The 144179-nt window shown below is 41.1% G+C and overlaps 1 protein-coding gene across 1 annotated transcript; it reads left to right on the forward strand.

Annotated features, from left to right (window-relative positions):
• The first annotated feature begins 34660 nt into the window (after positions 1-34660).
• LOC127029117 (synaptic vesicle glycoprotein 2C-like) lies at positions 34661-119597 on the forward strand. Its single transcript, XM_050914762.1, has 12 exons — positions 34661-35240; positions 50811-50991; positions 56121-56272; positions 87894-88027; positions 88176-88265; positions 92643-92753; positions 94994-95082; positions 96226-96390; positions 104915-105048; positions 106925-107128; positions 108041-108200; positions 119414-119597. Exons 1-12 carry the CDS (start codon positions 34661-34663, stop codon positions 119595-119597), a joined length of 2184 nt encoding a protein of 727 aa, XP_050770719.1.
• Positions 119598-144179: the final 24582 nt, after the last annotated feature.

Raw genomic sequence — 144179 nt, forward strand, 5'->3', positions numbered from 1 at the left:
AGGAGAGGAGAGGAGAGGAGAGGAGAGGAGAGGGAAAGGGAGAAGGAGAAGGAGAAGGAGAGGGAGAGGAGCTGATGAGTTCCTGAAGCACCAAATAATCATAAAATAATTTGCCTTCTGATACAGATTAGGTTGCCCAAATGAAATGCAGTCCCAAAAGAACCTTTTAGATATGGATTTATTAAAGGTTCAAAACCTGTTAAGATGGCTCTGAAGATATAATAGATAAGAAGCTGGTCCAGGATTTGAAGTCCTTTATGCTCAGTGTTAAAAAATCAAGGAAAGACTCCTAGAGATGCTGAGCTGAATAGAACAATTCCAGGAAAATCAGATTCTTTCAATCAACTTAATCCAGAATGAGCAATGCCTGTGCAAAGCACACTTGATGTGTTTACTGGTGTTTATTTTCTTCCATTTCTTATAAAATACTTTATTGTAGTCCACAGTGAGTCATCCATTTGCACTGCTGTGTATTTTGTATCGACCTACTTGTTAACTCCTGTTACTGTTTTATCTTCAGAATTTAAGTTTCTTATGGCTTGATTCTGGTCTCTGATCAGATTGTACATGGCTTCAAAGAATGGAGCAATATATGTAATGAAAAGAACCCCAAAGTCTTCTGTGGAATTTGTATTGATCTCAGGATTAATTTGTTTTGTCCTAGAAATTCAGTAGGACAAATACACTTGTTTCAGTAGGACAAATACACTTGTTTCACTTGCTTATTTGGAAAGATTTCAGAAAGGAAACAATGAATAAATAACACTGTTCAAATGTAGCCCATTAAACTAGTTATTTTTCCATAATTCTTTGTGAAACTGGCATATCAGCTCACATTTCATCTGTGTGATATGTTACAGCTTCATACTACAAACAATCCTTGCAAGTCTCTTCAGATGCTCATACAGGCCATAGGGAAGCTTCAGTCAACTTGTGATTTACATAGCTTTTCATTATTCCTTAAATATGTATGCAAGATTCAACACTCTGGGGCATCATATGCATGATTGAGATACCTGCAGGAAGACTGTGGATTCATGATTGAATTATCAGATTATTTACACGATTTGTTTACAGATTTTAAGTTATAAAAGATGCTCTTGAGGATATTCTTCATTTAAAAGGTAATCCTGGCATAATTTCATTGTATCTTCATGTCATTTATCTAGTCCCAGAGAACAAACCTCAGAGAATGCAGGTGCAAATACATAGCTATGAAAATATGGATTCGTTGGGCAACATCTAGATACTGCAACATTGGCTGTCAGGAAAATGAAAAGGTGTGTTACAATTTTTCTTTAGATGGAAACATGGCATAATCTATGTGCCACGTTATAGGTGAAAGAACAGCTTTAAAACTGGCTTGCACCAGTCAGTCATGTCACAACAGAAATAGTTCTTTTTAAAAAAAAAAAAAGTTAAAGAAACATATCTCTGAAGATATTCAGTATGAGATACTTAATGTAACATACTAACAAGATAAGTTATATTATAGCAGTTTTTGCTATTCTGGATCATATCACTGTGCACATAGAAGAGATTGTTTTTGCAATACATACTGAATTGTATTTATCAACTTTTAAATTCATCTGCCATTTTATCAACCAATAACTGAAAATCATGAGATATTCTGTATTTTTTGCAGCCATCTTTCACTTTTATGGCTTTGAATAACTCACCCTTCTCTGGGTTAAGTTCATGTCTGAGTTCTTTGGTCAGTAACTTTTCTTCCTAGTATCTCCATGCTGTCCCCGGTACTGGAGACACTACATACCAGTATAGACTGTGCTCTAATATGATCTGTGCTCTAGCACTGTGGAAACCTAAAAGAATAAGCCTCTCCAAATGATACATGACAGCATCAGAAATCACTTTAACAAGAGTGATCAAACACAGAAGCAATATGTTGTTTGAAAGAGAAGCAAATTTCAAATTATATACTTAATATGATTCAGAACTCATCTCAGGTTCAATGTATTAGTATATGCATATTAATATATATATGTAAATATAATCAGTTAGTAAAAATTTTTTTCACTTAAGCTATCATTTCCATGAAGAAAAACGGGATTTATCTTGTTGCAAATTTAGGCCTTCATCCAGCAAAGCTTTATAGCAAAGATTTACAGCACTGAGTAGGACTGTTTTATACAAGTATTCCCCAGGACTTCAACTGGACACAATGCTTAGTTAAGATCATGCAGTGGTCCTTGTGGAAATAAGCCTAACTCTTTTATTACACTTAGAGACAACGATGTATGAATTACAATAGTAATTATGATATCAGTTCTACATGTAGTGCAAACATATTATTCCTCATGTCTAAAGATACAACATGTTAAATAAACAAGACTAGCAAAGAACAAGAAAGGAAGCAGTGGCTTGAAGAGCTGATCTGTTCAAGGTCAGTGCAGCAAGTCAGCAGAAGACCCTAAACTAGGATTTAGGAGATACATGTTTAATGTTCCTTCTTGTCCAGGAAGCCACTCATTCCTGCCAATCAGATTTAGAAATTTAGACAGCAGTGAGACAAAAGAAAAAAATGCTATGTCAAGAAGGAGAGATATTCTTTTTTCATATCTGTATCACGGCCAAAAGAATTCAGGTATTAATAGTCCTCCTGTTGGTAGAGTACTTAGCTGATAACGTTGCTCCTGCTTACATTATGTGAAGATTTATTTAGTGACTCTTCACCTTTAATTTTAGCAGAGGTAGAGGATCTTTTGATCAATGGCAGCCTTTACCTGTCATGGATTTTTTGTTTGTTTGTTTTATGAAGCCACAGGAAAACATGGTCTGATGTATATTATGTGTATAAATCAGTACCATATAGACTGATTTAAAAAGTGATTTTCATTTGACAGCAAAAAAGTATCAGATTTTTCCCTTTCACTGTAGTACTCTTTCTATTTGTATTTCCAATTAGATGTGGCTAAACATTATGATACACATTCTTTAGGGTCAAATTCAGACGAGTATCTATCTTGTGTATAACTAAAGAAAACTTAATTCTTCTTTTTCTTTTAGACAAACTGTAGAAAAACTTTTTCTGTCTCTGTCACCTGAAACCATAGTGAATTCCTTTTGTACATTTAAGTGGCCTTTTCTTGCTGTTACTTATTTGAAATAAAGAGGTGTCCAAATGTCTCATTCAGACTGGGTCCTGTTCTGTTAGGTCACTGTGCATGGATGTAGTCTCAAACGTTTATACACTGCATACAGTAAAATACTGAAGTGCTTCAGTGTCTGAGGTAGCCTGTTTACCACGGCAGCTCAGAGGATCCCTGTGGGTCCCTGACCCCTTGCTGAGGATTAACTTGAAACATTTCTGTGCACTTTACATCTATATTCTATTCATTTCCCATAGCCAGTCCAGTTTAAGTCAACAAAAGTACTTGCAGGATTGAATCCATGATAAAGGTGGAACTTGTACAAAAGGAACATATAGTACAGTGTAAGACTGATTCTATGAAACATTTAACTTTGATTTCAAGGGAAATACTATAAATCTTTGCTGGATGCTATTTTTTTCTGTAGCCATATATTACTGTATTTCTATCCTGAAAAGGAAATAGTGGAGAAACAAAGCTAATGTCTCATAGACAAACATTTAAGGTGCAAGTTAAAATAAAATAATAATTAAAAAAAAGACACAATCCTACAGTATTTAGTCACAGACATTTATTTATCATGTACTTTTAAAACCAGTATGGAATGAATAATTTGGAAGGATCACAAGGTCTGTGTTTTTCGATTCCTTTACAAAGTAATGATACTAAGGTTTTGTTGGTTTTCCATCCACCTAGAAAAAATGTCTTTGTTTTTGTCCTGTTGGTAGAGGGATGCAATGTGTACGTGATCATATTCCAGGATCACTCGCTAGCAAAATACCTTGTGTTATTGAGTCTGTGATAGCTGTAAATGAATCTGTCCAGATGTGTCATGTAGTCCCTACAGAAAACTGACAGAACAGCAGATTTCATGAGCTTAATTGAATGCGTATAAAGAATAAATTTTGTCTGATACATAAGAGTACTCTTGAGGGCAAATTTCAGGAAGGTCTAAGTCATCAGATCCAGGAGCAGGGAAGACAGAGGTAGTCTGTGTAAAATTCTCAAACTTGAGAGGTATTATTTCCATCAGAGTTGCCTGTGTGCAGGCAATCCACCTCAGGATGTGTTTCCTGGTGGTAGGAATGAGACCTGCTTCCTGCCAACCTGTAATGGGGACATTTTGGGGGAAGGAATTTTCTCCTATCATACAAATACTCCTCATGGATGGAAAACAGAGCAAGGAGACACTACCCAGTTTTACTTAAATGATGCTTCACATTCCCACAACAACCTTTCTGAGCTGGCGCAGTCGGTCCTATACGCATGCTGCAGCTTCAGGATTGGCTTAATTCAGCCTAAATGAGACAAGTGAGTCAGTCACTGGTCTGACTGAAAACCCATCAGGCTTTGGCATACTTTCCTTTGGTTTCCAGGCTTATTCTTCAGTCAGACCTACTCACCAATCCATCTTACCCTGAAGCCACACAAACAATAAAGCTGATGCTGAGAAAGTGGCAGGGCATGCAGACAAGTGGAAGAACCGTTCTCTGCAGTAGCAACACAGTGTTACTTCAGTTTAATCTGACCATGAAACTGCACTTTTTTACTTTTGCGGATAAAATTCTTGTGTTTATCCTTTAGTCTATCTGCCTGTTTTCTACGAAATGCCTATAAACCTCTCACGTGAATCTTCCTCTCTCTAATACTGTAGGTGAGGAGGATGGTGGCTGCTGTAGTGGCCCTTTCTCAGTGGAATCTGAAGGTAAGGTTAAAAAAAATATTGAGTCTGTCTGTTGTGCTTTTATTACACTGATTTATTTTCCTTAGCATTTTAGTCCTATGTATTCAAAACCTAAATGTGTTGTTGTTTTGGTGGTGAGATTTTTTTTTCAGAATTAGTTGCTATATTTGCTCAAGAACTCACAAGGAGCATGTCTTTTGTCCTAATAAATTTTATTTCAGTAAAATACAGTTGGGATACTTTAAGATGCATTTTATATACAGAAATATTCCTATTAGATAGTCAACAGTAAATGGACAGGAACAATATTTTACCATTATTCTTGTTTGTGCAGCTCAAATAGCCTTTTCTTTTGTTGCCATAGGAAAATTTTGGAATCTTTGTTTTTCTTGTATATTGTACATGGCAAGTTTAGTTTATTAACAAGGAGGTGCTGTTTTCTAACACCAGGTGCAATTTTCTAACACTAGGATTACCAAAAAGGACCAAAAAGTAATAGGTATTTCTTTTCTGTTTTTCTGCTTGTGTTTCACGCTTGACAGCACTCCATGCATAGTTCATTCAGCTTTTCCCCTGGGTAGCCAATCAATAAGCCAGTTTTCTTTGCTGTTTGAGTCTTTTGCTCAACAACAGAGGAAAGCAAAAGCATTTCAGAGTGTAGGAAAACATGCATATAAGCTCACAAATATTGGCAGGAAGACTCAAAGGCAGACGAGCTATCAGAAATTACAACTTTGTAGAAGCCACACGCTAGACGTGCAGAGTACAAGGTGGGGGGGATGGTATCTGCCCATTACCCTACCTTCCCACTACAGGTATAATTTGTGGTTTAACACATTTTGGAGAGGTAAAGCCAAGTTCCATGTTTTTAATAGAACTGGTGGAATATTTGCTCATTTTGAAAAATAGTTTTAATACAGAATCCTACCTGCTCTCTTCACTTTCTCTCATGTCTTCGCTTTGGCGATACCACTGTATTTGTCACATTACACACTTTGCCAGTGCAATTGCATGTAAATGTATATCATCATAAAGGAGGAACTGTCTTCATGTTCTTTGTTCTACAGTGGCTATTAACATCTAGTGCAACAAAGTTATGATATCACTTACAGTCCTTGATGCCACTGCATTAAAAATATTGCTGATAATGGTAATAAACATAATAACCTCCTGCTGTTCATAGAACCTAAGTCCAAAAAAAGACTTCACAAGATAATCTAGTTTATCCATTTGTCCCAAGACAAATCAACCATCTTTAAACATATGTTTTTCTGATGTTTTCTTAAAAGCCATCAATGATGGGGATTCCACCATTGCCCAAGGCAATCCATTCTAATGCTTCACTCTTCTCCTAGTCAGGAATTTTTCCACTCAGGAAAGTGAATCTCGCTTGTGGGACTTCCTACACTGACTTCACTTCTCACCCTGATCTTAACTTGCAGTCTTTGCGTGTGGAGTGCAGGCAGCTTCGCGCTGTTGCTGCAAAGTGCTCATGGTCCGCACTCTGGGAGGACAGTAAGGAGGAAGGATGCAGTGGTCTTTGGGTGGCCATAGGGCCTGTTGCAACCCCTTCTGAAACATGCCATTTCATACACTCTCCCCTGTCACTGCCTCTCATAAAACACTGTCTTCTGAAATAAAGTGCGTGCGTGGTTGTGACTATTTTTATTTTTCCCTTCAACTGGGAAAAAGGGGCTTGTTTTCGCAGAGGCTTCCCAGCCTTGCCCGCGGGGAGGGGTTCTGTGCCTCCTCCTCGCCCGGCTCTGGCCGCTGCCTGTGGCGGGGATCGCCCTCCCCGCACTCCCACGCTTTCAATCATTGATGGTGGCGGCCGCCGCCCGCTCCGCGTCGCGCCTCGCTCGCCCGCTCCCTCCCTCTCTCCGGCACTGCAGCAGAGGCTTCACCGCAACGCGAAGCCCACACAGCCACTCCGGTCCGCCCCTCTGGTCTGTCACGCTTGGCGGCTCCTCCGGGAGGCTCCTCGCTCCCTCCTGCAGCCTCACGCCGCGAGCAGGCGGCAGCGGGGAGCGGAGGGAGCCGGGAACGCCCCGCAGGCCGGCCGCGCCGCAGCTCTCCGTCGGCTGCCCCGCCGGTAAGTGATGCTCCGGGCAGTGAGGCGGCCGCTACTGCTCCCGGGCAACTTTTCTTTTTTTTTTTTTCATGCGTGAGGTGGAGGAGGACTTCAACTTTTCCACAGGACTTATAGGGATTTTGCTTGCTGGGAAGAGGAGGGGGGTGAGCTCTTTTCGGGACAGGTCGAGCGTTACAGGGAGCGCGGAGTTCCCTCGCATCTCGGCGGTGAGTAGAAGCAGTCTGCTCGGCTGCTGCTCACTCCAGCTCTATCCAGAGCTCACTTGCTCTTTTGCACAGAGAGAGCAGGTTGCACAGATCCGAGGCGGTATGAGTGTCTAATCTCTGCTTTTGAAGCTGACTAGCATATTAAGGCTGGCAGAACTTTTGCACGCTAGGGGAGCAAAAACCAAGGGTGTTAAGGTTTGCAGAGACTCCAGATGTTTGAAGAAAACAAGCTTGCAGATGTCCTAGTGGTAAGACTGGTGAGGAAAATCAAAGATGCAGGAAGGGTGTCAAGATTCCAGCTCCTTAGAGAACCAACACTTTCTAAGATGGGTTTAGAAGGGAACAGGCAGGGTTTCAGACCCTGCAACAGAAAAAAAAAAAAGAAAGAAAATAAACAATTTAAGTGCTTTTGAAAACTATGTTCCTTTTCTCAGTATAGGTTGCCTTCAAGGATCGTGACTCACATTGACTACGTGCAGAGAATAGTTTGACATTTATGACACATAAGGGGGAGGAGGGACTCCCTTCCTTAATGCTTCAGGAAAGGACTTTTCTAAAACACACTAAGTTACTGCTTTCCTGGTGCTTTGGGGATTTAGATCCCGATATGTCTCTGGCAGTACATGGGGAGGGGAGCATGCAGAAAGGTTGGTTTCTTGGACACAGCCTTTAGTGAAGTCACAGTGGGGAAAATTATAGTCCAGGTCCTGGGGTTAGGAAGAGCCATGGGATGGCAAGGTTTTTTGAGGTGATCACCATCTAATTTAATGAGGATTGCAGGGCAGAAGAGCCTGAGGGATGCAAAGAAGCAAAGGGGCTGGTCCAGCAGTACTGAGTGGAAGCAGGACACCCCAGGGACCTGAAGGCCGGGTGACATGGGGGTAATTGAACATGGAGGTCACTGATGAGTCTTGGGTGCCTAATTCTGCAAAGCACTGTAGGTGCGGTGCGAGTGGGGGGTGAGGGTGGGAGCTGAGTCATGCTGGCTGGGGCAGCCACGGCACATCTGTACAGAAAGGGGAGGCCGAGGAGAGAAGGAAGTGATGAGGAAGAAGCATATAAAGATAGGTGGGGAGGAGGGAGATCGTCTCATCGAAAGATGATGAGATCATCCAGAGGCTCCTCCATGATTGATAGTATCTGGCTCTCCTTCCTGTAAAGGGTTAGGAGGCTGATGAGTGTATCTCTGATGGAGGCGGGGGTGTGGGGGTGGGGGTGGGGGTGGGGGTGTGTGGATTGCAGAGGTTAGTACAACACAAGGGAAACCTACCCAGACAAACACAATTGGTACTGCTGGTACTTGGGCTGCATTGCACTGCAGTGCAGGGAGCTCACAGCAACTTTTGCCTTAGGAGAGAGAGGGAGATGCTGAATTGATCTGTAGAGATGTCACAAACTATGCCAAAGATTATTGCTTTGCAAGAGAAATGCAGATAGAACTGGAAGTAGAACTGTAAGGAGATCTTGGGAGGAACTTCCTGATGAATTTACAATTAACCACAAAGGATTTTAGGGGGAAAAAACCCAAAACCAAATAAAGTTCTCTGATTAGGATCATTGTAAATGGTATACTTCTGTCAGAAGTGTTTTTCCTCTGAGTTCTCTATGGGAAAGAGCCCTGTTTTAGCTATGTCATATGTCCTCCTGAATTATTGAAGTTTTACAATGGATTATCTTTTAATGGATTGAGGTCCTTGTGGGAATGAAAACTACCATTGTGCTGTTTCGTGCAATATTCAGCATTTTTTCTCTGTAATTAAGCATTTATTCAGCATTTTCATAGAGAACAAGGCACTGTAGTAAACTGGAGACATCATTCCTTCCTCCTCAGCTAGTCATTTTCTGCAATTTTACTGAATGATAACATGCATTAAATCTTACTGTTTCGGTGCTTATTTTGTGGGTTTTTTTTTATCTGTTTCTGTAATGTGAGAACAGGAAGCATTGCTTTTCTGAATTCCAAAGAAATGCTGAATTCGCTAAAACGTAGTCACAGTGCATTCCAAGTGGACTTTTATATATATTTGGAGGAAAGCTTTGCATAGGCCAAATATTGCAAAAAGACAGTCTGTCAATTAACATTATTGACACACATGGTGCCTCCAAACATCTTCAAATGATACTCAAAGAAAAAGAAGAAACAATGGTTTAATGTCTATATTTCTGAAGCTGTATTCCTACTGCTAATTCAATAAAGATGACCCTGAATATCAGTGGTACAGACTAGACATAGCCTTTCTCCGATGGCATCTTGATGTAAAATCACATCTCATTGCATTCTGGAAAAATAGATTTGTATTTGGCCAAATAAGATCAAGCCAAGTGTTTTCTGATTATATATTTGAGAAATCTAATTAATTTTTAATAATAGTAAAATGAAGGAGGAGTTAGTTTTTTCTCAGTTCTGAGCAACATGCAAGAAAGATGTTTGCAACAAAGGAAGATCGCATGAAGCATTCAGCTATATTTGCAAAATATGGTGTTACCACAGGTGACAACATTAAATCTATAATTGAGATTATATGTACCTGATTATATAAGCTTGTATAAGTTGCTTGCAGTAATGGCTGATTTCAAATGAATTTTTAAAATGATGTGTTCCAAAGCACAGAGGACAAACATTTATCCACAGTGGTCCTGATCCTCCCATTAAAATCAGCATGAATTGTATTGTACATTTCAGTGGGAACCAGAATGAATCCAGCTATATAATTATATAATTTTTTTGGTATGAAAATAATATTAACGAAGATATTTCATATTCTCAGTCATATAAAAGTTGTTTCAGCCTCACAGGCAGATCACTTGGGCTGTATGTTGCTGTGAATCTTTGCAACCCATACGTATCACAGGATGCATATCAATGCTTGTTTAAACAAAAGCTCATGAATTAGATTAAATGTGTTTGCAAACCTGTGATAGGGAACCCACAGCTGCTGCCATCGCCTTCGTATTATGTAGTGCATAACATTTTCCTCTTAAAACATATCAGAGTCCTTTTTAAAATGATACAGAGGATTGGATTTAGAGCTTGTTTTCTTTTAAGTGATTGTAAGCAGTTAAATGGAAAAATTAATCGAAACTATGCTCAAAGTATTGACACTGGGAAGAAAACAGATATTTAAATTTTCTTTTAAATTAGCAAACTGTTTCAGTTTTAAGTTAAATGTGATATATTCTCTGGTAACTATGTTACAAAACATGGTTGGCCTTTTTTCCATAAAACACTGGTTGACAGCTGCAAAACTGAGCCTCACAGGCTTTTAATTTATCTTTGATTTTGTGTATCACTACGTGGTTCTTCTAGAGACATTCTAAACATGCAGAGTACCTATTCTCCTGTAAATATATATGTTGCCAGTCTGTGATATGTTAGTCAGGCTTGGTCTCAATTTACCATTTTTATGTCAGTGAGAGATAAATACATGTGCATTAAATACAATCAAATGCAGATTTCTTTAGCATGATTATTATTGAAGCTGTTGTCCCCTTATTAAAAAACTAAACAGAGGGGGTAAAGCAATGCCAAGCACATCCTTTCCTTCTCTGTGGTTCAAACTCTCAGTCACTTCCCCACCCAGAGAGGATAATAAAAGTTTAAATGCTACAGACATAACAGTCAAATTGCTTAAGGTGTAATACAGTTTATTGATTAAGATATTGTTTTTAAGGCTGAATTCTTACCTCTGTCTGCATTTCCGCTGACTGGCTGCTGACAGTAAAGACTTGCCACACATCAACAAAACGTCAGAGACTTTCATGATTAGGTGGACATTCCATCCAAATATTTCTAACTGGACTAAAAATGCACCATAATGAAAATATGGATGACAACTACCACGTAATGTAGCTGTTTCAGCACCCAAGGCATATAGCTTTATATTGATCTGAGACTCATGAAAAATACGGTGTTGCTGCAGCTTCATGTTTCCTTGCCAGCAGCAAAATTTTTTTTAAAGATAAAGCAGCATCCCTGTAGCTGGCTCTCTCCTTCTCAGTAGGTTATTTTTGTGGTCATGGCTGTGTGGGTCTAGTTATGTGCTTTGTTCCAGGATGGTAATCTGCATCTCACAAGCACATCTAGATTTTTGACTGAAAATCCAAGTTACAATGAATGCAGTTGATAGCAGCTATTAAAGCATCCTGTAGGCTTTTTTCCCCTTTAATGATCATATGAGTTGTGTATAGGGAAGAGCTTCGGGAAATACATCATGAAAACTGATTATTTAGAAATACAGATAACCATGGAACTGAGAGGTGACTGCTCATAGCATCTCATAGGGCCTCTGGGACTTTAAGTGGCACCATTTTCATGCCATGTAAAGCTGGAGGATAAACTTCCCTTTCTGTAAGAGTAACAGTGCTAATCCCAAGAAGCTGTTTTTCCAAACTGGATTCCACCCTTTCCCCCCCACCCCCGACCATGGCAGTTTTTGCTTTTTTTCTGGGAATCCCAGCCATTGCTGCAGCCTTACAAATGAAGTGGTCCACTGAGCTGCTCCCAAGGCAGAGAAATGAGTGGTTCCTCGGAGCAGCGCTTCCAGCTGGAAGTCACTCCTCTCGAACATGTAGCTTTTTGTTGTTTCTTTTTTATCTGTGTGGATTCTTGAAATCTTGCCTCTTGGACAGTTGATGGTATGTCTCAGACCCTTGCTGTCTATAAAAATGGGACAAAATACATATTTATTTTCATTAAAAAGTAACGCACTCGAAAATTCTGTCACAAAATATAAGCACCACCAACAATAAAGGTAAGATCAACATTTTTTTTTTTTCCATTTCCTGATCATATTGAAAGCTCTCTGCAGGGCATTTGTGATATCTTTCTTGTACAGATATGAAGGCACCAGATGATACTATTTGGCATTTTCCTTTTTAACTCTCAAGCCAACGAAGTAAATTGCTTGGTATAGATTATGGAAGATCCTATAGTGATGGCTCGTTAGCGCTCTTTGAGGGGATTTATGGATCTGTGAATGATTGGGGTGCTTCTTCATAAGTCATACGAGGCTGGTCCTGAAAGGAAAGGTAAGACCAAGTATTACCATGCTCTCCTATGATTCTAGAAAACGAGTATTCCGTATTTTACAGAGCAAATTTCTTCTCATTTTTTACTGAGCTGCATTTGACCTGGTTTTAATCAACAAGATAAAAGAGGATAATTCTAAATGCAGTAGGTGAAGATACCACATGTTAACATTTCATGTGTCTTGGCCTCCTACTTTTCATATTGGTGTATAGCTGTGCAGTTGATGGTGGCTTTTGCTTTTGGACAGTATTCTTGGTGTCTAGACGTCACCTCTCGTGAGCAGGACTCACTGTCTCTCTTCATGTGTAGCTGTTGCACAGACTGCCACTCACACCAGATTCACTTATCCTTTTAACATTCATTCTCAGCGTGTGAGCAGCACCTTATTTTCAAATAACTCAACTGTTATTTCCTCTCAGCTTTCTTAAACAAATCAAGCTCTGACAATAGGGAGAGCATCAAAGAAAAATGCACTTGATGTCAGACATATAACCAGCACACTCATTTCTGTGCCTGGAAATCTTGTAAGGGTGATCTATTTTAAAAAAAAAAAAAAAAAGAAAAAAAGGAGTATTAAGGCTTGTGGGAGTCTCCTCTATGCAGATGGAGTCTTTCCATCGATATGCCTTCTCATCACTGGCTGCAGTATACTGTAGACATAATGAAGATGTTTAAAATAGCAGTTTCTGTTGCAGTCTAGTACATCAGTATGATGCTCTGAATGAACCACAAACATGCTTGAGATTATCCTACAGTGTGGACAGTGATGCAGATAGATTGCCCTCCATTCAAAGCTAGCTAGCTTAAAGCTTGCAAGAGGGTTTCTGCACAACACTGCGACAACGCAAAAGAATAATGGAATAATTTACATTTGAAGGGACTCCTTCAGGTCATTTCATCCTGTCCTCTTCTAAAAGTAGGGCCAACTTTTATAGTTAGATCAAGTTGCTCAGGGCCTTATCCAGTCAAGGTTTGAATATCTCCAGGGATGGGGATCCCAGAGCTTCTCTGTGCAACCATTCCCATACTTCACTGGCCTCATCGTGAAGAATTTCTTCCTTACAACTAGGTGGTGGTGAGGGAGGCAAAATTGGACATACTAATCTAGATGTGGCTTCACAAGCAGAGGGGAGTAATTACTGCAGATAAAACTCTTGCTAATGCACCCCAGGATGTGGTTATCCTTCATCACCACAGGGTACACTATAGCAGCATAAGTTAAAATGGGATCCCTTTGCCATAATACTGGCGTTGGTACAGAGGCCCTGATTTTTCTTGTAGAAAACATTTCCCATTATCTCTTAGAAAGATGTTACTGTGCATGATTTTTGGAGTGTAATAATCCATGAAAAATATTTTGAGACATGTAATACTGAATGCCTATAAAGGGCATAAAGCTAAGTGTCCCACTGAGCTATCAAGTATTATGTAGGGGCTCAAGTGCCAGTTAACAAAGATGTCCTCCACAGGTGGCTTCACCTCAGTTGTGAGAGGTAGGAAATCACATTAAATTATTACAGATCTACATATATACATATACATATATTGACTAGCTTAGGTCCCAATACACCCCACTGTAATTCAAATGAGGTGAATGGAATTGCATTCAATGTGAATTTGGCTCAGAATCTGTCAGTCTAGAGGTTTTGTTGGATAAAAAGGACTATATAAGTCAATGATCTTTTTTTCTCTGATAATTATTTTCTCTTTGATTTTAAATAATGTCTTGACTACATTTATAAATAAACATTTGACCAGAAAATGTATATCCTCCTAAGATTCCATGTATCCAGAGATATCTAAAACTTGAATTTAAATAGAATCTACATGATTAGCCTTGTGTCCTGGTTTCAGCTAGGACAGAGTTAATTTTCTTCCTAGTAGCTGGTATAGTGCTGTGTTTTGGATTTAGTAGGAAAATAATGTTGATAACACGCTGATGTTTTTAGTTGTAGCTAAGTAGTGTTTATACTAAGAAGTCAAGGATTTTTCAGCTTCTCATGCCCAGCCAGCAAGAAGGCTGGAGGGGCAGAAGAAGCTGGGAGGGGACACCGCCAGGACAGCTGACCCAAACTGGCCAAAGAGCTATTCCATACCATATGACATCATGCCCAGTATATAAACTGGGGGAGCTGGCTGGGAGGGGCGGATCGCGGCTCGGGAACTGACTGGGCATCGGTCAACGAGTGGTGAGCAATTGCATTGTGCACCACTTGCTTTGTATTGTTTTATTCTTTTAGTATTACTATTGTCATATTATTATTATCATTATCATTTTTTTTTCATTCCTTTCTGTCCTATTAAACTGTCCTTATCTCAACTCACGAAGTTTTTTTTCCGATTCTCTCCCCCATCCCAGGGGTGGGGGGGGAGTGAGCGAGCGGCTGCGTGGTGCTTAGCTGCCGGCTGGGGTTAAACCATGACACCTTGGCAGATATTGTCATGTTAATTACCATGGGAAAACTCAGATGGATGTGTTTCTCAGTACCATAAATAAAAACATCACATTGTGTCCTCTTTGTGGGTGTATACCTATCTTATAAAACCTTACAAAGGTTATAAAGGCATACATCCAGCTTTAAAGAGAAAAAACTATACTTTCTATATGTACCTTTTTATCCTTTTGTAGTTGTTTATTATGTCTAGAAGGACTAAAGTTGAAAATGACCAAAGGAAAAATTACTTTTAAAGGAATTAAAAGCCTTTTCCCATATATTTTATGCATTGCACACCATTTCATATGTAGCTGCTCTCACAGATTTCCCCACATATCTTGTCACTTAGAAGGGTTGTGCACTCGCATGGATATGAAGTAAAAATAAGAGAGAGGAAAGCATAAAAAAACAAAGCTACGTACATTGTGGTAGTAATGTCACAAAAACTGGTAGGAAGATCAGTGGTACATCTGCAGTCACTTTCAAACACTTTTTAAAACAGAATGTTGTTCTAGTTGATGGCATCCCTTTGGTTCCATTTATCATCATGGTCTCATCTGGCCTCATTAGAATTTATGAAGTGTTGCTCCTATCAGTTGCATAATTTGACTATTTACATGTAAAATTCAGAACAAAGCTTTTCCTTATAGCATAACCTCTATATGGAGTGAGTAGTTGTCATGGTTTAACCCCAGCTGGCAACTAAGCACCACGCAGCCGCTCGCTCACTCCCCCCATCCAGTGGGGTGGGGGAGAGAATCAAAAGAAAAAACCTCGTGGGTTGAGATAAAGACAGTTTAATAGGACAGAAAGGAAGGAAAAATAATGATAATGATAATGATAATAATAATATGACAATAGTAATACTAAAAGAATTAAACTATACAAAGCAAGTGGTGCACAATGCAATTGCTCACCACTCGCCGACCGATGCCCAGTCAGTTCCCAAGCAGCGATCTGCCCCTCCCAGCCAACTCCCCCAGTTTATATACTGGGCATGATGTCATATGGTATGGAATATCCCTTTGGCCAGTTTGCGTCAGCTGTCCTGGCGGTGTCCCCTCCCAGCTTCTTCTGCCCCCTCCAGCCTTCTTGCTGGCTGGGCATGAGAAGCTGAAAAATCCTTGACTTCTTAGTATAAACACTACTTAGCTACAACTAAAAACATCAGCGTGTTATCAACATTATTTTCCTACTAAATCCAAAACACAGCACTATACCAGCTACTAGGAAGAAAATTAACTCTATCCCAACCAAAACCAGGACAGTAGTCAGGAGAATTAAAGTTTTGTAGTATTCCAGTTTTTTTTTAAATGTTAAGGTACACAATGTAAAGGAGGAATGTTATTTGGTTTTGTACATGTATATATGTCCTTCTTGTGTAAAGAACAGAAAAATATCAAACCAAATCACACTCTGACTTAAAAAATATACATCTTCTGTTAGTGTACAACATCCAGATTTCTAAATGAGTTGAGGTCACTACATTTGCATATTGAGAGGATAGTCTCTTGAGACCAACTCAAGAGTAACCCATGTCAGGGTGCCTTCTTCTGTTGTATCAAAGGCTTATGAATCACTTTAGAATATATTAGTGTACTTTGATTTGTGAAAATTCAGGAAATCTTTCTCAAATCCTTGTCTGGGATTGAAATTCATAAAACCTTTGAGTAATGGTTATTTCTCCTATTTGGCTCGCCCTCTTCCCTAGGAAGAAGACTGAATTGCCACCTGTGTGATGTTCACTCTCCCTCATAGCATGACAAACTTTCTATGACTTCATGATAACTTACAAATGCTAAGTATCATATACACAGTACTTTGATAATCTTACCATTTCAGATACGGTGAGGATTTTTGTAGAGATCACAAATCACATCTTAGTAATACAGATGACCAACTTGGCACCTGGTGTTTCTGTTCCACCTTCACTCCTTCCTTCTCAATTTTAAAGTTTCAGGTTCATTCCAGCTATAGCTTCATGGCAGAAAACTACCAAAAGACACAGGATTAATTTAATTTACTTTTTTTCCAGTATTTAGTAAATGTTTATCCTTCATGTGTTCTTGGAGCACAATATAGAAAATTCCTTGCTATGACCAGCTATACAAAATGATTAAGTAGAATGACACTCTGGATAGGGAAACTGTTTCTTCCTGGGGAATTAGATATCTCTGAGAAGAACAAATTTTCACTGGAGAAAATGCTTGCTAATTTCTGTATTTATAGTAACAAATGAGTATGGTGACTCCCTGCTCCATAGTCCAAAGGAAGCAAAGCTATTTTCCAGTATTTGAGAAACTATTGTAAACCAACTTCTTTCAATGTCGGTGATGCAACTTCTCTCTAAAGTAAATGTTGCTCGTAGAAATCACTGAAGAGTCATTTTATTGTGTATATTTGCTGAAATATGAGTAACTCAAGGGTATGACCTGAAATGTGCTTAACATCCCACTTGGTGTTTTAAAGGATGTGTGTTATTCTGGTATATTCTGGTATTCTGTTATTCTGGTATTCTGGTAGGGATAGGAAGAAAATGTTACTATTTATCTCGAAGTTAAACTTATGTTTAACTATAAGAAAATGTTCTAGACTTTCCTAGTGCTTGGTCCATGTACAGTCTTTCAGAATAGAACTGCACTGTCCACCCAGTGAAGAAAGACACTGACAGACTGACAGTTTAGCAGGTGGTTGGGACCTGCGATGCACAAGGAGAGGCTGTGGGTTTGCTCAGCTGGGAAGAGAAAGCCAAGGGAAGCAGGAGGATCTAATTGCTGTCTTCCATCATCTAATGAGTGATTAGAAAGAAGATGGAGTCAGAAAAAGGAATGGAAATTTGAACGAGATATAAGGAAGAAATTCTTCACTGTGCGGGTGGTGAAGCACTAGAGCAGGTGCACAGAGAAGCTGTGGCATCTCCATCCTTGGAGATACTCAAAACTTGCCTGGACATGGCCCTGAGCAACCTGATTTAATTTTGAAGCTAGCCTGGCTTTCAACAGGAAGCTGGAGCAGAAGACCTCCAGAAGTCCCTTCACACCTTCATTATTCTATGAATCTACTGATATGAGGGATTACTGGTATAAAGACCATATATTGCTGAAAGTTAATAAATCATGGAATTCAGCCTCCCTCTCCTGTGAGCCCTTCTACTCATGTCAGAATAGTATCTGGTCAAGATCAGGGCCTCTTTTTACAATTGCTTACAAATTCAGAAGATGTACACCTAGGAGTGAAGAATTTATGATCTGAGAATTTGATTACTCACAGCAAAATACTCTGTGCTGTTAAACTGTATTCCATAAAATCTTTTATTTGGCTAGAAATTCTTGTACTGGCATAGACTGAGAGGCAAAATCAAGATAATTACCTTGATCAAAAAATTTGTTTTGCTGATAAATGAGGCTATTTGTTCTCTTCTTAAAGGGCCAAATTGTAGAACTGCTGAATCATTTCATTCTCTATTTATTTGTAGAGATGCAGTAGCTCATAGTGTCAGCTCATAGCTGGCCATGATTTGACTTTCAGGCCACTTTTCCTAGGGAACTGTACTTTGGAGTATACAGAGAGGATTTGAGTAAAAGTTACTGCACTTTATATTTAAATACAGTTATTCTAAGGCTGAAATAAAATATTTTGAATAAATCTCATCGCATGGGATCAGAAAACATGGAGAATGTAGGGTTTTTTTTACCGTTCTAAGCTGCTTTGTGCTAGCACTTGTTCATAAGATACAAAGTTTACCTGCGGTATCCAAGTTCACATCTGACAGGCATAGTTAATTCTTTCCTTTTCTTGGAATGGCATAAGGGTTTTTGTATGCTGGGCTGATGAGTTTTTTCTGACTCATAGGGGCACAAGAGCTCCGGCATATCTTCCTTGAGATTTTCTCATATGGTTTATCTTAAAAATAATGCAGTCAGATGCACTATTTCATTTTCACCAATATTCACCTTTACTAGCTCGATGGCCAATGTTGTACAGAAGAAGCTTGTGAGAATTCAAAACACAGAAATGTCATTTCTAAAAAACATCTAGTGGAGGCTGTTCCCCACCATTGCCCTCCCCTGAGGCTGGGTGATTTACAGGAGTGATCTCTTGTAGTTTGTGCACTTAGCTCCTATCCTAGAGGAGGGTAGAGGAATACATTGGTGTTCTTACAAATATTTATATAAATATATATATAATCTAATATATTGCAATAGGGTTGTTTATATGAATTATTTTACTCAAGGGCATAAGTTCTTGCAGAATAAAACCACTTGGTTGATAAAGTGGAAATCTTGTAGCAAATGGGTTTTGACAGTATAATTCCCTGCCAGGAGAGACAGGTAGGAAATGGAACTGAATTACTGATTAAAACTTTTTCAGTCAAATGTTGATGATTCTTTATTAAATGCGTAATGTGCTTTTGGGTCCATTTTATTTCTGGTTATTGGGTAAAAATGTATTTTTTCCTAGTTGGGGAGAAATTGTTGTATATTGTACCTCTTGTACATAAAATAAATGGAAGCCATTATATATGTCTGTATTTCAATATCTAGTAACAGGAGCGAGATACAGGTTCCAATACACTGCCTTCCTCCATTCCTGTGACTGGGAAAACTAATTTCTGTGATCAGAAGTATCCTGTCATTGGTTGAACTCTATGCCAGCATTTTTCTTTAAACTATTGCTTTTGTTAAAATATTAAATTCAATTTTGTTTAATATTCTAAAACAGTGGAAGTAAGAATTCTGTGATCCCTTTGGTCTTTAATATTTCAGTAATGTGCATTTTTAATTAGGAAGATCTTTTAATTCAGTAAAACTTTCTGAGAAAGTATATGGCACAACTGGAATAGGGCTGATACAAAGGGAACTGTTGCTGTACTTCAAAAGGGCTCTGTAAACATGTAGAGGTTTTTAAAAAGATCCAATTAAGTGTTAAAAATACAATTAAGAAAACACATTACCTGTTGGTTTAACAGTTCTATAACAGCATAGAATGCAAGGGTTATATACTGCGCGTGTGAATTGTACCATTGAAATTGGTGGAGGAGGTCAGGAGAAGAAGAGCACATGCAGTGGACAGAAAAGATATACTGATTCAAATTCCTATGAAATTTTGGATTGAATTAAAAACTGCCTTTCCTTAACAGGAATGTCCTTTTCTCTAGGAGTGCAAGCACTGAACATTCCATCAGCTATACAATCTGCAATACTATAAGTATTTTTCAGTGAAAGCTGATACACATACATTCAAGGAACTAAGCACTTAATCAATGTGATGTATATCCTGAGGCCACCACAATGTGATGCTTTTAAAAAGTTAATTGTAAGCTATAATTGAGAACTAATTGGCTGATGAAGCAAGAATTTCTTTTCTAAAATTGCTTTGCTTATTACATTTTAACATTTATGACATCTGATTGTTTTTTTTTTTTTCTAAAAAAGGAAAATAACTTTTAGAGCTTGGGTGCTGTGTTTTACTGGGACTTAATTTGTTGTTTATTTTGCCTACTTTGAAGCTATGCCTTTACACACACACAAATGAGTTGTTTCTTCTTATACTCTCTCTTCAGACTCCCCCAGCCACAGAATAGGCAAGAGGCCTGTTTGGAGCATAACACCAATTTCCTTCATTAGTCAGCTGACACTGGTAGTGTACAGATCATTTTCTGTCCTTGAATCAAAAATATTATCTGATATGAGTCATCCAGGGCCCCTCTTGTGGGTGGGTAAGGGGAGTCTTAATGATTGTTTTGAATAAGAATAGTGATAATAATAGGCTTTTAAATAAAAAAATTAAAATATTTAGGAAATGAGAACTATGAAATTCTAAAAAAGGATTTTGTTTTCTGTAGTGGGTTGACCTTGGCTGGATGCCAGGTGCCCACCAAGCCACTCTATCACTCCCCCTCCTCAAATGGACAGAGGGAGAGAAAAATATAACAAAAGGGTCGTGGGTCAAGATAAGGACAGGGAGATCACTCACCAATTACCGTCACGGGCAAAACAGACTCAACTTGGGGAAATTAATTTAATTTATTGACAATCAAACCAGAGTAGGATAATGAGAAATAAAAACAAATCTTAAAACACCTTCTCTCCACCCCTCCCTTCTTCCCGGGCTCAACTTCACTCCCAATTTCTCTACCTCTTCCCCCTGAGCGGCACAGGGGGATGGGGAATGGGGGTTGCGGTCAGTTCATCACACGTCTCTGCTGCTCCTTCCTCCTCGCTCTCTTCCCCTGCTCCAGCATGGGGTCCCTCCCACGGGAGACAGTCTTCCACGAATTTCTCCAACGTGGTTCTTCACAAACTGCTCCAGCATGGGTCCTTTCCACATGTCCCTTCCACGGGGTGCAGTCCTTCAGGAACAGACTGCTCCAGCGTGGGTCCTCCACAGGGTCACAAGTCCTGCCAGCAAACCTGCTCCAGTGTGGGCTCCTCTCTCCATGGGTCCACAGGTCCTGCCAGGAGCCTGCTCCAGCACGGGCTCTCCACGGGGTCACAGCCTCCTTCAGGCGCATCCACCTGCTCCGGCATGGGGTCCTCCACGGGCTGCAGGTGGATATCTGCTCCACCGTGGACCTCCATGGGCTGCAGGGGGACAGCCTGCCTCACCATGGTCTTCACCAGGGGCTGCAGGGGAATCTCTGCTCTGGTGCCTGGAGCACCTCCTCCCCCTCCTTCTTCCCTGACCTTGGTGTCTGCAGAGTTGTTTCTCTCACATTTTCTCACTCCTCTCTCTTCCAGCTGCTGTTGCACAGCAGTCTTTCCCCTTCTTAAGTATGTTATCCCAGAGGCGCTACCACCGTTGCTGATTGGCTCAGCCTTGCCAGCGGTGGGTCCATCTTGGAGCTGACTGGAACTGGCTCTGTCTGACATGGGGGAAGCTTCTGGCATCTTCTTATAGAAGCCACCCCTGTAGCCCCCCCACTACCAAAACCTTGCCATGCAAACCCAATGCATTTTCCAATTTTTTATATCCTGTTGCAAATCATAAAAAGTAACAGGTGTTCAAGATAAAAAAGAAAGAATATGTGCTTTGAGTGAATAGCAAAATGCCTGGAAGGCAGTGGTATTAAAAAGCAGGGTGCTAAAGTATCTTTTAACATTATGCCAAGAAACCACTACTTTCTTATCGAGGTTTATTGGCCACAACAGCTGATTCCCCACAAAGAGGGCAATATAAACCAGCAGCAGAGAATGAGGGAGTTGGCAGACCATATTAGCTCAGAACTGAGAACAGTCTTGGGACTCTAATTATGCAGGCACAGGGATGACACGCCCCTGCAGAAAGCCGGCAGCACAGAAAGCTGATTCTTTTAAGAAAGTTTTTCCCAGTGGGAGCTGAGACTCTGACCCTGTATTTCCTCCTGAAATGTAAAGAACGCTTGCCTGTTTTATTCCAGGAAGAAAGGAAAGGCGCTTAATTCCAACTTGTAATACAGCTTGCCCTACAAGATGCTCTTCAACCTTCCCATGTTTTCCCTAAGCTCCAGTGCTGTTCTGTGGCACCTGTCAGTCTAGTATTTGTGTGGTTGCTGTTTCATAGTACCTGTGCATCACAGATTTGTACAGAGTAATTCCAGAAATGGCTACTTGAGTGGTTGAGGCTGATCCTGTTGCACTTGCAGATTTTATTCCCTGAAGACTTTCTACAATGCATTATTTTATTATTTTTCTTTCAGAGTAGGATTCCTTGGCTATTGTTCTTAGAACTTCACTTTAGTCTCAGCACTTTTAAAATACATTTTTCTACATATCTATCCCCAGGCTTTCTATCTGTCTTCTCCATTGTGAGGGGGATTCTTTTCCTTTCTTCTTTCCACCTTGAGCAGTTCTTGACAGCTGATGGGCCTTTACTTTCAGAGGAGACTGTTGTCCACTTTCTGTGTAGCAGCAAACATGACCATGGCAGATGCAAGAAAGTGCTGGTTGGTTTTTTGGGGTGTTTTGGTTGGTTTTTTTTTTTTGATTGGCAACGTTGAGCAATGAGAACTTGCTTGTTCACCTGCTTTGTGCTATTCCCTCTCTATTGAAATGTGGGATAATTGTTTTCACTGTGATTCTGACAACTGAAAATGACAAAATGTATTGGATGCACATACCCCAATGAAGAAATTGAATTTTCAAGAGAAAGGGGATAGCTCTTGGCTCCAGTGGGAAATACAATTTTCTTTTACTGTGACAGTCTGAAAAGTGCAGAAATATGTTTAAATATTTGGTTAAAATGAAAGTTTTTAAATAATGAAATTTCAACTTCCCCAAGATTTGAGTAGTCATTGCAGGTAGTGTGGGTACAATATGCAATCTCATTAGCTTTCACTGAAGAGACTTGGTTTATGTCATCCAATCTGGCTTAAATTTCTCCTTGCTTGATTCTTGTCAACACTTATTGAACACGCTGATGCATTTTAGTAACCACCACTCAACACAGATCCTGGAAATACTTGTTTAAGAGGTCCACAGGAAGCATGGAAGAGTGCTCAAAGTGCAAATTAAAACCACAGTGTTGGAAGAGCATTCCAAAGGTCCTGCCTTGCCTTGCAGTCACTCATTTAATGAGAACCACATTTTCAGTGTTTACCATGTGAAAACAAGTAGCATCTTCAAGTAGCCAGATTGTGATCAGACTGATTGCAAAACCAACAATAGCAATTAAAACTCCAGTATTTAAGTACAATAAGGCAAATCAAGGAAACAGGTAATTAGCATTAGATTTTTAAAAACTTACTATTAAAGTTGTTTTCTTTGTTATTCTCTGTGTTATTAGTTTACTGTGTAAAAGATACCAAGAAATTTCAAAGCATCTCCTATTTTTTGTTCAGTCACCTTTTCCTAGAAAAGTAAGCTTTTGATTAAAAAAAATTCAAAGGAAAGGATCACTCCACTATAGAGTCTTTACAGTTTTGCTGCTGTAATTTAATTAATAGATATGACTATTTCAGTTTTGTTACATTGTCTAGACCTACTGTTGGGGGGGCATTGAGCTGAATCTACTTCTGAGGAATTAGATGGGTTGGTAAGTATTACAACCAAAGAGTAGATAGAATCTTCCTTTGCTGTCAATAATGAAGCTATTTTGTAGGTCAAAAGAAAGTGTGAAAAGAGCTTAATAAGAGAGGGTGGACCATAGATGAATCCTAAATCCAAATTCTGACCTTAGGTGGAACTGTGGATCAGAGGGGTTTAAAAGCCTGAGTGTATTTAATGATGGCCAGCTGAATTAGACATATTTATGTCACTATTTAAAAGGATGGTGTTGCTCATAAAACTTATCAGCATTGTGGCATCCTTCTTCAGGATATTCTTTGAAAGATATTTAGAGCATAGAAATAATACAGGGAGGAGTAATATAGTACAAGTATAAAGTGAAGAATGACCCTCCTCCTAACTTTGCAGTGGAGCATGTACCTATCATTTTCTACTCTGTCTCCCTTGGTTAAAGGAGAATTCATTTTTACAATATTACTGAATTTTTATCACAGAGGATTCAGTTTAAGATTTCCTGATTTTCATTGAGTACACTTTTTCATTTTTGGTCTCACATATGCATTCAGTCTGAGTTCATTGCACCAGTAATATTAGCTTTTGGGATTTGTAATGCTTTAAGCAGAGCTTTTGCAGATCCTGTTTCTGTGCGTATATATCCATCTGTAAGTGAGGAAGAATTAGGCCTGTGATCAAAAGCACTGTGAGAAAAGAATTAGTAATTTGGTTTTTTGTGATATTTTAAGGCCCTAAGAGGCAGTTAAAGATAGTGGGTTTTGTTAATGATTGATGTACACAGAAAAGATGGACAAGCTTTCAGGCAAAAATGTCCCTTTTTTGACTGATAAAGGCTGTCAAATTTCAAGCAAAAACAAGTTAAAAGCAATTCCTCTGGTTTTATTCTAATTAGGTGAATTAGTTAAATAGTTTAAGAGAAGCTGGGCAGACAGAGCATGTAGTGCAGAGAGAGAAACAGTTATATCTGCTGGTTTAATGAGGAATGAAAGGAATAAAATGGGAAGGGAGAGACTGCAGTGTACCATGAAACCCCCGTCTCTGCTGAGCTCATGATCTTTGATATGCACTAGACTAATGAATTCCCAGGCTCATCTTGTGTATGTGTTCTGTAGATGCTCTGAGGATGAATAGTGAAAAGTGCTAGTACAGGACAAGTGCTGAGAATACCGTTACAACTGGAAGAGGGTTGGGGACCACCACTGTTGGTAGCTGTCGTGGTTTAACCCCAGCCAGCAACTAAGCACCATGCAGCCGCTCGCTCACTCCTCACACCCAGTGGGATGGGGGAGAGAATCGAAAAAAAGTAAAACTTGTGGGTTGAGATAAAGAGAGTTTAATAAGACAGAAAGGAAGAAAATAATAATAATAATAAAAATAAAATGACAATAATAATACTAAAAGAACTAGACTATACAAAACAAGTGATGCACAATGCAATTGCTCACCACTCGTTGACCGATGCCCAGTTAGTTCCTGAGCAGTGATCCGCCCCTCCTGGCCAACTCCCCCTAGTTTATATACTGGGCATGATATCACATGGTATGGAAGATTCCTTTGGCCAGCACAGATAGATATATATATACACACAGAGATATCATTCCCTTAGTCTGTGAGCCATCTCTATCAAATGTCTGTTGAGTTCATTCAGTCCATGACTTTGGGCTCCATCTGTCATAACAGTCTTTCTGGGCAGGAGGGATGGTGTGAAATCCACTCAGTCGGCAGAGCAGAATTGGGCTTCGGTGCAGTACAGCGGGTGGGTGACATTGGGCTGTGGTGGGTTGACCCTGGCTGGATGCCAGGTACCCACCAAAGCCGCTCTATCACTCCCCTCCTCAACTGGACAGGGGAGAGAAAATATAATGAAAGGCTCATAGGTCGAGATAAGGACAGGGAGATCACTCAGCAATTACCATCACGGGCAAAACAGACTCAACTTGGGGAAAAAAAAAGAATTTAATTTATTAACAGTCAAATCAGAGTAGGATAATGAGAAATAAAACCAAATCTTAAAACCACCTTCCCCCCACCCCTCCCTTCTTCCCGGGCTCAACTTCACTACCAATTTCCTCTACCTCCTCCCCCTGAGCAGCACAGGGGGATCGGGAATAGGGGCTGCAGTCAGTTCATCACATGGTGTTTCTGCTGCTCCTTCCTCCTCAGGGGGAGGACTCCTCACACTCTTCCCCTGCTCCAGAGTGGGGTCCCTCCCACGGGAGACAGTCCTCCATGAACTTCTCCAACGTGAGTCCTTCCCACGGGCTACAGTTCTTCATGAACTGCTCCAGCATGGGTCCCTTCCACGGGGTGTAGTCCTTCAGGAACAGACTGCTCCAGTATGGGTTCTCCAGCGTGGGTCCTCCACAGGGTCACAAGTCCTGCCAGCAAACTTGCTCCAGCATGGGCTCCTCTCTCCATGGGTCCACAGGTCCTGCCAGGAGCCTGCTCCAGCATGGGCTTCCCATGGGGTCACAGCCTCCTTCGGGCCTCCACCTGCTCTGGCATGGGCTGCAGGTGGATATGTGCTCCACCGTGGACCTCCGTGGGCTGCAGGGGGACAGCCTGCCTTACCATGGTCTTCACCACAGTCTTCACCATGGGCTGCAGGGGAATCTCTCCCCCCTCCTTCTTCCCTGACCTTGGTGTCTGCAGAGTTGTTTCTCTCACATATTCACACTCCTCTCTTTGGCTGCAGCTTTTTTCCCTTAAATATGTTATCACAGAGGCGCTACCACTGTCGCTGATTGGCTTGGCCTTAGCCAGCAATGAGTCCGTCTTGGAGCTGGCTGGCACTAGCTCTGTCCAACATGGGGGAAGCATCTGGTATCTTCTCACAGAAGCCACCCTTGTAGATCCCCTGCCACCAAAACCTTGCCATGCAAACCCAATACATGGGCACAACAGGAGGACGGTGTGTAGTGTTGGATTGTTGCATGCTGAAGTCAGTCCTGGTTCCATCACTACTGCACTTCACTTGGTTTTGTCAAAGTTCATTCTTCAATAATTTGGGTGATTTGTACGATAATACCATTGATATAGCATATAATAATTATAATAATGATGACATACAGTGGCAGGATTATATAGCAATCAACATCATACAATTTAATCTATTGGCTATTCTCACCTAAAATCAAGTCCCCTTGAGGAACACATCGGACTTCCCCATCCTTCCGCATCACCCACCAAGTGCACCCAGGTCCTTGAGCAAAAGCAATCCCACGAATGGGTTTGCCTTTGCCTGAGGCAGGAGAGAGGCTAGGACTGTCTTCCCTAGCATATTTTTTATGTGCACCACAGGAACTTTATCCCCTTCTACAGTACATAAAAGTTCTGATTGGGCAGGGCCAGCTCGATTGGCAGATCCTCTAGTGTTGACTAACCAGGTGGCCTTTGCTAGATGTGTATCCCAATGTTTGAAGGTCGCACCACCCATTGCTCTCAATGCAGTCTTTAACAATCCATTGTATCGCTCGATTTTCCCAGAGGCTGGTGCATGATAGGGGATGTGATACACCCACTCAATGCCATGCCCTTTGGCCCAGGTGTCTATGAGGTTGTTCCAGAAATGAGTCCCGTTGTCTGACTCAATTCTTTCTGGGGTTCCATGTCACCATAAGATTTGCTTCTCAAGGCCCAGGATAGTGTTCCGGGCAGTGGCATGGGGCACGGGATATGTTTCCAGCCATCCGGTGGTTGCTTCCACCATTGTAAGCACATGGCGCTTGCCTTGGCGGGTTTGTGGGAGTGTGATATAGTCAATCTGCCAGGCCTCTCCATATTTATATTTCAGCCATCGTCCCCCATACCAAAGAGGCTTTAACCGCTTGGCTTGCTTGATTGCAGCGCATGTTTCACATTCATGGATAACCTGTGCGATAGTGTCCATGGTCAGGTCCACCCCTCAATCGCGTGCCCATCTATATGTTGCATCTCTTCCCTGAGGGCCTGAGGTGTCATGGGCCCACCAAGCTATAAATAATTCACCCTTATGCTGCCAATCCAGATCTACCTGAGCTACTTCAATCCTAGCAGCCTTGTTTACCTGTTGATTGTTTTGATGTTCTTCAGTGGCCCGACTCTTAGGTATGTGGGCATCTACATGATGTACTTTCACAACCAGATTCTCTAGCCGGGCAGCAATATCTTGCCACAATGGGGCAGCCCAGATGGGTTTACCTCTGCGTTGCCAGTTACTCTGCTTCCATTGCTGCAACCACCCCCACAGAGCATTTGCCACCATCCATGAGTCAGTATAGAGATAAAGGATTGGCCATTTTTCTCGTTCAGCAATGTCTAAAGCCAGCTGGATGGCTTTCACCTCTGCAAACTGACTCGATTCACCTTCTCCTTCTGCAGTTTCTGCAACTTGTCATATAGGACTCCATACAGCCACCTTCTACCTCCGATGCTTTCCTACAATGCGACAGGACCCATCAGTGAACAGGGCATATTGCCTCTCATTTTCTGGCAGTTTATTATACAGTGGGGCCTCTTCAGCACGCGTTACCTCCTCCTCTGGCGGCGATATTCCAAAATCTTTGCCTTCTGGCCAGTCCGTGATTACTTCCAGAATTCCTGGGTGACTGGGGTTTCCTATTCGAGTCCGTTGTGTGATCAGTGCAACCCACTTACTCCACGTAGCATCAGTTGCATGATGTGTAGAGGGGACCTTCCCTTTGAACATCCAGCCCAGCACCGGCAGTCGGGGTGCCAACAGGAGCTGTGTTTCAGTACCAACCACTTCTGAAGCAGCTCGAACCCTTTCATATGCTGCTAATATCTCCTTTTCAGTTGGAGTATAGTGGGCCTCAGATCCTCGATATCCCCGACTCCAAAACCCTAGAGGTCGACCTCGGGTCTCCCCTGGGTGCTTTCTGCCAGAGGCTCCAGGTAGGGCCATTCTCCCCGACTGCGGTGTAGAGCACATTTTTAACATCTGGTCCTGCCCGGACCGGCCCAAGGGCTACTGCATGAACTATCTCCCATTTAATCTGTTCAAAGGCTTGTTGTTGCTCAGGGCCCCATTTAAAAACCTTCTTCTTCCGGGTCACTTGATAGAGAGGGCTTACAATCAGACTATAATTTGGAATATGCATTCTCCAAAAACTCATAATGCCTAAGAAAGCTTGTGTTTCCTGTTTACTAGTCAATGGAGACATAGCTGTTATTTTGCTGATCACATCCATTGGGATGTGACGATGTCCATCTTGCCATTTTATTCCTAAAAACGGGATCTCCTGTGCAGGTCCCTTCACCTTACTCTGTTTTATGGCAAAACCAGCTTTCAGAAGGATTTGGATTATTTTCTCCCCTTTCTCAAAAACTTCTTCTGCTGTGTTGCCCCATACGATGATGTCATCAATCTATTGCAGGTGTTCTGGAGCTTCACCTTTTTCCAGGGCTTTCTGGATTAGTCCATGGCAAATGGTGGGGCTGTGTTTCCACCCCTGGGGCAGTCGATTCCAGGTGTACTGGACGCCCCTCCAAGTGAAAGCAAACTGTGGCCGGCACTCTGCTGCCAAAGGGATTGAGAAAAATGCATTGGCAATATCACTTGTGGCATACCACTTGGCTGCCTTTGACTCCAGTTCATATTGAAGGTCTAGCATGTCTGGCACGGCAGCACTCAGCAGTGGCGTGACTTCATTCAGGCCACGATAGTCTACTGTTAGTCTCCACTCTCCATTAGACTTTCGCACTGGCCAAATGGGGCTGTTAAAGGGTGAGCGAGTCCTGCTGATCACTCCTTGGCTCTCCAGTCGACGAATCAGCGTATGGATGGGAATCAGGGAGTCTCGGTTGGTGCAATATTGCCGCCGGTGCACCCTTTTGGTAGCGATTGGCACCTGTTGTTCTTCAACCCTCAGCAACCCCACAACCGAAGGGTCCTCAGAGAGACCAGGCAAGGTAGACAGCTGTTTAATTCCCTCTGTCTCCAAGGCAGCTATACCAAAGGCCCACCAGTACCCCTTTGGGTCCTTAAAATACCCTCTCCTGAGACAGTCCGTGCCAAGGATGCATGGGGCCTCTGGGCCAGTCACAATGGGGTGTTTCTGCCACTCATTCCCAGTTAGGCTTATTTCAGCCTCCAATACAGTTAGCTGTTGGGATCCGTCTGTCATACCAGAAATACAAATGGGTTCTACCTCTTTATAGCTTGATGGCATTAGGGTACACTGTGCACCGGTGTCCACTAGAGCCTTATACTCCTGTGGGTGTGATGTGCCAGGCCATCGAATCCACACAGTCCAATAAACCTGGTTGTCCCTTTCCTCCACCTGGCTGGAGGCAGGGCCCCTCTAATCCTGGTCATAGGATTCATTACTCACTTCTTGTAAAAATGACTTAGAGGTCCCTTCAAGAGGATCAGCAGTAAGATCAGCCCTTCCACTCTGTCTGGGGAATTGCCTGCTGGAAACTGGAGTGGCATTTTTCCTGGAAGAACCCTCATTTGTGATTGTTTTTCCTTTCAATTCACGTACCCATGCTTTTAGGGTCGAGGTAGGTTTTCCATCGTACTTCCTCATATCCTCTCCGTGGTCATGCAGGTAAGACCACAGGACCACACTCCGTGGTGTGTATCTTCCATATTCTCTCTCTTGAGCAGAGGGACGCTTATTCCTAATAGCTGAGATATTGGTCTGTACAGGTGGGGAGTAGGACTTTTCAATTAGTTCGATCAGTTTTTTTGACTTTTCGGACAGTTTTTCCACAGCTGAGACACAGGCTCGTAGGGAGTGTCATGGTTTAAGCCCAGCAGGCAACAAAGCACCATGCAGCCGCTCGCTCACTCCTCCCCCCTCGGTGGGATGGGGAGGAGAAAATACAACAAAAAAAGCTCGTGGGTTGAGACAAGGCCAGGGAGGGATCACTCACCAATTATGGTCACAGGCAAAACAGACTCGACTTGGGGAAAAAGACATCAAGTTAGTTTGTTACCAATTCAATCAGAGTAGGATGATGAGAAATAGAACCATATATTAAAAACACACCTTCCCCCCACCCCTCCCTTCTTCCCATGCTCAGCTTTGCTCCCCATTCCTCTACCTCCTCCCCTGCCAGCAGCACAGGGGGACGGGAATGGGGGTTGTGGTCAGTTCGTCACACGCTGTTTCTGCTGCTCCTTCCTCCTCGGGGGAAGGGCTCCTCCCACTCTTCCCCTGCTCCAGCATGGGGTCCCTCCCACGGGGGTCAGCCCTCCATGAGCTTCTCCAACACGAGTCGTTTGCATGGGCTGCAGTCCTCCACGAGCTGCTCCAGCGTGGGCTCTCCCACAGAGTCATGGCCTTTTCCGGGCCCAGCCACCTGCTCCAGCATGGGGTCCTCCGCCACCTGCAGGGGAATCTCTGCTCCACCATTAATCCTTCATGGGCTGCAGGGGGACAGCCTGCTGTCTCAGCACAGGCTGCAGGGGAATCTCTGCTCTGGCGCACCTCCTCCCTCTCCTTCTTCACTGACCTTGATGTCTGCATGGTTGTTTCTCTCACATCCCACTCCTCACTGTAGCTCCTCTTCTTCTTCTTCCATCTTCTTCTTCCTCTCCTTCTCTTTTTACTGTAGCTCCTCTTCTTCTTATTCTTCCTCCGTCTTCCTCCACCTTTTTTTTCTCTCTATCCCAGCAGTCTTTTTCCCCTTCTTAAATATGCTATCACAGAGGCACTACCACCGTTGCTGATTGGCTCAACCTTGGCCAGAGGCGGGTCCGAGTTTGGAGCCAGGGAAGCTTCTAGCAGCTTCTCACAGGAGCCACCCCTATAGCGCTACCCCCCCCCCCCCCCCCCGGCTACACAAACCCAACACAGGGGGAAGAGAGATTTTCTTCATATTGCCGGAGTTGGCAAGCCATTTCATCCACCATTGGTGCCTCTTCATCTTTCCAGGTCAGTACTGCCAATGGGTTGGCATACCACGATGGTGCGCTCCATACGAACTTCTGCCACATGGGTCGTGTGCATTGGACTTCATCTGGATCTCTGGGTAATTGTGCATTGTCCAGGTCATAATAAATCATCTCTAGCACGGCTAATTCCCTCAGGTACTGGATACCTCTCTCCATGGTGGTCCGCTTGCCTGGTTGACATATAACATCTTCCTTGAAAGGGGTACCTTTCCTTCATGCTTGACAGGAGTCGCCTCCAGAGGCTGAGGGCTTGTGTCCCTTTTCCAATCGCCTTGTCAATGCCCCCTTCCCTAACAAGGGATCCCAGCTGCTTGGCTTCCTTACCCTCTAATTCCAGGCTACTAGCCCCATTGTCCCAGCATTGGAGCAGCCAGGTGATAATGTGCTCGCCTGGATGACAGCTGAAGTCTTTTTGCATATCTTGCAGCTCACTCAGGGATAGGGATCGGGTGATTACCTCTGGTTCTGCCTCTTCCTCCTGTTCTCGTGATGGCCCTGGTTCATCTTCATCCCTTACTAAGCGAACTGAATTTTTTGTATATTTCTTCTTCTGTACAGGGGTGACTGATACTGGCACAGGTTGGTTCTCTGGTTCAGCCGCAGTGTCTGTTGTGGGGGTTGGAGTAGCCGCAGTGCCTGTAGGTCTGTTTTCCCTCCCTTCCCCCTGAGGGTGCTGCACAGTATCGAGCAGTGTTTGGTAGATACTGGCCAGGGCCCAGCACAGCGCGATCAGTTGTGCCTCTTTGGAATAGCCACAGCATTTTCCTTTCAAATATTCTATCACTTCATCAGGGTCCTGTAGTTGTTTGGGAGTGAAGTTCCAAACCATTGGAGGTGAGAAGTTCTCTAGATACCTGCCCATATTCTCCCACACACCCTGCCACTCATAACTCTCCAGCCTTGGGGCAGATCTCTGGGTGGTATTCTTAAATAGTTGTTTAACCTTAAACAAGACCTGGAACACATTCAGGAGACATAACAATAGGAACATGCTGGTTTGAACATCCCAAGGATATTCAAAATTCTCAAGAGCTATTGTAATTTGCCTGGAGGAGAAGGGGAAGGTGAAAAAGTGTCTCTCCCCCATGGATTGGCTCTCCAAGGAGAAAAGGTACAAGGTGTAATTATTATTTTCTGATAGATGGCTCCTGAAGTACAGAGATGATGTCAATGCTGAGTACAAATACCAGATTAGTTTCACGACCAGCAATTCTATCGTATCATAAGCCAGTGTTACAAAGTACAACAACATGATGACTCTGGCCCAGTTCCCACGGGTGATAAACAGCACAACAGGGAGCATATACTGCAAGGAAGGTATTACATAACGCACCTTTAAGAAGAAGCGCACCAACTTTGAGAGCAAATATATCAACATTGTGACCAGCAACTATTGAACTAATATAATTAATGTTTATAACAAATTTGTTCTAACACATTCCAGTCAGATCTCTTGTTATCTCAACCCGTCGTGCCCTACGTTGGGTGCCACAAAGGACTGTTGTCGTTTAACCCCAGCCAGCAACTAAGCACCACACAGCCGCTCGCTCACTCCCCCACCCAGTGGGATGGGGGAAAGAATTGACAAAAAAGTAAAACTCATGGATTGAGATAAAGACAGTTTAATAGGACAGAATGGAAGAAAATAATAATAATGATGATAATAATAAGAAGAATAAAATGACAATAATAATACTAAAAGAATTATAATATACAAAACAAGTGATGCACAATGCAATTGCTCACCACTCGCCGACCGATGCCCAGTCAGTTCCCAAGCAGCGATCTGCACCTCCCAGCCAACTCCCCCCAGTTTATATACTGGGCATGATGTCATATGGTATGGAATAGCTCTTTGGCCAGTTTGCGTCAGCTGTCCTGGCGGTGTCCCCTCCCAGCTTCTTGTGCCCCTCCAGCCTTCTTGCTGGCTGGGCATGAGAAGCTGAAAAATCCTTGACTTAGTATAAACACTACTTAGCAACAACTAAAAACATCAGTGTGTTATCAACATTCTTTTCCTACTAAAGATGTTGCCAAAGAAGGATCCTGCATTTCTTCCCTCCTCCTGCTTGTACGCTGCTGCCGTTTCTTTCTACTACCCCTAGTGATTGTGCAGATGTGTGATGAGCCAAGTTGCCTTGCTGATATGCCTGAAAACTGCCCAGAAAAAAAGGGAATAGTTAGTGTTCAGTCAAATAAGCAAGATGCTCTTGACTCGTGTCAGCATTTGTGATACTGGGGTTACATAAAGGAAGAGATGAAAAGGTACAGCAGGGGAGCAGGAAGGGGGACTGGGATGAAATGTCTTGGTGCTTTCACGCAGTTAGATTGGTGTGAGCTCATGCTGGACTAACACTCTAGGGTGTATTAGCTGAGGATATACAATTGCTTCAGGCTGCCTCTACTGTCACTATGGACAGGGGAGAGAGGGATGTGTCTGTCCATGATTTAGGTATTGGAAATCTCCAGAGTGTGAAAGTGCCACCACTTCAATCCACCCACCTCCCTGTGTTGATTTTTTTTTTTTTTTTTTTAGGATGGGAGTACACATTGCTAAGACCCAGTGTGAATGCACTGTGAATTCATTGGCCAAGTTGAGTTATCTTTGAAAGACTGGTACAGATCTCAGGAATATTAACTCCCTACAAGATTTATGTATGTGGGAGGCTGGACAGAGGACAGAGATTTAATGGTAACTCATTGAGAGAAAAGCTAATATTTGTAGCCTTTTATTACATAGCAGGGAGTTCAAATGGGGAAGGACACTGGAGATGGTCAATATGATGTATGGTGCATGGAATTGCTTGTTTTCTTTCAGAATAAAACCCGGTATCCATTGAAAGACTAGAGTGTAATAAATTTCATTCTGAAAACATGTAGAGATATTAGATTTCTCTTTAGAGTATTTTCCTTGTAACCTGGGATATTTGCATCTCTGAAGAAAATCCATGTTTGTATATTTGAAGCTCTGAATTATGGTGTCCAGTGCTTAAATGAAGATTGGTATGGTATTGTATCAGTGTGAAGAAGCAAATAAGAAGGAGCAAAGTATAAACTTTTTTCTCTCATATTTTGCAGGTTGCATATTACAGCTTCACATGTTCTTGGGCTTTTTCTATTGATGTCCAACACGCAATAGATATTGAAAACGGTATTTGACAGGTCCCTCTGCAGCAGAACGGCAATCTTTCTTTGATACAAAATGGAGGAAACATACAAAGATAGGACTTCATTAGTGAAAGGGGCAAAAGATATTGCCAAAGAGGTGAAGAAGCAAGCCGTGAAAAAAGTGAATAAAGCTGTTGACAAAGCTCAGGATGGCTACACACAGAGGTCCTACAACCGATTCCAGGATGAGGAAGATGACGATGATTACTATGTCCAAGGAGGAAATTATGGTGTAGAAGCCAATGATGATGAAGAATCAAGTGAAGCAACTGAAGGACATGACGAAGATGATGAAATTTATGAAGGGGAGTATCAGGGAATCCCCAACATGGGGCAGGGCAAGGATGGCATGGTGGCCCTCGGGCAGCCTATGTGTGATGAATATAAGGATCGTCATGAACTGGAAACAGAGAGGAAAGCTGATGAAGAAGAGCTAGCACAGCAGTATGAACTGATAATACAAGAATGCGGCCATGGTTGTTTCCAGTGGGCCCTCTTCTTTGTGTTGGGAATGGCTCTAATGGCTGATGGGGTTGAAGTTTTTGTAGTTGGATTTGTGTTGCCCAGTGCTGAAACAGATATGTGTATACCCAATTCTGGATCAGGATGGCTCGGTGAGTAAAATCTTTGCTCTGTCTTTGTGCTGTTACAAGTGTTGCTTATAATATGCCTAAATATGAATTTGTCAACACTAATGCTTATATAAAAACATGTTTGTATTGAATATAAATAAGCAAGCCACAAAGTGCGTTAACAGCTATTAGGGGTTTAATGAAGATTATAATTTTCTTTTTAGATAATTTTCTTTTTCAGTTAGCACGTACATGGATCCACGCTGACCTCTTGGGCTCTGGCACTGATGAGGCAGGACTGTACCTTCATGAGACAGGTTGTAGGCTCAGGCCTAAAGACATTGTTTTAGCTCTTTGCCTGCCTGCATCTTATCCCTTTGGTTTTACATGCAGCTCAGAATTGGACTGATTTTAGGTTAATTCTCTGGGATCTGATTTGGGTGTACTTTTCTACATAACTTTGTTTCTATGTCTTCACATGCAGACTGTTCTTAAGTTTTATAGATTTTTTTTCTATAAAATTTAAATTACAACCTTTTCTTTCCTCAGCATCTCTGCATCTGAAATAATGAAACATTCTTTTCCCTAAGCTAGGCAAAGCTAGACTTTCCCAGCTATATCTGTTCAGAATGCCATGCCACTGCTGACAATCTCCTCACTGGTTCCCCCATGGGACCTGTAAGTGCTCACCTTCACATGCAAGACTCTTGACAGCTGCACTGCTGTCACCATTGCTAGCAGTGGGTACAGGCTGACTCCTGCTTCTGACTGCCCTGTGATGTCAGTCTTTGAGGCCCCAGTTGGCACACTTTTTCAGACAGATACCTCCATCCCTTTTTTGTACTTTATCCCCTCAGCACTAGAAAAAAATTCATATAAAGGTCCCAGGATTAAGTGATTATCTTCTTTAAACCTTTTTTTGCATTCATGCTAGCAAAACTGGACAACTGGTTAGCCACTCATATGCTATGACTACCATCCCTTCCAGAGGCCAATGGTTCCTCATTGCTTCATCATATTCTCCCTGGTCTGTTTTGAATCCATATATCATCCCCTGTATAAAGTTTAGACTGAATGATCTCTTGAGCATGAATAGCCTTTTTTGTTCTGTGTTACTTAACACATTGCTTAACACAATGGTATCCAAGTCCTTGATAAAGGCTCACAGATAGTACAGTAACAAAACCAGAAATAATCTTTATATGTAAAAGATATTATGAGTTGATTAGCCATACAGACAGTTTCTTCTATCTAAAAAAATCAAGTATCATGGTAAATCACTGAGCTGATAATAGAGGTATTGTGAATATGAAGAGCAACAAACAGCTTGCTTCAGAAATCGAAGGATTTTCTGAAACCCCACGTTTAGTGTCAAATAATGCCTTGATGTAATAGTTTTCTCTGATATTATCAGAATATAATAATCACATTTTGTATAATATTTGTAGGAAGAAGAGTATCAGAGGCGTCAACTAGGTCTTTTGGGCTGAAGTAGTTTTCAGTTTGGGACAATAGGCATGTGCCTACTAGTTCTACATTGATTGCCAATTTGCATGTTAGCTTGCAATGCTTTCTACATCTGCTCTATCTTAAAACGTACTAAATGTAATCTAACATAGTTCTAATCTACACAGTCTTTCCTCTTACATGGGAGGAAGTGCTCCCTAGAGGCTCAGTAACTGAAGTGCTTATAAACTATGCTAAGAATACCAGATGATTATTGAAAATTTTCCCCACATAGTTTAAAAAAGTACTGGCTTGCACAATCTTTGCTACTTAATTTCATTGTCTGTTTTTTGCACTGATCTTTTGCAACAACTTTTTTTTTATATTCACCAACAAATGCTTTCCATGAAACTTATCAATGACAAATACAAGTCCTTCACATGGGACAGAATGACCCAAATCACAGGCTAGGCACTGACCTGCTAGGTAGAAAAATAGCTCTGCAGAAGAGGATCTAGGGGTCCTAGTAGGAAACAAGTTGAACATGGGTCGATCAGCAGTGCCTTGCAGCAATGAAGGCTAACTGCATTCTGAGCTGCATTAGCAAGTGTGGCCAGTAAGTAGAGGGAAGTGATTATATTCTTTTATCAACACTAGTGAGGCCACATGTGGGATTCTCTGTCCTGTTGTGGAGCCACCTGGTAGAAGAGATGAACAAATTAAGGCAAGTCCAGTAAAGGACCACTAAGGTGGTTAGAGGGCTGGAATACATGGCATATAAGAAGCAGCTAAAGGAACTGGGCTCATTTAGCTTGGAGAAAAGAGGTCTAAGAGGGGATCTGACTGTAGTATTTAGCTACAAAATTGTCCCTTGCCCAGTTGTGTAGGGATGGGGTCAGGAAGGCCGAGGCGCAGCTGGAGCACAACTTGGCAAGGGACGCAAAGAATAATAAGAAGGGCTTCTATAGGTATGTCAGCCAGAAAAGGAAGGTCAAAGAAAGTGTACCCCCCGATGAACAAGACTGGCAAACTGGTAACAACAGACGAGGAGAAGGCTGAGGTACTCAACAACTTTTTTGCCTCAGTCTTCACTGGCAATCTCTCTTCCCACACCTCTCGAGTGGATGGACCTCAAGGCAGGGACTGGGGGAGCAAAGTCCCTCCTCACTGTAAGGGAAGATCAGGTTCGAGACCACCTGAGGAACCTGAACATGCAGAAGTCTATGGGACCTGACGAGATGCATCCCAGAGTCCTGAGGGAATTGGCTGATGTAGTTGCCAAGCCACTCTCCATGATATTTGAAAAGTCATGGCAGTCAGGTGAAGTCCCCGGCGACTGGAAAAAGGGAAACATTGCACCCATTTTTAAAAAGGGTAGAAAGGAGGACCCTGGGAACTACCGACCTGTCAGCCTCACCTCTGTGCCTGGGAAGATCATGGAACAGATCCTCCTAGAAGCTATGCTAAGGCACATAGAGGACAGGGAGGGGATTCGAGACAGCCAGCATGGCTTCACCAAGGGCAAGTCCTGCCTGACCAACCTAGTGGCCTTCTGTGATGGAGTGACTACATCAGTGGACAAGGGAAGAGCTACGGATGTCATCTATCTGGACTTCTGTAAGGCCTTTGACACGGTCCCCCACAACATCCTTCTCTCTAAATTGGAGAGATATGGATTTGATGGGTGGACTATTCAGTGGATAAGGAATTGGCTGGATGGTCGCATCCAGAGAGTAGTGGTCAACGGCTCAACGGTTACTGGGGCAACCCTCAGTATCAATACAGGCTGGGGGATGAAGGGATTGAGAGCAGCCCTGTGGAGAAGGACTTGGGGGTACTGGTGGATGAAAAGCTGGATATGAGCCGGCAATGTGCGCTCGCAGCCCAGAAAGCCAACCGTATCCTGGGCTGCATCAAAAGAAGAGTGGCCAGCAGGTCGAGGGAGGTGATTCTGCCCCTCTACTCTGCTCTGGTGAGACCCCACCTGGAGTACTGCGTCCAGCTCTGGAGTCCTCGGTACAGGAAAGACATGGACCTGTTGGAACGGGTCCAGAGGAGGGCCACAAAAATGATCAGAGGGATGGAACACCTCTCCTATGAGGACAGGCTGAGAGAGTTGTGGTTGTTCAGCCTGGAGAAGAGAAGGCTCTGGGGAGACCTTATTGCAGCCTTTCAGTACTTAAAGGGGGCTTATAAGAAAGATGGGGACAGACTTTTTAGTAGGGCCTGTTGTGATAGGACAAGGGGTAATGGTTTTAAACTAAAAGAGGGTAGATTTAGACTAGATATAAGGAAGAAATTTTTTACGATGAGGGTGGTGAAACACTGGAACAGGTTGCCCAGAGAGGTGGTAGATGCCCCATCCCTGGAAACATTCCAGGTCAGGTTGGATGGGGCTCTGAGCAATCTGATCTAGTTGAAGATGTCCCTGGTCATAGCAGGGGGGTTGGACTATATGACCTTTAAAGGTCCCTTCCAACCCAAACTATTCTATGATTCTATGACATATCTAAATTTTTTAAACTATTCATGCAAATACTTGTTTAACAATAGCTATAGTGACTGTTAACTCAGTCCAGGACACTTTTATTTACCAACAATTATAAAAGTTGGGTTTTTTCATTTATTCTTATCCATTTTTCATCACTGTCTGCCCTGTACAGAATGGGAAGGCTTGTTAGGACAGGATGATATAAATGTAAGATTTTGCAGTTTCACATACTAGAACAAACTAACAGGCCTCAGGAATCTGGGGGGAATTACTTGCAGATTTATTACATGTCTGGAGCTGTGAGCAATTTAGGGAAGTTCTGTCCATAATTTTTTGTATTAAAGAATCTCAGATTTTACACCCAAGCCAACTCTACTTACTACTCAGACTTCTAGATGGGCAAGAGAATAAACTATTCTCTTCCCTACCACTAACTGTAAAACATTCATGGAATTGTTCCCTGGCTATCTTAAACTAATGACCCTTTTACCCAACATCTACCAGTTTTTGTTCCAGCTAGCAGAAACAAAACCAAGAGTTTTTGATGACACATTACATATGTCAAGTTCTTCTAGCTTTTCTTAACAAGTAAGCTTTTGTTAGGATAAATGTGTGATGGGCAAAGTGTCTTCAAAGACTCACAGAAACCAGTTTATTAGGCAGACAGACATTTTTATCTGACTTTTTTCAGGATGATAGAAAGTTGGGAAAGTAATGTAAACTAGGAAAATTAAGAAAATGGTGTAAAGTGACACTGACTTTACATCCATAGTGTTAAAGGTCTACATTCTCAAGGATAGGCAAACGTAGCCAGTTTGCAAATTTCTTCATGTCATATTAGCTGGACTGAAATTATTTGCTGTATACTGGTTAGCAGTGGAGAGCCTCATATGAAGTTGAGGGAGTATGGATGAATATAACCCATGTGATGTGTCACTCTCTGTGCTGTGTATTGCTTTTGTCTGGCATTTGTCAGACCTGTTCATTTTCATGGTGCACAAATATTTTCCTTATCCACTAGAATTCAGAGTGATTTTTCAAGGTTGGTTCTGAAGTTGCCGCTAGCAAATCTTGTTAAATGGAGATCATGAACTGATAGACACAGTCATCTAAACAATTTTTAATTTAGACTTTATAACAGTGCCTCCTGGCACTATTGTAAATACATAATTAAAAAGCCTGTTTAGCATCACCAGCACCTGCAAGTGTATTGGCACTGTACAGAGGATTATTCTGATCCATTATTCCTCATTCTAATGTTGGATTAGTTAATCTATTTCATTGACTCTAAATAGGAAAGCAGAAAGAAGTGGGACCATTAGCAAAGGGTTTCCTTTTTCACTCGTATGCTGTTGTGTGCTAGGTGAGGAAGATCAGGTCTCTTGTCAGACACTGTGGGAGATGTGTGGGTTAGACCCTTATTAATTTTGGTAACCTGTTCCTGATGAGTTTAGGCCTAATTCAATGTCTTTTTCTGAAGCCAGTGGAATGTCTTTGTTTTTTTTTTTTCTTTTTTTAGCATCGTTTCTCTTCCCCCACCCTTTCACTTCATTGGAACAAAGGTGGTAACAGCCACTGTATAGATGAAGGAAAATAAAAAAGTTATTTCCTCCTATTTACAAGGAAGAAGTTTGCACAGTACTGGAATATAGTTGCAGTAAGAAGAGTCAATGGCTGATTAAACACTGAAGAAATAATCAACTGTTAGCTTTAATATTGTACAGATGCCTTCATTAGGAGAATAGTTTTATTAATTAGTTCTTAGTATCACGTGCTTTGATTTGCCAAATTAGATGCATCTGCTATTAATGTAGATGTAGATACTTTGGGCTTTTTGTTTTAATTCAGCACTAATTAAAAGTTAGTGGTATTCATGGACTGCTCTGTTTTGAGTCAGAAGCAGGACTAGGCAAATAAGAAATTAACATTCAGGCAATAAAACATGTAGCCAAAATGAACAGTTTTGATATGAAATGAGATGATTAATGTTGATGACTGCATGGGCAATTTAAAGCTTTAGTGAAATATATGTTTTTGCTTTAAAATTTAATTAATCCTAGCACATTGCACAGTAAGTGCTGTAAGTTCAATCATATGCAGTATTTATAATCATTCTGATTCTCAGGATTGCCATGGAAGTGCATTTCAAATTGCAAAGTCACAGCAATTTCTAGCATGACAAGATCAATTCAGAGCTGGGCAAAGAGAGCATTGAATTTAGCATCTAAATCTGAAAGGAGAAAAATCCAGAGGAACCTCTGCAGTTGCAGTGGAAGAAAACAGGAATTAGGGGTATTAGGACAGCGTAACTAGGCGTGTTTTATCTGAAGCTTCTCTGTTAGGATTTTCTCTCTAATGCCAGAAGGAACTGTTGGATCAAAGGAGAAGATAGCATGAAAATATGTTCAGTGATAGCACCTAGGGAATCTGTCAACAGCTTCACATCATCACCTGGGAATGCCTGGGTTTTTGATAGTCTGTGCTCTATATATTGCATATTGGTAACAACAGTCTTTTAAAAATATTGTTTATATGGGAAGACAAATACCACATATTGGCTGGTTCTTACAGCCCCATGTTGCTAAATTTGAATGCTGATCGATTGTGTTGTATCAAGGAAGCAGCGCTTTGGTCTTTTTCTCTATAATGCATTGTTGATTTAGCTAGCCAAGCAATAGCAGTATAAAATAGCAGTGTGCTGCCATTTGCTGCAATAATCACTACCAGTATTCAGTTCATAAATGATTCTAATGAAGAAAATGGAATAACTCTGATCTGAGAAATCTGTTACAGAATAAATAAAAATGATGCTAGCATCTGGTAGTAATTGCACTTTTTTAAAGACTTAATTATTGACATGATAACTTTCTTAAGGCAGAAGTGATGATGACAATGATGTACTGCAAAGGTACTGGTTTACCATATTCTCTATTTTGCTGCCCTATCAGAAAATACAGCTGTGAAGAAAATTCCCCATCCTAGCAAGTAATCTATTACCTGTCACAGTCTCTGCAGTTACTGAGCTTCTTCTATGCATTTATTAATTTATCTAATTTGGATCTGAGGAAAAGCAGGAGCAGTTATTCCTTTTGTTATTACAGTGCTTTAATTAAAATAATATCTGAGTACACAGGAAACTCATCTGTTAAGACAGAGTATTATTTCATTATTTAAAAAAATATGTATCAGCATACCTGCTTGTGTAAATTTTAGATATAAGGTGAATGTCCCTGGAACTGTAAGGAGATTTAATAGCATAGATACTCTTAAAGCAACAAAATATTTTGGTTTTCTAAATTGACAGGTAATGTAAAGGTCCAGAGCTAAATCATCTTGTTCTGCACTTACTACATAAAGCAGAATTAGTCTCATAAGCCCGATGAGAGAAAACATGGAGGTGAAATGCCATTTTTTTCCCCTCTTGGAATTAAAGTGAGCCTTACACCACAAACACCTCAGGTTGTAAAGCTCACACTTGAGCTACAGGAAACAAATCAAAAGTAGACATATTAGCCACATAAACTTAACACAAGCATGCCAGAGGAAACAAAAAAAAATTAACTAATACCTGAATGAAATCTGTGTGAATGATTGTTTTGGGACCCTTTGACTTTCATGTGAGTGGTATTTCTGATATAGCACTGGAAAAGCTTTGGTCAAACCTCTCCAGCTATGGGTTTTCATCTCTGGAATTTCCCCTAGAATGGACACACACTGGAGTAGATTAATGATTAGGAAATGTATGCAAGTTGTTTTCCTGAACAAACTGCTTTTTTTTTAATTTCATGGAGAGGACAGAACTGTTCTCACTTCTTTCCTCCCAGGAAAAGAAATTGTCTTCCTGGCTCAACTTTGACCTTTGTAAGAGCACAACTGGATGATGAGTTTGGGTAGCCATGCTGTGAGACCATTTTCACTTCAGTCTCAATGTTAAATCAAGACAAATATGTTGTAGGTATTTGTTGATCTAAAATTTTGTTGATCTAAAATTGCATTGTCAAATTTTGTCTTGCATTATGTGCTTTCTGCTTTCTGAGTATGCCATAAGTCCCATTCACTTAGTTTCAGTTGTCTTCCAACTATTTTGGAGGTTCCTTAGTGGGCTTCTACATCTACTTCCCTTTTTGAATTCAGTTCTCTGGAAAATTTGAACTTGATCCTTTTGAAAGGTTAAAAATATGGAAAAAATGTGTTTGTTGTTTTTTTAAATTTCCATTTAGTATTTTGTACTTTTTCTAGTCTCTATCTTTGTTTAGTATTTGTGAGGCTTCTCTTTAGAGGTACAGTACTTGGCTACCTCACGACAGTTTTCCTTTGACTAAATCAATCATCAAATTGTACCTGTCATACTATTACAAACCTGTGTTGTTTGAGTTGTCTGTGTTGCTGATCATGTTTTTTCCCCTATTATCTTAAAGACACACATTATCTTAAAGCTTTGCACATAAAACAGTTGAGTTACTTTCTCTTTCATTTTCCCATCTACACTGGTCAACTGAATGTGATCTTGCTTTTGCTCAGCTTTGCTTTCAGTCCCATTTTCCTGACTTTCATGGTTGAGTTCCTCTATCAAATATTGCTGTTCATCAGTATTGTCTGAGAACAGGATCATTTTGCCTGAGAACCAGATACGTTCACTTGATTTCTATTTATGTGAAGTTTCTGGATTGGTATCAGATTTAATGTCATCAGATGTTTTGTAGGTATGTTTGAAAGTGGTATAAGGAGGTAGTCTGTGCTTGTTTTCTTCTTTCTGGGACTATTTGTTGTATTGTTTTTATTTGATCGATTTGAGCTATGAATTATATACTATGTATTTTTAGTAACCTTTACATCAGAGCATTTCCCTGAGTTATTTTCCTATGTAAATACTAGGGAAATAGACTTTTAGAAATTAATAAACATTTTTGAAAATTGATTTGGATTGAAACAATGTTTTTTAGTTTTCTTCCCTTCATGAAAACATTAACATTTCTGTATTGCTCAGAATGTTTCTGAAGAGGAGATGAGGTTGTCTTTTTTTCACTGATCTCACTGGGATTCAGTATCTTTCTTCCTCTCAATGAGTGTGAATTTATATCTTTCTTTAGTTATTATGGAGATAAAGTTGTCCTTTTTTACTGACTGTGAAGGATATCCAGAATGTCTTGTGCACTAAGCAGCTAAAAAATATGCAAAAGCTAAATGGTCTGTCATGCAAAGACTTGCCTCTTAGGAATTATTACTATTAGAGAACTAAGCATACAGGTTACTCAGTTGCAAGTCACACTCGAAGGTCCAAGAATCACTGCAGTGTGATAGACACTATACAAACTTTTATATTGAGACTGAAGAGCTTCAGCGTTCATTTTAAAATAGCTTTATACCTTTCATGTATTTAAACAGATAAACCCTATTACCACCATCATTGCTAAAAATAATTCTAATAATGTAATAGTAAGAAAAACTTGACTGTTTGTAAATATATATTAAGGAGAAGAGCAAAAAGCTTCAAAATGAATGTGCATCTGCACTAGAGAGTATGAAATTGCAAATCGAAGTCTGTCTGCAGCTGTCCTGAAAGGGAATGCAGGAGGAGTGGATAGTCTGAAGAGCAGTAATAGAAAAAGAGCCTGTGGCATTTGGGGATTTGCATATATTGCATATTATTAGGTAAGAGCAATGATTTAACATCTGAAGTTAAGACAAAATGATTGCTGTGGGAAACAGCTAGCATTTGGATAAAGGAAATCTATGGCTAAAGAAGTCTTGAACTTGCAAAGACTCATGCAAAATGTTAATTTTAATTAATATGGTTGCTGGCTCACACATTTGTTGGAAAGCAGTACCTATCATCTTTTTCAGATGGCTGAACAATTAATGTTTTACTCCTTTAACCATTTAGATCTACACCTTAAAAATTTACCATTCCATAAATATACCGTTTGTTGTTCCACCACTTCAAGCACTGTTTAGAGAAAGGAAGAAATGGTTGTTATGTAGGAATATTCATTTGTGGCAGTTGTTTATGTAAGAATGTTTGAGTGTTAGTACCTCTGAGGAGGTGAATGGCATAATATAACAAATAAGAACTGAAGATCTAATATTCTGACTACACAGATGGGTTTAGACATCCAAAGACAATGGCTTTAGAAAACGGAGTTCTTCTGCCAATTCTGGAGTTATTACAGTTTTCTTATATTTGTCTTCTTAATGGAAAAGTGTTTGCTTTAATTACCTCCTATTATGAACAATTTAATTAGACATTATGCTTGACTGAAGTAAGTTAGTTGTTGCATGGGTTGTGATTCTTTTCAAAGTCTTTTCTGATCAAAGAAACTAATGACAGATAATAATTAAGTATAGTTGTAAAAGATTATCATCTTTAAACTCTGAATATGCTGTTTATCATCAGGGTTAAAACAAAGATAAATCTGGATATTATTACTCATGATGCTTATAAGCATTGGAGTTCTTCACTACAAATTGTTATATTCTAAACAATAACATATAGGAAGATCCCAGTACAAATAAATAAAACACTGATTAAAGTACAGTATAATCTTATGAAAGGAGTTTTTCTCCTGTTGGAGCTGTCTTAGGTCTGCATTTATAATCTTGTTTTCCAAAATATAAATAATCTTTTAATCTTATTTTTAGAGTAATTTTTTTAATGAGAATACTTTTTCCAGTTCTATGAAATGCGTTCCTCACTCAGAGAAATGGACTAAACAACACAACAGGAAAAAACAACTTAAGACTAGTTTTATATCTACTTTATAGTAGGTGTGTTAAAACAAAAAACGACCATCAGTTAGTCCCATAGCCTGAGTCTCTCTGTTGCAAGGAAGTCCATCTTTAATTTTATTGCTTTCTTTTCGCCCAATGAAGTGTATACTTACAGACTGATTTTTCAGAAGGGTTCGGCTATCATTTAGATATCAGGATATGAATTGCAACAGCCAGTCGCAAGTAATAAAGTTATGGCAGCACAAGGAGTAAAATACTGTTTAACTGAACCTCAGTGATGGATCATACATGTATTCTTATCCCATTGCTTAAATTGCCTATAGCTAAGGTTTGGACACTGAGGGATTTCTTGGTTGGCTGCTTTGTTTTTAAAAGGATGTGCACACAGCATCTTTCAGGTTGCTAGCAACAGCTAGACCTTACAATCTAGCCACCTGGTAGCCAAAGTGTGTGCATGGTGTAAACCAATTCCAAACTTGGCTCCCCTCATCTGAAGAGGATGCAATCATGTATTTTGTACATTTGTACAATGGGAAAAATCATTGAAGTATGTACAATTTCTGCTGTGGAAAGAAGGTACAGGTTTTTAAAACTTGATAAAAGAGCAATAGAAGAGAATATTCATTTTAGCATGGTGCAAGTTTCTTTTCAGCTGTCACTTGCCTCTTCTCAGCAACTTTCCAACAAATGACAGAGTTTGAGATTGCCCATTACTTCCTGGGGGAAATCAAAGACTTATGTTACAGACATCATTAGTAGTCTTGGTATTTTAAAATAAACTTTAACTTTTTTTAAATGTTTCTGGGATCATGCTGGATGTGAAATCAGTGTGTACCTTGTGCTATATGAGCTAACTTCTTTAGAGGCACAAGTAGGGTGTACCAAAAAGAAAAAGGAAAGCAGCCAGTTTTGTGATCAGTAGTATCTTCTCAAAAAGGGAGTACTACCTTCAGGACGACATGCTAGATTAAAATACATATACATATATGTATACCCATACAATTACTGTTTTGATGACCATTGTTTAAATATAATGAGAAAAGGGAACAAGGTCTGACCAACAACAGGATATTTATTTTTTACATATTTAAAATTATGCAAAATGCAAAGTATTTTGCAGTATGCAAAATGCAATATGCGATTTTATGAAAGGTGTACAAGAAAAAAAATTGCAGCATTTTCCCCATGAGATTTATGTTCTGACCAGTGGCATGACATGATAAACGAGCTACAAAGGTTGGAAAGGAAGGAATGATGAAGGGTAAAATGATAATCTGATGTCATTGGTTAGGTGCAAATGCAAGGTTAACTTGCATTTGTTAGGTGGTTGTTCAGCTATTTCAACTGTTCATAGTTAGAGTTCTCCTTCACCATTTGTCACTTTTATGGCTTATTGTGAATATTGCTGGGGGGGAAAAAGGTCTTAAGGAAAGATTTGAAAGTTGAGAGGAAGGGGACTACCTTTATGAGCTGTGGGCAAGAGGTATGTTCTGTATAAAGAGAGACAGAAAATATGAAAAAGCAGACAGACAGTAAAATACACTGAAACAGGTATCATTGGTAGCTGCAGTAGGTTCAAGGTGGAAGGGATACAGATCTTTGGTGGGGGAGAGGGATTGTGGAGGATCTGCAAGGCATTTAGGAAAAAATTCAAAGTTAATATGATGGGAAAGAATGAGCTAATGGTGGAGCTCAAAGAGCGGCTTATTTATAGCAGTTTATTGATAGGAGGAGAATATTATTTTAGCAGCTATCTTTTGAATGCTCTTCAGGAGAATTATATGGGTATAAGAGAGGCCAAAGCACAGTACGATGACCAAAGGACTTTTAATCAAAAAGAAAGGTTAATGTTTTTAAAATCTCAAGACTTGGAAACTTTTTTCTTTCGTTGTTCAGAGTGTTTTGATATTTCTATGCATCACAAGGAAAGTAGCTACTTGCTAAAATTAAGATTTGCATAAAATATTTCAAAGTTATCTATATAAAGAAATGCCAAAATATTTGACTGGCCTTCTGTATTTCTAATGTTAGAGTGATGACTGGGAAAGCCCAACATTTATGAATGTCATACACAGTAGTAAAGAATTTTGCTTTAAGAGTAAAAATTAACCATTTTAGTTGCCTTTTTGAAATCAATCTGCTGGCAATGCGGCTATTGAACTATTTTTGCTAAGATCTTTCAACTAATATTGACAAGTAAGCACCAGCTCTGCTGGATGGAGTTTCCAAACTGCTTGTGAATACTGGTCTACCTGAAGCGTGGTACAGTAACCTTGCCTACAGGAGAGATCTTAAAGCAGGCTGAGTGAATATGCCAAGCCACTCACCAAGCTTTGTCTCTTTAGGACCAGAAAATTTAAGAGATCTGTGTGTGTGTGCTCTCAGGAAAATCCCAAGTATTGGAATAAAAATTTCTGATCAGAATGAAGGAGCTATCTGATAAAGATCTGTTGCTAAACACCTCTAAACCAAAGAGAATATTGTAGTGTCTGTGTCCTTCCTGGGCTAAGAGGAAAGAGAACAAAGATATCTTAGGACTTCTGCAAATTCTGGATTTACCTACATTCTCATCAATATCCTTTGATGAAAGACTAAGATCCCAGTAATAGCTAGAAAATGTCCATTGACAAAAGGTGTTTTGAGAAGACATTTAACTGTTGTTCTTAAGGAGCTTGTTGGTCTTTCTTAGGTAAAGAGATAGTTAATGCTCCTGTGATGAGCAACAATGGATCTGTCATCCTGTCCTTAGGGACTCAAGAAGACAGTCTAGAAATATCCTGTTCTTATTTTCTGTTGGCTAAAAAGGCAGCTGCAGAAAAGATTGATTTGCTGGTATTGGTCACAATCAATGGCAAAGGAGATGATAGCTGTTTTCCTCTACTTCAGATTGCCCAGGATGAGGACTGACAGATATTCTTTTGGTCCAGATAATTGAGCATGTGGAATTCATTATTTGAACCAGAGATTGTTATAGACTGCTTTCTTTTCAATAAGGAAGCTGAGATAGGAATGGACCAACAAGAATAATCTGCTCTAGGTACTGCTTCTGTATACAAGGTGTATATATACATATATATATGTGGGTTTACATTGTACCTGGCAGAAGCACTGCTCTTTGGTTTCAGAAGTTGTCTGAATCATGTAGAGAATGAAAAAAATACAAAAGACAGAGATTTGGTCAGAGACAACATCAGATGGTGATTACTCTGTAGGGACCTTGAATTTACAAACAACTGATGGATACTGATCATCTTCATACTATTGTTTTCTATTCAATATTTGAAATATAAATAACATCATTTTTATTAAAAAAATTCTAAAATGTAAGAAAGCCTTTGGGGATTGTGGTCCAACATTTGTATATCACTGAGGCATCCAATGTGAAAGTACACACAGATGTTTAATTGTGATAAATGCAATAGAAACAGCATACTCACTTAACTGAGATATAACTCTGTATCTTGCTAATGTACATTTAACACGATGTGTGTTATATCAAATGTTTTAAAACAATGTCTCGTAAGGAAGCAGCACAGTGGAAACTGTACAAAACATGAGGGGGAACAGGGACATTTTTGTGGTGCATGAGACCCTGCAGATGTCTGCACTTCAGATGTTAACATATGGAATTCCAAGCATGGAAATACTGATGAGTGACCTCTATGTTAATATTCAGTTAACCAAGCCCAAGCATTTAATTATTTTTTCAGCTTTCTTTCCCTTCCAACTACCTTCTGCAGGGCAGAGGTGATTCTTTTGGAGGCCAGAATTTTACACAACAGCAACTGAAGCCCAGCAGAGTCACTGGGGAATTTGTCAGTACTTGTGGCTAATTGAAAAGAGACACAGGACAAGGCTTGCTAATATTTTAACTGCTTCCAGCTACTCTATATTTAAATCCTGCTCTGTAGTAGACTTACAAGATGGTAGCAACTGCTAGATAGATAAAACCCAATCTGGGAAGCTCAATAAGAAAGTAGGCAGAAGAAGAAATAATACATGTATCAAACAAAATACAGATCTGGTTGGGTCTGTCCAAAGCTTGGGAACTATTTTTGCTTCTGACAGTCTGCTCAATGTGTTGTGCATCTTTGCCAAGTGTCCCACAGAGGGTTTGTCCCTGGAAAGGAAATAATGTACAATATGATAAGATGTGAATGGTCAGAGTGTTAAATATTTCAACTTACCTTTCTGTAGGAAAGTACTTAACTTTGAAAAAATCATTAACTTTAAAAAAAATCACCCCAAAATAATTTTTCCCCATCTCATTTTAATGTATTCAGATAAACTGTAATGTATCTGTTCAAAATTCTTTGCAAACAAAACTGTTCCAGTGCTTTTCTTTGTATACAGGACAATACCTTTTAAAATAAAGCATTACACTGAAGCAGGAGGGAGAAAAAAAACAATCAACCTGGACTTCTTTGATTCTGTAGATCTCAAATGGAAAGTGTCTGTTGTTTCATAATCAGCTTTCTTTAGACTTAGCACATCTTACTCCCAGTGATTAATCCCAGGACTGCTCATATTCTAGAGATGTTCAGACAATTTGTTTCTGTAGGGGAAGTTTTAATTTTTGCAGTATTTAACATGAATGCAGTTTATTACTGAGGAAATGGTGGCATTCTTTCTCCCATTCAGTCTTATTTGCCTGTATTTTAATTGTTTTAGCTAGAGGCACCTCATTTAATAATTCTATTAAGCTTCAATGTGTCTGCTAACAGATGACACAGACACAATAGGAAATCTGTTCTCCCTAGGTACATTTGCAAAGCTATGCATACAATTTCTACTAACTGAGAAAGGAGAAAATAATTTCTGTGCTATTTTGTAAACACAGAAGATCGCTAAAAGCAAATCAGTCAAGTACATGTGACTATTTTTGGTGTGGTCAATTGTGGTCAGTTATGTAGCTCACAAAGCAACATCTTTTTTGTGTATTGCAGGTAGCATAGTGTACCTTGGGATGATGGTGGGGGCGTTCTTCTGGGGAGGCTTGGCAGACAAGGTGGGAAGGAGACAGTCACTCCTGATATGCATGTCTGTCAATGGATTCTTTGCCTTCCTTTCATCATTTGTCCAGGGCTATGGCTTCTTCCTCTTCTGTCGCTTGTTTTCTGGATTTGGGTAAGCTCCTCTGGTTTTGTTCATTTCTACAATTCTGTGTGTTAATAAAACTTTCCTGTTTGGAAAAGTGCATTATTTAATGTAGGAATATAGTATGGGAATAGAAATTCAACTTAATTTCTCTTTATAACCTCTCTTCATTTTAGAGGTCCTGTCTTTGGACAGTAGATGTCAGTTCCCCTTTCTTAGTGAAAGACACTGAATATATATCTCTGTTATCAAGGGAGGAGGCTTTGTTCCAGTAATTTTGTGTGAATCAGAGCCCAAATATGAAATATGAATAATTTTAAGCAAAGAACTGAATGATATGTTTTAAAGGCAAAAATAGTATTGCTACTCAGATTGGAGAAGAGCTTTCTGAAGGGGCAGAGAGTTATCTGGACAATTTCATGTAATTAAAAGTCAATAAAATTTTAAGAAGTATTCATAAGATATAAAATTGTTTAGGTGTATAGAGTTTAAACTGGTCTGTTATCTTCTAGAAAATATAAAATAGGTTAAGAAGCATGAACAATAAAACCAGTATCTGATAGAAGATTTTATTTATAAAAAATACTATAAAATAGATTTTCCTCAGATTCTCTTGTAGTCAAAATGAGTTTATAGAAGTAAACTTTTCAGGGAAAAAAATCCCTTCTGATCATTCTTTTGCATCTGAAAAACCTAAAACTAGTAAAAATTTTGCATTGCAAAAAAGTGATTTGGAATACAAAACAGTATAAATAATATTAAGATATTGCTGTGTAAAGGGCATTGAGGGATATGAAAGTCTGAAAGGTGAACTTAAGCTAGTGAAAAGAATAAAGAAATGTTGGACAGTCTGCAAAATCATTTCTTTTTATGTAAAATAATATCACAACTCTGATTCCTCCATTGATTAATCCAAAATCAAAACTCAAAAGGAAATTGAATGCCAAAGCCAGATAAAGGTCTAGGAGGGCTTTAGACATGGCTTCCTACAAAGTAAAAAGACCTAGACAAGAAACTGTGAGCTGTATTCATCATTAGCCATTGGGGGAATGTGCAAAGATTTATCATCAAAAAGCACCTTGTTTGTTAGATCTGTCTTTGAAATTGTCAAAGGAAGGTTTCTCTAATACCAGAACATGACTCATAATATCGCTGCTAACTTGAATGGAACTGGAGTTGTTGCCTTTGAACTGCCACTGAACACTGCCACTGTGAAGTATTAATCTCAGCTAGAGAATTTTATCTAACCTCTATTACAAAAAAAAAAAAAGTATTTATTTCTTCTAAGCAATTAGTTTACTGTTTTTGGCAATTTTAGATCATTTTAGATGCAGTTTTTCTAAGTACAACTCAATTTAGAATAATGTGCTTAAAAGTGCACTATATATTTGTATTATCCCAGCAAATTTAATTTTGGTTGCCTTGAAATAACCAAAGATGATACAATTTGGGAAAATGTATCATGCTTACCCAGCCCAAATGTTACTTCTAAAAGTAATCAAAGTTTTCATGTAGTAAAAACCTAGCTGAAATAAACATATATATAACTGAGACCAACTGCAGTTTAGAAATTCTTCAGACAACCTCCTATGTTTGCTCCCAGATGAAATTGATTCTTTTTCATGAGCAAAATAAAAAAGGTTAAATAAACGTGTCCTATTTTATAAACCAAACATTATGTCCAGACTACAGAGATTTCTTTTAATTTGCCAAAACTGCCAGTTTGGCCAAATTTCTTCTCCAAACCCACAGAAATATTAGGAAATACAGATTAGATGTGGTTAACTTATGTAACCAAAAGCTATTAAGAACCTTTTCCCTGCCCATTGCCCCCTGTGAATAAGCGTCTCTCTTAAGATGTACTATCATATAGTGAGTGTTTCTTTTCCAAAAGACTTTAGACTATACTTCATTAAAACTGAGACTCACCTTCAGACAGCTTTCTTAGCCCTTCCTCAGAAAATATCTTTAAAGCTACCTGCAGTACTCCTTCCACATTACTGGGATCTAACAACAAGTACTGATGTCAATGTAGTAGCACTAGACTTGTCATTTAGATCTTGCTTAAATCCATCACACTCTTGTGAGGAATCAACAGTTAGCTAAAATCCAAAACTGTGAATGAAGTTTCTTGTAACTAGCAGTTTTGAGGTGACTGCCTATGCAAATCCACCCAAGCTGACTTTTACCACCACTTTTGTACATTATGTATACTGGCAAGAAACTCTCACAGTTTTGTAGATCCCCCTTCTCTTAATGGCCAAGACAGGAAGGACATGCAAGTGGTCTGTATGCATAACAACTTTCAAAATGTTCCAGCAGAGATATGGACCATGTGGACACAGTATAAGGTAGTTGGCCTACACAAGCAGTTGCCTTCAGGAACTTCAGATCCAGACCAACAGGCTGCTTTTATAATTGTAGAATAGAATAGAATAGTTCAGTTGGAAGGGATCTACAACGATCATGTAGTCCAACTGCCTGATCACTTCAGGGATGATCAAAAGTTAAAGCATACTACTAAGGGCATTGATTAAATGCCTCTTAAAAACTGACAGGCATGGGGCATCCTCTGGATGCATTCAAGGACCTTAACATCCTTCTTAAATTGTGGGGCCGCAGTACTCAAGGTGAGGCCGCACCAATGCTGAATACAGCAGGATAATCACCTCTCTTGACCGGCTGATTATACTGTGTTTGATGCACCCCAGGATGCAGTTTGCCCTCTTGGCTGCCAGGGCACACTGCTGACTCCTATTGAGGCTGCTGTCAACCAGCACCCCCAGATCCCTTTCTTCAGGACTGCTCTCCAGCCACTCCTCTCCCAATTTAATCTTGTACCCAGCATTACTCCATCCTAGGTGCAGAATCTGGCATTTTGACTTGTTAAATTTCATGCCATTGACGATTGCCCAATGCTCCAATCTATCTAGATCCCTCTGCAAGGCCTCTTGTCCCTCGAGACAGTCAACAGCACCTCCCAGTTTAGGATCATCAGCAAACTTGCTAAGGGTGCATTCAACTCCTGCATCCAGATCATTGACAAATATATTGAACAGAACTGGCCCTAGAATTGAACCCTGAGGAACACTGCTGGCGACCGGTCACCAGCCAGATGTTCACTACAACCCTTTGAGCTCTGCTGTTCAGCCAGTTCTTCACCCAGTGCACTGCATACCTGCTCATCTCACAGTTGGACAACTTGTCCAGAAGGATGCTGTGAAGGACAGTATCAAAAGCCTTATTAAAATCCAGAAAAACCACATCCACCGCCTTCCCTTCATCCACTAGGCGGGTGACCTTATCGTAGAAGGATATCAAATTAGTGAAACAGGACTTTCCCTTTGTGAACCCATGTTGACTGTGCCTGAGGATTGCGTTGTTCTTTAAATGCCTTTCAATAGTACCCAGTATGATCTTCTCCATAATTTTTCCAGGAACTGAGGTTAGACTAACAGGTCTGTAGTTCCCTGGGTCTTCCCTCACGCCCTTCTGGTAAATTGGAATAATGTTGGCTAGCTTTCAGTCAGCAGGGACCTCCCCAGACTCCCAAGACCACACATCTTTAGGTAGGGTGTTATTGCATGAATGATACTGTCCTGCATACCATGAACAATGTATTAATTTAGGGCTTCTTGGAAGTGGGCACATATAACTCCTCATCAGCGCTTTCCAGCTTAGGCAGGAAAGAGGAAGACCTTGTTTCTGATTCTGCTAGTGAATTTTCAACATTAGAAAAAGAACTTAATTAGATCCAGGAGTATTGTATTCAGGGAATATTGTGGGAGTACAATTCAATGCTGTGCCTGAGCCCTGGAGGGTAAGAAATCCTAGCTATAATCTGCTTATACTTTGGGAACTGGAGACCCCCCAGTTCATAGCACCACTGAGCTAGCAGGGCTTCCTCATCACAGCAAAATGAGCTGTGATTCCACCCTTGGCTATGCCCCTTCCACCGTTCCTCACCCTGGGCTTCCAGGAGAACCTCTGAGGACAATTCGCCCCCATTGCCTGTGACAGGGCAATTCACTAGCGAAGCCTTTTAGTGTTTTCACCCATGACCAGAAATGAGATACAGCTCTTGTTAGCTGTATACCTAACAAGAATTCATGAATGTATGAACCTTTGCAGAACTGGCAGAGTATAAGATCTAGCAGTCTCAACTATGGGAAACATTAATTGTAAAGCTAAGAGTTGACTGGCAGTACTTCATGAAGAGCTGTCTAGAAGGAAGTGACAAAACAGCAGACCCCTAAACAAGTGTAACAGCTCAATCCAGTATTTCATTGCTGTACTTGAAGATGTCTTAAAATAAACCATATTGCTATGGCACTGAATTTTCTTAGGACTGAAATACCATTTCTGTATTCATGTTTTCCTTTTAAATATTTATTTTAATCTGTTTTAAGCTTCCTTTTTTTTCTTCCCAGTTTGGCAGTCATTGAGATGACAGCATAAATATGCATTTATCTTTAAAGTTCAGTTAAAAATTCAAACCTTGAATTGAATGAGATACTGCTTTAAAGTATGTAATCTGGTATGTGAGAATATCTCTTCAAGCTTCACAGGTATTTTCTTCAGCAGGAAAAATAAAACCCACAAGGACTTGTTCTGTTGTGGAACATTTGACAGCTTGCATTGGTAGTGAAGAGGTAAAGACAGTAAAAGATAATCTGGAAGCTGGTACTGAAAATGATACATAATTCAAGTTAGACTAAGTTTTGTAAAACCAAGTTAAACTTTTTTTTGTCCAACTAACCTTCAGACTATCATTCTTTGGGAAAACTACTAATATTTTCAGTTAAAAGAAATGTATTTTGACACTTGTCAGTAGACTGCCATGATTACAGGATTTTTGTAATGGTGAAAGTCAATACTTTGTGCTGGTTTCTGTTCCAGCAGCCACTGACAATCCACTTGAATCACTAAACATATTAAATTGTACATAGTTTTCAAGGAAATCTTTGACAAAAATTGTGTCCAAACTGGTGAAAGTTTCCTCATGAGTTCTCCGATACATGGTGCAATTTGAGAAAAAAACACTCTTGCCAGAAAAGCTGCTTGTAGTTTGGGTTTTAAATGACTGCAACTATGGGCTTGTTCAAACTTTAACTATCTGTTACGCTCTGCCTTAATCCATGATATATATCTCCTTTTAGGATTGGTGGAGCTGTGCCAACAGTCTTCTCCTATTTTTCGGAAATGCTTGCTCAGGAGAAACGAGGCGAACACCTGAGTTGGCTCTGTATGTTTTGGATGATTGGTGGTATCTATGCTTCTGCAATGGCTTGGGCAATAATTCCTCATTATGGTAAGAAAAACATCTCTCTCTGATTTGTAGCTCTTCTAGTATAAAAGTAAACTCTTAAAGTATAGTTTAAAGAGGGGACTTTATGTCTGTTCTCAAAATAATGATCCTGCTGTTAAGAAAAAATCTATTCCTTTTGGGGGAAGTAAGGAGAATAAATTGTACCCTAAATAACAATATATTAAAAGGAGCAAAAATTAGCCAATCCCCCTGCTTAATCAGATTCTTTAAATTACTGGAAACTTGGACACATGAAAATACAATTGGTGTTATTGTTGAAACTGGAGAAAATAGGTGATATGGAGACTTGCATCAGAGAAAAATAGCTTTTAAAATGCCAGATGTCAAATTTGTGCTAGATTTTTTTGTTTGTTTGAAACAGAGATAAAATGTCAATTATACACTCTTGAGAAAGAAGAGAAAGGACCATCTTAATGTTTGCAGCGCTAGTTCTGAACATAAAGCTGTGCTGAATGTTTTGTTCTTAGTAGATCTTTTTAAGTGGTATAGAAATACAGAAATCGAACAGAGTGCACTTAAATGCTGTAGGGGTGAATGAGGGTGAATAAGACAAAGCTTGCAATGGTTGAAGTTCTATGAACGTGCAATATATGCCACTTCTTTGTGAAAAAACTCTTTACTACCCTGACATGGTTAAACATTATGTGGAGGAACAGATTCAATTCTTAGTATCTCAGGCTTGCCTTTTAGAAGAGTTAAATGCTCATGGCTCTCAAGGGTTGCTGAGACTGCTCAGTGGTTCTTAAAAATCAGCCTCTGCAAGCACTTCTCCCTGGCACTCTTCAAGTAAAGCAATGTTGTGAGTTAGCTGGCATCCAAAGCAGCTTTCTTAAGCCAAGCAATGAGCTTTATTGCAGTTGGATTGTGAAAGAGAGGAAAACTTCATAAGGTTTGCCCAAAGTGATTGGAACATTTAGCAAGTGGTAATGCCCAGAAATAAATTATAATCACGCAGATTAATCAAATATCTAGACTGATGCATTAAGATTAATGTCATACATGCAGTCTGAATCTATGTCTTTAACCTTGCCTTTTGGATTTGAATTGCTGGAATGAGAGAGGAATTTTTGCTGACAAGACACAGTGTGGATAATTTTTTCCCAATTAGTAAATTGCTCTGAATGCCAAGTATTTTTTGCTTTTGTATTGGATTTGCGTGGCAAGGTTTTGGTAGCGGGGGGCTACAGGGTGGCTTCTGTGAGAAGCTGCCAGAAGCTTCCCCTATGTCCGATGATAGAGCCAATGCCAGCCGGCTCCAAGACAGACCTGCTGCTGGCCAAGGCTGAGCCAATCAGCGATGGTGGTAGCGCCTCTGTGAGAACATATTTAAGAAGGGGAAAAGAAGTTACAGGGGAGTAGCAATTGCAGCCGGAGAGGGGAGTGAGAAGATGTGAGAGAAACAACTCTGCAGACACCAAGGTCAGGGAAGAAGGAAGGGGAAGAGGTGCTCCAGGTGCCAGAGTAGAGATTCCCCTGCAGCCCCTGGTGAAGACCATGGTGAGGCAGGCTGTCCCCCTGCAGCCCATGGAGGTCCACGGTGGAGCAGATATCCACCTGCAGCCCATGGAGGACACCACACTGGAGCAGGTGGATGCCTGAAGGAGGCTGTGACCCTGTGGGAAGCCCGCACTGGAGTAGGCTCCTGGCAGGACCTGTGGACCCATGGAGAGAGGAGCCCACGCTGAAGCAGGTTTGCTGGCAGGACTTGTGACACTGCAGGGGACCCACGCTGGAGCAGTCTGTTCCTGAAGGACTGTACCCCGTGGAAGGAACCCATGCTGGAGCAGTTCATGAAGAACTGTAGCCCGTGGGAAGAACTCACATTGGAGAAGTTCATGGAGGACTGTCTCCCGTGGGAGGGACCCCATGCTGGAGCAGGGGAAGAGTGTGAGGAGTCCTCCCCCTGAGGAGGAAGGAGCGGCAGAAATAATGTGTGATGAACTGACTGAAATCCCCCTTCCCCATCCCCCTGCGCCACTCGGGGGGAGGAGGTAGAGAAAATCAGGAGTAAAGTTGAGCCTGGGAAGAAGGGAGGGGTGGGGGGAAGGTGTTTTTAAGATTTGGTTTTATTTCTCATTATCCTACTCTGATTTGACTGGTAATAAATTAAATTAATTTTTTTTCCCAAGTCGAGTATGTTTTGCCTGTGACGGTAATTGCTGAGTGATCTCCCTGTCCTTATCTTGACCCACGAGCCTGTCGTCATATTTTCTCTCCCCTGTCCAGCTGAGCAGGGGAGTGATAGAGTGGCTTTGGTGGGCACCTGGCATCCAGCCAGGGTCAACCCACCACAGCTTTCCTATGTATTTTTATTTTCTTTATCTTTCAGTGGAAAATGCAAACATTATGACAGACTGATTTAAATAGGTTGTCTAATTTCATTGTACATTTTATAAATAACTCAATATCCTTTACTGAGGTGCTTTAAAAATGTCACATGGCAGTATATATCAAGGAATAATAATACACATCCTTATACCAAAGCAGTGGCACTAGAGGGAATAATTTTCTTCTTTCTTTGGCAGTGGAAGAATATCAGCAACAAAAAGTCATGCCACACTGATTTTTTTTTTGTGTCCTTCTGCAAAAAATATATGCAAAATCACTTAAGACAAAAGAATGTAAAAACAGAATTTAAAAGACAGTATTCTTCAGTATTAGCCATATAAAGTCGTAATAGCCATATAAAGTCGTAATAGCCAAAAGGAGGGCTAAAAAGGGAGCTATAAACAGCAGAAAATCCTCTCACAGGAAAAGAACTGGGTTTACACATCATTTTGGCAAAATTAAACAGAATCTATTTATGGGGTTTGATTAGATCTTAAAATTGTCTTCACTTTAAATTAGACTTTTTCATTATGTCGTGAAGTTTAAAACCTGTCTCTTAGTTCCTAGTACAAACGTGGAATCACTCCAGCTCAGGACCAGGGACAAACTGCTTTGTTTTCATGATGCTGTGCCAAGCTCTCAGGCACTGCCAAGTGCTCCCAGGGCAAACCCTGCTCCAGCACTCGGGAGAGTGTGGTCACACATTGCTGTACTCTTCTGGAAACATTCCAGGTCAGGTTAATACCAGCTCAGATGTCTGCACCATTTGTATCACATGTGTTTATGAGGAGACTTTTGTAGTGGTATTTTCTCTTTTACAATTTCTACATGGTTTCCATGGAATTATTTTGCCAGAATTAAGCAAAGATGCAGATTTTTCTCCAAATCACTTTCAGTCCTTCTCATTATTCACATCTCCACTGCCTAGGAAGCAAAACATTAATTTTGTAGATTTTTTTTCCCCTCCCTCTGTCCTGGTTTCAGCTAGGACAGAGTTAATTTTCTTCCTAGTAGCTCGTATAGTGCAGTGTTTTGGATTTAGTAGGAGAATAATGTTGATAACACACTGATGTTTTTAGTTGTTGCTAAGTAGTGTTTATACTAAGAAGTCAAGGATTTTTCAGCTTCTCATGCCCAGCCAGCAAGAAGGCTGGAGGGGGCACAAGAAGCTGGGAGGGGACACAGCCAGGACAGCTGACCCAAACTGGCCAAAGGGATATTCCATACCATATGACATCATGCCCAGTATATAAACTGGGGGAAGTTGGCTGGGAGGGGCAGATCGCTGCTCGGGAACTAACTGGGCATCGGTTAACGAGTGGTGAGCAATTGCATTGTGCACCACTTGCTTTGTATAGTCTAATTCTTTTAGTATTATTATTATCATCATTATTTTTCCTTCCTTTCTGTCCTATTAAACTGTCTTTATCTCAACCCACGAGTTTTATTTTTGTTTCGATTCTCTGCCCCATCCCACTGGGTGGGGGGAGTGAGCGAGTGGCTGCGTGGTGCTTAGTTGCTGGCTGGGGTTAAACCACGACACCCTCTTCTACAAATGCATTCCTTTCATTTGTACTGGTTCTTATATAAGCCACTTTTAAAAGTCCTAGATTCACAGCCAGTTTACATTATCTAGCCCAAGGCAACCAGTGAAGCTGAGTTTACCAGTTGAACATTTAGCTCTAATGAGAAAACAAAGATTACATTCTCTATATGTAACAGTTTATCTCTGTTTCTGTTCAAGAAGCATGAGTGTCTGAAACCTGAGTAATGCTCTGAAACATAAAATAAAGGGAAGCTAACAGTTGCCTTGGCACCAGCATGTTGCCAAGAGAGGACTCAGTGTGATGTAGTTCTGCAGTGACCACATACTGAAAGGTTAATTTCATCTGAAAGACAAGCATCTCTGTTTCAGGGCTTCTTTAAGTCTATAGCTGTTGGCTTGTGTTTAAAAATTGAAAATGGATGTAGACTTGTTCAGGGTTTCTGAAACAGGAGTTCAGGTCATGGAGAAGCTATTAGAAGAAACATCTGCAGAGAAATGCTTCTAATTGCTGCCAATAAACAAAAAGTCCCAGATTAGGCTGCTACAAAGAAATTGCTTTATGCACTACTTAGGCCAGGCTGGATAGGAAGGATAATTACTGTTTTATAATCCATTTTGCAAGCGCAACTTTAAATTTAGCATAATTTTTCAAGGTAGATTAGTTCAAAGACTGTCAAATGCATCAAATGTGTATCACAGTATTGTATAAAAGGTTAATTTTTCAAATAATGAAGAATCTTAAGAGTGAGGAATTACATTTCAGTTTAAAATCCAGATAGTGATATATTACCATTTTGTTACACCAAGTTTATATATTAGTTTGAGGATAGGAACCAAAAAGAATCATCCAAGTTGTTCTAGCCACCTTACTCCTTTATTAAAAAACACAAAAGAAAGTTATAAAATTATCAATTCTACAAAAAAAGTATGTTGCCTGCAATACACATGTATTATTTTAAAAATCAGTCTAGATTTTTATTGTGCCATATCTCTGAATTAAAAATCAAGGAAAACTAGATAAGGATTTCAGTGTATTTAAACTATCAGGTTTGGTATTCCGTGTACTTTTATGTTTTGCATATATGATGTATACAAGCCTTTTCTGGCTTCTTTATGAAGCCCCTTATTAACCCCAGCCAGCAGCTAAGCACCACGCAGCCACTCCCTCACTCCCCCCCTGCTCCCAGTGGGATGGGGAGGAGAATCGGGAAAGAAGGTAGAACTCGTGGGTTGAGATAAGAACAGTTGAATAACTAAAGAAAAATATAATACTAACAATAATAATAATGAAAAGGAATATAACAAAAAAAGAAGAGGGGGGAAAAAAAAAAAAAAAAAAGTGATGCACAATGCAATTGCTCACCACCTGCTGACCAATGCCCGAGCCGTGATCTGCCCCTCCCAGCCAAATCCCCCCTGTTTATATACTGAGCATGATGTTCCATGGTATGGAATATCCCTTTGGCTAGTTCGGGTCAGCTGCCCCGGCTATGCTCCCTCCCAGCTTCTTGCACACCTGCTTGCTGGCAGAGCATGGGAAACTGAAAAGTCCTTGACTTAGTTGTTGCTAAGTAGTGCTTATCCTAAAACATCAGCATGTTATCAACATCATTCTCACACTAAATCCAAAACACAGCACTGTACCAGCTATTAAGAAGAAAATTAACTCTATCCCAGCTGAAACCAGGACAATAAACTATAGAAAAACCTTTTGGAATTCAAAACATTCCCTAGAGTTTTTTGCTTAGTGACAAACAAATATTGACCTTATTTATTTGTAAATCTTATTCCTGAACAAGAAGGGGAACACAGGGCCTAAAAGAAATTAGATTGGAAGGCAGAGAGCTGGAGGTGATGGGGAGTATGACCAGGATGGTGCAGGTGTCAAGGCTGCTACAGCATAAACTGCAGTTGAAAACTGAAGCCTAGGAACCACAGGATTCTGTGACAACAATCAGAAGACCGCATCAAGTATAAAATAAGATTACATGTTCCTTTTTTTATATCACTTTCTAAATAATGTCATTTGGTTTTGCTTCTTAAAAGATCAGTAAAAAAAAAAATAAAATCAAATGTTCATATCTTTTTAAGCCCATTCCTAAATTATGGGAAGAGGCCTTCATTCGCATTGTTACCAGTTTCTTGGTTGTCTTTTGCAACTCAGCAGAAATTTCTACAACCGGTTACCAAGGAAGCAGATTTGCAATCATTTCTGTGCAGATCTTTGGAGAACAATAGGTGATCACGACCGGATTAATTTCTAAATTCAACCTTATCATAGAATAATAGAATGGTTTGGAAGGGACCTTTAAAGGTCATATAGTCCAACCCCCCTGCTATGACCAGGGACATCTTCAACTAGATCAGATTGCTCAGAGCCCCATCCAACCTGACCTGGAATGTTTCCAGGGATGGGGCATCTACCACCTCTCTGGGCAACCTGTTCCAGTGTTTCACCACCCTCATCGTAAAAAATTTCTTCCTTATATCTAGTCTAAATCTACCCTCTTTTAGTTTAAAACCATTACCCCTTGTCCTATCACAACAGGCCCTACTAAAAAGTCTGTCCCCATCTTTCTTATAAGCCCCCTTTAAGTACTGAAAGGCTGCAATAAGGTCTCCCCAGAGCCTTCTCTTCTCCAGGCTGAACAACCACAACTCTCTCAGCCTGTCCTCATAGGAGAGGTGTTCCATCCCTCTGATCATTTTTGTGGCCCTCCTCTGGACCCGTTCCAACAGGTCCATGTCTTTCCTGTACCGAGGACTCCAGAGCTGGACGCAGTACTCCAGGTGGGGTCTCACCAGAGCAGAGTAGAGGGGCAGAATCACCTCCCTCGACCTGCTGGCCACTCTTCTTTTGATGCAGCCCAGGATACGGTTGGCTTTCTGGGCTGCGAGCGCACATTGCCGGCTCATATCCAGCTTTTCATCCACCAGTACCCCCAAGTCCTTCTCCACAGGGCTGCTCTCAATCCCTTCATCCCCCAGCCTGTATTGATACTGAGGGTTGCCCCAGTAACCGTTGAGCCGTTGACCACTACTCTCTGGATGCGACCATCCAGCCAATTCCTTATCCACTGAATAGTCCACCCATCAAATCCATATCTCTCCAATTTAGAGAGAAGGATGTTGTGGGGGACCGTGTCAAAGGCCTTACAGAAGTCCAGATAGATGACATCCGTAGCTCTTCCCTTGTCCACTGATGTAGTCACTCCATCACAGAAGGCCACTAGGTTGGTCAGGCAGGACTTGCCCTTGGTGAAGCCATGCTGGCTGTCTCGAATCCCCTCCCTGTCCTCCATGTGCCTTAGCATAGCTTCTAGGAGGATCTGTTCCATGATCTTCCCAGGCACAGAGGTGAGGCTGACAGGTCGGTAGTTCCCAGGGTCCTCCTTTCTACCCTTTTTAAAAATGGGTGCAATGTTTCCCTTTTTCCAGTCGCCGGGGACTTCACCTGACTGCCATGACTTTTCAAATATCATGGAGAGTGGCTTGGCAACTACATCAGCCAATTCCCTCAGGACTCTGGGATGCATCTCGTCAGGTCCCATAGACTTCTGCATGTTCAGGTTCCTCAGGTGGTCTCGAACCTGATCTTCCCTTACAGTGAGGAGGGACTTTGCTCCCCCAGTCCCTGCCTTGAGGTCCATCCACTCGAGAGGTGTGGGAAGAGAGATTGCCAGTGAAGACTGAGGCAAAAAAGTTGTTGAGTACCTCAGCCTTCTCCTCGTCTGTTGTTACCAGTTTGCCAGTCTTGTTCATCGGGGGGGTACACTTTCTTTGACCTTCCTTTTCTGGCTGACATACCTATAGAAGCCCTTCTTATTATTCTTTGCGTCCCTTGCCAAGTTGTGCTCCAGCTGCGCCTCGGCCTTCCTGACCCCATCCCTACACAACCGGGCAATGTCCCTATACTCTTCCCAGGATGCCTGTCCCTGCTTCCACTGCCTGTGCATTTCCTTCTTGCCCTTTAGTTTGACCAGCAGGTCTTGACTCAGCCATGCCAGTCTCTTGCCTTCCTTTCCTGATTTCTTCCACCTGGGGATCGAGAGCTCTTGTGCTCTATGGAAAGCATCCTTAAAGATCTGCCAGCTCTGTTCTGCTCCCTTGTCCCTGAGGGCAGTTTCCCAGGGGGTCCTATTGACTAACTCCTTGAACAGCTGGAAGTTTGCTTTCCTAAAATTCAGGGTCCTGACTTTACTCTTCGCCTGTCCCATATCCCTCAGGACTGCAAACTCCACCAGTGCATGATCACTGCAGCCCAGGCTGCCTCCAATCTTGACGTCACCAATTAGCTCACTTGCGTTGGTGACCATCAGGTCCAGTATCGCATCCCCTCTGGTAGGGCTGTCTATTCCCTGGCTTAAGAAGTTATCCTCGATGCATTCCAGGAGTCTCCTGGATTGCCTGCAGCTCGCCGTGCTACTTTTCCAGCAGATGTTGGGGTGGTTGAAGTCCCCCAGCAGGATGAGAGCCTGCGAGCACGATGCCTCCTGTAGCTGGAGTAAGAAGGCTTTGTCAATAGGTTCCCCTTGATTGGGCGGCCTGTAGTAGACACCAACCACAAGGTTCCCTTTGTTGCCTCAGTCTCTAATTCTTACCCATAAGCTTTCAACCTGCTCGTGGCTATTCTTCAGAGACAGCTCTTCACAATCTATCCATTTCTTGACAAAGAGGGCAACCCCTCCACCCCTCCTTCCCTGCCTGTCCCTTCTGGACAGCCTGTAGCCATCGATAGTCACACTCCAGTCATGGGATTCGTCCCACCAAGTTTCAGTAATGGCAACTAGGTTGTAGCTTTCTAGCAGCACGGTGGCTTCCAACTCCTCCTGTTTGTTGCCCATGCTGCGTGCATTGGTGTAGGGGCACTTCAGCTGGGCTGTCAGCCGTGTCACCTTTTTTAGGGGAACACCCCTTAATTCCTTTGAGGTATTTCCCTGGTGTTTCCCTGTTGGCTCCTATTACCTCAGGAGCCCCTGGCTCCTCTCCATAAGACTTCAAGTGTGCTCCAGTGTACCCAGCAAGTCTCAGAACAACAGGCTGAGGGCCCTCGCTAGCACCCCATCCCTCAAACCTTGGAGTTTGATGCTCTGCCAATCAGCCTCGCTAGCTCGTGAGTAAAGACTCTCTTCCCTCTTTGAGAAAGATGAATCCCATCCGATGCCAGCAGGCCTGGTGTTATGTAGACCATCCCATTATCAAAAAAACCAAAATTGTGGCGGTGACACCAGCCACGGAGCCATGTATCAATAGACTGGGTCCGTCTGTTTCTTCCAATATTGCTGCCTGCAACTAGAAGGATAGAGGAGAAAATTACCTGTGCTCCAGATTCCCTTACCAACCATCCCAAGGCCCTGAAGTCTCTTTTGATTGTCCTTGGACTACACGTTGCGGCTTCATTGCCACCCACATGGAAGAGCAGTAATGGGTAATAGTCTGAGGGCCGTACCAGGCTAGGAAGTTTCCCAGTGATGTCCTTAACCCGGGCCCCAGGGAGGCAGCAGACTTCTATCCCAGCAAAAAACAGCACAAGGGGGTAGGCCCTTCTGACCTTGGCAACACCTCTGGTGTAGATGGACCATCATCCACATCATCCATTGACTGGCCTTCCACATCCAGAGCCTCATACCTGTGGTACAGAGGCACCTGGGAAGACGAGGTAGGCAAGGAGGGGGTTCGCCTGCCATCCTGAGCATAGACTTGCCTCCATTGACTCCTTTCGTTTAAGTTACTGCCTTCAGCCTGGTGGGGGGAGGATACAGGATCCCCTTGATCTTGTGTTTTTTTCTGGTGGATGTTCCTGTTTCTGTCTCAGGGAGGGCAGAGCATGGTTCCACCAGTCTATCTCTTTCTCAGACTCCCTGATGCTCCTTAACCTGTCCACTTCCTCTTGTAGCTCTGCCACCAGGCTGAGCAGATCATCCACTTGGTCACACCTCACACAGCTGTTCTTGCTACTGCCATCAGGTACTAATGAAAGGCTCTGGCACTCCCTGCAGCCTGAGACCTGGGTGGCTGCATGTTTTTTGTGGGAGCTCTGTCTGGGTAGCCACATCCATTCTGGTGAGTGCAGAGGACATTGCTTTCTGTTGGGTGGTTACCATAGCTAAGCTCCTTCTGGGAGGGTGATGACCACCAATTGAACTGACCTATGGTAGCAGAGAACCCGGCACAAGGGGATTATGCTACTGATTAAGGTCCAAAAGTCCTAATAATGACAGGATTGGAAATAGGTGGGTTTTTTCATTTTGTGGAGTAAACAACTCTTAAAACTTCAAGCCAGTGGTCGCTAGTGTCCCTCACTCAGTGCCAACACAGTGTTCATCACTTTCCTAAGGCCTTAGCCTCAGGAATTCTCCTTACAGTTATCTTTCTGAATTTTCTGATGGTTTCAGGATGAGGTGATGATACCTTCCCCACACTCTAGCACCCCCGCTTCTGGTATTTACCAGAGGAGAGAGGAGACAACCATATCAAATGGCTTTCATAAACAAATCTCCATGGTATGATCTGAGGCAGAGACATTACTTCTTTATATATCCATCAAATTCTAATTAAATTAGGCTAGATTATTCACTAAAAGACTACAAAATTACTCTCTTAATAATACAGAATCAAGGAAATAGAAAACATACTACTTTCTAACACATTCAATGCAAAAAGCAGATTTAATTCTTTAGTCTTGTCACAATCTGTTTGGATCTCAAACTTACAGGACAACATACTCTGTGATTTAAACTTTATTTCATGATGTTATTAAAAATTACAACAAACAAACACAACAAACAGTGAATTAACTTATTCACCATTCAAGTAATAAGTTTTCATAACTTATAACCCGTAACTCTTAATTTGCACACCTATGAGCAAGGAAAAGAATTAGTTACCTAGCCAAGGCTGAGAGTGCTCATCCTTCCTCCTCCATCACAGTACAGGTATCACACCAGGAAGCATAAAAGCCTCAGCAGTCCAGCTGCTGTTGGATCCACTTCAAAAGCTTTTTGGGTAAAATGATGTTTTATACCTTCCAGCTTGGAGGTTTGGTCTATACCATTTCCATAAATTAGCAGATTCTAATGAAACTGCCAGCCAAAAGATGATGGCTGCAGGAGACAGCAATTTGCAGGTGATAATGGCTGCATAATGGCCCTTTAGCTCTTTCTGGCCACCTGTCCTGCCTATGTGGTGCTCTTGCTTTGACCTAATGGTGCTGCTCCCAGCATACATCAGGCCTTAGCATGAGCTGTGCTAGTCAAAATCTAAGCAGGAGTTAAGTGAACAGTCACAAGTCTAAACATTTTATTCAGACCGATGTAATCACATTACATAACAGATCTTCATCTGAACTGTACGCCCATCTACAAGAAGAGCCAGAAGGAGGATCCGGGGAACTACAGGCCTGTCAGTCTGACCTTGGTGCCAGGGAAGGTTATGGAGCAAATCATCTTGAGTGCCATCACACAGCATGTACAGGACAATCACATGATCAGGCCCAGTCAGCATGGGTTTATGAAAGGCAGGTCCTGCTTGACTAACCTGATCTCCTTCTATGACAAGATGACTCGCTTAGTGGATGAGGGAAAGGCTGTGGATGTTGTCTACCTGGACTTTAGTAAAGCCTTTGACACCGTTTCCCACAGCATTCTCCTGGAGAAACTGGCTGCTCATGGCTTGGACAGGTGCACTCTTCACTGGATAAAAAACTGGCTGGATGGCTGGGCCAAAGAGTTGTGGTGAATGGAGTTAAATCCAGTTGGCGGCCGGTCACAAGTGGTGTTCCCCGGGGCTCAGCATTGGGGCCAGTTCTGTTTAATATCTTTATCAATGACCTGGATGAGGGGATCGAGTGCACCCTCAGGAAGTTTGCAGGCGACACCAAGTTGGGTGGGAGTGTTGATCTGCTTGAGGGTAGGAAGGCTCTACAGAGGGATCTGGACAGGCTGGATCGATAGGCCGAGGCCAATTGTATGAGATTCAACAAGGCTAAGTGCCGGGTCCTGCACTTGGGTCACAACAACCCCATGCAACACTACAGGCTTGGGGAAGAGTGGCTGGAAAGCTGCCTGGCGGAAAAGGACCTGGGGGTGTTGGTCGGCAGCCGGCTGAATATGAGCCGGCAGTGTGCCCAGGTAGCCAAGAAGGCCAATAGCATCCTGGCTTGTATCAGAAATAGTGTGGCCAGCAGGACTAGGGAAGTGATTGTCCCCCTGTACTTGGCACTGGTGAGGCCACACCTCGAATCCTGTGTTCAGTTTTGGGCCCCTCACTACAAGAAAGACATTGAGGTGCTGGAGCATGTCCAAAGAAGAGCAACGAAGCTGGTGAAGGGTCTGGAGAACAAGTCTTATGAGGAGCAGCTGAGGGAACTGGGGTTGTTTAGTCTGGAGAAAAGGAGGCTCAGGGGAGACCTTATTGCTCTCTACAACTGTCAGCAAAATGGGTATCGGTCTCTTCTCCCAAGTACCAAGTGATAGGACAAGAGGAAATGGCCTCAAGTTGTACCAGGGGAGGTTTAGACTGGATATTAGGAAAAATGTCTTCACCAAAAGGGTTGTCAGGCATTGGAACAGGCTGCCCAGGGAAGTGGTTGAGTCACCATCCCTGGAGGTATTTAAAAGACGTGTAGATGTGGCACTTAGGGACATGGTTTAGTGGTGGACTTGGCAGTGTTAGGTTAACAGTTGGACTCGATGATCTTAAGGGTCTTTTCCAACCTAAATGATTCTATGAGTTTATGATTCTATTCAGTTTTCATCAGTAGAGTCTTTTTTCCACTTAATTGAGGACCAGTCACTTGTGTTCATAAGAGAGCTATTTAGCACCAATCAGGGAACACAAATTTGGAGGAGAAAGAAGTGGAATAAGAAATCTAAGGAAAAAGCATTTAGTTTCAGAATAGATGATTTCTTGTCTACCTGTAATGTCTGTCTCTTGGTGTAAGTAGGAAAGTATTAACTTGTTCACTATTTAAGCAGATTTTTCCATTGCATCTGCAAATAACTGGTATTTTGTCCTGTGACTGAAAGAGGACAAGTTACAAATGATATTTCTACTCCAGTCATTAGAATTTTGCTAAACTAAAGAAATCCAATTATTTTTTCTGAATATTAAAAAAATATATTTTTCTTTACAGAGAATCACATTTTTACAGTAACACAGAACTTAAAAATACAGATAAAGAAGTGTCTAAAGTATGGACTCAAACCAAAGACTTGCAAAACATTATATTTAAAAGATTAACAGTATCTTCTATTTTTAAAAGTTTTCATTATGTCTCCTACTGGAAAATTTGTATTCTTTTCTGTTTTGTAAAATATATTTGCTCCTACTTTTCTCTGAAGATCTTTGCCTTTTGTTTTTCTCCTGCCAATATCCTTAAGTGAGTTTATATGGCAGGAACTGGGATTTAGTTTAGATGATAGGAAAAAATTTAAGTTTTAAATATAGATGTAATAAAGTACTAACAGAAACTGCCAAATGCAGTTACAGAATCTCCATCACTGGAGGTTTTTAAGGGCACATTAGACCACGGCCTGTCCTCAGTAGTTTAAGACCACACTAAATTCACCAAACCTACTGCTGGAGACCTGTTACCCATTCATAATTCTACTTTCTGTAAGTAGATAAGTCTTTTCATAGGCACAGGAGTCCATAAATGGCTTCTATTTCTAACTGAGTGTAATTGTGATTAGAGTGGACAAATCTGGTTTTCTTTTGAGTAAGTGGCTTGCAGCGTGGCCTGAAAAACATTTCTCAGTTTGTAGCAGAAGATTGTTGAGGTGAAGCAGATCATTTCACCTGAATAAATTAACTTTACTGGCAATCAAAAAGATCTTTTTATCATCTGTTTGGTAGGTGGCTCAAGAGTAGTTTCTGTAGTATTTTCTATTGTCATGTTTGCTTTGTTATTGTGTCATCCAGTTGGAGATAAAAAAGGTAAACACACCTTCAAAACTGCAATAAAATCCCCCTCTATAAGAAACCATCGTGAACTATACTGTAATAAAACAGGCAAGGAGGTAAGCAGAGCTGGATGCAGCCACTATGCGGATGACGAGATGGAGAGCTACTGGCTTACTGTGCAACTCGGAGCATGTACAGCACCAGGCAGTGTTAATGGAGGAGTTAATCTCTCAGCTTGTGACAGACTAAACTGAAAACATGATGGACTAAAACTATTCAGTGGCAATGAAGTCAGAAAAACTTTTAACTCCCTTATTCTATCTTTTTTTGTTGGGCTTAAGGGTTTCTCAGTGACACATGACAGCAGCAGTACTGGGATTAAAAAATCCTATTCCAATGCTATGTATTATCAGTGGGGTTATAGGGCATGGCGAGTATTTGAGTAGCTATAAAAGCAGAAGGAACCATTCATCTTCAAGCACTTCTGATGAGCAGAACCGGATCCTTCTGAGTGGTGGGAGCTGCAAGAATGGACGTACATAGATTTCTATCTAGCCTGCTGGACTCCTCTCATTATGAGGAGACAAGAGTCAGTGCATTAGCAAAGTGGAGTCAAAAGGTTGCACTCTTCTGTGGTGATGATTATTCCAAGATGAATGCCATGAAACAATTGTTCCCCAGTATATAAATGTTAAATGTTATATGTTTTAGATAATATAAAGAAAATGTGGAGTTTTTTCTGTTTGTCAGCATTTATTTTTGTAGAAATTAAAAGGTTAGTGAGTGGCTTTTTTACTAAGATGAAGGACTAGAAGCCAGATTTTTTGCTAGCAAATTGTATAGGCTACATTTTTTCAAAAGTAACCCATGAACTTGGGTATCTCAAAGCATCTTTTGACTTCTTTTTGAATTAAGGTTTAGGTCAGGATTGTACCTGGATGAGTATAGAAAATTTTTTACTTCTTTGAAAAATTAGGGTCTTAACCTCATTATTACTTGTCTGTAGAACAAAACACTATTAATTACTATGTTGAGATTGCACAGATTAATATCTGTAAAGCATCTTTAGACACAATTTGTCTGTTCAAATCTATAAGCTTCAAAGTGTCAAAGTTGATGGTGATGCTGTAAATAAGTGGCTGTTACTTTTACAGATATCGCTGCTTTTCAAATATTCCTTGTAGCACTTCTAAATTCCAAAATGTGTGTTAGAGGTGGGTCTGAGCATCAGAGAAACAGCTTGATTTCACTCATGGCTATTTCATCAGCTGCTCCCAGCATTTCCTCAGCAGTGAGGTGCCCAGCAGCTTATAAATGTATCACGGTATAATGCAGCTTATAAATGAAATCACGGTTTCATCTTAGGCAAAGGATTACTGAGTTCCTTCTTCCACCCTTCCTTTGCTGTAGTCCCCAGAGGGGACTAGAATATGACTGTCTCTGATGCAGTGCACCCATCCAATCAAAAGACCAGGATGCGCTTATATGATTTATAATAAAAAGAGCCATGCTTGATTGATTTCATATTGCTGCATCATTGTGGTGACTGTACCCAAAACAACCAGGGAAAGAAAATATACTCAGTAGTCATATCTACAGAGATGATTTACTGCAGTTCCTTGTATGTCAACACCTGATTAATGTGAGTTGGAAATAGGAAAAATAGCTACATTTGATTTCTTTGTTCGAAGTTGGAACATGCTGAAATAGGATGTCATCACTGATTTAGACATGAAAGATGTGATGTCTTCTCTAATCTTGCAGAAAGCAAATAGGAAAAAAGCATGATTAGCTGCAAAGGGAAAAGGAATAAACTGCTTACTGGTGATAAGACAAAAAGTAATGAGCTGAAATTTCTGTCAAGGGGGGTAGTATAGATAACAAAAAAGACTTTCTAATGGTGTGTTAGTTAAGCATTTGAATAAAACTGCTATGGAAGTAGTGAAATCTCAGTCACTGTAAGACTTTAAGAAATGATTACATGAACATATTTTGAGAATATTGTAGGGGCCATCATTGATTCTGATTTGGAGCAAGTGGATGCATTGGATGGCCCCTCAAGGTCCCATCCACCCCTGTTCCCATAGAACTATTGTCCTGGTTTCGGCTGGGACAGTTAACTCTCTTCTTAATAGCTGGTACAGTGCTGTGTTTTGGATTTAGTGTGAGAATGATGTTGATAACACTGATGTTTTAGTTGTTGCTAAGTAGCGCTTATCTTAAGCCAAGGACTTTTCAGCTTCCTGTGCTCTGCCAGCAAGCAAGTGTGCAAGAAGCTGGGAGGGAGCATAGCCGGGGCAGCTGACCTGAACTAGCCAAAGGGGTATTCCATACCATGGAACATCATGCCCAGTATATAAACAGGGGGGAGTTGGCCGGGAGGCGCGGATCGCGGCTCGGGAACTAACTAGGCATTGGTCAGTGGGTGGTGAGCAATTGCATTGTGCATCACTGTTTTTTTTTTTTATCCCCCCCCCTTCCTTTTTTTGTTATATTCCTTTTCATTATTACTATTATTATTATATTTCATTATTACTATTGTTAGTATTATATTTTACTTTAGTTATTAAACTGTTCTTATCTCAACCCATGAGTTTTACTTTTCTTTTTCCTTTCCTCCTCCTCACCCCACTGGGAGGGGGAGGGGGAAGCGGCTGCATGGTGCTGAGTTGCTGACTGGGGTTAAACCACGACAGCCTTTTTGGCGCCCAACATGGGGCTCGAAGGGTTGAGATAACGACAGATCTGATCAGAGTGTGTTAAAACAAACTTGTTATAAGTATTCATTGTATTGGTTTGATAGTTACTGGTTACAATGTGGGTTCTTTTGCTCTCAAAGTTGGTGTTGTGGTTCTTGAAGTTGCATTATGTAATGCCCTACTTGCAGTATATGCTCCCTGTTGTGCTGTTTATCATCTGTGGGAACCGGGCTAGAGTTATCACATTGTTGTTGTTTGTAACACTGGTTTATGATATGATAGAAGTGCAAGCCGTGAAACTAATCGGGTGTTTGTACTCGGCATTGTTGTCACCTCTGTACTTCGGGAGCCACCTATGGGAGACTATTAATAATTGTACCTTTTACCTTTTCTCCTCTGGGAGCCAATCTATGGAGGAGACATCTCCATACTTCGGGTGCTATCTCCTAGAGAATGTTAATAATTACACTTTCTACCTTTTCTCCTCGGGGAGCCAACCTATTGGGGAGACATCTTCCCACATCTTCCTTTTCTCTGCCAGGTTAATTACAATAGCATTGGAGGAGTTTGTAAATTTTGAATATCCTTGGGATGTTGAACTCAGCATGGTCCTATTGCTAGGAATCAGCCTGTTCCTGAATGTGATTCAGATCTTGTCTAGGGTTAAACAACTATTTAAAAATACCACTCAGAGATCAGCTCCCACGACTGCAGCTACTCCAACCCTGGTGACAGGCACTGCAGCTACTCAAACTCTGGCGACAGCTACTGCAGCTACTCTAATCCCTATGACAAGCACTGTGGCTACTCAAACCCCAGCAACAGGCACTGTGGCTACTCAAACCTTGGTGATGGATGATGCAGCTGAACTAGAGAATCAACCGGTGCCAATATCAATCGCCCCTATACAGAAGAAAAAATATACAAAAAAATCAGTTCGATTAGCGAAGGATGAAGGTGAAGCAGGGTCATCACGAGAACAGGAGGAAGAGGCAGAACCAGAGATAATCACCCAATCCCTATCCCCGAGTGAGCTGCGAGATATGAGAAAAGACTTCAGCCGTCATCCAGGCGAGCACATTATCACCTGGCTGCTCCGATGCTGGGATAATGGGGCCGGCAGCTTGGAATTAGAGGGTAAGGAAGCCAAGCAATTGGAATCCCTTTCTAGGGAAGGGGGCATTGACAAGGCGATTGGAAAAAAGACACAAGCCCTCAGCCTCTGGAGGCGACTTCTATCGGGCGTGAGGGCAAGGTATCCCTTCAAGGAAGATGTTGTATGTCACCCAGGCAAGCGGACCACCATGGAGAGAGGTATCCAGTACCTGAGGGAATTAGCTGTGCGGGAGATGGTTTATTATGACCCAGACAATGCGCAATTACCCACAGATCCAGATGAAGTCCAATGTGCATGACCCATGTGGCAGAAGTTTGTACGAAGCGCACCATCGTCGTATGCCAATGCATTGGCAGTAATGGACTGGAAAGATGAAGAGGGACCAACAGTAGAAGAATTGGCTCGCCAACTTCGGCAATACGAAGAAAGTCTCACTTGCTCCCTCGTCGCGGCTGTGGAGAAACTGCCAGACATACTAGCCAAGAAACTGTCCCAAGAGTTCCAGCGATTTGAGGATAAGTTTGGCTGCCCACCTGTACGGACCAATACCTCAGCTATTAGGAGAAGGTATTCTTCTGGGCAAGAGAGAGGAGAGAGAAGGTATATACCACGGGGTACCCTGTGGTTTTACCTGCTTGACCATGGAGAGGATATGAGGAAGTGGGATGGAAAACCTACCTCGGTCCTAGATGCACGGGTACGTGAATTGCAAGGAAAAACAAACACAAATGAGGGTTCTTCCAGGAAAATTGCTGCTCCAGTCTCCAGTGAGCACTGTGAGCGGTGTGGCCGACAGAGTGGAAGGGCTGATCTTTCTCCTGATCCTATGAGAAGGCATTCTAATCCGTTTTTACAAAAAGTGAGTGGAGAATCCTATGACCAGGACTAGAGGGGCCCTGCCTCCAGCCAGGCGGAGGAGAGGGACAACCAGGTTTACTGGACTGTGTGGATTCGATGGCCTGGCACATCACACCCACAGGAGTATAAGGCTCTAGTGGACACCGGTGCACAGTGTACCCTAATGCCATCAAGCTATAAAGAGGTAGAACCCATTTGTATTTCTGGGGTGACAGGGTGATCTCAACAGCTAACTGTATTGGAGGCTGAAGTAAGCCTACCTGGGAATGAGTGGCAGAAACACCCCATTGTGACTGGCCCAGAGGCCCCATGCATCCTTGGCATAGATTATCTCAGGAGAGGGTATTTCAAGGACCCAAAGGGGTACTGGTGGGCCTTTGGTATAGCTGCCTTGGAGACAGAGGGAACTGAACAGTTGTCCATCTTGCCCAGACTCTTTGAGGACCCTTCGGTTGTGGGGTTGCTGAGGGTTGAAGAACAACAGGTGCCAATCGCTACCAAAAGGGTGCACCGGCGGCAATATCGCACCAACCGAGACTCCCTGATTCCCATCCATAAGCTGATTCGTCGACTGGAGACCCAAGGAGTGATCAGCAGGACTCGCTCACCCTTTAACAGCCCCATATGGCCAGTGCGAAAGTCTAATGGAGAGTGGAGACTAACGGTAGACTATCGTGGCCTGAATGAAGTCACACCACCGCTGAGTGCTGCTGTGCCAGACATGCTAGAACTTCAATATGAACTGGAGTCAAAGGCAGCCAAGTGGTACACCACAATTGATATCGCTAATGCATTTTTCTCAATCCCTTTGGCAGCAGAGTGCCGGCCACAGTTTGCTTTCACTTGGAGGGGCGTCCAGTACACCTGGAATCGTCTGCCCCAGGGGTGGAAACACAGCCCCACCATTTGCCATGGACTAATCCAGAAAGCCCTGGAAAAAGGTGAAGCTCCAGAACACCTGCAATACATTGATGACATCATTGTATGGGGCAACACAGCAGAAGAAGTTTTTGAGAAAGGGGAGAAAATAATCCAAATCCTTCTGAAAGCTGGTTTTGCCATAAAACAGAGTAAGGTGAAGGGACCCGCACAGGAGATCCAGTTTTTAGGAACAAAATGGCAAGATGGACGTCGTCACATCCCAATGGATGTGATCAACAAAATTGCAGCTATGTCTCCATTGACTAGTAAACAGGAAACACAAGCTTTCTTAGGCATTGTGGGTTTTTGGAGAATGCATATTCCAAATTACAGTCTGACTGTAAGCCCTCTCTATCAAGTGACCCGGAAGAAGAACAATTTTAAATGGGCCCTGAGCAACAACAAGCCTTTGAAACAAATTAAATGGGAGATAGTTCATGCAGTAGCCCTTGGGCCAGTCCGGGCAGGACCAGATGTTAAAAATGTGCTCTACACCGCAGCCGGGGAGAATGGCCCTACCTGGAGCCTCTGGCAGAAAGCACCAGGGGAGACCCGAGGTCGACCTCTAGGGTTTTGGAGTCAGGGATATCGAGGATCTGAGGCCTGCTATACTCCAACTGAAAAGGAGATATTAGCAGCATATGAAGGAGTTGGAGCTGCTTCAGAAGTGGTTGGTACTGAAACACAGCTCCTATTAAGCACCCCGACTGCCAGTGCTAGGCTGGATGTTCAAAGGGAAGGTCCCTTCTACACATCATGCAACTGATGCTACGTGGAGTAAGTGGGTTGCACTGATCACACAACGAACTTGAATAGGAAACCTTAGTCGCCCAGGAATCTTGGAGGTGATCACGGACTGGCCAGAAGGCAAAGATGTTGGAATATCACCAGAGGAGGAGGTAACGCGTGCTGAAGAGGCCCCACTGTAGAATAAACTGCCAGAAAATGAGAGGCAATATGCCCTGTTTACTGATGGGTCCTGTTGCATTGTAGGAAAGCATCAGAGGTAGAAGGCAGCTGTATGGAGTCCTATATGACAAGTTGCAGAAACTGCAGAAGGAGAAGGTGAATCGAGTCAGTTTGCAGAGGTGAAAGCCATCCAGCTGGCTTTAGACATTGCTGAATGAGAAAAATGGCCAATACTTTATCTCTATACTGACTCATGGATGGTGGCAAATGCTCTGTGGGGGTGGTTGCAGCGATGGAAGCAGAGTAACTGGCAACGCAGAGGTAAACCCATCTGGGCTGCTGCATTCTGGCAAGATATTGCTGCCCGGCTAGAGAACTTGGTTGTGAAAGTACATCATGTAGATGCCCACATACCTAAGAGTCAGGCCACTGAGGAACATCAAAACAATCAACAGGTAGACAAGGCTGCTAGGATTGAAGTAGCTCAGGTCAATCTGGATTGGCAGCATAAAGGTGAATTATTTATGGCTCGGTGGGCCCATCACACCTCAGGCCATCAGGGGAGAGATGCAACATATAGATGGGCTCGTGATCGAGGGGTGGATTTGACCATGGACACTATCGCACAGGTCATCCATGAATGTGAAACATGCGCTGCAATTAAGCAAGCCAAGCGGTTAAAGCCTCTTTGGTATGGGGGACGATGGCTGAAATATAAATATGGAGAGGCCTGGCAGATTGACTACATCACATTCCCACAAACCCGCCAAGGCAAGCGCCATGTGCTTACAATGGTGGAAGCAACCACCGGATGGCTGGAAACATATCCCGTGCCCCATGCCACTGCCTGGAACACTATCCTGGGCCTTGAGAAGCAAATCTTATGGCGACATGGTACCCCAGAAAGAATTGAGTCAGACAACGGGACTCATTTCCGGAACAATCTCATAGACACCTGGGCCAAAGGGCATGGCATTGAGTGGGTGTATCACATCCCCTATCATGCACCAGCCTCTGGGAAAATCGAGTGATACAATGGACTGTTAAAGACTACATTGAGAGCAATGGGTGGTAGGACTTTCAAACATTGGGATACACATCTAGCAAAGGCCACCTGGTTAGTCAACACTAGAGGATCTGTCAATCAGGCTGGCCCCGCCCAATCAGAACTTTTACGTATTGTAGAAGGGGATAAGGTCCCTGTAGTGCACATAAAAAATATGCTAGGAAAAACAGTTTGGGTTACTCCTGCCTCAGGCAAAGGCAAACCCATTCGTGGGATTGCTTTTGCTCAAGGACCTGGGTGCACTTGGTGGGTGATGCGGAAGGATGGGGAAGTCCGATGTGTGCCTCAGGGGGATTTGATTTTAGGTGAGAACAGCCAATAGATTAAATTTTATGATATTAATTGCTATAGAATCCTGCCACTGTATGTCATCATTATTGTAATTGTTATATGCTATATCAATGGTATTACAGTAAGAATTACTTAGATTAATGAAGAATGAACTTTGACAAAACTGAGTGAAGTGCAGTAGTAATGGAACCAGGACTGACTTCAGCATACAACAATCCAACACCACACACCATCCTCCTGCTGCTCCCAGTGTCACCTGCCTGCCACATCACACTAAAGCCGAATCCTGCTCTGCCGACTGAGTGGACTTTGCATCATCCCTCCTGCCCAGACAGACTGTTATGACAGATGGAGCCCAAAGTCATGGACTGAATGAACTCAACAGACATTTGATAGAGATGACCCATAGACCGCGGGAATGATATCTGTGTGTATATATTAAAAGACAGGAAAAGTGGTGCTGATTAATTGGAAATGTATCAGAAAGTGTGGGATCTGGGCATAACGTAAAAGGTATAGAATAAGGGGTGGATATTGTCCTGGTTTCAGCTGGGACAGAGTTAACTCTCTTCTTAGTAGCTGGTACAGTGCTGTGTTTTGGATTTAGTGTGAGAATACTGTTGATAACACTCTGATGTTTTAGCTGTTGCTAAGTAGCGCTTATCCTAAATTAAGGATTTTTCAGTTTCCCATGCTCTGCCAGCAAGCAGGTGTGCAAGAAGCTGGGAGGGAGCATAGCCGGGGCAGCTGACCTGAACTAGCCAAAGGGGTATTCCATACCATAGAACATCATGCTCAGTATACAAACTGGGGGGAGTTGGCCGGGAGGGGCAGATCACTGCTCGGGCATCGGTCAGCGGGTGGTGAGCAATTGCATTGTGCATCACTTTTTTTTTCCCTTGAGTTTTATTTGGTTTTTTTCCTTTTTTTTCTTTTTTTTGTTATATTCATTTTCATTACAATTATTATTATTATATTTCATTATTATTGTTACTATTATATTTTACTTCAGTTATTAAACCATTCTTATCTCAACCCATGAGTTTTACCTTTTTTCCTGATTCTCCTCCCCATCCCACTGGGAGTAATTAGAACATCATCTTTTCAGTTCTTCAGTCTCTGTTCTGCTTTGGACTATAATATAAACTCAGTGTAATTATTGAATAGATCTTGCTCGTATTGGAATAATATATTTTAATTTTTATGCTCACTTTTTATCTGGTTAGAAAATTCTTAGATCATTCTTTGATTTACTTTTCATTTCCAGATGCTGCCAGCTACTGCTGTGGTTTTCAATAGCAGGGATTTCATAGATTGCTTCTAGGCTATATGCCCATAAAAATAATTAAGACAAATAAATCTTAGCCATATAGGACTCTGCATATGCATTTGAAAAATGTCTAGTGGTCCTTAAATTCAGGAAGGTCACAAGCCACTGACCTACTGCATCCCAGCATTATCTTTTGGTTTTTTTCTGACTCCACAGTATTACAAGGGCATTGGGAAGATTGCAAATTCTAACAGAATGTATAAAAGAATCTTACATTCAAGCACTTATAGCAAGCATTGGTTTCCACAGGACTGAAGAGGGTGCCATATGAGTCCTACTATCTCTACTTACAAGTAGATGTAGATCTACATCAGATCTTTAACTGAAAGGAGAACATTTTCCAAATCCAACTTAGATGCAGAAATCTGACAAAAGCAGTCATTTATAGCAAAATTCAACATTTGAGATTTTGATTACAAATCACAGCTCTTTTCAAGTTTTGCATCTGAACCCTGGACAAAATTTGACCTGTGTCAATCTACATTAATATCTAGTAGTCTTGGGCAGTTTTCTCTGAATAAGGGGTACAAGTGCACATAAGGGAAGTGCACATACATTCTAGCCTGGAATATGCATATTTACTTAATAATTTCAATTGCGAATTAGTGTTTCTCATTTTAAATTTCAGAAATATGCAATTAACATAAGTTTTAAGAGAATTTGTACTGATTTGAATTTTATATAGTATGGAGAGGAAGGAAGCTATTCTGAAGAGGCATAAGTAGAAAGTTTTAGAAACACTGATTTAAGATCTAAGCAGAAAATTACAGGTTTGCCCTGGAACATTTTCAAAATCTATGCTCATTATCCAGGGACTGTAATGAGTGAGGATATACCCACTTCCCAAGGAGTATAACGATATTTGCATTCAGAATGAAGCCACATAGAAGTTATTCAGGCTTGATTCCTGGTAATAGGTGTCTGAAGTCTGGCAAAATGACTCAGGATGGAGCCAAAACTCTTAATGGTGACCTAAGTCAAGACATTTCAATTCTGTGTTGAAGTGCTTTGAGGTTTCCAGCCCTATAGGATAGTTGCACTGGGTTTGTATTCAGAATTGCTAAGGTGCAAAATTGGATCCTGCACGGTGATGGCCAGGTGGAGACATTTACATTAGCATGACATCTTAGCAAAGTGTGTTTCTGTTATTTCTCCTTATTTTGAGAATGGAAAATTCTAAGCAGCCAAAGTTAATCAAACAGAAGTAGAGGACTGCAAAGTTGTCTCTACTCCTCAGCAGTGGTATCCTTTGTTTCTTTCCTGTAGGTGGAACACTTTGCTCTTAGCCCTTATTTTCATGCAGTATCATGTTGATGGGTGCAGTGAATAGTTTAAATCAGGGGATCTATCTAGGAAAGGCTCACAAAGCTCTGTGTGATGATCCCACATCAGCTGAGCACCTCTCCAGGGCCAAACAGGTATTGGAGAACAACCCTAATTCTCTTACGAATGAGGTGCAGGTATATCAAGAAACCACATAGAGGGTTTTGTACAAACTTGATGTTTATCCTTTCCCTCTCCCCGTATGGGGTAACAGCTCTGCATCTCATGTCAATGTCTTTCTTTATGGATTTGGACAATACAGTCTTCTCCCAAGCTCAGTATATTTTGGCTCTGATTTTTCTCTTATTTTCATGCCTCTTCAGTGTTCCTGAGAGCTTCCAGCACTCAGTTAGGACTTAACCTGTGTAAGTATTACTGTTCCTGTGAACTGCTAATGAGTGGTTTTCCTTTATTCATGTCTGTGTTTTATTTAGTTGGCCCAATATCCTTTCCAGTAAAGAAAATTGATCTGCAAGAATAACTTCCATTGCTGAAGTCAAGATACAGACATGCCATTCCCATTAGGCTCAGTACTGACAACAGACTACTTCAAGTCCCTACATGTATTCATGTTTCTCTAGCTAGAAAGGCAAGTGAGATCCTGTGTTTCCTAGTCATAAATAGATGACTAATTAAACATCCTTTGCCACCTCTAGCATCTGCCAAGATTAGACGATGACATGACCAGGCTGTTAGGTACCTGCATTTCTCTTATCAGTTGTTGCTTTAATTCTCTAACATGATTACATCTGTTCATCACCTCTGCCATTTCAGAGATGAAGTTCTTGCCTGTATTGGCTCTTGTGAGTCACAGCATCTTGATACAGCCATATTTTAGGGCCAAATGAAAGTCAGATTTCAGACAGATCATTGCAATCCACATGTGCAATGACTTAAAAGCTTCCCTTGTCCATTTTTCCCCCCAGCATTGCTAGATAGTGTGACTTAAAACTATATTTTATGGTTTTTCCATCAAGCCTATCACAGATACATTAGCATTTCCATAGCGAGGAGACAGAAACCTAATACATTCATAGCTCTATATTCTGCACAGAGTATATGTATAGTTAAGTGAAAGGCTGACATGTCATGACTAAACCTCGATGGACTTTAGGCATATCATATCCCATAGTATCATATCACCGTTTTAAGTATGGGTATACACAAATTTCCTTCTCAATGAAAAGTAAAACTGGGCAGTACTACAGCAGGTATTAGAAACATTAAAAAAGTGGATTATTGATGTCACTGTTCAGAGGTACTATAGCTGGAGGCCTCACTGGGACTACAGTGCTGTGCACTGGATAGAGAAATTGTGTTTGATGTTATTAGAGAGCAAATAATTTTCTATGCGAGGTCAGCCCTGCTTGCAGCTGTCCTGGGGATTGTCTAAATGGCAGATAATGTTACTGGAGCGATCAGACACCTGATAATCTCAGGTCTTCAGATGAAGATCAATGCCAGCACAGGGAAATGATGAGTGTCAGTGGTTGACAACCCCCTCCTCTGCCGGAGAGGGGAAATGTGTCTTTAGAAAACGCCTCGTTCCTTTTAATCACAGTTTTAAGTGTCAGTAGACTAAATCTGAGTTTAATATATTTATAAAATATATCTGTTTAACACTATTACTTTCTTCTTTCATTGAACTGTTGATCCTTATGGCTCCCAGGGACTAATAGCATCAGCTAGAGAGCCAGACAGATGCGGATGAGAATTAGAGAGTCTGGCATCGGTCAGCGGGAAGGACTCATGTTGGAAAAGTTCGTGGAGGACTGTCTCCCGTGGGAGGGACCCCACACTGGAGCAGGGGAAAAAAAAGGAAAAAAAAGAAAAAAAAAAAAGTGATGCACAATGCAATTGCTCACCACCCACTGACCAATGCCCCAGCAGCGATCCGCACCTCCCGGCCAACTCCCCCCTGTTTATATACTGAGCATGACGTTCCATGGTATGGAATACCCCTTTGGCTAGTTCAGGTCAGCTGTCCTGGCTATGTTCCCTCCCAGCTTCTTGCACACCTGCTTGCTGGCAGAGCACGGGAGACTGAAAAGTCCTTGGCTTAAGATAAGCGCTACTTAGCAACAACTATAACCTCAGAGTGTTATCAACGTTATTCTCACACTAAATCCAAAACACAGCACTGTACCAGCTACTAAGAAGAAAATTAACTCTGTCCCAGCTGAAACCAGGACACAGAATTCTGAAAACATTATTTCCGCATTTGTTAGAAACCATATGTTTCACTCAGTCTCATAAAAACATCTAACCACGCTTGCTCAGCTATATAACTTACCTGAACTCATTTTTTTCAGTTTCAGTGATGTTTTACCATTATTAAAATAAATGCCACTAAAATATATGGGCTCAAATCCTAGATGTTACTCACAGTTAAACTCAGTAATGCCAGGACACACTAAATATAAGTGCAATAATAATGTATTTCAGTGCTTCCAGCTGCAAAATATTTCCAGTCATCCTCCTAATTTTGATTTAGCTTAGATTTGGGAAATACTCAACACAAAAACAGCGTTTAATAGTAGAACTCTTTGTGCAGACTTTGTTTTGAACTTATTTTTGTATGAAGTGCGGTAACAGTGCCACCATGTGGCAATTTAGATCATAGAATCAGAATATCTCAAGTTGGAAGGGACCCATAAGGATCATCAAGTTCAACTCCCTGCTCCTCGCAGGAGTACCTAACACTAAACCATATGACTAAGAGCATTGTCCAGACGCTCCTTGAACTCTGACAGACTTGGTGCCATGACCACTTCCCTGGGGAGCCTGTTCCAGTGACCGACCACCCTCTCAGTGAAGAACCTTTTCCTAATGTCCAATCTGAACTTCCCCTGACGCAGCTTCATTCCATTTCCTTGTGTCCTATCGCTGGTCATCAGAGAGAGAGGAGATCAGCACCTCCCCCTCCACTGCCTCCCTTGAGGAAGTTGTAGACTGCGATGAGGTCACCCCTCAGCCTTCTCTTCTCCAAGCTGAACAAGCCAAGTGACCTCAGCCGCTCCTCATAAGTCTTGCCCTCGAGACCTTTCACCATCTTGGTCGCCCTCCTCTGGACACACTCTAATAGTTTGATTGTCCTTATACTGAGGTGCCCAAAGCTGCACACAGTACTTGAGGTGGGGCCGCACCAGTGCAGTGTAGAGGGGGACAATCGCCTCCCTCGACCGGCTAGCTATGCTGTGCTTGATGCACCCCAGGACAGGGTTGGCCCTTTTGGCTGCCAGGGCACACTGTTGACTCATATTCAACTTGCCATCAACCCAAACCCCCAGATCTCTTTCTGCGGGGCTGCTCTCCAGCCTCTCATCCCCCAATTTGTATGTATAACCAGGCTTACCCCGTCCCAGGTGGATTTTGTTGACATTGAATTCAACATATAAATTAGTGATTAGATATAGATTAGCATCTTGGTACATTTTGCTTTTGCTCTGCTCCATGCTATGGTGGTTCTGTAACCAGTAATTGCCATGTCTGTGATTCACTTGGTCTTTTCTAGCAGTCAGTAAAGTGAGAGGGTGATATTCAGCAAGAAGGCTGCTGCAGTGGCTTCAGATTCAGTCATTGCAGGTTTTACATTGCTCAATCATTCCCAAGATGCATTTGGACATAGCCAGGGAGCAAGGGTGAATTTTAGCTCTAGGTTGCTGTGCAGTGTTCTGAACGCAACCATGTAGAGCTGCTCCGACTTTGCTACTGTATCATAAATCAAGGATGGGAGAAGCAAATTGAGTTACAGCCAAGAACACACTTCCATTTGCTTTCAAGACTTACATACAATAGGAATGAAAGCCACTTCTTTGTGAACTAAATTCAGAACTACTCTTATGGCTCCATTTTCCAGATTAGCTCATGACCTAGGAAAATGGGATGTGTTAAACATAAGAATGTTTCTTTTGCTGATCTAGAATGTGGTGCTGGAATAGACAGGAGAGCAGCCTCAAGAAAGCTGTGTTGCAGCTGCCGTTTTTTCTACCAATTGCTTCTTATAATTCTGATATTCACTATTATCATTAATTCAGCAGATATGTTAAATCATGAGATAAATTGCAGCAGTTAATACAATGCATAGAGAAAAAGATGGAATAAGAGCAATAAAACCCATAATGAACATTTCACTTGACAAGCCCCTCAGATATTTTGAGGAGTAAAAAAGATGTTTTGCAGGTTGTCAGGATGATAGGAGGATGAATGGTGCACTCATTGCTTTTAATTGTGTAGTATGATTCACTTACATTAATAAATGACACCTTAAAATAAATTATTACCAGTGTTTTCCAGGACTGGCTACAGAGCACAAGATGTTGCTGTTGTTTTATAACAGATATAAAGCCAGGATGATTTAATTTACCACAAAAGTGCCCTTTGTACAGCTCAATCTTACAAAACATAAACCAGAGTGATAAAAGGCAGATTGTCTAAATATACTAGTGGCTCTGTGTATTTCTGGGACAGTTTCTAATGACAACAAGAGCCAGTACCGTGATGGTACTGTTCCGAGAGATGAAAACCCCAGTCCTGTGCCTCCTTTCCCATGACACTAGCAGTTGCACCACTGCCCAGTGAGTCAGATGAGCTTGTTGCTCTGATCAAAAATTAATCTAACTAAAAGCAAATAATTTTGCAAGTTCTATATCAGGTGATTTTGTACTATAGTTTAAAATATATAATGAAGAATATAATTCTAATGATTATAATAGAATGTGTACACAATACCCAAAACATAGGTATGGTTTCTAATTGCCTCATTAACTCACTGTAAACCTTTCCTTCTTTATTTCCTTCCCTTCCCAATTTAGATGAAAAGTATGCACATACTATTTAAGATTTGAAATTCCATAAGATTAAAAGCTGTCATTTTCCAAAAGTCAGTAAAAGCAAATTTTTAATACACTTTTACATCCTTTTGTTTGGTTTTTTTAATCTTAAATTTTCATTCCAAGTTCTATTTTGGAATAAAATTTAACATGAAATTTTAGACAGCTTCTTTGGACAGCTCCCTTCTATTGGAGGGAACTTTGGAGGGGGGAGGTATGTTTATCTGGAGCCTTACTTATAAAAAAAAGTAACATGGCATTCCAAGATCATTGCCAATACTGTCACTGGTTTTACCTCTGTCTTCCTGGGGTAAAGATGGCAGGGCTAAATGAGGCTGTAGAGCAAGCTGATGTCATTTCAGAAACAGAAAGTTTGTAGGAGACCAGAAAAAACAGGTTCCTAAGTCTGCAGATCAAAATGTTTCACCGAGCTGTTGATAAAGGGCAAATGACTGTATTTTTCATATTGTAGCATGTAAGTACTTTAATAAGAGAAAGGATTTTTTTTTCTAATAATGTATTTATGATCCACAGCATGAGATCTTTAAATTCCAAAATACACTATACATTTAACAGATTAATACCTCCTTTGAAGAACTATTTAATAGGCCCTTTGGTACCATGTTGTACCAGTTGTTTACCGACATCCAGACAGATTTAATTTACCATATCTTTTGTCTAGAAAAATCAGTTAGCAAAGAAATATATCAGATGAATCTGGCATCAGCTCTTTCATTAGCCAGGATTCCATTTTCTTCCAGTAACCACTTCTGTCATTTATCGTTATTCTTATCTTCCACTCTGCTTTTAATAAGGTTTCCTTGAAAATTTTACTTGAAAGATTCTGCTGTATTGAAGCCAGACTAAAGGTCAGGTAGTTACCCAAATCATATTTTTCTCTTTCTTAAGAGAAATTCTTAAATTTCTTAAAATTCTAGCATTTCAATAGTCCAGTCATAATATACCACCCAATCAGATATATTTTATTAAAAAGCTGAACTACCAGCCCTGCAGTTTCACATACAGGTTTTCCAGTATTTCCTTTTATGTTCTTCTCAGTATATTTTAACAATGGCTTCTACTGCATGTTATTAGTCAGCACTCAGATATATCTCAAGAACAATTTTTTGGATGAGGAGAGGTTTTTTCCTGTAGTACTTTTTTCTTAATCTCTTTATATAATTATAATTCTCTCTCTACTTCAATGCTAAGGTTGTCCATCTCAGATATAAGTTTAAATACTGAATACTGGGGCAGGGGGATGGCTGTCAGTCTACTTTTAACAGAATTGAAGGAGTGGTATAGTGCTCTGGAAGAAGATGGAAACTGAAGTTGGGGACTGTAAATGCTTTATGTGTTGCACTGTATTACATTAGGAGACTGTTATTAAGAGTATTGACATTAACTCTTTGTTAATAATAATGACAGAATTGCAAACCTTAAAATTCCAGTTGTCATATTTTGTAATCAAATATTTAGATAATTATTATTCCCGCAACATTTATTTTTATAAAATAGCACAGTGAATATCACAATAAAAACTACTCTCAAAATTCCAAAATACTAATCACCCATACTTAAAGGAACCATTGGCCTCAACCATCCATGCTACTAATGGAAGGGAAACACTAATTCAGAAACATCTCAACAAAAAAAAAAATTGAAAGAAAATTAGATCAGATGTAAACCATATCTCCGTGCTTTAGTGCTGAGTTACAAGATGCCTGCTTATTTGAAGAAGGTCCAAGAGCATAGAGATTTTGAGTAATTTACTCTGGTTTTAGCATTTCCGTTTCTATCAGTCTGTAGACTTGACTGTACTGTTTGAATGCTTTTCTCATATTTTTACTGTTTCTTCCTTTCTTATTGATTGCTAATGATTTGCTATGAGAATTCAATACCCAATACTCATTACTACTTTAAATAGCTTCTAAGAGGAAGACTTGAAGAAGCCAATTAGGTTTCAATTTTGTCAGAGTATTGGTGAAAGCTAATAGATCATTTGATTGATTTTATTTTTTTTAAAGCCTTTACACAGATACAGCATTCCCAGAGGTTGTAAAATTCCCTAAAATATATCATCTGAGTGTAGATTTTTAATTCTCCCTTCTTCCAGTATTCATACAAAACTATTTCTTTGTATATATAGTCTTATGTATGATGATGGTGTCCCTGTTTGGTTCACGTAACTACCTTCATGCAGATTTTGCCAAAAGGCTTGAAAGAGGCTTCTTCATCTCTGTGTAAGGAAGTCTCCCATCCTGCATTATATGGCCATTTTCCAGCATGACTAGTCACATGCAAGAGGTTGAAATTCATAGTGTAAGATTATTTGTGAAATCATTGATATTTGTGGAAATAGAAGAGATCAATTAGGCTTCATTTAGATACAGGTATCATTTTACATCTCCAAAAAGCTGCAGACTCCCACATACAATACTCCTTATTTCTCTACATTTTGTGAATTTCTTCTTTCATAGGATGGAGTTTCAGCATGGGCTCTGCCTACCAGTTTCACAGCTGGCGAGTATTTGTGATCGTCTGTGCACTGCCCTGCGTCTCTTCTGTGGTAGCTCTCACCTTTATGCCAGAAAGTCCACGGTTCTTGCTGGAGGTATAACTTTCAAAATGGTTTTTAGATTCCAGTCAAAATTATTTCTGTGTTTACATCATAACATCTGTATAACAGGCATTAAGATTGTTCAGTGACTATAGTGAATATCTTAATCTGTTTTGTTTAAATGCTTTGATCAAATGTTTAGGTTGGAAAACATGATGAAGCTTGGATGATACTCAAGCAAATTCATGACACAAACATGCGAGCTCGTAGTCAGCCTGAGAAAGTCTTCACAGTGAGTATTGCTTTTAAAGCTAATCGCTTAGCACATCAGCCAGCTTGCTGACTGGCAAGGTCTGGAGTGCTTAAGCAATCAATATTAATATTCTGCATGACAAAGCCAATCATTTGCACTCTAAATATAAGAACTGAATTCCTACTGAAATTGTTACATATTCAGCAGATGTTAAGACATCAGCCTTTGGCCAGCATATTCTTGAGCGTATGAACCTGTGGTGTGATCATTTTCTCTCTTGTACTGAGATACTTAATAGACTCCATCTGTGTTTTTTTATTAAGTTTACTTCATCCTTAATAATAACAGCAAGAACATAGTAGAAGTCCAAATTAGTTGTCTGTTGTGTCTTTAAAGCTTTTGAAATGATTTTTCATTTTTATCAGCTACAATAGTAATTTTAAAAAATTCATTTTCATTTCTGTGAAATAGTAATTTTTCAGACATTTAATTTTCTCAAAATATCTTGGAAGCTCAACTGCATCTTGTTGTTGACTTGGCAGGTCTAATGATAAGACCATATTCAAAGTATTGATGGGTTGTTTCTATTTGGAGGAGAAATTGGCAGTTCAGATGTGGGGCTTTTTTTATGGCATCTTCCTTATTTATAAAGAATATACACAACAATTTTGTCTTCCTGAATACGGTAGGACCAAGCAGCAGAAGGCATTTTCTTGCTTTGAAATCCAGTCTGCCTTTCCAGCTCGTGCTGTGCCGTGGGAGTGCTGGCACTCTGCTCCCTCTCAGAGCCATGTGTGGGATTTTTTTTTCCTCTTCCAGAGGCTTTCTCCATGCTTTAATACACATATAACTCAATTAAGAAATCCTCTTAAAGGTTCTGTGTTTACAGGCAGTCTCAAGGAATGACCATCTGACCATATAACTTTATTCCATTGAGACTTGCAATTTATTGCCTTGGATGCTGTTTCCATTGCCTCCATTTAATTTTTTCCACAAAAAAGCTCGAGAACTCCTATATTTAGCCTGAAAGAAGGCTGGTTAGCATATCTATCATGTTAAATCTACATTTATTGATACACCAGTGACCTACCCATATCCCGTCTAATCTAAATTTTTTTTTTTATTATTTCATTTACAAGTAAAGGGATTTGCCTAACACCGTACAGCTAGGGTCTAATTTCACACTTGGCTCATGCTGATCTGAGCTGCTTTCAGACAGAGTATTCCTGCCCCCAGTCACTTTGTTTTTCTTCTGCCAGCATTGATATTCATTGATTGATTGCACAGTCAGCCGTAGCATAGACCCTATCCCCCTATGGTGTTAGTTTAGGCATGAGGAAGAAGACAGACAAAAAGTGGGAGGAAGGATCAGCTACAGTCTCACATCAGTTTGACGTAATTGTAATCGCATCATAAAGCAGCTGTGGAGAAGAAAACAAAGCACACGCTTGTTGTTTCCAGTTCTTGTGATCTAACAAGTCTGTCTTTCTACGGTTGTTAAAATGTAACACTGAACCATGTTAAACTCAGCAGTTTATTTATAGCTATTTTCGTTAATTGGCCAGCCATGAATAAGGAGAAAACCACCACTCTCTTGGGATTTTTTTGCCAATTTTTGCCATGAGCATTGAAAAGATTCAACTCTTGATACTGAGTAGTTGCAGGATTAGAAATACTGTACTGTATGTCAAGGTTACACACTGATAGAAGTCCCTAATTTTAGCTTGCATTAATATGATTAGAAAATGCATCATTGTCTCCTCTTTGGACACTATTAGCACTTTATCTTATAAAACCCAGAATGCAAACAAAGTCTGCATAATCTGTTTGGGACATCCTTTTAGTCTCTCTTTTTTAAAAATTTAAATTAGTCCTGGATATTGTGGCATTTTGTCTCAGTAATTTATTCACATGGCTCTCCTAAGCCCCGTTGCTTCATCCAGTATCATTCTATGACTCATGTGTTAATATTTTCCTCCACTTTGTGTCACTAGTTCCATCAAACAGATGATAGTCTTTGATAGCATGTTTTCTAATTCTACAGCTGATGTAACTTTTTCTCCATTACTGCTATAGTTTTAGTGTGCTTTCCCTTGATATATTTTCCTAATTATATTGATGTTATCTTTTCCTAGAAGCTTATTTCACAAGTCATGTTTATTCTTGTTGCTCATATTATTGAGGATTTTATCTTCAAACCTTTAGAACAGAAAAAGCATCAACTGATGAACAGTTGGTTTTAGAGTTAGAAACTCCAAAATGGATGTATTCTAGTGACTGACCGTGGAATTTGTGGAGGTGGTGGCTCTTAATACTTTTGAAAATCTCTCCTGAGAGCAGTGACACTAACAGAGCTGGTAGTAAGTTGACAGTATCTTCCATTATGGGACTACCCACATTAAATGTTTATGTACATGCTTAATTACCTTCCTGGGTCCTTAAAATGTACATTCATTAGATCAGTTGGTTTAAATGTTTAAGTAAAAAAAATCTCTTTGTATCCCTAAAACCAAAATTCTCTCTGCTCTTTCATTGCCATGTATTAATTATTTTTTCTACAAACATTTTCCTTTGCATCATGTCTTGATTTTGTAAAATTTTAAAAATTGCATATTTCTAGCCATTGCTTTTAAACAGTAGTTCCATTTTCATTGAAATAGGTATTCTTTATTGTTTTTTCTTTAATTCTTCATATACTGACAGCTGAATTTGCATGGTCCAGATGGACCATTGTCCTGATTCAATAGGACTTTTCTTATGTTAAAGGACCATCAAGGCCATGGGCTTTTTGTCTCCAGTCAAATACAGTGGTCCTAGGATATATATGATTCCCCCAACCTTCACAGCTCCAAACAAGTCAGGTGGCCAGGATAGTGAAAAGGCTGCCTCTCAACCTACAAGTGTTGTTCTTGCTTATACAGCGTGATTCAAAAGGCATGCCCTTTCTGCCCAGAGGTGTGGCATGAGAGCACATGAGGATGTCTGTATGTACGAGGTCTTAAATAATCTTGGAGGATTCAACTCAGTCTTTTGTATAAAATGTTTCATAAAAGCAGTTTAAGAAAAGCTTAAAATCAACTGAATGATGCAGACAGGATTATTGCTATTGGAAGAGGCATGATGAGAAGGGTACAGGCTTTTGATATAGTCACAGTTTGGCAAGACAGTGAGCTGCAATGTTTCAGAAATGAAGGTGGTTATAGCTAAAACCACTTAGTGGGCTTTTGTTTGGTTTTGTTCATGGGATGAGGCTGCTGGTGCATCTTAAACAGTGTACATCTGTAAAAGCAGTGGGCTGAAAACTAGAGCTTTACTGTCAATACTGCTATTCCTTGATATCCTGTAATCCACTATGATACATCTGTGGGTGGTGGTGTCATTCTGTTAAGAAGAAACACAAGCTATTGCTACCTTCAGAAATTGCAGCCAAACATTGAACACTCAGTCTGTTGCTCTCTCCCTCCTTATATGTCAGTCCCTTTCCCCATTTTATTTATTTTCTTTCCATTCTCTTTCTATTTGCCGTCTTTTTAAATAAACTGTGGATGAATACACTGCCTTTTGTGATATTGCTATGATCCTGGGACCAGAGTGGAAGCCAAAACCAAAACCATACAGAGGTATAAGTTTGTCAGGTCCTGAAGTGGCTGAGAAAACCATATAACATATTCTTGTTCTGCTACACAGGAGAGTGCAAGTAAAAATTAGCATTGTAGACAACATTACATTCTCTGTCACTGGTATTTCTGTATTTTTCCCTGATGACTGTTTATCTCATTTCACTTTAGATGTAGATGATTGCTCATAACAGCAATAACATGCATGGTTCCAGATAATTTCTCATAACTTTTTCTCTCTTCGTTAAAAAGAATAGTTAAAGTTGATATCCAAAAGACAAGGAGAATTCCCTGTCTACCACTACAGGAAATAAGAACAAAAGAAAAATGTTATTCAGCTATTAATTCTTGACATTTCAAATACTTCTATTTTCATACTGTATCCTTAATCAATAGAGTTTCAACAATGTTGTGATAGCAAGTCAGAAACAACTTAATAGCAGACTTTGGACATGCTTAATTGAGGGTTTAAACAATGTTTTATCCTTTGTGGCATTAGAGATATGTACAGCAACACTCTAGCAAAACCTGACAGTAACAGCTTGTTTTATTCAGAGGAAATGGATTTCCTGCATGGTTTGAAAGCAGAGTTTTTCAATACAGTTGCATCCATAATGAACTTTGGCATTACAGTGTGCTACTATTCTTTTATATTTCTAAAGCATTCCTAGTGTAGACACAGGTTTAATATCTGCTCATTTTTAGTTTATGGGATTTATTAAAACGTTCTAATACTCCTCGATAGGCAGTTAATGATTCAAGAAAATGCAAATATTTGCTGTTCTGGTTTTATTTCTAGGTTAACAGAATCAAAACTCCGAAGCAGATAGACGAGCTCATAGAAATAGAGAGCGATACAGGAACTTGGTACAGGAGGTGTTTTGTTAGAATTCGCACAGAGCTATATGGTGTAAGTAACAACACCTCTGTTCATTCTGTAATTACCTTTCTCTTTTTTAATTAGCGTTCAGAAATGGGATTAATTGATTGAGCTCATGCTGGTGATAGCTGCAATGCTACATTTTCCATGCAACTGGGAGATTCAGGAATCAGTGTAAGATTCTGGTTTCTCAACCCAGAAGAGGCACAGGTGAATCACAGAGGTTGGTTCCAACTTCTGAGGAGGAAAATGCTGCATTGGCCTTTACACAACTGATGGCTAATAGTTACACAGCCATATGCCCGAGCACTACAATATAATATGTAGTGGGAATGCATATTAATATATACCTATGGAAAGAGGTGGCACATGATGAGATGAAAAATTATCAGCAGGAACTTGAGGCGGCCACATTACTTACAAATGGTAAAGTCATGAATAAATTGTGTAAATGAATGTCAATAAAACCTTTATAAGGCATTGTATCTGCATGTATTTTTAGTCATGCTGAATTTTTTACCAGAAAACTACTTTAGGGCTATTGCAGAGAGTTTAATACAAGCTCACTGGGACTGTGCTCCATATCCTTTTTTACAAAACCAAAATTATGCAGTGTCTTTGAACCTTGTAATGAAAATTGAGAAAAGTCTCATTAATTTAAAAAAACACTAAAAATGTCAAAAATAGCTTTTCACAACTGTTAAAAATCTGGCATCTTAAAGCTCTCCAGAACTATGATGAAGTGTTGTAAACCAAGTTTTGTCACATATTTACAATCAAAATTGCTTTGCTTAGAAAAATAGCATTTTCCCTATGAAAATAAATCCAGAAAGTGTCTACTTTTTAAAAGTTATTTGTCCAAAAATAGAGTAGTTGAATATTGAAATGTTATGATTTGGCCTTGTTACTAAAGCAGCTTTAAAGGAGTTGCAGCTTGGTTGTCTCACATCCTTGTTATCTCACTGGACTAGCCACTGGGTCTGAGTGTCTTCCCTGTTGCATGATGTGTGCTAAAATCTCCTAGGACAGACTGCCTCTTCTCTTCAAAAGGAGGAGATCATCTTGAGATATGGGAGGGGGAACACCATTCTCAGTCAGCTCTGCTGTAGCGTCTCTGACCTGGGGGTAGTCCCAGCTTTTCCTCATATAGTTAAAGTACCAATTTATAGCTGTGATAGGTTATTGCAGATCAGACTCTAAGTGTGTCCCTGTTGAATTATGGAATATAGTTTGTCTAAACTTAAAGCAGTATAATACTGGGAAATGAGAAGGAAACATTTCTGACAATCTCTGGTTTGTTTGAGATAGATAGTGAAATGAAGCTAACTAGAGATTAGGAAAGTTTGAGGAGATCAGAGCAGGGGTGAATTAATGACACAGTCCACACTGATGGATGAAAAATTGGACATGAGCCAGCAATGTGCACTTGCAGCCCAGAAAGCCAACCATATCCTGGGCTGCATCAAAAGAAGCATGGCCAGCAGGTTGAGGGAAGTGATTCTGCCCCTCTACTCTGCTCTGGTGAGACCCCACCTGGAGTACTGCATCCAGCTCTGGAGTCCTCAGTACAAGAAAGACATGGACCTGTTAGAGTGGGTCCAGAAGAGGGCCACAAAAATGGTCAGAGGGCTGGAGCACCTCTCCTATGAAGAAAGGCTGAGAGAGTTGTGGTTGTTCAGCCTGGAGAAGAGAAGGCTCTGGGGAGACCTTATTGCAGCCTTTCAATACTTAAAGGGGGCTTATAAGAAAGACAGAGAGAGACTTTTTACCAAGGCCTGTAGTGACAGGACAAGGGGCAACAGTTTTAAACTGAAAGAAAGTAGGTTTAGATTGGACATTAGGAAGAAATTTTTTACGATGAGGGTGGTGAAACACTGGAACAGGTTGCCCAGAGAGGTGGTAGATGCCCCATCCCTGGAAACATTCAAGGTCAGGTTGGATGGGGCTTTGAGCAACCTGATCTAGTGAAAGATATCCCTGCCCATGGCAGGGGTTTGGACTATATGACCTTTAAAGGTCCCTTCCAACCCAAACCATTCTATGATTCTATGAAAAGAAGCTGGAAAGACACAGAACACGCACAACCTGGCTATAGCTGGAGATTAACATACTTGTATCAGAAGTACAACTATGACCTCAGTATCAAAGAGCTGATCTGCTCTCTCTGATGCCCTGAAGAAGCAAGCAAATCAGAATCAAAAAGCTTCTATCATTTAACAAAATTATTCAAAATGCAATTTAAAATAAATGTATTTCCTAATGATTTACAGATTTGGTTGACGTTTATGAGATGCTTCAACTACCCGGTGAAGGATAATACGATCAAACTTACAGCTGTATGGTTCACACTGTCTTTTGGGTAAGAGTGGTTGAGATTCTAAACCATTTTTTATATACTTTGACAGACAGAAGAATCATCTGCATGCAAATCTCTGTCACTATGATTACCTTTTTTGTTTGGAAAGGTTTTATTCAGTATCTTTCCACAAAACATTATATTTATCGGTTAGTCTATTCTTGGTTGCAAGTCTGACTCATCAAGAATATCTGCTTCAGAAAACTGGCATCTTCTTTGGTCAGCATCTTTCAATATTTTTATATAGTCAATCAGCAAACACAGAGGAACTGTGCCTGCCTCAACATTTTAAAAATGTGAGCTTGGTACTCTACCTGCACTAACTTGAAAAGAAGTATGTGTTTTAACCAGGGAGGTCAGACTTCATTCGTACAGGGTTTAGAAGATGTACTGGGTGTTGTCACCCATTGTTCCCAAGCCCACTGTTGTCATTGCAGGCACATGCTGCTATAGTTCATCTGTTTGTATCTAAAGGCAATCGTGCTGTGTGGATTTTTTTGTACTATTTTTAAAACTAATTTAAGTTTAAAGCAGACTCTAGAAAAGATTTCTTCTTTGTACCTCTCATGGTCTGCAGTCTATGGAAAACTCCATTCTTTGTGTCTGGGCGCTGCAGGGGCTCCCCAGTGTCTGGCAGGGCAGGGCCTGGCAGCTGGGGCCCATCCCACCGCCCCAGCCAGGAGCAGGGCAGACGGAGGTACCCGGGCATCGGGCACCTCCCTTGGGATGGGCACAGGCTGAGGCCGGGCCAGGATGTAGGCCTGTGGATGGGTCCAGTTCAGCAGGGCCCATGGCCGGGCAGGGCTGTGGGGAGCTGGATACTGGCCCTGTTGTAGCATCACTGGGGCAGGGGATGACAGCCCTGGGGGGGCTGACATGAGATCCTGGGCTGTGGGCAGGGTGGGGGAGCCCTGGGGATGTGTGCAGGGATGTCAGGGCTGGGAGTGCTCTCAGGGCCTGGACACATTGGTTTCATGCAGAAGTGAATTCCACTTTGGATCTGTTCTTTATACATGATACATGGAGAACATGATACAGGGCACAACAGCTCCATCATGTAAGTAGCTGAGGTAGCTGCTTGTCCTCACCTTGCACAGGTTTCTGAACCAATAAGACTGGCAACTGAGCATTTTCTGTTTTTCACAGATACTATGGCTTATCTGTCTGGTTTCCTGATGTCATTAAACATCTGCAGTCAGACGAGTACGTGTCCCGAGTGAAACATTTCCGCAATGAGGAGGTTTCACATTTTGTCTTCAACTTCACACTGGAAAATCAGATTCACAGCAATGGAGAATACATCAATGACAGGTTTAGAGATTTCCCAATATCCTGACTTGGCTGGAATAAATAAATGCATGTTTTAAAGCATGTCCTAATAATCTAATATTTTTCTTCATTAACTAATTGTCAGGGTTTAACCCCAGCCAGCAACTAAGCCCCACGCAGCCACTCGCTCATTCCCCCCCTGCATCAGGATGGGGGAGAGAATTGGAAGAGTAAAAGTGAGAACACTCGTGGATTGACATAAAGACAGTTTAATAGGTAAAGCAAAAGCCGCACACACAAGCAAAGCAAAACAAGGGATTCATTCACTACTTCCCATCAGCAGGCAGATGTTCAGCCATCTCCAGGAAAGCAGGGGTCCATCACGCATAACAGTTACTTGGGAAGACAAACACCATCACTCCGAACGTCCTCCTCTTCCTTCTTCTTCCCCCAGCTTTTTATTGCTGAGCATGACGTCATATGGTCTGGAATATCCCTTTGGTCAGTTAGGGTCAGCTATCCCGGCTGTGTCCCCTCCCAGCTTCTTGTGTACCCCCAGCCTCCTCGCTGGTGGGGTGGTGTGAGAAGCAGAAAGGGCCTTGACTCTGTGTAAGCACTACTCAGCAATACCTAAAACATCCCTGTATTATCAACACTGTTTTCATCACAAATCCAAAACATAGCCCCATAGTAGCTACTATGAAGAAAATTAACTGTATGTCGTGGTTTAGGCCCAGCTGGCAACAAAGCACCACACAGCCACTCACTTACTCCTCCCCCCCAGTAGGATGGGGAGGAGAAAATACAACAAAAGGGCTTGTGAGTCGAGACAAGGCCAGGGAGGGATCACTCACCAATTATGGTCACAGGCAAAACAGACTCAACTTGGGGAAAAAGAAATCAAGTTAATTTGTTACCAATCCAATCAGAGTAGGATGATGAGAAATAGAACCATATCTTAAAAACACACCTTCCTCCCACCCCTCCCTTCTTCCCGGGCTCAGCTTTGCTCCCGATTCCTCTACCTCCTCCCCTGCCAGCAGCACAGGGGGACGGGAATGGGGGTTGCAGTCAGTTCATCCCACATTGTCTCTGCTGCTCCTTCCTCCTCAGGGGAAGGACTCCTCCCACTCTTCCCCTGCTCCAGCATAGGGTCCCTCCCACAGGGGTCAGCCCTCCATGAGTTTCTCCAACTCAAGTCCTTTCCACACACTGCAGTCCTCCACAAACTGCTCCAGCATGGGCTTTCCCATGGCCTTTTCCATGCCCAGCCACCTGCTCCGGCATGGGGTCCTCCATGGCCAGAAGGGGAATCTGTGCTCCACAGTTAACTCTCCATGGGCTGCAGGGCAACAGCCTGCTGTCTCAGCACAGGCTGCAGGGGAATCTCTGCTCCGGCACACCTCCTCCCTCTCCTTCTTCACTGACTTTGATGTCTGCATGGTTGTTTCTCTCACATCCTACTCCTCTCTTCACTGTAGCTCTTCCCCTCCACTCTTCTTCCCCCCCAGCAGTCTTTTCCCCTTCTTAAATATGCTATTGCAGAGGCGCTACCACCATTGCTGATTGGCTTGACCTTGGCCAGAGGCGGGTCCGAGTTGGAGCTGGGGAAGCTTCTAGCAGTTTCTCACAGTTGCTGATTGGCTTGACCTTGGCCAGAGGCGGGTCTCAGTTGGAGCCAAGGAAGCTTCTAGCAGCTTCTCACAGGACCCACCCCTGTAGCCCCTCCCCTGCTACACAAACCCCACACACTGTATCCCAGCCAAAACCAGCACACTAATAATAGATGGTTTTGTTACTTTTTAATGGGAATTTATTTTTCTTCTTGATTTCTTATGACTTGATCTTGCTCTGGAGCATGGGGAGAAGTGGACGTGTACATGCCCTGGTGGTTCCTGTGTGAGGATCCTCCATGCAAACCCAGCTTCCTTGCCCTCCCAAAAAACAGACTGAAAAGCCTAAGTTAATGATACTTCCTTTCACAGTGGGATTCAAAGGTTTTCAGACCCAACACATGCAGCATATTGTAGGGGGCTGGATGTACTTTCATCTCTGTTGCTGGTTCTTTTCTTGTATCGATGAAATATGCTTCTGTGAAAACATTGAGCATTGAGAGGATAGGATTTTATCACAGAAAAATAAAAGCTAAACATTACTGTAAATCAATAAAAAGTATGAACTGCTCTAAAATGAGAAACAACACGTTGGCAATGCTTTTTGTGTTTTTTAACTGAATCTGTACATATTAAGGCTCTATCTAGACTTTACAGATAACTAGATAACTTAGGGGGAAATTAAACACAGCTGTTTTAGGTATCTGGTTTCTCTTAAGAAATATACAGAACAACCATGTGAATGGTCTCTGGGATGTTATGGTGCTAATTATTACTTCTATAGGAAAATGTATATCTAAGTGAATAAAATTAATGATTTTGGTAATTCAGGGCTTTTTTTTTTATAAGAACTTGAGTTTTGATGCAGTTAAAAGTTTATGCATTGCAGACAAAAATGAAGTTATCTTGATTTTAAACTAGCCATAGCTTCTCAGTTCCGTTCCTTTCCAGAAGGTAGATGTTCTCCTAAAAGCAAAGAACCATTTACTATCATTAAGTTTTAGTTGCTTTGCACTGTCAACCAAGATCTTATCAATTTAAACTGAAAATTCTTGTAAAACACTAAATCTAACACTAATCTCCTCTAAAACACTAATTTACTCTTTCAAATGTGCAAATTTAATAGGCCTCTGACAGTTATTTGAGATTCACAAAACATTTTCCACAGTAGTATGAACTCTTGATATTCTTCCTCCACAAATGTTTCAATGCTCCACTCACCCCTAATTTCAGTGTTTCCTTCATGTTCTTTCTTAACTAGATGATCCATCAATACTTTTTACTTCATTACATTTCTGTTGGGTTTGAATCCATATCATTGCAACACCAATTTTAATATAGTCATAAGATATTTCCTGTCCAAAGGTAAAAAGTGCATCAGAAGAATGTAGAACATATAGTCTGTCATTTCTGTTTCAACTGACTAATCTAATTGCTAAATTCTCTTTGTTCTCTGGAATTAAGCTACATTTTAAAATGGAAAGTGCTATATGAAAAATGATAATGAGTTGACACTGAATGCCAGTCTGATTTTAATCAGTCTGTCATAAATGAGAAATGATATAGTAACTGTCCTGGTTTTGGCTGGGATAGAGTTAATTTTCTTCTTAGTAGCTGGTACAGTGCTGTGTTTTGGATTTAGTGTGAGAATGATGTTGATGATAACACTCTGATGTTTTAGTTGTTGCTAAGTAGCGCTTATCTTAAGCCAAGGATTTTTCAGTTTCCCATGCTCTGCCAGCAAGCAGGTGTGCAAGAAGCTGGGAGGGAGCATAGCCAGGACAGCTGACCCAAACTAGCCAAAGGGGTATTCCATACCATAGAATGTCATGCTTAGAATATAAACAGGGGGGAGTTGGCCAGGAGGGGCAGATTGCTGCTCTGGCATTGGTCAACGGGTGGTGAGCAATTGCATTGTGCATCACTTGTCTTTTCTTGGTGTTATTTCTCTTTTTTTTTTGTTATATTACTTTTCATTACTGTTATTATTGTTATTATATTTCATTATTATTATTGTTAGTATTATATTTTACTTTAGTTATGAAACTGTTCTTATCTCAACCCACGACTTTTACCTTTTTTTTTTGATTCTCCTCCCCATCCCACTGGGAGGGGGGAGGAGTGAGGGAGCAGCTGCATGGTGCTTAGCTTGCTGGATGAGGTTAAACCACGACAGTCCTTTTTGGTGCCCAACGTGGGGCCCAAAGGGTTGAGATAACGACAGATCTGACCAGAGTGTGTTAAAACGAATTTGTTATAAGCATTCATTATATTAGTTTAGTAGTCGCTGGTCACAATGTTGATTTATTGGCTCTTAGAGCTGTGGCACTCGTTCTTAGAGTTGTGTTATGTATCACCTTACTTGCCATATATAGTGCTTATCACCCATGGCAAGTGGATTAAGGTTTTCGCTTTGCTGTACTATGTACGATAAAATTATCGGTCGTGGGACTAATCTGGTATTTGTACTCAGCATTGCCATTATCTCCGTACTTCGGGAGCCATCTAGCGGAAACTATTAATAATTACACCCTTTACCTTTTCTCCTCGGAGAGCCAATCTATGGGGGAGACACCTTCCTTCACCTTCCCCTCCTCCTCCAGGCTAATTACAGTAGCGTTTGAGAATTTTGAAAATTTTGAATATCCTTGGAATGTTGAAACTAACATGGTCCTATTGCTAGGAACTAGCATGTTTCCGAATGTGGTTCAGGTCTTGTTCAGGGTTAAACAACTATTTCAGAGGATCACCCAGAGATCTGCCCCAAGGCTGGAGAGTTATGAGTGGCAGGGTGTGTGGGGTAGCATGGGCAAATGCCTAGGACGGTGGGCACCTCCAGTGTTTTGGAACTTCACCCTTGAACAAGTGCAGAATCCTGAAAAACTAGTAGAACATTTGGAAAAAGTATGCTGTCACCCCGACAATTCCAGGGAGACACAAATCACTGCAATGTGCTGGTGCCTGGCCCATGCCTACTGAGCCCTGTTCAACACTATTCAGGACCCTCAAGGGGAAGCAAAGGTCTCTGGATCTGACAACAAAAGGACAGGCACTGCAGCCACTCCAAACCCAGTGACAGGCACTGCAGCCACTCCAAGCAAAGGCCACCTGGTTAGTCAACACTAGAGGATCTGTCAATCGAGCTGGCCCTGCCCAATCAGAACTTTTATGTACTGTAGAAGGGGATAAAGTTCCTGTAGTGCACATAAAAAATATGCCAGGGAAAACAGTTTGGGTTACTCCTGCCTCAGGCAAAGGCAAACCCATTCGTGGGATTGCTTTTGCTCAAGGACCTGGGTGCACTTGGTGAGTGATGCGGAAGGATGGGGAAGTCCGATGTGTGCCTCAAGGGGATTTGATTTTAGGTGAGAACAGCCAATAGATTAAATTGTATGATGTTGATTGCTATATAATCCTGCCAGTGTATGTCATCATTATTACAACTGTTATATGCTATATTAATGGTATTACAGTAAGAATCACTTAGATTAATGAAGAATGAACTTTGACAAAACTGAGTGAAGTGCAGTAGTGATGGAACCAGGACTGACTTCAGCATGCAACAATCCGACACTACACACCATCCTCCTGCTGCTCCCAATGTCACCTGCCCACCACATCACACCAAAGCCCAATCCTGTTCTGCTGACTGAGCGGTGTTTGCCCCATCCCTCCTGCCCAGACAGACTGTTATGACAGATGGAGTCCAAAGTCATGGACTGAATGAACGCAACAGACAGTTGATAGAGATGGCCCATAGGCTGTGGGAATGATATCTATATGTATATATTAAAAGACAGGAAAGGTGATGGTGATTAATTGGAAATGTATCGGAAAGTGTGGGATCTGGGCATGATGTAAATGGTATAGAATAAGGGGTGGATATTGTCCTGGTTTCGGCTGGGATAGAGTTAATTTTCTTCTTAGTAGCTGGTACAGTGCTGTGTTTTGGATTTAGTGTGAGAATACTGTTGATTGATAACACTCTGATGTTTTAGTTGTTGCTAAGTAGCGCTTATCTTAAGCCAAGGATTTTTCAGTTTCCCATGCTCTGCCAGCAAGCAGGTGTACAAGAAGCTGGGAGGGAGCATAGCCGGGGCAGCTGACCTGAACTAGCCAAAGGGGTATTCCATACCATGGAATGTCATGCCCAGTATATAAACAGGGGGGAGTTGGCCGGGAGGGGCAGATCGCTGCTCTGGCATCGGTCAGCGGGTGGTGACCAATTGCATTGTGCATCACTGTTTCTTTTCCTTGGGTTTTATTTCTCTCTTTTTCCTTTTTTTTTGGTGTATTCCTTTTCATTACTATTATTATTATATTTAATTATTATTATTGTTAGTATTATATTTTATTTTACTTTAGTTATTAAAACATTCTTATCTCAACCCACGAGTTTTACTCTTTTTTTTTTTATTCTGCTCCCCATCCCACTGGGAGGGGGGAGGAGTGAGCGAGCGGCTGCGTGGTGCTTAGTTGCTGGCTGGGGTGTTGTGGTTTAACCCCAGCTAGCAACTAAGCACCATGCAGCCATTCACCCCTCCCCACTCCCAGTGGGGTGGGGAGGAGGATCGGGAAGAAAAAGTAAAGTAAAATATAATACAAACAATAATAACAATAAAAATATAATAACAATAATTGGAATGAAAAGGAATATAACAAAAAAAAGAGAGAAATAAAACCCAAGAAAAGACAAGTGATGCACAATGCAATCGCTCACCACCTGCTGACCGATGCCCCAGCAGTGATCCGCCCCTCCCGGCCAACTCCCCCCTGTTTATATACTGGGCATGATGTTCTATGGTATGGAATATCCCTTCGGCTAGTTCGGGTCAGCTGTCCTGGCTATGCTCCCTCCCAGCTTCTTGTACACCTGCTTGCTGGCAGAGCATGGGAAACTGAAAAGGCCTTAACTTAGGATAAGCGCTACTAAGAAGAAAATTAACTCTATTCCAGCCAAAACCAGGACATGTGGTTAAACCACGATATAACTAAAACTAATGGGCTGAAAACACCATCTTTCTGACCAATACACAAAGAGAATTTATTAGCTAATAAGCCTTTTCCTGTGTGTCGTGGTTTAACCCCAGTCAGCAACTAAGCACCACGCAGCTGTTTCCCCCTCCCCCTCCCAGTGGGGTGAGGAGGAGGAGGAAAGCAAAGGAAAAAAAAATAAAAGTCGTGGGTTGAGATAAGAACAGTTTAATAACTAAAGTAAAATATAATACTAACAATAGTAATTATGAAATATAATAATAATAGTAATGAAAAGGAATACAACAAAAAAAAAAGGAAGGGGGGGGGAAAGGAAAAAAACCAGTGATGCACAATGCAATTGCTCACCACCCACTGACCAATGCCCAGTTAGTTCCCAAGCCACGATCCACACCTCCCGGCCAACTCCCCCCTGTTTATATACTGGGCATGACGTTCCATGGTATGGAATACCCCTTTGGCTAGTTCAGGTCAGCTGCCCCGGCTATGCTCCCTCCCAGCTTCTTGCACACCTGCTTGCTGGCAGAGCATTGGAAACTGAAAAGTCCTTGGCTTAGGATAAGTGCTACTTAGCAACAACTAAAACATCAGAGTGTTATCAACATCATTCTCACACTAAATCCAAAACCCAGCACTGTACCAGCTACTAAGAAGAGAGTTAACTTTGTCCCAGCCAAAACCAGGTCACTGTGATAAACACAATTAGCTTTTGCTCTCCTTTCTCATAAAGATGTGATTCCAACAACTTTATTGGTGAGACAGTTTAATTCCTACTATTTTGTAGGTAGCATATTTTGTGTGTTCCTATTCCTACTATTAGTCTTGTTATAAGAAAAATATTTAGCTAGTCACACCAGGTTTAATTAGAGCCAGGTCTGTGTTCAGAAAGCTTTGCCATTTTAACAGTTCTTACTGTCATATAACTATTAAAGCACTGCTTTTCAAAGTGTTGCCACTTTGGGTGAAGTCTGCCAGCAAAACTGCCCATTTTTATTTGTAGCTTTTTCCACACCCTCATGTGAAATAAAAGACGTCAGAAAAATAATTATATATTGCTACATTTGTCTTTTTTTTTTTGTTAGCATAATGTTAGTTGATACGAGTATACTAGAAAAGGCTTACAGCATTGTTTTAGCCTAGTAATATTGAGGTAGAAAGTTACTGCTAGTAATACACTTTGTCCTTGACTTTTTCTATGAATGACTTGATTTACAGTCATGATCAAAGACCTAGGAGTTAAATGAGAGTCAATAGGAAGGAGGATGTTCAGAAATAAGAAAAGCTACTGACAATTTGTTTGTGCATGTTTTATGTACACAGTAATTGCATTTGCATCCACAGACACAGGAGTAACAAACACATACTTCCAGTTAGATACCTAGCTGTATAACTGCCAATGTAATTGTTGTGTTCGTGTTAAACCATTTTGTGAAACCATTTTTAAACACTTGGACCAGTGTGTTTTGGATTTGATTCTAACACGGTGCCCAGTGTGTTCATCTGGAGAAATAAAGGTTTCAATAATTCTTTCTTTCCAGCTTGTTGGTACCAGCAGGTGCTTGTTTGTTCCAAGAGACCGGGTTTCTAGAGCCTGAGCTCCCAATTTCCAACTGTAATGTCAAATTACAAGTAATAGTGATTTTACAAAGCTATTCCATGAATGTCATTACATTGTTTTTTGTTGATGATTAAAGGGAAGTAATAACTGAAATACTATCAAAGAAATTGTATTACTGGTTATGGCTGGCAGCTATGTGGAGCTATTTGTCTTATTAATGCTTTTTCTGAATGATAGTATTCTAGAATCAGCTAATTGTTAATTATGTTTCCAGAATACCTTTAAGGAATCACTGTTTCTGGGGTTGAGATTTTTTAGACCTGTGTAGCTGTGTCAGCTTGACCTGTTGCTCTTTCTAACCTATGAAGGTAGACTGACAGAAATTATTTGTATTGAACAGGTTTATTATGATGAAATTTAAATCAGTAACCTTTGAAGATTCCCTTTTTAAGAATTGTGTGTTTGAAGACATTACTTCACTGAACTCATACTTCAGGAACTGTACTTTCGTGAATACCACCTTCTACAACACAGGTATTACAAGAAAAAACCCTGAACACTCATTGTTTAGCTGCATGTTCTCTTCTTACTATTTTGGACTGTTTATAATTTCTGGATTTCTAATAGGGCATACAAGAAGCCTTCTTGTAGGGAATAAAAAGCTATAAAAAGCAACAAGCCTCAGTAATGTAATACCAGAAAAGAGAAAGGATCACACCCCATTAGAGATACCACAGGCCTAATATTGACTCAGATAATAAACATCTCTTTGATTTTAATAATCTCTAAAGAGATTCAGTCTGGAGAGGAGAAAATATGTTTACTGCTTTACTGATAGCTTTAATTAGGTGTATTTTTAATTGATCTAAATGGGACTGGTGAAATGCGTTGTTCTATTGTGCTTGCTGTGGCATGGGGATCTGAGTTCAGGATTCAAACTACCTTATCTATAATCATTCCCAGTTGTCCTGGTTTTGACTGGGATAGAGTTAATTTTCTTCTTAGTAGCTGGTACAGTGCTGTGTCTTGGATTTAGTGTGAGAATTATGTTGATAACACACTGATGTTTTAGTTGTTGCTAAGTAGCACTTATCTTAAGCCAGGGACTTTTCAGTCTCCCGTGCTCTGCCAGCAAGCAGGTGTACAAGAAGCTGGGAGGGAGCATAGCCAGGACAGCTGACCTGAACTAGCCAAAGGGGTATTCCATACCATGGAACATCATGCCCAGTATATAAACAGGGGGGAGTTGGCCGGGAGGTGCGGATCGTGGCTCTGGCATCGGTCAGCAAGTTGTGAGCAATTGCATTGTGCATCACTTGTCTTTTCTTGGGTGTTATTTCTTTTTTTTTTGTTATATTCCTTTTCATTACAATTATTATTATTATATTTTTATTAGTCTTAGTATTATATTTTATTTTACTTTAGTTATTAAACTGTTCTTATCTCAACCCACGAGTTTTACTTTTTTTTTCCTCCTCCTCACCCCACTGGGAGGGGGGAGGGGGAAGCGGCTGTGTGGTGCTTAGTTGTTGGCTGGGGTTAAACCATGACACCAGTCTACTAAGTATTCTACCAAAAATAGGAATGTGTATTTTCATATGTTTAAACAGAGGACTCTTTTTTTTCAGTTTAATACAATATAAGTGAAAATAGAATATGGCCAACTAAGCTTGTTGGAAAGATGCGGCATTTCTTATCGCTTTCCTGTAACTCCAGCAATCATAATAGTAATAGAGTTATGTTTCAGAACAAGCAATGCCCAGCTTTCTTTGCCTGGAAGGAAAGTATTCTTGATTCAATGTTAAAAGGCTGACAGGAGGAACAGAAAGAAAGAGAAAAGTATAAGGAGAGATCTCTGAAAAGGTATTCGAAGAAGAATGGCCTGAACTGTTGCATGTAGTAACTCATTCATGTTCAAGCTGAAGACAAAGCGGCCTGCTCAGAAATGAAAATGGGTTTAATCTGAATTCCGTAGGAACATTTCCCTTTAAAAGAAGTCAAACCAAACTGAGCATGATCAGCAGTCTCATCTGAAAGGCTATCTGGTGTGGAAATAGAAGGTCTGATACCGAGCAAGACCAAGTGATAGAAACTTGCAGATATCCAGTGCTTTTTATGCAAGACCAGCTGGTGCTGAGAGGTCTTAACCAAATACAGTCCAAGCAGAGCTGAAATACATTAATATAATTTGCCTAATTCCAGGCCTTAGTTGCTCTTTTTCATGAGCTTTGCATATTTTTCTATTAAGATAAAAAGGTATCAAAATTAACAGCATTAACTAGTCCCATTTTACAAAGCAGTGAAAGCTCCTAGTTGTCATTAAAGTTGCCTAAACTTGAAATGTTTTTAATCAAAAGCTGCATATGGAGTTGGCCGTTAGCTGAAATCTTTCTTTTTCTTCTTTCCACAGATCTCGAGCAATATAAATTTGTTGACAGCGAATTGATAAATTGCACATTTTTCCACATCAGGACAGGATGCCAGATTTCTTTCAATGACGACTACAGTGCCTACTGGATCTACTTTGTTAATTTCCTGGGAACTTTGGCAGTGTTACCAGGGAATATTGTGTCTGCTCTCCTGATGGATAGAATTGGACGGTTAACGATGCTAGGTAGGGGCTTCACTTTAAAACAGGGAACAGCACCAACACCTAAAGCTCTCCTGATAAAGTAACATGTTCTCTTTTTAAAGGATTTGGTTCAGAGAGATGCAGAACATTCCTTCTACAGATACTTCGTTTATGTGGTATTCTAAGTGCAGTTTTAAAAAGCCCCCAATTTAGAAACTCTAGGAACAAATGGGTCTGTAACCAGTTCTGCTATGTCACGTTATCAGTCATTGCTCTTCCACACTGATATTATAAGACTGCAATTTAGGTATTTGGGATGAGATTTTGGAGAGTGCTGACCATTAGCTTGTCTTTGCTCTAACTGAAAGGAAAGCAAGATGTATACAGGTAACCCTCAGTTAGTGAAACAGCTCCTAGGAAGAGTCAGCAGTCCTTTGCCTGTTATCTACTTTGCAAAGTAACACAGCTGAAAGATATCTACTGTGGATTATCTGCAATCACAAATCTGTTTTCATTTTACTTAAATAACTATGTGGTAGTTCATTATGTTCATTTTCTAGGAGAATATCTCTATATAAATGCAATTCCCACTCAGTGTTTTTATTACTATAATATATGAATGAGTTTTATGTAATTGCAGCAGATGATGAATGAAGAAGAATAGGGGTAGTTTTCCTCAGGCAGATTGCTTTGGGAGTTTGGAGAGGATTCTAGCTTAATACATTATTATATATACTAATGTTTGAGGAGTTATGGTTTTTTCCCTGAGCCCCTTATAATGTTTGTCTGCCTGACTGGTCTTACCAGCAGAGGATGTCTCTTTAGTTTTTAACTCAAATATATGGGTAAGTTATTTAGCTACACTGTGTGAATAGAAACATTTGACACAACAAACAAAGATCGTTCTTTAAATACAGCTCCACTTAGTGTTCATTTCATCTGTTTTGTACCTAGGTGGTTCCATGGTTCTTTCTGGCATAAGCTGTTTTTTCCTGTGGTTTGGGACCAGTGAATCCATGATGATAGGTATGCTGTGCCTGTACAACGGTCTCACCATCTCAGCATGGAACTCTCTTGATGTCATTACTGTGGAGCTGTATCCTACAGACAGAAGGTATGTGCAGATACATCTCCATTAACCTTGCTGACTATAGCTCTATGTACCAGCAGAAATGGTAAATAGAAATGGTTAAGTATGAGCTTTACAGTGGTAGTGATGTTTTGAGTGGGCTGAACAAATAGTTTGTCTTATGAATAACAAGGAGGGGAAAAATAATCAAAAAGATTATTTTTTTGAGCTATTTGGTATGTATTTTGCATCAAATATCCCCTAATCAGGAATATACCACAAATGTAGTTTCATATGGAAAAAAAAAAAGAAGGTCTAACTGCTGTTCTCATTTAAAACACAGCTAATGAGTAGTATTTCTGAAAACAGTAATGGAATATTTCTGGGTTTCCCCTAGTGCAACTAGCTATGATGGCAATAGTTGGTCCAAAATAGCAATATAGTTGCATTTGTCTGTTGGCTGTGAAATGGTGGGGATGATAATAACAAAAAATCACTCTTTGGAGCTGAACAGTATCTTCTGGAAGAGATTGTGGGCTTGAACCATGCTGAGCTGTTAATCAGTCTGCTACGAATTTGTACGCAGGGTCACTAGGAGTCTGTACATACTCATCATTAAGCAGATACAAAAATGTCTCAGGCGCTGCTCTTGACCCTTCAAGGCTCTTGCAGGAAAGCTCAGGACAGTTTCCATGTCCTGCAAGCATTGCTGCTAGACGACATGGGGTTTTTTTTGAGATACAGGGTACTCTTTAATGCTGATCTTATGTCACTGAATGGACTGAAGGAAGAACAGTCGAGTCATATGCTATTGTATGTCAAGTGTAAAAATAGAAAAGCCACATTTTCTTGAATAGACTGGTATCTTTCCCCCCCTCCCCCCCTCCTTAAAAACATTCTGTGTAAAATTGCCCAGATTCCTGCCAAGGGACGGCGTGTCCTTTCTCTTATCACAGTGCTATTCATTATGGCATTCACTAGAAGTTTCAAATATGGTGAAAAAAATTTCCAGTTTATAAATGCGTGATGCCTTGTTGGCAAGTCTAAGTTTTTGGACACAGGTGCAACTGGCTTTGGTATTGTCCATTAGGAGAGGAAGACTGTAGACTGGCTTCTCTGTTTTCTTTTCATTGGTGTTTAAAAAAAAATATATGCTTCTTCACACAAGAAATAGATCTCCATTGTTGTGGTTATATCAAATAACCATACTAAGCTACTTATGAATCCAAAACACTAAGCTTTAATATTAAGCACTACTATTTTTATTACACCTCAGGAAATTGCTCTTCTGGCAAGAATTATTCCATCAGCCAAACTCTATGATATAATTCTAATAAATATCCTTTAGAAATAGCTATCTTCTTGACATTCCTGAACGTAGTAGGCACAAATATTTTCTTAAAATGAAGAAAAATAATTGAAAAAGCCATTGATGTTAACGGAAGAAAAACTGATCATCATTACTAGAAATTATAAAAAGAATGTAACTGATATCTATTCTAGGGCATCTGAATTTTGTAGATAATAGTTGTTTTTAATAGTTTCCACTAGCTTTGAGATTGTAGCAATTTTTTCCCCATTTTCCTTTTTTAAAAAGCTTATGTGTACAATAATAGCTGTATTGAATTCCACCTCAAAAATTTACTTGCAGCTGAGTTGTTGGGGTTTTTTTGCAACAACTTGGATAGAAAAACTTGTCATTTTATATTATCAATATAAAAAGGCTGATAGGCCAAATCTACCTTTGTCAGGAAAGACATTGCTGACATATACTGAAGATGAGATTTTTTTCCCCAAAGTTCTGGTTCTATCACTGCCAGTTTTTGCCAGTTGGGTTATAAGGAAACAAGCAATTCTAGAAGTCTCTTCCTTATACGTGTTTTTTTTTAGATTGGGGCAAAGCTTCTTCATGTTTCATAGAACTATTTGAAAATGAATACCTTCAGGGACTCAAATAGACTGTTTCCCACATTTTTTTTTTTCTCTGATATTTTTTTGTCCAGACCAGCTACAGTTTAACAGCCACCATTACCCACCTCTAATGGTCCTGTCTTTTCTTCTAAGATTCCTCTGATCTCCATAGCCTAGCATGACTTGCCACAGTTTGCTGGGAATTTCCAGGTTCTGCAAGTAGCTGTAGGGCTGAACAGCCTTTCCAGGCATATATGGTACACAAAGCTGCCTGATCTGTTTTTGCATACGAGGTCCTTCATACTTAAAATGATGTGCTCCACTTTCAGTTTAAAGCTGCATCCAGAGTTAATCTGGTCCTGAAACTGGCTTCCAGTTTTCCCTCAAAAGGTGATCTAGGCACAACAATTTTGCTCACTGTGTCACCATTTTACTATTCCAATATGTACTTTTTCCTTACTCCCAACTAGTGAAATGACCACAAACCAGCAGCAAAGCGCAGCTGGAGGTTGGGCTGGAAGAAATGTGTGTGGAAGGAGGCCAGTTCACGATACCATGCACAAGAGACCAGGCTGTGCAGCCCCTCCTTTTCCTCCTGCACAACTCCTCATGGAAATCAGCCAGTTGCCAAACCACTGGGGCTTTGCCAGTGTCATGCAGGGTAGTACAAAAGGTGTTTCATAAATCACACTCCAGGTTATTTATGGATCATACTGGCTTTTTGCCAGGTAGGGGTGTGGTGAGCAATTTGGAAATGTGCAGCGTATATGATACATGGGACACATTTGTTTCCTCTTCATCAGCTACCTGCAGGGCAAAGTTAAGGTTGCTTCAAAATCTTAACAGATTTGGATTCTGTATGCATTCAAACTCACCTATGTATTTACATTTTAATTTACTTATGCCTGGATTTGAGGTAATTAAGTAGTTTGTCCTAAATTCTTGATAAGCACTTTCAAACTTTATGCCATTGTAGCATAGCTTTTGTCTGCATATTCTTTATAAAACCTCATTTGATTTGCACAACTGCTAAAATAAGAGATGTTAGAGACTGTATAGATCTCAAATGGTTCTCAGGTAGATGAAGAAGTTATGTTAAAAGGTGATAATATGTTACCAATGCTAGTCATAGGTAGGTTTCTGTCTTCCAGATGATACACATGGTGGTAACGAATAATCATTTAATAATATTTTTTTTTTTTTTTACTTTTCAATACACAAATTTTAAAGGACACCCATGATGACTAGCTATAAACTAGCTAATTTCCAATAAGCAAGTAAATTAATCCAGCTCCACAATGTAAAGAACTTGTATTATCTCATCTTTTGTCTCATCTTTTCTCTCGTCCTTTGTCTTCTCTTAATGGCCTGTGCTATCCTGGATTGCTCAGCAGTCAGCTGGTTCTGAAAAGTCTTTGGTCGGTCATGACTCTCTTGAAAGCCAAACCATTCCATAGCCATGGAAGCTCTGCTCTGAAGGAGAGTTATTAAACGTCTTGCAAACATTTTTGAGTGCTCCTAGAGTGATTTCCTACTCTTTAATAAACTTTCTGTATTTTTAGAACACTACTTTGAAAGAAGGTGATGTAGAAATTGAGGCACAGAGGAAAAAGATATTTTTTAAAATTACTTTAGGTGCCCAATTTGATACATGTGGTACCTATGATCCCAGTCACTGAGCATTTTAGAAGAGGGAATGGGCTGAAAGTATAACTTCCACTGCAACTATAAGCGCTCAGCACTTCAGCAACACAAACCTGAAGATGCAAAGATGAGCACACAGAAAATGTGAAATGCATACTTAATGACTGTTTAGTTAGCTTTAAGTGACTTGCTAGCATCATATAAGAATTCTGTGGCAGGAGCAGGGATTGTATCCTTTCTCCTGACAGCACTCAAGTACCTTAACCATGAGACTCTGCTTTCTCATCTTGCAGTCCCCAACCTTATTCACAGTGCACCTTTCAGCTTCTGCAACAGATGAGGGAAACCAAGTTTCCTTCACTACATACATGTTTTATTCCTCAAGCTCTCTTTTTTCTGTGCTTTGGCAGTGATGCAGAAAAAAATATTGCACGATGAGGTAATTATAGAATGTGTTGTAATGTGTGCGCCCAAGGGGCTTGCAATAACATTGCACAATTTCCTAGCTCTGCCTGTAATACAAATATGAATGGAAGAGAGTTAAAATTATCTGAAGAAGTAACATTTAGGAGATTTTTATGACTTATAAATGCAATTGTTACTTTCACATAAATGATAAATATCTTCTTGTGAACTAATTTGGGAAGCACCAACTTGATAAGCCAAGACTCTTGTCAAGGAGTGGATACAAATAAGCCAAACCTAAACAGAAAGTGGAATAGAAATAGGTCATCTCCTTGTATCTCCTGCAGAGTAGATCAAGGTCAGATTGCATCATAACCAACAATTCATCAGTTTTACTACAGCTGCCAGACATCTGGGTTTGAATCTTGGCCAGGAATATTTAGAATTCAAGGTGTGCTATAAAATGAAGTCATCCTGGTTTGCCTTTTTTAATACCTCTGAAATAAGTTCATAAGGGTTTGGTCATAATTAAGAAATAAGTCACCTATCTTCAGTTCATTATATTTATCTTTTGCTCCTCTTCTTGAGTCCTGAGAATTTGTCCCCAGGGTAATAAACATTATTCATGGGGTGTCTTAAGTCCAACTTTTTATTGTTGTGGCTGTCAGAAGTTTTCTATTCTTTTGAGTCATAACAGCAGTCATCAACTTACAGTAGACTTCCTGACAGCTATTTTCTACTGCCATCCTGTGGATGTGGTTCAACTGCATTTTGCTGAAATCTCATGTTGGTGTTTTTAAGGCATGAAATGCTGAACCTACGCAATTCCTTAGGCAGTAGGCCAAGGCAGGAAGGCAAATTCCACGGTTTTACTTGCACACTGAGTGCTGTAATTGGCCAGGCTATAATATGCATCTGTGTACACATTTTTTTTAAAAGATCTGAAAATGGACATTAGAAAATTGTCCATAGCACATTCAGAAACTCTGTTTTCATAGCCTTTGCATGTTATCAACATCCACAAAAATGGGATTCAGAGTCTTTTGTAAAGTGCTGGATAGGCTCAGCACTAGCTCTGGCAAGAAAGTTATGAAATATCTGTGCTACACGTTCAGTAGCGCTCCACTGCAGTACAATGAAGTTGTTAGGTGCTCTGACTATCAACAATGGAAAAGTGGGCCTGAAATATTTTATGTAGGAATATAAGCACCTGGTCTAAGAAGGAGCACATGTGGCAACCAGGAAACAAGCTCTTTTAATCTAAAGGCTTGGATAATCCCTCTATTTTTAACTGTTTGGATTCTTGCTATTTGTTATGTGGGGCTTAGGTGAAAGGAAGCTAAGTATTTTAATTTGTCACAGCTTTCCCAGCACCAGAAGTAAAATACATTTGGGAAAATTCCTTTTCTCTAACATCCAGCTTTCTCTCAGACCTGACACTTTTATATGACTTCTGCATTTTTCTTCTATCAATACTAAAATCTGTAACTTTTTTTTTTTTCTAAAGGCAAGCCCAAATTGATTCATCAGCATTGTCTTACTGATGTGCTTGAAGGATTTATTGACATTCTCTAGCTGGACGAGGGATTCTTGCTACCAAACTCCCTTGGCCAGTAATGAGGATTGCTCATGGAGTCAAAAAGACATTTTTGTGCCAGTGCTTTACCCAGTAACTGATCAACATAAGGGAAATTGATGTATATAGTAATGGCCTTATGCCTTTGGATTTTTTCATTTAATTAATTCATGATGCTGAGATGACACGTCGCATATCTTTGATCATTTGCAGACTTTCCATACATTCTAGCACTTTCCTGAAACACTGTAGCAAAGACTGTATTTGTGCTGCAAGAGAAAAACTGTGCTCGTATATGTATTTGTATTACGGCATATATATTGCATGGCTATTTTTACTCCTTGGATTCAGTAGAATGACTTATGAAAGTGTGAATTAATACAGATTTTAGCTGATTTGAATCACAAACACTGTTCTAAGAAAGATGCTTATAAACCAACAAGTCTGAATTTGCTATCCCTAGAGCTCAACAGTTTGCTCAATGACTTCGTTCTGAGTATTAATGCACAACAAATTCACATTCAAACACAGTATTAAAATTGAAGGATATGAAGACAAAAGGTTGAACAGTGACAATGCTTTTCAGGTACAGGTTGAAACATTTTGCTTAAGCCTGTAAAAATCTTACTGTTCCTGCTGATGATGCACATTTTTTAGGCAAAAGGACATGCCTGAAAACTGCTTAAGATCAAAAGATTGAACTTCTGCGTTGTTCATTTTGTATCATCAGGACAGCCAAGGGCAATAAATATGGGCATACTTTATATTACTCTTCTTTGTTTATAATTTGATAACATTAATGGGATTAGACTAATAACGACCCCTTACAATTGGAAAAATTGAATAAGTCCATTTTACAAAGCAGAAATGGTTTTTCAGTGCCAAAAAATTACCTTAATTTTGCTCAAAGATAAGAGATATTCTATTACAAAATTACTTTAAACCTGTCGTGGTTTAACCCCAGCCAGCAGCTACGCACCACACAGCTTCTCCCTCACTCCCCCCCCTGGTCCCAGTGGGATGGAGAGGAGAATCAGGGAAAGAAGGTAAAACTCGTGGGTTGAGATAAGAACAGTTTCATAACTAAAGTAAAATATAATACTAACAATAATAATAATGAAATATAATAATTGTAATGAAAAGGAATATAACAAAAATAAAAGGAAAAAGAGAAATAAAACCCAAGGAAAAGAAACAGTGATGCACAATGCAATTGCTCACCACCCGTTGACCAATGTCCCAGCAGCGATCAGCCCCTCCCGGCCAACTCCCCCCTGTTTATATACTGGGCATGACATTCCATGGTATGGAATACTCCTTTGGCTAGTTCAGGTCAGCTGTCCTGGCTATGTTCCCTCCCAGCTTCTTGCACACCTGCTTGCTGGCAGAGCATGGGAAACTGAAAAATCCTTGGCTTAAGATAAGTGCTACTTAGCAACAACTAAAACCTCAGAGTGTTATCAACATTATTCTCACACTAAATCCAAAACACAGCACTGTACCAGCTACTAAGAAGAAAATTAACTCTATTGCAGCCGAAACCAGGAATAAGGCAATCTTGGGTAGATAACCCAAGATCTAGATCACAGTGGCAGCCCTGAATGTGCTATCTGTAGAGCCTAGCACATGAAAATAAATGGTCCAAATTGCTCAGAAAAATATATTCAGACCCCTGTTATAACTAGCTGATATAAGCAAATAGCATCTGTGAAACAGCTTACTTTTCTAACCTAGTATAAAACAACAGTGAATGTAAGTTTTGTACTATTGCCTTTCCAAAGATTTCCTGCCTGCATCCAAATTTGCATTACCTAGATCTATGTATTCCTTGGGGAGTTCTGGTATCTGAATATACTGAGGCTGTTGATGACTGTGTCTCTCTTCTCTATGTGAATATTGGGGTTTTTTCTGTTACTGTTATTTGGGAGCAAGTTTGGTTTTACATCAGTACTGGCAGCCAAAGAAATTGTATTTACACGTGCAGACATTGATCACAACCAGTCACCACTATAACTTTAGAAATACTTTCTGTGTGTAAACAAGGCTGAAATTGGAACAGTTCTGACTTTTCCTCTCCTTCTTTCCCTGACTTGTTCAAAATAGCTGCAGCCTGTTATTACCCTATCAGATAGACTCTTTTCCAGGCTAGCTGTGTTGTCTTTAAACTTTTCCTACCTGTTTAGGATAAAGTCTACTTTCATAGAATCATTTAGGTTGGAAAAGACCCTTAAGATCATTGAGTCCAACTGTTAACCTAACACTGCCAAGTCCACCACTAAACCATGTCCCTAAGTGCCACATCTACACATCTTTTAAATACCTCCAGGGATGGTGACTCAACCACTTCCCTGGGCAGCCTGTTCCAATGCCTGACAACCCTTTTGGTGAAGACATTTTTCCTAATATCCAGTCTAAACCTCCCCTGGTACAACTTGAGGCCATTTCCTCTTGTCCTATCACTTGGTACTTGGGAGAAGAGATCGATACCCACCTCGCTACAACCTCCTTTCAGGTAGTTGTAGAGAGCAATAAGGTCTCCCCTGAGCCTCCTTTTCTCCAGACTAAACAACCCCAGTTCCCTCAGCCGCTCCTCATAAGACTTGTTCTCCAGACCCTTCACCAGCTTCGTTGCTCTTCTTTGGACATGCTCCAGCACCTCAATGTCTTTCTTGTAGTGAGGGGCCCAAAACTGAACACAGGATTCGAGGTGTGGCCTCACCAGTGCCAAGTACAGGGGGACAATCACTTCCCTAGTCCTGCTGGCCACACTATTTCTGATACAAGCCAGGATGCTATTGGCCTTCTTGGCCACCTGGGCAGACTGCTGGCTCATATTCATCTGGCTGTTGACCAGTCTTTCTTCTTCCTGCTCCTCCTTCCTACCTGCGCTCTCATTCACCCTAGAAGATGCATCAGTCTGGAGCTCCTTCCCTGTCAGGAGCTTCTTCCCGTTCTGGTCAGCTTCCTGCAAGTATTCTTCTGATGCTCTGCTTTATCTGCCATTGTAGTACAGATGTTTCTGTGGTAGAGACTTGATCTTCTTCTCATAGGCTTTGAAAGTTTACTCCAGTAGGGTGGCTCTTTGCTGTTTCCTTCAGTGCATCTTCCACTCCTCCTTTGGACTGACTTCTCCAAAAGTCTTCCTAAAGCTTGCTCATTCCTTCTGAGGAAGGAATTTTCAAGGAACTGCTGCAAATGTTTCTGTGTCAGAAAAGCTTCACAAGCAACACTTCCAAAGTTTCCTTATCTGCCTCTCTCAGCAGTGCACTCTCAGGCAGCCCTCGCTGGTCTGCACTGTCAGGCAGCAGAGCATGTCACTTTGAAGATGGTCACCTCCAGGATGTGCACATTTAGCTTTTTAGGCACTAAGTATTATGTAAGTACTGCAAGTTTAATCAAATTTAGAAAAAACAAGCAAGTAAGGGCTTTGACCATTCAGGAAGCATTTCTGAGTCTCTTCTGCTTGTTTTTTCAACCTGTGTTTCTGGGTAGTTTCTGCTCTGCCATCCAAATGATCTTTCTCTCCTTCCTTAGATATCACTGATATTTCTTGTCGTGCAATATCTGGATGGGTACCATGTTTTACAAAAAGAGGAATTAAGATTACTTCAGGCAAAATCATAATTACTTTGCTAAATCTCGGGTATTTTAAAGAGACTGAAACACTGCTGTCCATTGCAAGAGACATATAGCCAAAGTTCTAATAAATATATTATGGTTATAATCACCCAGCAAAAGAGACTAACTTGTGTCTTGTCCTGGAGTCAGAAAAGGCATATAATACACAGAGCTGACACTGGAACAGTAAGTATCGACTCTTATGATTTTACTTCCATAAGAAATGTTTTAGAGGGTTGACTTTGGTCTGCAACCATGGACAAATGAATATTTAACATTAACGGAAAAAACCCCCACCTTTTTGAAGGTATATTAACTAGTCTGTTCCATCACTTAATTCTGTCCTGCAAACATTCTATTAACTCAAGAATTTGACAGTCAAAGTACCATTACTTCAAATTAGCACATTTCTGAATCTTGTTCAGATTCTGAAGTTGACTCTGTGGGTTAACTAGAGTTCAGCTTTTTAGAGCAAACTAGAGCCGTTTAGAAATATGCCAGAAGGATCTAGACCTACCTTCATCATTCTTTTGGTGCAGGGTCCTCAAATATACCAGGACTGGTATAATTCTGAAGCACAGCATGTCAGATATGGTCAGGGCACGGACAGCGCTGAAAACACTTATATCCCCATCAACTGTACTAGACAGAAGCTTTTACCACTCCCCCAGTATAAGACTTGGATGTAGGACACTGAAGGGCCTGAGTGATCGACACTATTGAGACCAGTGACCAGATTTGCAGAAGAGCAGTGTAGGTGAACTAGTGACACTCTGGGCTGTGGACATGTCCATTGGTTGCTTGAGGGAGAGGATCTCTTCTCCCTTGATACCATGGTTTGCTGTTTTCAGAATCAAAAAATAGTTCTGTGAAGAACCTTGAGAGTTTATATCCTTGATCTCAGTTGGGATCAAGTCTGCTTACTTCAAGTTGATTCTCTGGGCTGCTCTTTAAGATCTCCAGTAGAAGTTCCTCAAACTTACTTCTTAGGAATTTGGGCCGCATCTGAGCACAGGACTTCTTCCTTTCCCTCACATGTACCTCAGTACAATAACTAGGGCTCTTTTTAGTCACTCAGTCCGTTAGTATTTCTGTTAATCCCTGCTGTTTAGACTGGGGGCTTTTTCCTTCTAATGGCAATACTTAATATTAACAAGAAAGAAACATTTTGTTCTGAAAAGAAGTTTCTATCCTCCTGATTCTTATTATTTTATCCCAGTGAGCACAGTGTGAGCTCCGCATAGTCCTTCTCTCACTTCTAAGAGATTTGAGAAATGTTAGAGATTCTACTATTGTACAGATATTTTTAAGACACTTTTTTGTTAGGACAAGGTTATTCCTGCAACTATGAATCATACAGTCATGTCAAAACAGAATTTATTAAAATGATAGCAGTTTGCATAATACATCTACACACAGGCTACCAAATATCTAAAATACTAAATCCAGATTACTAAAATCACGCCTCTGCAATGCAAAAGCCCCTCTGAGTTACCAGTGTCATACTTTCTGTTGGCAATCTATTTCCTTTCCCTTTTCTCTAAAGTTTCTCAGATAGCTCTTCTGCACCAAGCAGGGGTTTTTTTTATGCCCCATTCTCTTTACCCCTAAGAGACAGCCATTCATTATTGTTGGAGGTCTAATTAGCCTTTTGAGAAAGCACTGGTTGAACATGTATACCACCTGTAAGAAATCCATTTCTATTCAGTACCCCAAGATGATCGATCTTTTATTCTGATTACTTCCTTCCCAAATTACAAAGTAGCTCTCAAAAGATTCCCCACCTCCTGTCTCCCAGTCCAACACTTTAAATGTTACTGAATTTCCATTTGCAAGTCCTTTGCTCTAGTGTAGAGGTGTAAAGTTACCTATTCAGTCATTCATTTCACCTTTTGGTCCCTGAGGCAATAGAATGAATTTGCCTTAATAAAATGCTGTAGCAGCTGAGCTTTGATTTCACATTATAAAGAAAAGGTACAGAATCCTTGTTGGCATAAATTCTGTTTAAGATATTGGGGCTGTACTGATTTATTCCCACTGAGGGTTTGTCTCAAAGGCTTTACTCTTTCACCCATTTTTAACTGTATTCTGTTTTCTCTTCTAGGGCAACAGGCTTTGGCTTTTTGAATGCATTATGCAAAGCAGCAGCTGTACTTGGAAACTTAATATTCGGTTCCCTTGTTGGTATCACCAAAGCAATCCCTATTCTCCTTGCTTCTACTGTTCTAGTATGTGGAGGTCTGGTAGGACTTCGACTTCCTGACACAAGAACCCAGGTGTTGATGTAACTGGAAAAAGCCATTTACTATTTATTTCCTCCTTCATACAAATGTCAACTCTCCTGACTTACAGTGCAAAGGCTTCAGATTCTCAACGCTTAGTAGAGTGCTCAGATGGCAGAAATCAAACTCAAAAGATACTTTGGAGTGGCAGAGATTTAGAAACCTCTGTATGAAAGTTTTAAATTTAACTTTTGTTTGCTTTTGCATACTTTGCTATTTAAAACCACTTAACTTCAAACCGCAAAGCTACCTCTTAAAACACTTTCAGTGACATGTCCAGGAAGGTAAAAACCGTACTGATAATTAGATATTTAAAATGCAAGCAGTCATATTATTTAAAAATACATGCTAAATTTGGCCATGGCATTGTGAGCTTTTGTAACAGTACAGACATGTAAGTCAATTAACAGTATTGGTGCAAAGAATGTTAATCTTACATGTATCAATGCATGCAGCATTAATCAGGAAACTGTATAGACTTCATCAGTACTGAGAATACTGATCTTCTGTGGCTGTGCTTAGATGGTAAAAACTTGTGGCAATGCCTCTTTCTTGGGAAACCTTTTTAGGTAGATTCAATCTAAAGTAAAGATTACCAACTACACCTCATATTTGCTGAGGAGAAGGCAACAGCTACTGCAGGGAGATGAAAACCCCATAATGGGTGAGCAGCAAAGAGAATAATAAAATAAGCACTTTCACTCTTTGCTGCTGGTCCTCCAGAATTTTTTTTTGTTTTCTTTTCACTTGTGGCATCTGGAATATTTTTGCCATTTTAAAACAGTGAATTTGTCTTACTCCAGGAGTGAATCAATGCAAACCAGTATTTATGTTGTTGTAAGTATGAATAAAGGAAGAATCAGGCCAGTTAACTATATAAAAAGATGTTTTCAGAAAAGTTTGTTTGGTATTTACACTTCTAATACATATTTCTTTGTTATAGAATGGTTATAAAAATATGTGGCTGTAGAATGCCACCTACTAAATTTAGTCAGGTCATAATTTCAATATAGAGTATAATGTAATTAAAACATCTCAAAATAATTTTTTTAAAACAATTTCAAAACAAAGAAAAGCAATAATAAAACCCACCTTAATTATTTTCACAGTTTATACACTCCTTCATATAACCATTTACTCAGCTGATTTTTAATAGTTCTAGAGATATCTCACCATTTAACACTTTCAAACATCTCTCTCAACGGCCATTAAAAAAGAAGCCATGCCAAAGCTGTAGGGAGTGGTAATGTATTTATTAGACCAAGTGTAAGGATGGAGAGTAAATGGTAGTGAAGATATTCCTTCTAAGCCATATGCTGTAGACTGTTCTGGATTACAGTAAAGAGTTTCCCACCAGTCCTACTGCTCTGTAAAACGTTTTGGGATCTCTTTAAAATGTTAGCATTAAAAATTAAATATAGATGCATCTATAAAATTAGCAGACAAAAGAGGCAGATCCTGTGATGACAGAAACTGGCATTGCTTTCAGTGGAGCTAAGACAACTTGTATCAGCTGATGAACTATCTGCAGTTTCAAGTTTTAAAGAAAAAACTTGGTATAAAACATAAGGGAAAACTTATCAGTACTTTTTCTGATTATGTCTGACATCATTTATTAGATGGTTGAATCATTGCCAAAGAAATTAGGCTTTCATATAAGGTCATCGTGTAGTAAGATAGATTTCCCCCCCCCTCCCCCCCATGAATTTCTCTCTTGCTCATATATGTGAACTACTTACCTTTGGGTAGTAATATCTATCACTGCATTCTGTGTCAGTCATTGTCTTAGTTGTATTAAAAGAGTCAGTAAAAGACAGTCCACATAAGATGACCATTCATTACATTTAAAGTTCACTGTTTAATTTACTGAATCTAGAAGTTACATTTTTCAGTTATTAACAAATGCCTGTGCTACACATTGTAGCACCAAAATGTTAGCCCAAGATGTGGTTTTCTGCTATTAACAAATGAGAAAAGTTGCTAAATTAAAAAAGCATGAGTATGGAAAACTAGTGGGTTTTTTTTTTTTATGTTGATAATTTAAATATGATATAGTAAGAAACAAAGTTTAGGAAGTGTGTTTATTTTACAATATAAACAGTCAAAATATTTGAGATAAAATATTTGATATTTAAATTTGATTTAAACATGTCTTAAATTTCTAAACTATGTTTAAAAAAAAAAAAGGAGGAAGAATTATTTTTCACCAAGTTCCAGGTTAAGAACAAAATGCTGGCCTTAGTTTTGCATCTGTGGCTTTTGTCCACTAGTCATAGTCTTAATATTATTTCAAGGCTGTTTTCTCCAATGAGAATTATATTTGAGCTCTGCTTCTCTGTGCATTAGTAGCATGTGTTCACCTCCTCGTACTGTACATCTTATTTTGAAATCTGAAGCCTCTGTACATGTTTGGAGTAAACATCAACAGCAATGGTAAAATATTACATTGTCTTGCTATGCACTGTCCACTTAAAGTAGTATATTCTGTCCATCTCTGTATGCAATTCCGAAGAACATCCAGATCCAATACTTCATGCCACCTGACCAGTGTGGAGAAAATGGGCCACAGGAAAATAAGGTTCAACTTTTGAGGCCTCCAGTTCAAGGCTAACACACTAAAATCTCATTACATGTAAAGTTAGGCTGATTTCAATGCTGATTCTTATCCTAAATCCTGACCACATCATAAGTATATGATTAAGTCTGGATGTAGTTAAGTGAGCAGCATGAGAGCCTATGTTGTGCTTTGAATATAGCAACAGCAGGGATTAGTAAAGATGAACAAAATTCCCAACAACATGGACCTTGCATGGTTCGGGATTAGAGCGAATGTTCTAAGGTAGGAAAAGGAAAAAAAGGAGGGTAGTGGGTAGGAAAGGGGAGAAAAAGTAAATGGAAGAGAAGGACAAAGAGAAAAAAATCCATGAGCATTTCCAACATATTAAACAAAACCTAAAGCTAGAGTCTTCCTAGTGTGAGCTAGCATCAAAGCTGTTTGAACAATCAAGACATTTGGGCTTGAGTGCAGTAAAGATTCATCCCATGAAGACAAAAGGAATGAATGCAATTTCAAGCTATAAATACTTGGTTAGATAGGTACAATGCACAGGCTGGAACAGAAATATTTAATTTATGGAGATCTGTACACAAAAGTGATTTGGCTGGTCTTTAGTGAATCTGTCTTTTTTTGCAGCTTCCAAAGCAATTTCAGGTAATAAATATTGGACAGTAGGAATTAGAATAGAATAGTTCAGTTGGAAGGGACCTACAACGATCATCTAGTCCAACTGCCTGACCAATTCAGGGCTGACCAAAAGTTAAAGCATGTTATTAAGGGCGTTGTCAAGATGCCTCTTAAACACTGACAGGCATGGGGCATTGACCACCTCTCTAGGAAGCCTGTTCCAGTGTCTGACCACCCTCTTGGTAAAGAAATGTTTCCTAATGTCTCTTGGATCCTAAGGTTCTACTTTTTTGCTCAGCCTCTTACTTTCTAATTTTGCACATCTACCACCTGCCACTCAGTTTTCACCAGTAGTCCTGACTAAGCAAGTTGAAGCTACTTGCTGCTAATGGACAGCACTCATAACTCATCGCAAGCATAGTATTCTGTAAGAGTCCGATGTCTTATATGTTGTTCCAGTTTCATCTGTTGTCTATAGCTAGAGTTGTCACCTAGCATTTCTCTCTGATAATGCTGCATGTTTTCTGTCCATGTATTTCTGATAATACATGTCTTCTGTACTCTTAATGTCTGCCTTGTAAATATATGCCTGTCCCCCACTGGCTATGTGATAGAAATCATTTGTGAATCTCATGTAGGCCTGTCTTACCCAGTTAAAAGGTGATCCTTCAAAAGAAGAGGGTGGGGAAAAAATAATGAAGTGGAATCAAATTAAATACAAACCATGAAGAGTAAGATTTCAAGGCCTAGGGTTCAATTATTTTTAATTTTGGCAGCTGTTTTCTTTAAATCCTAGCCTGCAGCTATATAATACTGTAGATTGTAAAGAATAAGTATTACACAGTTAGAGGTGAATACATATACAGACACACATGTGGGTGTGTATACATGCATATATATACACACACACCTATAACAGCTGGATGTAAGACTTACAAAACATATTCTCATCTCATTCTCTATGTCACTAAGTGTTACTTTCTGCATTATGCATTATGCTTTGAACACAAATAACATCCTGCTCTGTTCCTTGTGCAGAACCCTTTACTTATTCATGCACAAAATTGTTGGGATGACAAGATTCATCTTAGCTGGCCATTAGCTTTCGATCATCGGAAGAAAACTCCTGAAACGGTCTGAAAAATTAACTTTGACTTAGCTGTAGCCTTCCCCCGCCACACTGTGCCAAACAGCAAAACAGCACACTGTGTAGAGCACTGGTCGTGTTCCAGTGACTAGGAGACGCAGCATTCTCAGATACAAAAAATCCTAACAGCTATGAATTTTGTCATATTCAACTTCCTTCAAAACGTTCCATGTGGACCTCAACATGTTAACTTGTGTAACGTATGACAAAATGTCTGTGTCTTCCTGTATTGTATGTTTTTAATTGTTTCTGCATATATAGCTGCTGTTGTTCTAGTAATGTGGCTAAACAATTGTTTACTGCTGTTCTTATCAGCAATCTTTGACCAGCCTGAAAAAGAGCCATTGCCAGGGTGTCTTTCAATTAATGATTAACATCCACAAAGATCTACTACAGTAATTAGTACTGTATAAAGTAATTATGGCTATAATTCGAGTAAATCCATGGTGAAAATAGCAGCACATGCACACACTCACTCACACAGAGCAATGAGAGTGGAGAGCTCTTTTAAAAGCTCTGGCATCTGCTACATTTCTCCTTCCCTATTTGCAGGATGTTCACTCTTTGCAGTGTGCTTCCTCTGGTGGGGGACATGCACACATGCTGCAGAACTAAGAAATCAGCAGAAGAAAGGGCATACTCCTTCCAGGGGACTTAATGTATATTTGCTATAGGAAAGCTAACTTTATAGTAAAACAAACAAACAAACAAAAGCCCCAAGCAGCTTGCATTCTTTTCTTTTTTTTCATGTGTTCTATGAGTTGATGAACTGAATACCAGTCTATACCAAACCTTTGGGAGGAGAGTATGAAAGGGTAGCAATGCTCACGTAATAGTACTTTTGGAAAGTAATGGTTTCCTTTTGGAATAAGGAAAACATATACTTACTGAGTGAGACTGTAGCATATAGTTTCTAATAGTGATCATGAATAGACAGTTTCAAGTAGAAAATTGCCATTTGGATTTAAAGTAGCGGTAGGTGATGTTACCATCTATTTGGAAATTTGTAAATATAGATTAAAACCAATAGTTTAGAAGGAAAAAGAGAATATTAAAATTTGGAGAGCGATCTTACAAAAAACAACCAACCTCCAATCACCTTTTTTGGACAAACCTTACAGCTCTTTCGTGTTTCTTCCTGCCATGGATCCCTTCTGATATGGTGACTGATTTCATTAGTGCTTCACTAGTGAAATCAAAGTTTTTGATCAAAAATGAGAACAGGTATGAAATTAGCGCTGCAGGAAAGTTAGCTCATTTCTAAAGAGTTAAAAAAAATGCACCAAGCTGTTAGTGACTGCATTTATTGTCTTCCTAGTGTTTTAGGATCCTACAAAGTGTTACATGAAACTAGTGATGTGTGTGTAAGCTGATCCCTGTTTAAATCAGTGGAGCAATTTGCAGGATTGGGATCTTAGCTTTCTCTTTCAAAAATATTAAATACATGATTGTGTATAGTGTCATGTTGGAATTGCTGATGTGAGAGAAATGTGTTCATTTAGCCCCTTTTTTTAACATGAATAATTTTAGCCTAGCTTTTCCCTATGAATGCAATGTTTCCCAAACAGTAAAAGTTTTAAATAGCATTCCATGCTGCAAGCCTAATAAATCAACTGACAGCTTATTTTAGCCTTTTTCTATAGAATGTTGTATTAAAAATCCCAATTAAAACTTCCCAAAATTACCCTCAGCTGCATAACATTGTGACAACTAAATTGTATCTTATCCTTGTGACAATTTACTGTACACAAGTAGATTTTTTTTTTTTTTTTTTTTTTAAGTGGGCAGTTTCCTTTGCGGTGTAATAATGTATGTGCAGAAGTCAGGCAGCAAGGATGAGGTACTGAAAGTACAGCTCTTTGCTGTCACTGTAATTTATTGGCATTGTCAGGTTACTGATTTTCTTAAAAACTTGTTAGCACCTTCTAATGCTGAGCAACAGAAGGAAAAAGCGTATTCTTTCTTCGTTTTTCGTGAGCTATTTTCTGCTTCCAGTTTCTCCTACTAAACTTCCACTCAAATTGCCAACTGGTCTGAGCCAACTAGGAGTATAATTTTTCAAACTGTCTTTAGTGTACAAAAGTGCAGGTGTGTTAGTGTGCATATGTTGTCAAGAAAATCAACCATTTCTGACAGTCTCCATTTCTTAATGTGAGGAAACATGTACATATTGTATATACGGTAATGAGATACTCTGAAGTCGAATCCCCATTTATACATGCTTACTTCCAGATCTACTAATCTGCAACAAGATCTTGGCAATGGTCCTGACCTCTCTGTTTCTTTCTTTCTTTGTTTTCTTTACTGCTGTGTGTGATCTCCTGTAATGCAGGTTACAGTCATCACTATTGTATATATGTGTTTGCATGTGTGTGCATTGATAAATTCTCTTTTTTGGAGTTCTGAATTTTTCATTTCAAGTCCAGATGGTACAATTGTGAACTCATCTTTCCAGTATGCTCCTCTGTGTCAGATTGCCAACTTCCAAAATGTTTGATCAAGTGTTTTGATTAAGTCCCCTGAGGAAAGCTGTCTGTATACTTGTGAAAGGGCATGCTCTGTGTAGGATGACTGTGTACAGTATAAATCTATAAAATGTGGAAGTGTTTATAAATTTATCTGCCAAATATTTATCATCCATGTAACAAATGCAAAGTTATTTAGTGTACATCAGATTAATAAAGGGGTATTTTTTTCTCCACTATATTCAAATAAAGATTTGTTCTCTGTAATGGATACATCAGGGGTGCGTGTGATGATAGCCAGAACATCATTCTTCGCTACCAACAAAATACTGAAAACATTTGTTTTACCTTAATTAGTTATTTTACAAAGGCTCTCTATGTATCTCATCTTTAGTGCCTGTAATAGAGGTTGAACATGTATTAAAAGAAAACATGGAACAAGTTAATAAAGTTAAAGAAATGTAAATGACCATAAAAAAAAAGACAGAGTAAAAGTTGCTATGGCTGCAAGAGACAAAGTTCTCCTCCAGTTAACCATCTGGGATTCATATTTTTATGGTATATAATTGCACAAAATAGAAATCTGGTCTTTCACTACATAACTGCACTGCAGGGCTATGTTATCACTCAAAGGGTCTAATGTAACTTTGTGTGAAAAGCATACTGCTGCAAGGTATGATCCATGCATCCAAAAGGCCAATAGGAATTTATACAATAAACTATGGTTCCATAAGAACTTGGTATTCACAAAAAAAACCCCCACCCAAACAAAAAACTGAAGCAGCACTGCAACAACATTAGTTCTTCATTGCATTTGTGTACGAAGGGCCTCAGAAAAGCTTCAACTGATCAAATGTGGTAGCTTTAAAATAACAAAAAACTGCTGAGTTAGTTATATTCTGCCACCTCCGTGGCTGGATCAGAAATACATTTCCAAATATAGGTTATTCCAAACAGATGATGGACTAAACAAAGCACATGAGCCTCTTCAGCTGTGTCACCAATAGGGAAAATTTAAGCAACATGTAAATTGAAGTGTTTTTCAGCACATGCAAGAACACTGACTGCAAAACCCAACAACCAAGGACACGTGATTTTGTGACTGTTCTTTGGCAATCGGAGTTTTTTCTATTTGTGGTACAGTATAGAAAAAACATTCTTCACTTATTAAGTATAACCAACAGAAGTACTAATCCGTATTTTAAGTCTGCTTAGATCTACACCCTTATCTACCTGTGTTTGAAGGAGATTTTTAGTATAACTATACTGCTCTCTTCCTCTAGTGGAGATGAAGCTTTTATGCTTGTGTCTCCTAGTCTCATTCTGGGAAGAAATCAACCTCTTTTGTGTAGAAGATAAGATAACACTCCAAAAGGGAGCGTGGGAGAAGATTTGCACATATTCTTCATAGCTACCTTTCAGAAACTTCACCTAATCTCCAGAAAACCTTCAGTAGCAGGGGAATCTTGTGTCGGAGCACATCATCCTGCAAAAAGGACACTCCTGCTTGTAGGACTGCATTTCTCCGAAGAATTTTGAAGGCATACGTGTGTATACTCCTGGCTGACACAGTTATGCTAGGAAAAAGGTGATACTTAATTCAGACAGACCATTGCATGCTTAACTTAGAGCTCTCTGTGTGTGTATGTCTACATATTGTGTGAGACAACACAAGTACATAGAGATTGTGGATGCAAATGTAAGAGGAGGAGACAGCATTTTGTGGTATGCGGCATTGTGTATACCTAAGACCAAATGTTAAGACAGATCATGTGCATCCTCCATATGTCTTGCTTTCCACTAGGATGCAAACTAGACTATGATTATTATTTAATCCATTGCAACTATAAAGTTACGCACATGATATATTAAGCTGATGTGAAATCAGTATCTAATTCAAACTGCTCCCCCTCCCATTTAGTCATATCTGGAAGGTTTTTATGGCGCTTTACATTGACAACAGAGTGTATTGGGTTTGCGTGGCAAGGTTTTGGTAGCAGGGGGGTTACAGGGTGGCTTCTGTGAGAAGCTACTAAAAGCTTCCCCTATGTCCGATGATAGAGCCAATGCCAGCCAGCTCCAAGATGGACCTGCCACTGGCAAGGCCTAGCCAATCAGCGATGGTGGTAGCACCTCTGTGATAACTTATTTAAGAAGGGGAAAAAAGTTACTGTGCAGCAGCAATTGCAGCCGGAGAGAGGAGTGAGAATACGTGAGAGAAACAACTCTGCAGACACCAAGGTCAGGGAAGAAGGATGGGGAAGAGGTGCTCCAGGTGCCATAGCAGAAATTCCCCTGCAGCCCCTGGTGGAGACCATGGTGAGGCAGGCTGTCCCCCTGCAGCCCATGGAGGTCCACAGTGGAGCACATATCCACCTGCAGCCTGTGGAGGACCCCACACCAGAGCAGGTGGATGCCCGAAGGATGCTGTGACCCTGTGGAGAGCCCATGCTGGAGCAGGCTCCTGGCAGGACCTGTGGACCCATGGAGAGAGGGGCCCATGCTGGAGCAGGTTTGCTGGCAGGACTTGTGACCCCATGGGGGACCCACACTGGAGCAGTCTGTTCCTGAAGGACTGCACCCTGTGGAAGGGACCCATGCTGGAGCAGTTTGTGAAGAACTGCAGCCCATGGGAAGGACCCACGTTGGAGAAGTTCGTGAAGGACTGTCTCCCGTGGGAGGGACCCCATGCTGGAGCAGGGGAAGAGTGTGAGGAGTCCTCCCCCTGAGGAGGAAGGAGCGGCAGAAACAACGTGTGATGAACTGACCCAAACCCCCCTTCCCCGTCTCCCTGCGCTGCTCGGGGGGAGGAGGTAGAGAAAATCGGGAGTAAAGTTAAGCCCGGGAAGAAGGGAGGGGTGGGGGGAAGGTGGTTTTAAGATTTGGTTTTATTTCTCATTATCCTACTCTGATTTGACTGGTAATAAATTAAATTAATTTTTTTTCCCAAGTCGAGTCTGTTTTGCCCGTGATGGTAATTGCTGAGTGATCTCCCTGTCTTTATCTCGACCCATGAGCCTTTCATTATATTTTCTCTCCCCTGTCCAGTTGAGGAGGGGAGTGATAGAGCAGCTTTGGTGGGCACCTGTCATGCAGCCAGGGTCAACCCACCACAAAGAGAAAAGAAACATTGGCTCAAAGTTCTTCATAGACTTTCCTAAGAATCTTAAGCTGAACTAAAAATCATACCATTCTATGTGTTTTCTGGTGGCACTGTATGTAAACTTTCACAGTATTCAGGTGAAACCACTCATTCTGCAGAAAGCATGCAGATGCATTTCATAGAATCATAGAATCATTTAGGTTGGAAAAGACCCTTAAGATCATTGAGTCCAACTGTTAACCTAACACTGCCAAGTCCACCACTAAACCATGTCCCTAAGTGCCACATCTACACATCTTTTAAATACCTCCAGGGATGGTGACTCAACCACTTCCCTGGGCAGCCTGTTCCAATGCCTGACAACCCTTTTGGTGAAGACATTTTTCCTAATATCCAGTCTAAACCTCCCCTGGTACAACTTGAGGCCATTTCCTCTTGTCCTATCACTTGGTACTTGGGAGAAGAGATCGATACCCACCTCGCTACAACCTCCTTTCAGGTAGTTGTAGAGAGCAATAAGGTCTCCCCTGAGCCTCCTTTTCTCCAGACTAAACAACCCCAGTTCCCTCAGCCGCTCCTCATAAGACTTGTTCTCCAGACCCTTCACCAGCTTCGTTGCTCTTCTTTGGACATGCTCCAGCACCTCAATGTCTTTCTTGTAGTGAGGGGCCCAAAACTGAACACAGGATTCGAGGTGTGGCCTCACCAGTGCCAAGTACAGGGGGACAATCACTTCCCTAGTCCTGCTGGCCACACTATTTCTGATACAAGCCAGGATGCTATTGGCCTTCTTGGCCACCTGGGCAGACTGCCGGCTCATATTCAGCCGGCTGTCGACCAACACCCCCAGGTCCTTTTCCGCCAGGCAGCTTTCCAGCCACTCTTCCCCAAGCCTGTAGTGTTGCATGGGGTTGTTGTGACCCAAGTGCAGGACCCGGCACTTAGCCTTGTTGAATCTCATACAATTGGCCTCGGCCTATCGATCCAGCCTGTCCAGATCCCTCTGTAGAGCCTTCCTACCCTCAAGCAGATCAACACTCCCACCCAACTTGGTGTCGCCTGCAAACTTCCTGAGGGTGCACTCGATCCCCTCATCCAGGTCATTGATAAAGATATTAAACAGAACTGGCCCCAATGCTGAGCCCCGGGGAACACCACTTGTGACCGGCCGCCAACTGGATTTAACTCCATTCACCACAACTCTTTGGGCCCAGCCATCCAGCCAGTTTTTTATCCAGTGAAGAGTGCACCTGTCCAAGCCATGAGCAGCCAGTTTCTCCAGGAGAATGCTGTGGGAAACGGTGTCAAAGGCTTTACTAAAGTCCAGGTAGACAACATCCACAGCCTTTCCCTCATCCACGAAGCGAGTCACCTTGTCATAGAAGGAGATCAAGCAGGACCTGCCTTTCATAAACCCATGCTGACTGGGCCTGATCGCCTGGTTGTCCTGTACATGCTGTGTGATGGCACTCAAGATGATCTGCTCCATAACCTTCCCCGGCACTGAGGTCAGACTGACAGGCCTGTAGTTCCCCAGATCCTCCTTCCGGCCCTTCTTGTAGATGGGTGTCACATTTGCTAACCTCCAGGCAACTGGGACCTCCCCGGTTAGCCAGGACTGCTGATCAATGATTGAAAGTGGCTTGGTGAGCACTTCCGCCAGGTCCCTCAGTACCCTTGGGTGGATCCCATCTGGCCCCATAGACTTGTGTGTGTCTAAGTGGTGTAGCAGGTCGCTAACCATTTCCCCTTGGATGATGGGGGCTTCATTCTGCTCCCCATCCCTGTCTTCCAGCTCAGGGGGCTGGGTACCCCAAGAACAACTGGTCTTACTTTTAAAGACTCAGGCAAAGAAGGCATTAAGTACCTCAGCCTTTTCCTCATCCTTTGTCACTATGTTTCCCCCTGCATCCAATAAAGGATGGAGAGTCTCCTTAGCCCTCCTTTTGTTGCTAATGTATTTATAGAAACATTTTTTATTGTCTTTTATGGCAGTAGCCAGATTAAGTTCTAGTTGGGCTTTGGCCCTTCTAATTTTCTCCCTGCATAACCTCACGACATCCTTGTAGTCCTCCTGAGTGGCCTGCCCCTTCTTCCAAAGGTCATAAACTCTCTTTTTTTTCCTGAGTTCCAGCCAAAGCTCTCTGTTCAGCCAGGCCAGTCTTCTTCCCTGCCAGCTTGTCTTTTGGCACATAGGGATGGCCTGCTCCTGCGCCTTTAAGATTGCCTTCTTGAAGAATGCCCAGCCTTCCTGGACTCCTTTGCCCTTCAGGACTGCCTCCCAAGGGACTCTGTCAACCAGGCTCCTGAACAGGCCAAAGTCTGCCCTCCTGAAGTCCAAGGTAGCAGTTCTGCTGACCCCCCTCCTTACTTCTCCGAGAATAGAAAACTCTATCATTTCACGATCGCTATGCCCAAGACGGCCTCCAACCATCACATCACCCACAAGTCCTTCTCTGTTCGCAAACAACAGGTCCAGCTCCCTCACCAGCTGTGTCAGGGAGTTATCTTCCACACACTCCAGGAACCTCCTAGACTGTTTCCTCTCCGCTGTATTGTATTTCCAGCACACATCTGGTAAGTTGAAGTCCCCCATGAGAACAAGGGCTAGCAATCATGAGACTTCTCCCACATCATGTTACTTCTTGCTCTTGGAGTGGACCTAACTGGTCTGATTAGGACTGCAGTAATAATTTTTTATTACTATAGCAGACTAATGTTATATGTGCAAAATAGCTTGGGAAGACACCAAGAGCCACATTACACAGAGACCTCCTGGTAGATCATAGAAGTAGGGGCCTGACCACATCAATTGCTGAATTCCTGAATTATGCAAACACCAAGGTTTGTCAGCTGTGATCTGTGTACCACTATTGACTGCACTATGGTACACTGCCTTCTTCAAAATGCTGTATGTCCTGGTTTCGGCTGGGATAGAGTTAATTTTCTTCCTTGTAGCTGGTATACTTCTGTGTTTTGGATTTAGGATGAGAATAATGTTGATGATAACGCACTGATGTTTTAGTTGTTGCTAAGCAGTGTTTACACTAAGTCAAGGTCTTTTCAGCTTCTCACACCACCCCACGAGCGAGTAGACTGGGGGGCACAAGAAGCTGGGAGGACACACAGCCAGGACAGCTGACCCAAACTGGCCAAAGGGATATTCCATACCATATGATGTCATGCTCAGTTTATAAGCTAGGGGGAAAGCTGGCCAGGGGCAGCTGCTCGGGAACTGACTGGGCATTGGTCGGTGGGTGGTGAGCAATTGCATTGTGCATCACTTATTTTGTATATTCTAATTCTTTTATCATTATTATTATCATTATTATTATTATTATTATTTTCCCTTCCTTTTCTGTCCTATTAAACTGACTTTATCTCAACCCATGAATTTTACTTTTTTTTCCCGATTCTCTCCCCCATCCCACTCGGGGGGAGGAGGAGTGAGAGAGCAGCTGTGTGGTGTTTAGCTGCCTGCCGGGTTAAACCACGACAGTCCTTTTTGGAGCCCAGCGTGGGGCACGAAGGGTTGAGATAACAACAGATCTGACCACAGCGTGTTAAAATGAATTTGTTATAAGCATTCATTATATTAGTTTAATAGTTGCTGGTCACAATGTTGATTTATTTGCCCTCAGAATTGGTGCGCTTGTTCTCAGAGTTGTGTTATGTAATAACTTACTTGCTGTATATGTTCCCTGTTGTGCTGTTTATCATCTCTGGGGACTGGGTTAAGGTTATCATTTTGTTGTACTGTGTAATACTGGCTTATGATATGATAAAATTGCTGGTTGTGAGACTAATCTGGTATTTGTACTCAGCATTGCCGTCATCTCCGTACTTTGGGAGCCATCTATGGGAAACTATTAATAATTATACCCTTTACCTTTTCTCATCGGAGAGCCAATCCACGGGGGAAGACACATTTCTTCAGCTTCCCCTTCTCCTCCAGGCAAATTACAGCAGCTCTTGAGAATTTTGAATATCCTTGGGATGTTCAAACCAGCATGTTCCTGTTGCTATGTCTCCTGAATGTGTTTTGGGTCTTGTTTAAGGCTAAACAACTATTTAAGAGGATCACCCAGAGATCTGCCCCAAGGCTGGAGAGTTATGAGTGGCAGGGTGTGTGGGGTAGCATGGGCAAATGCCTAGGACAGTGGTCACCTCCAGTGTTTTGGAACTTCACCCTTGAACAAGTGCAGAATCCTGAAAAACTAGGAGAACATTTGGAAAAAGTATGCTGTCACCCCGACAATTCCCGGGAGACACAAATCACTGCAATGTGCTGGTGCCTGGCCCATGCCTACTGAGCCCTGTTCAACACTATTCAGTACCCTCAAGGGGAAGCGAAGGTCTCTGGATCTGACAACAAAACGACAGGAACCACGGTTACTCCAACCCCCGTGACAGGCACCGCGGCTACTCCAACCCCAGCGACAGGCACTGCAGCTAAGCAAACCCCGGCGACAGGCACTGCAGCTGAGCCAAAGAACCAACCCGTGCCGGTATCAGTTGCCCCTATACACAGGAAGAAATATTGGAAGCGGAAGTCAGCTCGTTTAGTAAGGGATGAAGGAGCTGCTTCTAAGAGGGAGCAGGAGGAAGAAGTGGACAAAGCAGACTCCTCCGAAGCAGGGCCATCACGAGAACAGGAGGAGGAAGAGAGGCAGCTGCTGCTCAGGGAGGAGGAAGAGGAAGAACTCATAAATGAGGCGGTAACCACCCAATCCCTATCCCTGAGTGAGCTGCGAGATATGCGAAAAGATTTCAGCCGTCGTCCAGGTGAGCATATTGTCACCTGGCTGCTCCAATGTTGGGATAACGGAGCCAGTAGCCTGGAATTAGAGGGTAGGGAAGCCAAGCAGCTGGGATCCCTTTCTAGGGAAGGGGGCATTGACAAAGCGATTGGAAAAGGGGCACAAGCCCTCAGCCTCTGGAGGCGACTTCTATCGGGCGTGAGGGAAAGGTATCCCTTCAAGGAAGATGTTGTATATCACCCAGGCAAGTGGACCACCATGGAGAGAGGTATCCAGTACCTAAGGGAATTAGCTGTGCTGGAGGTGATTTATGATGACCTAGACAACAAGCAGTTATCAAAATATCCAGATGAAGTCCACTGCACATGATCCATCTGGCGGAAGGTTGTATGGAGTGCACCATTGTCTTATGCCAACTCATTGGCAGTAATGACCTGGAAGGAAGGCGAGGGACAAACGGTGGATGAATTGGCCAGCCAACTCCAGCAATATGAAGAAAGTCTCTCTTCCTCCCTCATCTTGGCTGTGGAGAAACTGGTTCAGCAACTCAAACAGGATAGATCCTACTCCCCACCTGTACGGACCAGTATCTCAGCTATTAGGAGTGAATGTTCCTCTGCTCAAGAGAGAGAATATAGAAGGTACACACCGCGGGGTACCCTGTGGTTTTACCTGCGTGACCACGGAGAGGACATGAGGAAGTGGGATGGAAAACCTACCTCAGTCCTAGATGCATGGGTATGTGAATTGAAAGGAAAAACAATCACAAATGAGGGTTCTTCCAGGAAAGATGCCGCTCCGGTTTCCAGCAAGCAATTCCCCAGACAGAGTGGAAGGGCTTCTGACCCTCTTGAAGGGACCTCTAAGTCATTTTTACAAGAAGTGAGTAACAAATACTCTGACCAGGATTAGAGGGGCCCTGCCTCCAGCCAGGCGGAGGAAAGGGACAACCAGGTTATTGGACTGTGTAGATTCGATGGCCTGGCACATCACACCCACAGGAGTATAAGGCTCTAGTGGACACCGGTGCACAGTGTACCCTAATGCTATCAAGCTATAAAGAGGTAGAACCCATCTGTATTTCTGGTGTGACAGGGGGATCCCAACAGCTATCTCTATTGGAGGCTGAAATAAGCCTAACTGGGAATGAGTGGCAGAAACACCCCATTGTGACTGGCCCAGAGGCCCCATGCATTCTTGGCATAGACTATCTTAGGAAAGGGTATTTCAAGGACCCAAAGGGGTATCGGTGGGCCTTTCGTATAGCTGCCTTGGAGACAGAGGGAATTGAACAGTTGTCCACCTTGCCCGGACTCTTTGAGGACCCTTCGGTTGTGGGGTTGCTGAGGGTTGAAGAACAACAGGTGCCAATCGCTACCACAAGGGTGCACCGGCAGCAATATCGCACCAACCGAGACTCCCTGATTCCCATCCATAAGCTGATTCGTCGACTGGAGAGCCAAGGAGTGATCAGCAGGACTCGCTCACCCTTTAACAGCCCCATATGGCCAGTGCGAAAGTCTAATAGAGAATGGAGACTACCAATAGACTATCGTGGCCTGAATGAAGTCACACCGCCCCTGAGTGCTGCTGTGCCAGACATGCTAGAACTTCAATATGAGCTGGAGTCAAAGGCAGCCAAGTGGTATGCCACAAGTGATATTGCTAATGCATTTTTCTCAATCCATTTGGCAGCAGAGTGCCGGCCACAGTTTGCTTTCACATGGAGGGGCGTCCAGTACACCTGGAATTGTCTGCCCCAGGGGTGGAAACACAGCCCCACCATTTGCCATGGACTAATCCAGAAAGCCCTGGAAAAAGGTGAAGCTCCAGAACACCTGCAATACATTGATGACATCATTGTATGGGGCAACACAGCAGAAGAAGTTTTTGAGAAAGGGGAGAAAATAATCCAAATCCTTCTGAAAGCTGGTTTTGCCATAAAACAGAGTAAGGTGAAGGGACCCGCACAGGAGATTCAGTTTTTAGGTATAAAATGGTAAGATGGATGTCGTCACATCCCAATGGATGTGATCAACAAAATAGCAGCTATGTCTCCACCGACTAGTAAACAGGAAACACAAGCTTTCTTAGGTGTTGTGGGTTTTTGGAGAATGCATATTCCAAATTACAGTCTGATTGTAAGCCCTCTCTATCAAGTGACCTGGAAGAGGAACAGTTTTAAATGGGGCCCTGAGCAACAACAAGCCTTTGAACAGATTAAACGGGAGATAGTTCATGCAGTAGCCCTTGGGCCAGTCCAGGCAGGACCAGATGTTAAAAATGTGCTCTACACCGCAGCCGGGGAGAATGGCCCTACCTGGAGCCTCTGGCAGAAAGCACCAGGGGAGACCCGAGGTCAACCTCTAGGGTTTTGGAGTCGGGGATATCGAGGATCTGAGGCCCACTGTACTCCAACTGAAAAAGAGATATTGGCAGCATATGAAGGAGTTGGAGCTGCTTCAGAAGTGGTTGGTACTGAAACACAGCTCCTACTAGCACCCCGACTGCCAGTGCTGGGGTGGATGTTCAAAGGGAGGATCCCCTCTACACATCATGCAACTGATGCTACATGGAGTAAGTGGGTTGCAGTGATCACACAACAAAGTCAAATAGGAAACCCCCAGTCGCCCAGGAATTCTGGAAGTGATCACAGACTGGCCAGAAGGCAAAGATTTTGGAATATCGCCGCCAGAGTAGGAGGTGGTGACACATGCTGAAGAGGCCCCACTGTATAATAAACTGCCAGAAAATGAGAGGCAATATGCCCTGTTCACTGATGGGTCCTGTCTTATTGTAGGAAAGCATCGGAGGTGGAAGGTGGATGTATGGAGTCCTATATGACAAGTTGCAGAAACTGCAGAAGGAGAGGGTGAATCGAGTCAGTTTGCAGAGGTGAAAGCCATCCAGCTGTCTTTAGACATTGCTGAACGAGAAAAATGGCCAATCCTTTATCTCTATACTGACTCATGGATGGTGGCAAATGCTCTGTGGGGGTGGTTGCAGCAATGGAAGCAGAGTAACTGGCAACGCAGAGGTAAGCCCATCTGGGCATTGTGGCAAGATATTGCTGCCCGGCTAGAGAACCTGGTTGTGAAAGTACGTCATGTAGATGCCCATGTACCCAAGAGTCGGGCCACTGAAGAACATCAAAACAATCAACAGGTAGACAAGGCTGCTAAGACTGAAATGGCTCAAGTCAATCTGGATTGGCAGCATAAGGGTGAATTATTTATAGCTTGGTGGGCCCATGACACCTCAGGTCATCAGGGAAGAGATGCAATGTATAGATGGGCTCGTGATCGAGGGGTGGACCTGACCATGGACACTATCGCACAGGTCATCCATGAATGTGAAACATGCGCTGCAATTAAGCAAGCCAAGCAGTTAAAGCCTCTGTGGTATGGGGGACGATGGCTGAAATACAAATATGGAGAGGCCTGGCAGATTGACTATATCACACTCCCACAGACCCGCCAAGGCAAGCACCATGTGCTTACAATGGTGGAAGCAACCACCGGCTGGCTGGAAACATATCCCGTGCCCCATGCCACCGCCTGGAACACTATCCTGGGCCTTGAGAAGCAAATCTTATGGCGACATGGAACCCCAGAAAGAATTGAGTCAGACAACGGGACTCATTTCCGGAACAACCTCATAGACACCTGGGCCAAAGAGCATGGCATTGAGTGGGTGTATCACATCCCCTATCATGCACCAGCCTCTGGGAAAATCGAGCGATACAATGGACTGTTAAAGACTACATTGAGAGCAATGGGTGGTGGGACCTTCAAACATTGGGATACACATTTAGCAAAGGCCACCTGGTTAGTCAACACTAGGGGGTCTGTCAATCGAGCTGGCCCTGCCCATTCAGAACTTTTACATACTGTAGAAGGGGATAAAGTTCCTGTAGTGCACATTAAAAATATGCTAGGGAAGACAGTCTGGGTTACTCCTGCCTCAGGCAAAGGCAAACCCATTTGTGGGACTGCTTTTGCTCAAGGACCTGGGTGCACTTGGTGGGTGATGCGGAAGGATGGGGAAGTCCGATGTGTGCCTCAAGGGGATTTGATTCTGGGTATGTCGTGGTTTAACCCCAGCTGGCAACTAAGCATCACACAGCCACTCGCTCACTCCCCCCCGGTGGGATGGGGGAGAGAATTGGAAGAGTAAAAGTGAGAACACTCATGGATTGAGATAAAGACAGTTTAATAGGCAAAGCAAAAGCCACGTATGCAAGCAAAGCAAAACAAGGGATTCATTCACTACTTCCCATCGGCAGGCAGGTGTTCAGCCATCTCCAGGACAGCAGGGCTGCATCATGCATAACAGTTACTTGGGAAGACAAACACCATAACTCCGAACATCCCCCCCTTCCTTCTTCCCCCTGCTTTATATGTTGAGCATTACGTCATATGGTATGGAATATCCCTTTGGTCAGTTAGGGTCAGCTGTCCCGGCTGTGTCCCCTCCCAACTTCTTGTGCACCCCCAGCCTACTCGCTGATGGGGTGGTGTGAGAAGCAGAAAAAGCCTTGACTCTGTGTAAGCACTGCTCAGCAATACCTAAAACATCCCTGTATTATCAACACTGTTTTCAGCACAAATCCAAAACATAGCCCCATAGTAGCTACTAGGAAGAAAATTAACTCTATCCCAGCCAAAACCAGCACAGGGTGAGAATAGCCAATGATTTGAATTGTATGATGTTGTCGTGTTTTAACCCCAGCCAGCAACTAAGCACCATGTAGCTGCTTGAAAAGGAAAAAAATTAAAACTCGTGGGTTGAGATAAGAACAGTTTAATAACTAAAGTAAAAATAAAAATACACTACTAACTAAGAATAATAATAATTGTAATGAAAAAGAATACAATGAAAAAAAAGAAATAAGAAAAGACAAGTGATGCACAATGCAATTGCTCACCACCCACTGACCGATGCCAGAGCCGCGATCCGCACCTCCCGGCCAACTCCCCCCGTTTATATACTGAGCATGACATTCCATGGTATGGAATACCCCTTTGGCTACTTCAGGTCAGCTGCCCCGGCTATGCTCCCTCCCAGCTTCTTGCACACCTGCTTGCTGGCAGAGCATGGGAGACTGAAAAGTCCTTGGCTTAAGATAAGTGCTACTTAGCAACAACTAAAACATCAGCGTGTTATCAACAGTATTCTCACACTAAATCCAAAACACAGCACTGTACCAGCTACTAAGAAGAGAGTTAACTCTGTCCCAGCCGAAACCAGGACAGAGTTAATTGCTATATAATACTGTATGTCATCACTACTGTGGTTGCTATATGCCATATCAATGGTATTACAATAAAAATTGCTCAGATTAATGAAGAATGAATTTTGATGAAACTGAGCAAAGTGCAGTGATGATAGAACTGGACAAGCGCAGTGATGATGGAACCAGAACTGACTTCAGCATGCAACAATCCAACATCACACACCATCTCTCCTGCCCTGAAGGACTACTATGACAGATGGAGCCCAAAGTCATGGACTAAATGAACTCAACGGACATTTTAGAGGGATGGCCCATAGACTAAGGGAATGATATCTGTGTGTGTATATATCAAAAGACAGGAAAGGATGTATTGGAAAGTGTGGGACCTGGGCATGACATAAATGGTATAGAATAAGGGGTGGATATTGTCCTGGATTTGGCTGGCTGGGGGCAGCTGCTCGGGAACTGACTGGGCATTGGTCAGTGGGTGGTGAGCAATTGTATTGTGCATCACTTGTTTTTTATATTCTAATTCTTTTATCATTATTATTATTATTATTATTATTTTTATTATTATTTTCCCTTCCTTTTCTGTCCTATTAAACTGACTTTATCTCGACCCATGAATTTTACTTTTTTTTCCCAATTCTCTCCCCCATCCCACTCGGGGGGAGGAGGAGCGAGCAAGCGGCTGTGTGGTGTTTAGCTGCCTGCTGGGTTAAACCATGACACTGTATTAATTCTGCTCAGAAAGCTGAATGCCATCCCTATGTTTAGACCTGGAGACAGAAGCTGTAGCTGCTGACATCAGTGGTAATATCTGAACAAACTACATCTGGAAATGTCCAAATGCACTGTCCAATGCTGAAAAAAATAGATACTTAAGAATCATTAGCTACAAGAATGAAGTGTGAAATGCCTGCTATAACCACTTAAAATGTTGGTTGGATATCTAGATAGTTTGGCTGAATTCTGATCAGATAGAGACTAAGCTAACCTCAATTCTCCCACAGGCTAATGGCACTTGTATTAAAAAAGTTTCATAATAATGTACAGAGTTGGATTATTGCAGAACAACAGTGGTTTTGTCAGTGGTTACAATAGCTCTGAATTGTGGATTTTACAATAGGTTGCATCATAACATATTATTTGCGTTTTCCCGTATTCATCATCCAACACTGACGATTCATTAAATAAGAAGAGAAATTCCCAAATACACCTGAAAGAGCGAAAGGAGAGAATGGGAGGATAGGGATGAGCCATTTTTATGTTCTTTTTATGTTCTTTTCCTCCAGGACTTTCTTTTTCTCCTCACCCAAGGAACCCAAAACTGAGGCTAGAATCGTGCAATTTTCACCTGATTATTTTGAGCACTTCATCTAAGGCCACGTTTCCTTCAGGTGCTCTCCTACTAGTCACTGCCTTTAAACTACTGCAACAACCACAAATTCTGTCAGAGAAGGAAAATGTTGGTCTTCAGGACCTGTGTGCCCATACAGACTGCAAACTACTTAATCCTGGGAATCTCAGGGCATTTCTGAGTTGAAATAAAAACATCCTTTGCTTTGCAGTCAGACCAGCTGGCAGACTTTACAGAGAGTAGGAATGAGAAACCAGATAAAACTAAGAGTAATTCACCTTCTCCAGCATCCTGGAAGTGAAGCCATTAGTGGACTCTTATATTTGCTACACCATTTAGCTTTGAGTGGCTGTCCTTGCACACACTCCCCCAAGGACGCCCTTGCTAACTCTGGATTCTGCCTACAAACAGTGTTTTGCAGCATTGGTGGTAGAGCTAGACCATTTGAAAGGCAATCCTCCTGGTATGTAGGATTACATAGCAGTTAGGATCTTTTTTTCCAGGTTTATTTCCCATCCAACAGGTCCAGGGCCCTGGCGAACTGCTATCTATTGATATGTTCCCCTGCTATTCTGTTCATAATGAGTTACAGAAATTATTTTTTTATTAGTGTCCAGTAAAATTATATGGAAAATAAGCTCAGGCTCCTTGAGCACAATTACTCAGCAGCCCAATTCTCAGTATGCAGGAGGAGTTTGACTTCACCTTTTCAGTCTTTAGCTAAAATCAGAGCTTTTTAAATTTGAATAAAATGGTGAATGTTCAGAAAAAAAGAGGTCACTAGCTATTAGTAAAGATGTTGAAGTAGGACCAAGGAACAATAAGATATTGCTATACTCTTGTTACAGGAATATCAGTATTACACTGCTAATGTGAACTCTAGCCAGTCTTTGGTAGGGCTGTCATACTGTGTTTTGTGAGCTAAAATACATATAAAATACACAATTGCTAAGGACAGGAATACATGATGTGACAGATGCACTCCTCCTGTTTGAACTAACTGAACTTTGATCCAGGCAGATGCTCAGCAAGTAGGCCTAACCAGAGTTAATCCTATTGTGTGAGGCTATCAGTGAGAACTCAGCACCAAACCCCCCAAAAAAACGGTTTGGCTGGAGACTGGGCTGATAAGCGGCCGAAACTGCATTAACACAGCAGAAAATCTGACTACAAATCATCCACTTTACACTATAAATATCTGCAGCCATCAGGGCTCATTGAGCTCTCCCTCCATAGCAGCTGGCTGCACGGCAGTGATCTCCCCTTGAGTAGGGACGCCTCTCAAGGTTACCCCTCGAGGCTGAGAGATCCCTTACCTGACACCAGACATTGATGGGTTGGTAAATGACATTTTTTGCATGTGATAATCTTTGTATCCCATACTAACTTTAAGTGTAGTAAATAGTAGAGTATTGACCGCCAATCCATCTGTACTTATTAAATATTTTACATACCTAAATTTACTGATCAGAACTCAATAAACTAACTACTAGATCAGATCTGTCTGAGTGATCTCTGACTCTTCTCCTGCAACACATGGGCATATGGAAGCCAATTCCCAGGGAAAAACTCTGGACTTTGCCTGGCAAAAGCATATCAGAACTATTGACTGATCATAACACCTCCCCCCCAAAAAAAGTGGATAATAGCGCACATCTGTTTAAGAAGTCAGCTGTAATTAAATATGTTGCTTTGCATTGTTATTGTTACATGAATGTTGAAACCAAGGAAAAATATCTGTTCACTACAACACAGGACCCTCCCTATGTGGAAACATGTCACTGGTCATGTCAGGGGAGCATATTTTATTGCAGAAGCCAGTATCTGTGTATAGAAAATAAACAGGTCTACATTGATATAATGCAATTGCCAATTTGACCTACAGGTGGAGTAGGAAAAATAACTAATAGAAAGGATCAGGAAAGATCTTCTTATCATAAAACTCGCACAGTTTCAGCTATCATTGCACAGCAGCAGGCTGAGATCCTTCACTTGTGGGTAAACTTACTGCCTGGGAACCACGTGCTTTGTGACATGGGCGAGCAAAATGTCCTGAGCCAGGGACTAGCTCACCTCTGCCCACAGGCAGTCAGTGCTCAGGGAGAGCATTGTGCAGCCCCGAGTCATCCTGACTACTTCAACCAGGGCATTTTCAGGGGCTTTGTAATTGCCACAAAGTTTGGCTCCAGGATGAAACTTTGCAGATAGCACCATGGAAAGCTTCCAGCAGAAAAGAGACATTTAATAAGTTCTAGAGGTACAAACCAAAAATGATTTCACATCCTTTTTTTGCTTGCCTGCCACAAGAATTAGCCACGTGTTTTGGTGGGGCCTTGAGAAGGGCAGTTGATGAGGACCCGAACATGCAAATTATTTGCAAAGCTCACAACAACCCTGGCATCCTGTATTCTGATGAGCAGCTTTCCAGGTCTTAGCATAGCAGTCTTGTTTAAAACCAGTTCTGAAATCTCTTTTTTGACAGAAGTATGAAAACCCTTGACAGTGTTAGGGGTCGCCTTACTTCCACCCAGGGTAGACAGAAAAGGTGTTGCTTGGCAATGAGACCATCCGTTTGGAGGATGCTGCACCCTCCTGAGCATTTTCCTCTATCAATGCCTGCCAGTTGGGGCAGTCTATGGACCCTGCCTGTAGGTTTCATTTTTCATTTGTACTATCTAGTAGGTAGATGAGAGACTTTTGAAGGTGTGTTCACAGTTGTTAGTACTGATAATATTTTTTGGAGTAGTTGCTAGAGACATAGGCTGGGTGTCCACACTAGCATGTTAACAATGATGAAGAGTTTGCTTGTGAAGCCAATCTCCTGGTCATCCTGGCTTGCTGTGCTGTTGCCCACATGGTGGGGCAGTGTCTGGGCAGGTGAATGGGGCCTGGGAGGATACAGTGCTGAGGGTACACTCTGTGCCGCATGGTGCTCCAGCCCCAGGTTGGTACTTTGTCTGCTTGCCTGATGTACAGAAACCCCTTGAATGTGCTGGGGGCCCAACAGGCACACCACGTAAAAGGGGCTTTGCTGTATAGATCTGGTCTGACTGGTCTCAGGATGTGTGAATTTGGACATGTGGCACTTGCTAGTCTGCCATAAAGTCCATATTTGTTGGAGATGAGGCTTTGACTTTGAGCAAAGGGCTCATCCTTTGTGCCTTGGTTTCTGCCTGGGTGCTAAGGATGATTTACCTTGTTGCCAGAGCTGCTCAGAGTATTTTTAAGAATTTCAGGCCCTTATTTATTGTGGGGAAAGAATGACCATGTTAAGCATGCTGAATATTGATTTGAAGATATGGTCTATCCTTTCAGTATTTATGCTTTGCTGTG

The sequence above is a fragment of the Gymnogyps californianus genome, unplaced genomic scaffold (assembly GCF_018139145.2).
Source record: "Gymnogyps californianus isolate 813 unplaced genomic scaffold, ASM1813914v2 HiC_scaffold_78, whole genome shotgun sequence".
Classification (NCBI taxonomy): domain Eukaryota; kingdom Metazoa; phylum Chordata; class Aves; order Accipitriformes; family Cathartidae; genus Gymnogyps; species Gymnogyps californianus.

What these genes read in the sequence shown, in the direction of transcription:
- LOC127029117 (XM_050914762.1), top strand. Translation starts at nt 34,661, where the DNA reads ATGGAGGAAACATACAAAGATAGGACTTCATTAGTGAAAGGGGCAAAA. An exon ending in GGCAATAATTCCTCATTATG is followed by an intron (nt 56,273 to 87,893) that starts GTAAGAAAAACA and finishes CTTCTTTCATAG; the next exon opens with GATGGAGTTTCAGCATGGGC. An exon ending in TACCACCTTCTACAACACAG is followed by an intron (nt 105,049 to 106,924) that starts GTATTACAAGAA and finishes TTCTTTCCACAG; the next exon opens with ATCTCGAGCAATATAAATTT.